General features: G+C 44.5%; 1 protein-coding gene across 3 annotated transcripts; it reads left to right on the top strand.

Annotated features, from left to right (window-relative positions):
• The first annotated feature begins 41,605 nt into the window (after positions 1 to 41,605).
• Positions 41,606 to 114,671, top strand: igfbp3 (insulin like growth factor binding protein 3). 3 transcript variants are annotated; one of them, XM_090236143.1, is made up of 5 exons: positions 41,697 to 42,213; positions 56,465 to 56,745; positions 60,699 to 60,818; positions 88,087 to 88,161; positions 111,600 to 114,671. In XM_090236143.1, the coding sequence occupies exons 1-5, from the start codon at positions 41,850 to 41,852 to the stop codon at positions 111,723 to 111,725; spliced, it is 966 nt and encodes a 321-aa protein (XP_090092269.1). In that variant the 5' UTR covers positions 41,697 to 41,849; the 3' UTR covers positions 111,726 to 114,671. The 3 variants fall into 3 exon arrangements, with proteins under 3 accessions (XP_021460197.3, XP_090092269.1, XP_090092270.1); XM_021604522.3 differs by lacking the exon at positions 88,087 to 88,161 and having other exon boundaries at positions 41,606 to 42,213; XM_090236144.1 differs by lacking the exons at positions 88,087 to 88,161; positions 111,600 to 114,671 and adding an exon at positions 80,155 to 82,581.
• Positions 114,672 to 144,179: the final 29,508 nt, after the last annotated feature.

The following is a 144,179-nucleotide window of genomic DNA, read 5'->3' as shown; positions in this document are numbered from 1 at the left end:
CATGGCTCTCCAGAGTGTGGTGCAATCAGCCAAACACATCACCCATGGAACACTGCCTGCCCTCCAGAAAATGTATAGCACTCGGTGTCAAGGAAGTTCAAGAAGATCATTAAGGACCTCAGCCATGTGAGCCATGATCTGTTCACTCTGCTACCATCTAGCAGACAGTTTTTTAAATATATTTTTTTAAATGTAACCTTTATTTACAGTGGGAGTCATGCTGTGACCAAGGTGCCTTTCTCACATCAATAACCATCACAAACACATCAATATACACTATACACATCACTAATACACATCATTATACACTATACACACCAATATACACTATACTGTTTGTGACCTCATGAAAGACAGACACATTACCCTAACTCTGTTTATACAGGTTCCTCACTTATGAGGCTTGCGTCTAATTGTTGTATAAAATGAATGAGTAAAGATGAAACTATTTGTGAAATCATGTAATGTGATGTTAAACCTTTAATGTGAGTACATTGTGTTCCCTTTAAAGTTTAACTAAGTTATTGGCCCGCCCCCGTGACACAGACATGACTTGGCATCATGGAACTGCCTCTTCTACTGTTATGAATAAAAGCCCCTCCTGAGAAAATCCTCTTCAGACTGAGCAAACCCACAGCGTGAGTTTAGACCACAAAAACCTCAGTGTAAGCTAAGGTTGCAATGGTTGTTGAGTTCTTAACCATACCACGTGGAGCATTGGCTACACAGCTGGAAATAGTTAAACTCTGAGAATATCGATCCCTACAGAATAAGAGCAAATCTTAGGTACTAATTACTAGTCTGCAGCTAGAAATTATGTAAACCTGGGATGAGAATACCGACTACTGCCGAAACATCTATTCTATGAGAACATTTCTGAATGGTACTCTGAAGTAGCCATTCTAACCATGAAAGAACAGAAAGAGAGAGAGAGACTCGGATGAACTCTCCAGCAGACGAACCGGGTTCCAACAGAAAAAATCATGGGCGTAAACACATGTGCGTAAATATATATTGACTGTAATTATTTCCGAAAGAGTGAGTGTTCATGTGCAAAGGATTAGCATTTCAGTTAATACAATTATCAACTGTGTGTAAATCAAATCAAATCAAATGTATTTATATAGCCCTTCGTACATCAACTGATATCTCAAAGTGCTGTACAGAAACCCAGCCTAAAACCCCAAACAGCAAGCAATGCAGGTGTAGAAGCACGATGGCTAGGAAAAACTCCCTAGAAAGGCCAAAACCTAGGAAGAAACCTAGAGAGGAACCAGGCTATGAGGGGTGGCCAGTCCTCTTCTGGCTGTGCCGGGTGGAGATTATAACAGAACATGGCCAAGATGTTCAAATGTTCATAAATGACCAGCATGGTCAAATAATAATTATCACAGTAGTTGACGAAGGTGCAGCAAGTCAGAACCTCAGGAGTAAATGTCAGTTGGCTTTTCATAGCCGATCATTAAGAGTATCTCTACCACTCCTGCTGTCTCTAGAGAGTTGAAAACAGCATGTCTGGGACAGGTAGCACGTCCGGTGAACAGGTCAGGATTCCATAGCCGCAGGCAGAACAGTTGAAACTGGAGCAGCAGCACGGCCAGGTGGACTGGGGACAGCAAGGAGTCCTCATGCCAGGTAGTCCTGAGGCATGGTCCTAGGGCTCAGGTCCTCCGAGAGAGAGAAAGAAATAAAGAAAAAGAGAATTAGAGAGAGCATACTTAAATTCACACAGGACACCGGATAAGACAGGAGAAGTACTCCAGATATAACTGACCCTAGCCCCCCGACACAGAAACTACATAAACTACTAAACTACACATAAACTACTGCAGCATAAATACTGGAGGCTGAGACAGGAGGACATTGAGACACTGTTGCCCCATCCGATGACACCCCCGGATAGGGCCAAACAGGAAGGTTATAACCCCACCCACTTTGCCATAGCACAGCCCCCACACCACTAGAGGGATATCTTCAACCACCAACTTACCATCCTGAGACAAGGCCGAGTATAGCCCACAAAGATCTCCGCCACGGCACAACCCAAGGGGGGGCGCCAACCCAGACAGGAAGCTCACATCAGTGACTCAACCCACTCAAGTGATGAACCCCTCCTAAGGACGGCATGAAAGAGCACCAGTAAGCCAGTGACTGTAAGCCAGCCCCTGTAATAGGGTTAGAGGCAGAGAATCACAGTGGAAAGAGGCAGCAAGGGCGGTCCAAATCAAATCAAATCAAAGCACATTTTATTTGTCACATACACATGGTTAGCAGATGTTAATGCGAGTGTAGCGAAATGCTTGTGCTTCTAGTTCCGACAATGCAGTAATAACCAACAAGTAATCTAGCTAACAATTCCAAAACTACTACCTTATAGACACAAGTGTAAGGGGATAAAGAATATGTACATAAAGATATATGAATGAGTGATGGTACAGAGCGGCATAGGCAAGATACAGCAGATGGTATTGAGTACAGTATATACATATGAGATGAGTATGTAAACAAAGTGGCATACTTAAAGTGGCTAGTGATACATGTATTACATAAAGATGCAGTAGATGATATAGAGTACAGTATATACGTATACATATGAGATTAATAATGTAGGGTATGTAAACATTATATTAGGTAGCATTGTTTAAAGTGGCTAGTGATATATTTTACATCATTTCCCATCAATTGGGAGTTGCAGTCTACTGCAGAGATATCCTGCAAAGTAATGTCATACTTTCCAGGTCCATACCCAAACAGTTCGAACTACTAATTTTAAAAATTACTCTCTCCAGAAATAAGTCTGTCATTGCTGCCGCCTGCTACCGACCCCCCTCAGCTCCCAGCTGTGCCCAGGACACCAATTGTGAATTGATCGGCCCCCATCTAGCTTCAGAGTTTGTTCTGTTAGGTGACCTAAACTGGGATATGCTTAACACCCCGGCAGTCCTACAATCTAAGCTAGATGCCCTCAATCTCACACAAATCATCAAGGAACCCACCAGGTACAACCCTAAATCTGTAAACAAGGGCACCCTCATAGACGTCATCCTGACCAACTGGCCCTCCAAATACACCTCCGCTGTCTTCAACCAGGATCTCAGCGATCACTGCCTCATTGCCTGTATCCGCTACGGATCCGCAGTCAAACGACCACCCCTCATCACTGTCAAACGCTCCCTAAAACACTTTTGTGAGCAGGCCTTTCTAATCGACCTGGCCCGGGTATCCTGGAAGGATATTGACCTCATTCCGTCAGTTAAGGATGCCTGGTCATTCTTTAGAAGTAACTTCCTCACCATTTTAGATAAGCATGCTCCGTTCAAAAAATGCAGAACTAAGAACAGATATAGCCCTTGGTTCACTCCAGCACAAAAACATCCTGTGGCGGACTGCAATAGCATCGAATAGTCCCCGCGATATGCAACTGTTCAGGGAAGTCAGGAACCAATACACGCAGTCAGTCAGGAAACCAAAGGCCAGCCTCTTCAGGCAGAAATTTGCATCCTGTAGCTCTAAATCCAAAAAGTTCTGGGACACTGTGAAGTCCATGGAGAACAAGAGCACCTCCTCCCAGCTGCCCACTGCACTGAGGCTAGGTAACACGGTCACCACCGATACATCCTGATTATCAAAAACTTCAACAAGCATTTCTCAACGGCTGGCCATGCCTTCCTCCTGGCTACTCCAACCTCGGCCAACAGCTCCGCCCCCCCCGCAGCTACTCGCCCAAGCCTCTCCAGGTTCTCCTTCACCCAAATCCAGATAGCAGATGTTCTGAAAGAGCTGCAAAACCTGGACCCGTACAAATCAGCTGGGCTTGACAATCTGGACCCTCTATTTCTGAAACTATCCGCCGCCATTGTCGCAACCCCTATTACCAGCCTGTTCAACCTCTCTTTCATATCATCTGAGATCCCCAAGGATTGGAAAGCTGCCGCAGTCATCCCCCTCTTCAAAGGGGGAGACACCCTGGACCCAAACTGTTACAGACCTATATCCATCCTGCCCTGCCTATCTAAGGTCTTCGAAAACCTAGTCAACAAACAGGTCACTGACCATCTCAAATCCCACCGTACCTTCTCCGCTGTGCAATCTGGTTTCTGAGCCGGTCACGGGTGCACCTCAGCCACGCTCGAAGGTACTAAATGGTATCAAAACCGCCATCGATAAAAGACAGTACTGTGCAGCCGTCTTCATCGACCTTGCCAAGGCTTTCGACTCTGTCAATCACCATATTATTATCGGCAGACTCAGTAGCCTCTGTTTTTCTGATGACTGCCTTGACTGGTTCACCAACTACTTTGCAGACAGAGTTCAGAGTGTCAAATCGGAGGGCATGCTGTCCGGTCCTCTGGCAGTCTCTATGGGGGTGCCACAGGGTTCAATTCTCGGGCCGACTCTTTTCTCTGTATATATCAATGATGTTGCTCTTGCTGCGGGCGATTCACTGATCCACCTCTACGCAGACGACACCATTCTGTATACTTCCGGCCCGTCCTTGGACACTGTGCTATCTAACCTCCAAACGAGCTTCAATGCCATACAACACTCCTTCCGTGGCCTCCAACTGCTCTTAAACGCTAGTAAAACCAAATGCATGCTTTTCAACCGTTCGCTGCCTGCACCCACACGCCCGACTAGCATCACCACCCTGGATGGTTCCGACCTAGATTATGTGGACATCTATAAGTACCTAGGTGTCTGGCTAGACTGTAAACTCTCCTTCCAGACTCATATCAAACATCTCCAATCTAAAATCAAATATAGAATCGGCTTTCTATTCCGCAACAAAGCCTCCTTCACTCACGCCGCCAAACTTACCCTAGTAAAACTGACTATCCTACCGGTCCTCGACTTCGGCGATGTCATCTACAAAATAGCTTCCAATACTCTACTCAGCAAACTGGATGCAGTTTATCACAGTGCCATCCGTTTTGATACTAAAGCACCTTATACCACCCACCACTGCGACCTGTATGCTCTAGTCGGCTGGCCCTCGCTACATATTCGTCGCCAGACCCACTGGCTCCAGGTCATCTACAAGTCCATGCTAGGTAAAGCTCCGCCTTATCTCAGTTCACTGGTCACGATGGCAGCACCCACCCGTAGCACGCGCTCCAGCAGGTGTATCTCACTGATCATCCCTAAAGCCAACACCTCATTTGGCCGCCTTTCGTTCCAGTTCTCTGCTGCCTGTGACTGGAATTAATTGCAGAAATCGATGAAGTTGGAGACTTTTATCTCCCTCACCATTTTCAAACATTTGCTATCTGAGCAGCTAACCGATCGCTGCAGCTGTACATAGTCTATCGGTAAATAGCCCACCCAATTTTACCTACCTCATCCCCATACTACCTCATCCCCATACTGTTTATATTTATTTTACTTTTCTGCACACCAATATCTCTACCTGTACATGACCATCTGATCATTTATCACTCCAGTGTTAATCTGCAAAATTGTAATTATTCGCCTACCTCCTCATGCCTTTTGCACACAATGTATATAGACTCTCTTTTTTTTCTACTGTGTTATTGACTTGTTAATTGTTTACTCCATGTGTAACTCTGTGTTGTCTGTTCACACTGCTATGCTTTATATTGGCCAGGTCGCAGTTGCAAATGAGAACTCGTTCTCAACTAGCCTACCTGGTTAAATAAAGGTGAAAAAAAAAAAAAATAAATAACCTAGAAGTAACAAAAGCATGGATACATTTTTCTGCATCATTTTTGGACAGAAAGTTTTAGATTTTTGCAATGTTACGTAGATGGGAAAAAGCTGTCCTTGAAACAGTCTTGATATGTTCGTCAAAAGAGAGGTCAGGGTCAGGAGTAACGCTGAGGTCCTTCACAGTTTTATTTGAGACGACTGTACAACCATTAAGATTAATTGTCAGATTCAACAGAAGATCTCTTTGTTTCTTGGGACCTAGAACAAGCATCTCTGTTTTGTCCGAGTTTAAAAGTAGAAAGTTTGCAGCCATCCACTTTCTTATGTCTGAAACACAGACTTCTAGCGAGGGCAATTTTGGGGCTTCACCATGTTTCATTGAAATGTACAGCTGTATGTCATCCGCATAGCAGTGAAAATTAACATTATGTTTTCGAATGACATCCCCAAGAGGTAAAATATATAGTGAAAACAATAGTGGTCCTAAAACGGAACCTTGAGGAACACCGAAATTTACAGTTGATTTGTCAGAGGACAAACCATTCACAGAGACAAACTGATATCTTTCCGACAGATAAGATCTAAACCAGGCCAGAACTTGTCCGTGTAAACCAATTTGACTTTCCAATCTCTCCAAAAGAATGTGGTGATCGATGGTATCAAAAGTAGCACTAAGGTCTCGGAGCACGAGGACAGATGCAGAGCCTCGGTCTGATGCCATTAAAAGGTAATTTACCACCTTCACAAGTGCCGTCTCAGTGCTATGATGGGGTCTAAAACCAGACTGAAGCATTTCGTATACATTGTTTGTCTTCAGGAAGGCAGTGAGTTGCTGCGCAACAGCCTTTTCTAAAATGTTTGAGAGGAATGGAAGATTCGATACAGGCTGATAGTTTTTTATATTTTCTGGGTCAAGGTTTGGCTTTTTCAAGAGCGGCTTTATTACTGCCACTTTTAGTGAGTTTGGTACACATCCGGTGGATAGAGAGCCGTTTATTATGTTCAACTTAGGAGGGACAAGCACAGAAAGCAGCTCTTTCAGTAGTTTAATTGGAATAGGGTCCAGTATGCAGCTTGAAGGTTTAGAGGCCATGATTATTTTCATCATTGTGTCAAGAGATATAGTACTAAATATAGTACTTAACTGACTTGCCTAGTTAAATCAAATAAAACAATTATAATAATTGCCATGTCCTTTGGTCTGTTTTGTCCTGCAGTCACTGCCAGTTTGGAAGCCTTTGTTGAGGCCTCTAAAAATGTATGTGATTTAAAATACCAAATATTCATATGCTGTAATATGAAACACATAACCTAGCAGCCAACCTGCTTCCACCAATCCCATGTAATTACAGTAAAATACTGTAAAATACACTCCTCACCTCCCCTCAATGTATTTAATGTATTCATTTATTAATTAATTAATTAATTTATTACAATTAGAGTGTCATTTCTTTTACAGCATAATACAGTATATTTTACAGTAATGTACTGCTCTGATTTTACAGTAACTTGCTTTCAGCCAATTGCCTCCAAATTACTGTAAAACAACAGTATCAAAGATTACAGTAAGAGTATTTGTTAACATAAAATGATTGCAGTATAATTATTGGTAATATAAAGCAATTACAGTAACAGTATTGGATACCATAAAATATGGTATGGTAACATACTGTACCTTTTTTTATGGTAAGTAACCGGCTGCCAGTAAGTTACCGTAGAAAACAACAGGACATGTTTTAAGAGTACAGTGTAGGTAGACAGACACTATGTCTTCAAAAAGATCTCGTACCGAAACATTAAGGAAAAATACATGTACTTGGGTAAATGAATGTTGGACTTATTTCTATGTTTCAACAACGAGAGAGACAGACAGAAAATCTCTGTCTGAGGACCAGGCTCGGCTTTGTGATAGGATGTGATGAGATACGCATCCACAGAATGCATTCTATTATAATATGTTGCATGTGTATTGTATATGTATAAAGTAAATCCACCTTGGTTAACATTGTTAACCCTTCCAGCCCCATGCAGCAGGACAGAGGGCAGACAGGGGGTGGGCTCTGTCACTGTGCCATGACATTGAATGTGATGTGATGAGTGGCAGGTTACATCTCTAGTCCGTGACCCTGATTCGTCTGCACCAGTCCTATGCCGCTGCAGGTCAGGTGACCCATCACGACATAAGACATTATCGTAAAACTCGGAGTCGTGGTTTGTCGCCCAGACGATAAATTATTATCAATGTTATCAATAACAGAAGAAATGTTCTTTGTGACATTTTGATGTAGTTCTATCCTTGAGCTGTACTTGTCTATTAATGTTCTGTATTATATTATGCTTTTGTGAGGTAAAGATGACTGCCTCTAAACACAGCGCTTTGTTGGGTACCTAACATTTGTTATGTTATGTTGGTAATTATATATTTAAGAACAGTTGCGTAATTGCTTCAGTAATAAGATGACATTGAGTACTTGGTAATTGTGTGTCTCTTTCTCTCTCGCTTAATCTCTCTCTCTCTCTCTCTCTCTCTATCTGTCTTTCTTTCTCTCTCTCTCTCTATCTGTCTTTCTTTCTCTCTCTCTCTCTCTCTATCTGTCTTTCTCTCTCTCTCTCTCTCTCTCTCTCTCTCTCTCTCTCGCTCTCTCTCTCTCTCTCTCTCACTCTCTCTCTGTCTCTCTATCTCTTGCCTGTCTCCGTAGCACCATGTACTTTTGTGGCACAGCACGGCTCTTTTAACTTAATGAGGGAACGTTCTGTGTCTGATTCATTTACTCTAAAATATACGCTGTACGATATAACAATGTGCCATTAGAAATGAGAAACACACACACACACTCAGGAGTACTGCACAGGCATGTGCTGTGATGAAGTCATATAAGCATTTATAAACATTTCGCTACACTCGCAATAACATCTGCTAACCATGTGTATGTGACCAATAAGATTTGATTTGATTTGAGAAGGCCTTAAGTAGTTTTATGTCATGCCTCATAGCTACAGATGTCACATATTTTCTGTCATGTCACACAGCTACAGATGTCACATAGTTTCTGTCATGTCACACAGCTACAGATGTCACATAGTTTCTGTCATGTCACACAGCTACAGATGTCAGATATGTTCTGTCATGTCACACAGCTACAGATGTCATATATTTTCTGTCATGTCACACAGCTACAGATGTCAGATATTTTATGTCATGTCACACAGCTACAGATGTCAGATATTTTCTGTCATGCCTCACAGCTACAGATGTCAGATCTTTTCTGTCATGCCTCACAGCTACAGATCTTTTCTGTCATGTCACACAGCTACAGATCTTTTCTGTCATGCCTCACAGCTACAGATCTTTTCTGTCATGTCACACAGCTACAGATGTCAGATATTTTCTGTCATGTCACACAGCTACAGATGTCACATAGTTTCTGTCATGCCTCACAGCTACAGATATTTTCTGTCATGTCACACAGCTACAGATATTTTCTGTCATGTCACACAGCTACAGATATTTTCTGTCATGTCACACAGCTACAGATATTTTCTGTCATGTCACACAGCTACAGATATTTTCTGTCATGTCACACAGCTACAGATGTCAGATATTTTCTGTCATGTCACACAGCTACAGATGTCACATAGTTTCTGTCATGCCTCACAGCTACAGATGTCAGATCTTTTCTGTCATGTCACACAGCTACAGATGTCAGATCTTAATCTATTTAGATTGCATTATATCAACTTTCAGTATTATTTATCAGTGAATGTAAAACCATGTTATTTTGAACATCGGTGTCATTTAATATTATGCACTGGTATGATAGTTGTTATTTATTATTTTTATTTCTAGTGTGTTTTGTTCTACCTCATGTTATTTTAAGAACTATTATCGATATGTATTGCTGCATCGTTGTGTTTAGCACTTGCAAGAAAAGCATTTCGCTGTACTTGTGAATGTGATATTAAAACTTAAAACTGTATAAATATTCACAACGCAAGCCTACTCATTAGAAAAAACATCAGCTCTAATACAATACTGGCTTCACAGTGAAACACCACTATTCTGTCTATGAATCATTCTTGAACAGTCAGTAAAATAGCTTATTTATAGTTCCTAACTAATGTTAGTGTAGTCTACTGACTTACTATTTTATAAACTAATGTTAGTGTAGCCTACTGACTTATTATTTTATAAACTAATGTTGGTGTAGCCTACTGACTTATTATTTTAAGAACTAATGTTAGTGTAGCCTACTGACTTATTATTTAAAAAACTAATGTTAGTGTAGTCTACTGACTTATTATTTTTTAAACTAATGTTAGTGTAGCCTACTGACTTATTATTTAAAAAACGAATGTTAGTGTAGTCTACTGACTTATTATTTTAAGAACTAATGTTAGTGTAGCCTACTGACTTATTATTTTAAGAACTAATGTTAGTGTAGCCTACTGACTTATTATTTTAAGAACTAATGTTAGTGTAGCCTACTGACTTATTATTTTATAAACTAATGTTAGTGTATCCTACTGACTTATTAGGGTCCAGTATGCAGCTTGAAGGTTTAGAGGCCATGATTATTTTCATCATTGTGTCAAGAGATATAGTACTAAAACACTTGAGCGTCTCTCTTGATCCAAGGTCCAGGCAGAGTTGTGCAGACTCAGGACAACTGAGCTTTGAAGGAATACGCAGATTTAAGGAGGAGTCCGTAATTTGCTTTCTAATAATCATAATCTTTTCCTCAAAGAAGTTCATGAATTTATCACTGCTAAAGTGAAAGTCATCCTCTCTTGGGGAATGCTGCTTTTTAGTTAGCTTTGCGACAGTATCAAAAAGGAATTTCGGATTGTTCTTATTTTCCTCAATTAAGTTAGAAAAATAGGATGATCGAGCAGCAGTAAGGGCTCTTCGGTACTGCACAGTACTGTCTTTCCAAGCTAGTCGGAAGACTTCCAGTTTGGTGTGGCGCCATTTCCGTTCCAATTTTCTGGAAGCTTGCTTCAGAGCTCGGGTATTTTCTGTGTACCAGGGAGCTAGTTTCTTATGAGAAATGTTTTTAGTTTTTAGGGGTGCAACTGCATCTAGGGTATTGTGCAAGGTTAAGTTGAGTTCCTCAGTTAGGTGGTTAACTGATTTTTGTCCTCTGGCGTCCTTGGGTAGACAGAGGGAATCTGGAAGGACATCAAGGAATCTTTGTGTTGTCTGTGAATTTATAGCACGACTTTTGATGATCCTTGGTTGGGGTCTGAGCAGATTATTTGTTGTAATTGCAAACATAATAAAATGGTGGTCCGATAGTCCAGGATTATGAGGAAAAACATTAAGCAACATTTATTCCATGGGACAAAACTAGGTCCAGCGTATGACTGTGACAGTGAGTGGGTCCAGAGACATGTTGGACAAAACCCACTGAGTCGATGATGGCTCCGAAAGCCTTTTGGAGTGGGTCTGTGGACTTTTCCATGTGAATATTAAAGTCACCAAAGATTAGAATATTATCCGCTATGACTACAAGGTCCGATAGGAATTCAGGGAACTCAGTGAGGAACGCTGTATATGGCCCAGGAGGCCTGTAAACAGTAGCTATAAAAAGTGATTGAGTAGGCTGCATAGATGTCATGACTAGAAGCTCAAAAGACGAAAACGTCATTTTTTTTTTTGTAAATTGAAATTTGCTATCGTAAATGTTAGCAACACCTCCGCCTTTGCGGGATGCACGGGGGATATGGTCACTAGTGTAGCCAGGAGGTGAGGCCTCATTTAACACAGTAAATTCATCAGGCTTAAGCCATGTTTCAGTCAGGCCAATCACATCAAGATTATGATCAGTGATTAGTTCATTGACTATAATTGCCTTTGAAGTAAGGGATCTAACATTAAGTAGCCCTATTTTGAGATGTGAGGTATCATGATCTCTTTCAATAATGACAGGAATGGAGGTGGTCTTTATCCTAGTGAGATTGCTAAGGCGAACACCGCCATGTTTAGTTTTGCCCAACCTAGGTCGAGGCACAGACACGGTCTCAATGGGGGATAGCTGAGCTGACTAATACTGTGCTGCTGCTCCAGTTTCAACTATTCTGCCTTATTATTATTCGACCATGCTGGTCATCTATGAACATTTGAACATCTTGACCATGTTTTGTTATAATCTCCACCCGGCACAGCCAGAAGAGGACTGGCCACCCCACATAGCCTGGTTCCTCTCTAGGTTTCTTCCTAGGTTTTGGCCTTTCTAGGGAGTTTTTCCTAGCCACCGTGCTTCTACACCTGCATTGCTTGCTGTTTGGGGTTTTAGGCTGGGTTTCTGTACAGCACTTTGAGATATCAGCTGATGTACGAAGGGCTATATAAATAAATTTGATTTGATTTGATTTATTATTTTATAAACTAATGTTGGTGTAGCCTATTGACTTATTATTTTAAAAACTAATGTTAGTGTAGCCTACTGACTTATTATTTTAAGAACTAATGTTAGTGTAGCCTACTGACTTATTATTTAAAAAACTAATGTTAGTGTAGCCTACTGACTTATTATTTTATAAACGAATGTTGGTGTAGCCTACTGACTTATTATTTTATAAACGAATGTTGGTGTAGCCTAATGACTGTTATTATTTTACGAACTAATGTTAGTGTAGCCTAATGACTATTATTATTTTAGGAACTAATGTTAGTGTAGCCTAATGACTGTTATTATTTTAAGAACTAATGTTAGTGTAGCCTAATGACTGTCATTATTTTAAGAACTAATGTTGGTGTAGCCTACTGACTGTTATTATTTTATTTGTGTCCTATTTATGTTAACCAAAAGCGTCTGGTATGTTAATTTCTTATCAAGACTGAACAGTCCATATTTGAAATGTGTAACTACATCAAGTCAATCGGGATTCAGTTTTTTATGCCAGAAGGGCTTTGAGCCGGAACTGAACACATGCCCACACGGTAGGCTTATATGTGCGCACTGAAGGTAGCAGCCCTAACTGCTAGGCCACTCCAGGCCACAACTGAACTCAATTTTGACAGTTAATTTGTTACCTTAGGATACACTAAACACTGGCATGTCGTAGAATAGTGTTAACCAATGTCTATCTTTCCGTGCGTGAGCAGTCAATTTCAACCGTGGCTATTCCTTGGTGTGTGTCAGCAGCATCACAGTCAGAGACATTTGGGCTAGCACTGTGCCACAGGTGTTACACACACGCACACACACACTTTGCCCACTGGTGGTGGCATCCGCTAGACATGACAGTTTAGGATTAGTCATGTGATGATCAAAGAGAAGACAGGAGGCAGCCTTGGGGTTCTAGAGAAGACAGAATGTAGCCTTGGGGTTCTAGAGAAGACAGAATGTAGCCTTGGGGTTCTAGAGAAGAAAGAATGTAGCCTTGGGGTTCTAAAGAAGAAAGAATGTAGCCTTGAGGTTCTAGAGAAGACAGAATGTAGCCTTGGGGTTCTAGAGAAGACAGAATGTAGCCTTGGGGTTCTAAAGAAGAAAGAATGTAGCCTTGGGGTTCTAGAGAAGACAGAATGTAGCATTGGGGTTCTAAAGAAGAAAGAATGTAGCCTTGAGGTTCTAAAGAAGTCAGAAGGTAGCATTGGGGTTCTAAAGAAGACAGAATGTAGCCTTGGGGTTCTAAAGAAGACATAATATAGCCTTGGGGTTCTAAAGAAGACAGAATGTAGCCTTGGGGTTCTAAAGAAGACATAATATAGCCTTGATGTTCTAAAGAATAAATAATGTAGCCCTGGGGTTCTAGAGAATAAATAATGTAGCCTTGGGGTTCTAAAGAAGAAATAATGTAGCCATGGAGTTCTAAAGAAGACAGAATGTAGCCTTGGGGTTCTAAAGAAGACATAATATAGCCTTGATGTTCTAAAGAATAAATAATGTAGCCCTGGGGTTCTAGAGAATAAATAATGTAGCCTTGGGGTTCTAAAGAAGAAATAATGTAGCCATGGAGTTCTAAAGAAGACAGAATGTAGCCTTGGGGTTCTAAAGAAGACATAATATAGCCTTGATGTTCTAAAGAATAAATAATGTAGCCCTGGGGTTCTAGAGAATAAATAATGTAGCCTTGGGGTTCTAAAGAAGAAATAATGTGGCATTGGGTTTCTAAAGAAGAATGAATGTAGCCTTGGGCTTCTAGAGAATAAATAATGTAGCCTTGGGGTTCTAAAGAATAAAGAATGTAGCATTGGGGTTCTAAAGAAGAAAATAATTAGCCTTGGGGTTCTAGAGAAGACAGAAGGTAGCCTTGGGGTCTGTCAAAGTCCTTCTTCAGACTGAAATCCAAACCACATGGCCAAGCAGCAGAGTTTCTGTGAAACGTGGGGTTTACGTTGTTGTGTGCTGCATGCAGCTCCACTCCTCTAATTACAGCGCTCATTTGTTCACCATGCTGCAGACACCCCTGTGTCAGAGAGAGACTCTATAACTCACAGAGTCATTAGTGAGAAAATAAAAAAAATGTGTTCCTTTTATTGGTGTTTGATTAGTTGTTTGGTTACACAATGAAAATCTGTTTCTAAAATAAAGCTGTAAAGTATTTATTGTCTTCGGGGCAGAAAGGGTTTATATCTCCACCCCTGTAAGGACAGGAATGGCATTTATGCAGACAGATTGGCTGTGAACGCATGGTATGCATTTTCTTACTCTCGCACCTCTCTTCATTATGTCAAGCAGCTTCGAAACATTGTGTGTCAGAAATAAAGTTAATGTGAGGAATTTCACAAGTGGCAAATATGCATTAGACTATAGTTACAGTATGTGGCCAGGAAATATGAATCCATGTGGGATCCACCATAGGGGGCTAAAGAGAGGGTGACCCAATGGCACCATATTTCCTATATAGTGCATTACTTTTCACTAGGGAATAGGGTGCCATTTGGGATACAGGCTGTGTGGAGTATCTCCCTCCTGTGCTGTAACAACCTTCTACTCAACAGCAGGTGAACATGGAAATCAAACCAAGTCAGTCAGCACTCCATCACTGCAAGACTACCAGCCCACAGAGTATGGAACTCACATTCACATGTATTCACTCTGGACTGTTGTCCTCCGCCTCCCTCAAATCAGATAATCATTTGATGCACACATACCCCCCCTTCTCTCCTGTCCTCCTGCCCCCAAGTCCATGAGAGGACAGGGCTGCCTGAGTGGAGAGTGAGAGGTGAGAAAATCAAATCAAATTGCATTTGTCAAATGTGCCAAATGCACACTTACAGTACATGCTTACTTACAAGCCCTTAACCAACAATGCAGTTGAAGAAATAAAGTTAAGAAAATATTTAAAAAATATACTAAAGTGAAAAAAGAAACAAAATAATATCTAAAAGTAATACAAGAGAATTACATAATAATATTGAGGCTATATACAGGGGGTACCGGTACCGAGTCAATGTGTGTACAGAATAGTCAAGGTAATTTGTAAAGTGACTATGCATAGATAATAAACAGTGAGTAGCAGCAGTGTAAAAACAAATGGTCGAGGTGTCAATGTAATGGTCCGGGTGACCATTTGATTAATTGTTCAGCAGTCTTATGGCTTGGGGGTAGAAGCTGTTAAGGAGGCTTTTGGTCTTAGACGTGGCGCAACCGATATTGCTTGCCGTGCGGTAGCAGAGAGAACGGTCTATGAATTGGGTGACTGGAGTCTTTGACAATTTTTGGGGCCTTCCTCTGACACCACCTAGTATGTAGGTCCTGGATGTCAGGAAGCTTGGCCCCAGTGATGTACTGGGCCGTACGCACTACCCTCTGTAGTGCCTTAAGGTTGGATGCTGAGCAGTTGCCATACCAGGCAGTGATGCAACCGGTCAAGATGCTCTCGATCTTTTCAGTCTCCTGAGGGGGAAAGGTGTTGTCTTGCCCTCTTCACAACTATTTTGGTGTGTTTGGACCATGATAATTTGTTGGTGATGTGGATACCAAGGAACTTGAAACTCTCGACCCGCTCCACTTCAGCCCCATCAATGTTAATGGGGGCCTGTTTGGTCCTCCTTTTCCTATTGTCCACGATCAGCTCCTTTGTCTTGCTCACACTGAGGGAGAGGTTGTTGTCCTGGCACCACACAGCCTGGTCTCTGACCTCCTAACTATAGGCTGTCTCGTCATTGTCAGTGATCAGGCTGTTGTGTTGTCAGCACAACAGTGAGCTTTGTGGGCAATATGGTGTTGAACGCTGAGCTGCAGTCAATAAACAGCATTCTCACATAGTTGTTCCTTTCGTCCAGGTGGGAAAGGGCAGTGTGGTGTGCAATTGAGATTGCGTCATCTGTGGATCTGTTGGGGCGGTATGTGAATTGGAGTGGGTCTAGGCTTTCCGGTATGATGGTGTTGATGTGAACAACCTTTCAAAGCACTTCATGGCTACTGATGTGAGTGCTACTGGGCGGTAATAATTTAGGCAGGCTATCTTCTTTTTCTTGGGGATAGTGACTATGGTGGTCATGTGGGTATTACAGACTCGGTCAGGGAGAGGTTGAAAATGTCAGTGAAGACTCTTGCCAGTTGGTCCGCACATGCTTTGAGTACATGTCCTGGTAATCCATCTGGCCCCGTGGCTTTGTGAATGTTGATCTGTTTAAAGGTCTTGCTCACATCGGCTACGGAGAGAGTGATCACACAGTTGTCCAGAACAGCTGGTGCTCTCATGCATGCTTCAGTGTTGCTTGCCTCGAAGTGAGCACAAAAGGTATTTAGCTTGTCTGGTAGGCTCACGTCACTTGGCAGCTCGAGGCTGGGTTTCCCTTTGTAGTCCGTAACAGTTTTCAAGCCCTGCCACATAAAACTAGCATCAGAGTCGGTGTAGTAGGATTCAATATTAGTCCTGTATTGACGCTTTGCCTGTTTGATGGTTCATCTGATGAATCCCGGAACATATTCCAGTCTGCTAGCAAAACAGTCCTGTAGCTTAGCATCCGCATCATCTGACAGCTTTTGTTTTAAGAGAGCCACTGGTACTTCCTGCTTTAGTTTTTGCTTCTAAGCAGGAATCAGGATGATAGAATTATGGTCAGATTTTCCATATTGAGGGCGAGGGAGAGCTTTGTATGCATCTCTGTGTGTGGAGTAAAGGTGGTCTAGAGTTTTTTCCCCTCTGGTTGCACATGTGACATGGTGGTAGAAATGAGGTAAAACGGATTTAAGTTTGCCTGCATTAAAGTCCCTGGTGTGCCGCTTCTGGATGAGCATGTTCTTGTTTGCTTATGGCCTTACACATCTCGTTTAGTGCGGTCTCTGTGCCAGCATCGGTTTGTGGTGGTAAATAGACGGCCACGAATAATATAGAATAATATAGATCATGAGGTATTCTACCTCAGGCGAGCAATACCTCAAGACTTCTTTAATATTAGACATAGCGCACCAGCAGTTATTGACAAATAGACACACGTCCCTCGTCTTAACAGATGTAGCTGCTCTTTCCTGCCGATGAATGGAGAAGCCAGCCAGCTCTATATTACCCATGTCGTCATACAGCCATGTCTCGGTGAAACAAAAGATATTACAGTTTTTAATGTACCGTTGGTAGGATATTCTTAATCGTAGATTGTCCAGTTTGTTTTCCAATGATTGCACTTGTCCAATAATATGGAAGGAAGTGGTGGTTTTCCTACTCATCAGCTAATACTCACAAGGCACCCCGCCCTCCTCCTCCTTTTCCTCCATCTTTTCTTCACATTCATGATGGAGATTTGGGCCTTGACAAAGCAGTATATCCTTCGTGTTTGGCTCTTGAAAGAAAAAATCTTCGTCCAGTTTAAGGTGAGTAATCGCTGTTCTGATGTCCAGAAGCGCTTTTTGATCATAAGAGGCGGTAGCAGCAACATTGTGTACAAAATGAGTTGCAAACAATGCAAAAAAAAAATACATACTGTATATATAGCACAGTTGGTTAGGAGCCCGTAAAACGGCAGCCCTCCCCTCCAGCGCCATTATCTCCCAGGGCTGACGGGGGTGAGGTGGAGGGATCAGCAGAGTGCTGCTCTCTGCGATGAGTCACATGAGATTCATCTGCTATTTGATGGGAAATGTGTCATTCTCAAGGTCCTGTCCAGCACGACAGGAAGATAGATTTAAGAACCAACCGGGGGTAAGATGAAATTTGTATTATTCTCTCTCTCTCTCTCTCTCTCTCTCTCTCTCTCTCTCTCTCCCTCCCTCCCTCCCTCTTTTCCAATGGTGCAATCAAAACAGAACACTGTATTTACATGATCAACCTCTCACTCATGTGCGAGTGCGTGTGTGCGAGTGCGTGTGCAAGTGTGTGAGTGCATGTGTGAGTGCGAGTGCGTGTGCGTGTGCGAGTGAGTGCGTTTGCGAGTGCGTATGTGTGTATAGGACCCAGTGGAAAAGGCACTATCTTTCTCAGCCTAATCAATCAGCCACAACCTAAACAACATGTCAACCACAGACAGCTTTAATTGACGGGAGGGTTGAGGAAAATCTACTCCCCAGCTGCTGGTTACAGAGTGGGGCATACTGGAATGAGAGGAACATACTAACTAACTACTGGCTTTTAGCCATGAGTAGGTACAGCCTAGTCTCATAGACTAGACGTAACATAGTCAATGCAAATCTGGGACACTCAAATTGGTATGATGTGATGTTTGGTATGGTTACATAAGACAGAAAGTTACTTAAGGCAAATAACTTGAATGTCATCACGGATAACTTTTATATTTTATTAATTAGCAACTTTGCAACAACTTAACATGTTAGCTAACCCTTCATTTAACCCTAACCCTAACGTTAACCAATTAACAAAACTCCTAACCTTAACCTTAACTCTAACCTCTAACCCTAAACCCCTAAACTAGCATCCTTAGCCACCTAGCAAATGTTAACATTAGCCCCCTACCTAATTTTAGCCACAACAAATTGGAATTCATAACATATCATACCTTTTGCTGATTCGTAACATATCATACAAATTGTAATTTGAAACATATCATACAAAATGGATGGTGGACATTCACAAATGAAAACATAACATATGAAACGTAACATATCATACTAATTGGAGTGTTCCGGATTTAGTATAGTATATATTAGTGTTGTTGTGGGTTCCCGAGTGGCGCAGCAGTCTAAGGCACTGAATCTCAGTACAAGAAGTGTCACTATAGTACCTGGTTTAAATTCAGGCTGAAGTCTTTATTAAGGTTTATATAACAGCATGTGACAATAAAGAGCGGTAATGAATATTTTTGCGACCTTAAACCAACACTAAGCGATCTAGTCAAGAGGTATGGACCTCTTGGTGTAAAGGTGTTGGCAGGACATTTGCTGGACCCAGGTTCAAGTCCCAGGCGGGGAGACATTAACTGTCAGACGTGGGATTAGAGGCGTGTATGTGTGAGGGACTTGGTATAGAGAACAGGTATGTTTTTGCCACTTAAAAGGAACAAATGGCTTTGCCACTGTGGTGGTACCCTAAAAAGGCAAATGTGTACCTTTTCGCTCTTTCAAGGTATGAACTGCAAGTGTACAATTATGTACACTGCCGTTCAAAAGACCAGCATCCCTGAGTCGCCTCTTCACTGTTGACGTTGAGATTGGTGTTTTGCGGGTACTGTTTAATGAAGCTGCCAGTTGAGGATTTGTGAGGCAACTGTTTCTCAAACTAGACACTCTAATGTAATTGTCCTTGTAAGGCTCCGGGTGTCGTGGGTGTGGAGTCAAATGCAGGAGACAGAGAGTTCAATGCTGTGCGTCTTTTAATAGCACCAACGCACCACAGGGTGCTCACCAAAGTTATGTTCCCAAACACAGGGAATCAAAATGTACACTGGAAAAAATCACGACCAGGCACTAACACGTACCTCTTACAACAGAGCCGAAGGTTACATTGAAATAATCCCGCACAACAACCAGGCGGGCCGGCTGTCTAATACAGACAAACTAATTAAACATAAACAGGTGCTACCACTAAACATACAAGGAGGGGGAGGAAAGACAATCAGTGGCAGCTAATAGGCCGGTGACGACGACCGCCGAGCGCCACCCGCCCGGGAAGGGGAAACACCCTCGGTCGGACTCGTGACAGTCCTCTTGCTCAGTTGTGCACTGGGGCCTCCCACTCCTCTTTCTATTCTGGTTAGAGCCAGTTTGCTCTGTTTTGTGAAGGGAGTAGTCCACAGCGTTGTACTAGATCTTCAGTTTCTTGGTAATATCTCGCATGGAATAGCCTTCCTTTCTCAGAACAAGAATAGACTCACGAGTTTCAGAAGAGAGGTCTTTCTTTCTGGCTATTTTTAGCCTGTAATCGAACCCACAAATGCTGACTAGATGACTAGATACTCAACTAGTCTAAAGAAGGACAGTTTTATTGCTTCTTTAATCAGGACAACAGTGCTAACATAATTGCAAAAGGGTTTTCTAATTATTAATTAGCCTTTTAAAATGATGAACTTGGATTAGCTAACACAACGTGCCATTGGAACACAGGAGTGATGGTTGCTGATAAATGGGCCTCTATACGCCTAAGTAGATATTCAGCTACAGTAGTCATTTACAACATTAACAATGTCTACACTATATTTCTGATCAATTTGATGTTATCTTAATGGACAAAAAATAGCTTTTCTTTCAAAAACAAGGATATTTCTAAGTGACCCCAAACTTTTGAATGGTAGTGTACCTATAATTAAAGGTACAGTACAATGGACGTACCTTACAGGCTCTCAGCCCCATTGGGCTCTGGTCAAAATTAGTGCACTATAAAGGGAATAGGGTGCTATTTTGGAAAAATGTACATGCCCGGCTGTCTGGGAGTAGTCTTCATATACAACCTGCTATGCTATGGTCTTTCTTGTGCTTACATTGGTAATCAGTCAGCAGCTGAGAGAATGCCTCTCTTGGTAATGCAATGCTAACCTGTTGTGCTATGCTAGCTAACTCTCTCTCTTGTTGCTTTGCAGATAGTGTCTGGGCTAATCCATCCACACCGGTGGTTATTATGACATTCCTTAGATCAGTGTTGAATGAAGAGCAAACACAAAACATACTAGGTAAAGGGCAGTATGAGTCATGAGAATGTACTAATCTTATCTGGTTGCTTTTTACTTTTCAAATTTTTTTGCCAGATAGTCTCCTCCCCCTCCATCTCTCCTTGACAACAGAACATTATATGCACACCTCTCTTTATTCCTTCTTTATCTCTATCACTTTCACACCCCTTCTCTTTTCTAACCATATTCTCTTATCTTCTCGCTTTCTTATTATCTTTCATCACCCCACCCCCTCTCTCTCCCGCCTTGGTTTCGCCTCTCACTGATACAGAGTTCCTTTTCTGCTGCTCCATTCATTCCCAGGTTCCTCCAGTCTAAAGGATCTGTCTGCCTGGCACCCAAGCCCTTACTTTGTCCCAAATGGCACCCTATTCATGGTATAGTGCACTACTTTTATCCAGAGCCCTATTGGAACTGGTCAAAAGTAGTGCACTACATAGGGAATAGGGGGCCATTTAGAACACAAACCCTGACTGAGCTCCGGAGGTGACATCACCCCCCAACATCATGTGACCTGCTGTGGGCAAACCCTCCCATGCTGGTTCACACCAGGATTACAGTTCAGCACTCTCTCTATCCTTCTGTCTCTCTCCTTCTCTCTCTTCTTCAGTCTCTCTGTCTCTTTCCATCTCTACATTCTTAGAGAAAAAGGTTCCAAAAGGGTTGTTTGGCTGTCTCCATAGGAGAACACTTGTTGGTTCCAGGCAGAATCCTCTGTGAACAAAAAAAGTTTCTTCAAAGGGTTCTCCTATGGGGACAGCCGAAGAACTCTTTAAGGTAGCACCTTTTGTCTCTTGCACCCAGCTCCAATTTAAACTACTTCCTTCTCTTAGGCCCTATTTCTGTTCATGTAAACACAGTACTATAATGTAGTTTTCTACATTGCTCAGTTCAGTTCTCTGACTGCCATCTCGCTCTCTCTCTCTCTCTCTCTCTCTCTCTCTCACTCTCTCTCTGTGTGTGTGTGTGTGTGTGTGTGTGTGTGTGTGTGTGTGTCCTCGCTTGGTGTCAGGTAAACTTCTGAAGAGAAAGGTTTAAAGTCTCAATCCTCTTAGCAAGGGCTCTGCTTGAGTCCCAAAAAGCACCCTATTCCCTATATGGCGCATTACTTTTGACCAGAGCCTATAAGGCAAAGTTGTGCACTATATAGGAATAGGGTGACATTCGGGATGCATTCTGTCTTTACAGAGCAGTGAGACGAGGCATCGTGTTCATTATCCAGTCTTTGGGCTAGCAGGTTTTTAGACATGGGGGTGAAGAGAGGAGAGGAGGCCTCTTTGCTCTGTGTGCTGTGCTGTTGGAGGATCAAGGTGCTGTGCTTGGTGGCAGCAGCGGTGTGTCATGTTGCACTGCGGCCTGCCCTGTAGAGGTGCGCTGATCTTGTGCCCTGTGTGGTGCTTGGTTGGTTGGTGGTTCGGTCGGTATGTGTGTCAGGACAGGAAGGGGAAACTGATCCTCTTAGCAGGCTAGAATTGGCCTGCTCTTAGGAAAGTGTCACAGTCACAGCCCTGCCTGGGGTTGTCAACCCACAGAGAGAGAAAGAGAGAGAGATCAAGCAAGAGAGAGAGAGAGAGCAAGAGAGAAAGAAATAAATAAAGAAAGAGGGGGAGGGAAGGGTAGAAAAATACAAATAAAGCGAGAGTGAGAGAGTGAGAGAGTGAGAGAGAGAGAGAGAGAGAGAGAGAGAGAGAGAGAGAGGACTAGAGAACAGGACTCTACTACTTAGCACAGTAGGAGTAGGTTGGTTGTTCAGCTGAGAACAGACAGACAGTCAGTGTCTCTCGTGATATTCTGCACACTCCAAACACATCTCCAGGCGGGAGCCACATCCAGGGCACTACCCATGCATGTTTGACCGATTAGCGGGAGTCACTGGCAGGCTGGACCCAGATCTCCTGCTGGGTGCTGCTGATCAGCCCTGGTGGTGCCAACTGTCCTGGTTGTGTCCCAAATGGCACCCTATTTTCTTTATAGTGTACTACTTTTGATCAGGGTCCATAGGGAATAGGGTGCCATTTGGCACCCAGACAGCAAAAACAATGAACTCCAGCACAAACACATCACAACAAATATGGATCTTTCTCCCTCCTTCTCCCTTGTTCTCTCTCCTTCTCACCCCCCCCCCCCCTCCTCTCTTCCTCCCTAAACCTCTCTCAGCACAACTCAACTGGTATTCCTAATTACAGTTGACACATTTATGTTTGAAAATCTTATGGGACTTTTTGCCTCGCTTTCTCTTTCTCTTTCTATCCCCTTTCTGTCTCTCACTCTCTCTCTCTCTTTTTATTTCTGACTCTCTTTCTTGCTCTCTTGCCTCCAAGCGTTTCTCTAACCGTTTCTCTAACCATTTACAACACTCGGTGTCAAATGTAGTCCAAGAAGATCATCAAGGATCTCAGCCCCCCGAGTCTGTTGAACAGCTTCTATCTCCAGGCCATCATCCTGTTGAACAGCTTTTATCTCCAGGCCATCAGCCTGTTGAACAGCTTCTATCTCAAGGCCATCGGCCTGTTGAACAGCTTCTATCTCAAGGCCATCGGCCTGTTGAACAGCTTCTATCTCCAGGCCATCGTCCTGTTGAACAGCTTCTATCTCCAGGCCATCGGCCTGTTGAACAGCTTCTATCTCCAGGCCATCGGACCATCAGCCTGTAGAACAGCTTCTATCTCCATGCCATCGGCCTGTTGAACAGCTTCTATCTCCAGGCCATCGGATCATCAGCCTGTAGAACAGCTTCTATCTCCAGGCCATCAGCCTGTTGAACAGCTTCTATTTCCAGGCCATCGGACCATCAGCCTGTAGAACAGCTTCTATCTCCATGCCATCAGCCTGTAGAACAGCTTCTATCCTCAGGCCATAGGCCTGTTGAACAGCTTCTATCTCCAGGCCATCAGCCTGTTGAACATCTTCTATCTCCAGGCCATCGGACTGTTGAACAGCTTCTACCTCAAGTCCATCAGACTGTTGAACAGCTTCTATCTCATGGCCATCGGCCTGTTGAACAACTTCTATCTCCAGGCCATCGGCCTGTAGAACAGCTTCTATCTCCAGGCCATCAGCCTGTTGAACAGCTTCTATCTCAAGGCCATCGGCCTGTTGAACAGCTTCTATCTCAAGGCCATCGGCCTGTTGAACAGCTTCTATCTCCAGGCCATCATCCTGTTGAACAGCTTCTATCTCATGGCCATCGGCCTGTTGAACAGCTTCTATCTCCAGGCCATCGGCCTGTAGAACAGCTTCTATCCTCAGGCCATAGGCCTGTTAAACAGCTTCTATCTCCAGGCCATCAGCCTGTTGAACATCTTCTATCTCCAGGCCATCGGACTGTTGAACAGCTTCTACCTCAAGTCCATCAGACTGTTGAACAGCTTCTATCCCCAGGCCATCAGCCTGTTGAACAGCTTCTATCTCCAGGCCATCGGATCATCAGCCTGTTGAACAGCTTCTATCTCCAGGCCATCAGTCTGTTGAACAGCTTCTATCTCCAGGCCATCGGATCATCAGCCTGTTGAACAGCTTCTACCTCCAGTCCATCAGACTGTTGAACAGCTTCTATCCCCAGGCCATCAGCCTGTTGAACAGCTTCTATCTCCAGGCCATCGAATCATCAGCCTGTTGAACAGCTTCTATCTCCAGGCCATAAGACTGTTGAACAGCTTCTATCTCCAGGCCATCAGTCCGTTGAACAGCCATCGCATCACATCTCCTGTAGTAATAGATACATATATAGTCCCTCACACAAAACACACACACACCTCATACACGCAACTCTTGTACTCACATATACACTCACACACACCCATAAGCCCATACTCACAACCACATACACACACACACACACACACACACACACACACATAGCCAACGCTGCTGTCCCATGTATATAGAGACATTAAACACTGGACATTTTATTTTATACTGTATACTTTATTCTTCAGCTCACTGTAATATATCTACTGCTGTACATATCGTTCTAAGTATATATTGGTGCATATACTCATGGACTGCATTTAGATCAATGATAGAGTGCTGTTTGGGTTGTTAACTGGATTCATTCTAACATTTGTGATTTCTTGTTTCTTGTTTAGATTATTATTTGTGTACTTGTTTGTCATTTTACTGCACTGTTAGGAGCTAGTAACACAAGCATTTCGCAGCACCAGTTATAACATCTGCCTGTGTACGTGACCAATAAATCACTAAATTCCTAAAGAGCCATTATCCCAAACCAATCAATAATTTTTTAAATTTTTTTATTTCACCTTTATTTAACCAGGTAGGCTAGTTGAGAACAAGTTCTCATTTGCAACTGCGACCTGGCCAAGATAAAGCATAGCAGTGTGAACAGACAACACAGAGACAACACATGGAGTAAACAATTAACAAGTCAATAACACAGTAGAAAAAAAAGGGGAGTCTATATACATTGTGTGCAAAAGGCATGAGGAGGTAGGCGAATAATTACAATTTTGCAGATTAACACTGGAGTGATACATTATCAGATGGACATGTACAGGTAGAGATATTGGTGTGCAAAAGAGCAGAAAAGTAAATAAATAAAAACAGTATGGGGATGAGGTAGGTGAAAATGGGTGGGCTATTTACCAATAGACTATGTACAGCTGCAGCGATCGGTTAGCTGCTCAGATAGCAGATGTTTGAAGTTGGTGAGGGAGATAAAAGTCTCCAACTTCAGCGATTTTTGCAATTCGTTCCAGTCACAGGCAGCAGAGTACTGGAAAGAAAGGCGGCCAAATGAGGTGTTGGCTTTAGGGATGATCAGTGAGATACACCTGCTGGAGCGCGTGCTACGGATGGGTGTTGCCATCGTGACCAGTGAACTGAGTTAAGGCGGAGCTTTACCTAGCATGGACTTGTAGATGACCTGGAGCCAGTGGGTCTGGCGACGAATATGTGGCTAGTTTTAGGGGACATGTGTAATGTTTCTGTCACGTTCTGACCTTTATTTCCGTTGTTTTGTATTTATTTAGTATGGTCAGGGCGTGAGTTGGGTGGGCAGTCTATGTTTGTTTTTCTATGTTTTGGGGCATTTCTATGTTTTCGGCCTAGTATGGTTCTCAATCAGAGGCAGGTGTCATTAGTTGTCTCTGATTGAGAATCATACTTAGGTAGCCTGGGTTGCACTGTTTGTTTGTGGGTGATTGTCTATGTTAGTGGCTTGTGTCAGCACAGGTCTCATTTTGTAGCTTCACGGTCGTATTTGGTTTATTGTTTTCGTTACTCTTTTGCATAGTGTTCAGTCTTTCTTTATTAAAGATTCACCATGGACACTTACCACGCCGCATATTGGTCCTCTGATCCTTCTCGCCTCTCCTCTTCAGACGAAGAGGAGGACGATCGTGACAGAATCACCCACCAACCAAGGACCAAGCGGCGTGGTAGAAAACAGCGACGACAGCAGCAGCAGCAGCGGCAGCAACAACAACAGCGGCCGGCTTCACAGGACTACACAACTTGGGAGGAGATAGACAGATGGGCCATCGACCCAGGGAGAGTGCCGGAGCCCGCCTGGGATTCGATGGAGCAGTGCAAGGAAGGTTACAGGAGAATGAGGTTGGCGAAGGCAGCACGGCAGTGCGACAGGTACGAGAGACAGCCCCAAATTTTTTTTGGGGGGGGGCACACGAGGGGTGGAGCTAAGCCAGGTAGCAGACCTGCGCTCACTCCTCGTGCTTATTATAAGCAGCAAGATACTGGGCAGGCACCGTGTTATGCGGTTAAGCGCACGGTGTCGCCAGTACGTGTCCATAGCCCGGTGCGCTATAGGACAGCCCCCCGAGAGTGTCATGCGAGTGCGGGCATCGAGCCAGGGCGTATGGTGCCTGCTCAGCGGGTCTGGTCGCCGGCACGCATTTTTGGCCCAGGGTATCCTGCGCCGGCTCTGCGTGCTGTGTCTCCGGGGCGCTGGGAGGGTGCAGTGCGTCCTCTGCCCGCGCTCCGCTCGTACCGGGCGACTGTGGGAATAGAGCCGAAGGGAGAGGTGCGTGTAGTAAGCACTAGATCTCCCGTGCTTACCCACAGCCCGGTTCAACCTGTGCCTGCACTCTGGACGGTCCGGGCTAGAGTGGTTATCCAGCCTGGGGAAGTGGTGCCAAGGTTGCGCACCAGAGCTCCAGTGCTCCCCCACAGCCCGGTCTTTCAGGTGCCTCCTCTTAACCCCAAGCCTCCTGAAGGTCTTCCCAGCCTGGTGGTTCCTGTGGCAGCCCCACGCACCAGGCTGTCTCTCTGTCTCCTCCCTGCAGGTGGTCCTGTCTGTCCGGCGCCGCTGCCGGAGTCTCCCGCCTGTCCGGCGCCGCTGCCGGAGTCTCCCGCCTGTCCGGCGCCGCTGCCGGAGTCTCCCGCCTGTCCGGCGCCTCTGCCGGAGTCTCCCGCCTGTCCGGCGCCTCTGCCGGAGTCTCCCGCCTGTCCGGCGCCTCTGCCGGAGTCTCCCGCCTGTCCGGCGCCTCTGCCGGAGTCTCCCGCCTGTCCGGCGCCTCTGCCGGAGCCTCCCGCCTGTCCGGCGCCTCTGCCGGAGCCTCCCGCCTGTCCGGCGCCTCTGCCGGAGCCTCCCGCCTGTCCGGCGCCGCTGCCGGAGCCTCCCGCCTGTCCGGCGCCGCTGCCGGAGCCTCCCGCCTGTCCGGCGCCGCTGCCGGAGCCCCTCTGCCCAGAGCAGCTGTCTCTCTGTCCCGAGCAGCTGTCTCTCTGTCCCGAGCAGCTGTCTCTCTGTCCCGAGCAGCTGTCTCTCTGTCCCGAGCAGCTGTCTCTCTGTCCCGAGCAGCTGTCTCTCTGTCCCGAGCAGCTGTCTCTCTGTCCCGAGCAGCTGTCCCTCTGTCCCGAGCAGCTGTCCCTCTGTCCCGAGCTGCCCCTCTGTCCAGTGGGGTCATTGAGAGGGGTGGTCATGCTGAGAGAGCCACGGAGGCGGACAATAAGGCGGACTAAGACAATGATGAGGTGGGGTCCGCGTCCCGCGCCAGAGCCGCCACCGCGGACAGACGCCCACCCAGACCCTCCCCTATAGGTCAAGGTTTTGCGGCCGGAGTCCGCACCTTTGGGGGGGGGGTACTGTCACGTTCTGACCTTTATTTCCGTTGTTTTGTATTTATTTAGTATGGTCAGGGCGTGAGTTGGGTGGGCAGTCTATGTTTGTTTTTCTATGTTTTGGGGCATTTCTATGTTTTCGGCCTAGTATGGTTCTCAATCAGAGGCAGGTGTCATTAGTTGTCTCTGATTGAGAATCATACTTAGGTAGCCTGGGTTGCACTGTTTGTTTGTGGGTGATTGTCTATGTTAGTGGCTTGTGTCAGCACAGGTCTCATTTTGTAGCTTCACGGTCGTATTTGGTTTATTGTTTTCGTTACTCTTTTGCATAGTGTTCAGTCTTTCTTTATTAAAGATTCACCATGGACACTTACCACGCCGCATATTGGTCCTCTGATCCTTCTCGCCTCTCCTCTTCAGACGAAGAGGAGGACGATCGTGACAGTTTCATAAACTTAAAAATAATGTCGGCCACTCCTGGGAAGATTTACCAGTGTTCCAAATTTTCTCCATTTGTGGATAATGGCTCTCACCGTGGTTCAATTATGTAAATTACATTGTTTCTCATCTGTTCCTGAATTTCTTTAAATCGCGGCATAACGTCTTGCTTTTTGAGATCTTTTGGCCTACTTCACTTTGACAGGTTGTATTTAAGTGTTTTCTTGATTCAGCAGGTCTGGCAGTAATCAGGCCTGGTTGTGGCAAGTGAAATTGAACTCAGCTTTCCAAAAAATGTGATTAACCACAGTAAATTCATGATTTAACAAGGGGGGGGGGGGCAATTACTTTGTCACATAGTGCCATTAAGGTTCGGATAGCTTTTTCCCCTTAATACATAAAATGATCACTTAAAAACTGCATTTTGTGTTTATTTGGGTTATCTTTGCGTAATATTAAAATTTGTTTGATGATCTCAAACATTTAAGTGTGACAAATGTGCAAAAAAATAAGAAATCAGGAAGGGGGCAAATACTTTTTCACAGCACTGTATATAGCAATACAAGCCCCAGCAGATATGGCAAGCACCATGGTGGGTTTGATTCCCATTATACTGTGGCCATGATCTATCATCTGAGGTCTATTCTGACTGAGCCACAGAGGACCACAGTTACTAGATCATCAGAGAGAGAGATGAACCCCTGCACGCTGGTCCCAGAACCAACGGCTAGGCCAAGGCCATGAGTGACTGTCTGTCTCTGCTGTGGCTAGGCCCAGGCCAGACTCCTGCTGTTATAATGGAGCTGTGAGTCGGGAAGCAGGTCCAGGGGAAACGTATAATATAACAACAAAACCAGGAATGAGACAATTCCATGTGGCTATAATCCGGTACAGAAGAACAATACCAACTGGTGAGTGAACATAAGAGAGTGACATATAAAGGGGAATAAATTATGAAGGTAATGTCCAGGTGTGAATCATATTGATTAACAGGTGAGCGTAATGATGAGTGCCAGGTGTGCGTAATGATGAATCCCAGGACCGGTAGTTAGTATTTTGGCGATGTCGTACGCTGGAGGGGAGGAGCAGGAGAAGATGTGACAGTACCCCCCCTCTGACGCGTGGCTCCAGCCACAGGACGACGCCAACCAGAGGGACGACCCCTCGGAGCAAGGAGCAGGTCGGTCCGGGCTGAGAAGGTGAACATCACGGATGATGTTGGGCTCCAGAATGTCCTCCACCGCAACACAACACCACTCCTCTGGGCCATACCCCTCCCAGTCCACCAGATACTGGAGCCGACCCCTACGACGTCGGGAGTCCAGTGGGATATGACGGTGTGCGCCGGACCCTCCAGGGGGGGTGAAGGTGTGTTGTGGGGGACAGTATCAGCTAGGGAACGTCACCTCGTTGACCCTCAGGAGAACCTTGAACAGCCTCACAAAATAGGGGCTCCGTTTCTTGCAGGGCAGGCGGAGTGGGAGGTTCCTGGTAGAGAGCCAGACACGATCTCCAGGATGGAACACAGGAGTGTCACTGCAGTGGCGGTCTGCCTGTTTCTTCTGACGATGGATGGCGCGCTGGAGTCCAACGTGTCGCATCGCTCCACACCTCCTCCGCACGCCTGAACCATTCATCTACCGCAGGAGCCGCGGTCTGGCCCGGGGTCCACAGGGCCAGGGCCGGCTGGAAACCCAAAACAGACCGGAAGGAGGTCAACCCAGTGGAGAAGTGACTTAGGGAGTTCTGGGCGTACTCTGCCCAGGGAAGGAATCGTGCCCACTCACCCTGCCGGTCCTGACAGGGACTCATTAGGAACCTCGCCAGCTCCAGGTTTATCCTCTCCACCTGCCCGTTGGACTGAAGTCGATACCCGGAAGTGAGGCTGACCGTGACCCCGAGCTTCTCCAAAAAGGCCCTCCATACTCGGCATGTGAATTGGGAGCCATGGTCGGAGACGATGTCCTCCAGAAGGCCATAACGCCAGAATACCTGCTGGAAGAGTGCCCCAATGACTTGGAGAGCAGGAAGAGGGATTAAACTACATGACTCAGAAAATCTATCCACTACCACCAGAATGGTGGTGAAACCATCAGAGGGGGGAAGATCGGTTACAAAGTCAATGGATAGATGTGACTAAGGTCGCTGAGGCACGGGAAACGGCAAGAGCTTCCCTGCTGGAGCATTCCAGGGGGACTTGGTTTGAGCACATACGGAACAGGAGTTGACATACCGAGTGACATCCTGCATCAAGGTGGGCCACCAGTACTTCTCAGTGATGGATTGTATGGTGCGAGAAATACATGGATGTCCAACGATGACAGCTGTGTGAGCCCAGGTCAGCAGCCAATCCCTTATCCCTGTGGGAACGTAGATGCCTTCAGGAGGACAATTCTGGGGTGTGGGCTCCTTCTGAGTCTGGCGGATGTCCACATCTACATCCCAAACCACTGGACCTACAACTCGGGAGGATGGTATTATGGGTGCCCTGTGGACAGGAACCTCTCCCGATAGGTCAGCATGAAGTCGAACCTGGTGAAGAAAAGCCCACCTGGCTTGGAGCGTATTCAGTCTCCTCGCTGTCCGTATGTATTCTAGATTCCAATGGTTGGTGATGATGATGAAGGGTTCCTTGGGGCCCTCCAGCCAGTGTCTCCACTCTTCTAATGCCAACTTCACCGGCAGGAGCTCTTGATCGCCTACGTAGTAATTACGCTCTGCGGAGGACAAAGAAAAAGGATACAATTTCAATGGTTTACCCTGTCTTTGTGACAAAACTTCCCCCATGCCCACCTCAGATGTGTCTACCTAAACGGCAAAAGGTAGCATGGGATCTGGGTGTTTTGCAAGGGGGTGGAGGTGAAACGCCCCTTGAGGAGACGAAAGGCCTTGTCGGCTGCTGGAGACCACACCAACCTGTGAGGCCCACCCTTGAGGGAGGTGAGAGGGGCGGCAACGGCGCTGAAGTTCCTGATGAAGTGACGGTAGAAGTTGGCAAACCCCCAAAACCGTTGTAACCCCTTGATGGTGGTTGGGACAGGCCATGACCTTACCGCATCTACCTTGTCCTCCAGCTTCAATCCCTGCGGGCTAATTTGGTAACCCAAGAAAGATACAGACCTCTGATGGAATTGGCACTTCTCTGCCTTGATGAACAGGTGATTGGCCAAGAGGCGTTCTAGGGCTGCTCGAATGTGGGTGATGTAATCTTCCAGGTTGATCGAGTAGATCAGGATGTCATCAATGTATACAATCACCTGACGTCCGAGCATGTCCCCGAACACCTTGTTGACGAATGCCTGGAACACTGACAGAGCATTGGCTAAGCCAAAGGGCATAACCAAGTACTCGTAGTGACCAGACATTGTGCTGAACGTCATCTTCCACTCATCCCCCTCCCGGATGCAGATGAGATTATAGGCACTCCACATTTCCAGTTTGGTAAAGAATTGGGCCCCGCAAAGCTGCTTGAGGGCACCAATGGGAGAGGGTACCGATACTTCATGGTGATGTCATTGAGTCCTCAGTAATCGATACATGAGCGTAATCCTTCCTCCTTCTTGGCCATGAAGAAGAAACCAGCCGATGCAGGAGACGTGGATGTGGGGATGAAACCCTGTTGGAGCGCCTCTTGAATGTAATCCTCCATGGCCTGCGTCTCAGCCATATACCGAGGGTATGGCATTGGAGCCAAGGGAGGCGGAGTATGATTTTGTGAACTGGTGCACTGGTGCACTGGTGATGAAGAAGGGGATATTCTCCTGGTGACTGGACTCCACGGTGAGGGTGAGTGGTTGATGTGTGATGATTCCAGATTCTAATGGCCAACAGTCAAAAACTTGAACCAGGAAAAGGAGAGGAGAGCGGGTAGATGGTAATGTTGAGGGAGGAGGCAAGGGTCTGATCCATAAAGTTCCCCGCGGCGCAGGAATCCACTAAAACTGTAGACACAGGACATGAGGTACAGTTAGCCAGAGTGATGGACACCAAAAAGAGTATAGCAGGAAGAGCTGAATCTAGAATACTCACTCCTGGTCCAGGGGATGGAACATCACATGACCATTCCTCTGCTCTAGTGGATCCCGGATTCTGGACACCGGACACCGCTGTACCGGACACCGCTGTACCGGACACCACTGTACCGGACACCACTGTACCGGACACCGCTGGAGCTTGTGCCCTCCTTGCTCACAGTACAGACAGCCCCAGCTGTATCCATCTGCGTCGTTCTGCCGCAGAAAGGCATGTGATCCCTACCTCCATGGGTTCTGGCTCTGATTCCAAGTGTTCGCCGAAGGGGGGGAGAAACGATGAAGATGCCGACACTCCCAGAGAAGGTTATCCAGACGGATGGCCATCACAATGAGTGTGTCCAGGGTGAGGTTGTCATCACAACAGGCCAGTTCCGTCTGGACCTCCTCGTGCAGACCTGTCCTAAATAGTGTGCGAAGCGCTACTGTCCAGCTGCTACTGTCCAGAAGGTGAGCGCGTACTCAGCAGCCGTCTGATTCCCCTGCTGTAGCTGAAGCAGTTGTCACCTCCCTCTCTGCCCACCGCGGGATGATAAAAAATACATTTAAACAGAACCATGTACCACTCATAAGAATCTGGCTCCTCCTCTCTCCCAGATGGCTGTTGCCCATTCCAATGCCTGCCCGGTCAGCAGAGAAATAACCATGGCAACCTTAGACCTTTTGATGGTGGGGGCTCCCAACTGGTGTGGAAAATAGAGGGAGCACTTTAGGAGGAAGCCACGGCATTTGGATGGTGTACCTTCGTATTTCTCCGGGAGGGACAGATGGGCATCGCTAACCTGAGCGGGTTACTGAATGGGCCGTTGTGCTGGCTCGCTGGGTAGACTTGCTATAGAGTATCCTCCACTGCTGGACTGCAACGTTCCATGTGGCTATAAACCGGTATACAAGAACAATACCAACTGGTGGGTGAACATAAGAGAGTAACATATGAAGGGGAGGAAATTATGAAGGTAATGAAGTCCAGGTGTGAATCATAATGATTAACAGGTGTGCGTAATGATGAGTGCCAGGTGTGCGTAATGATGAGTGCCAGGTGTGTGTAATGATGAATCCCAGGACCGGTGGTGAGTACTCCAGCGACGTTGTACGTCGGAGGGGAGGAGCAGGAGAAGATGTGACATCTGCAGTGCTTCTAAAGGTGCTATCTAGGACTTAAAATGTTTATTCTGCTCTTCCAATAGGAGAACCCTTTGAAGAACAATGTTTGGTTCCAGGTAGATCCTTTTGGGTTCCATTAAGAACCCTGTCCACAGAGGGTTCTACATGGAACCAAAAAGAGTTCTCCTATGGGGACAGCCGAATAACATTTTTGGAACCCTTTTTTCTAACAGTGCCGTGATGAGGTTTCACTAAGTCAATGAGTCAAAGCAGACCCAGGCATCGTCCCTGACATGAGTAACTGTGTCTGTCTGCACTGTCAGCACCCAGGCTGAGTTAAGGAGCTGCACGTGATTTCCTTCAAAACCAAATAGCTGGCAGCAGATGAGAATGACTGTCATGGGAGGATTTATTTACGCCAAAATCACATCTCAGACATTCCCCTGGTGGGATGGGGAATGCAGGCCAATAAGCTGACGAGTTGTGATAAACACGAAAGTAATTCAAATGAATGAATCATTTAAATGCATTTGTGTTGTTTCATGGGCCATATACAACAAACGAAGCAACAAATGCATTAAGACAATACATACAGTCTGAAAGAATAGAGAGTGTTTGGTTTTCATTCTGTCTTGCTTCATAAGGTTGCTTCAGCAGGTTGGTTCAGCGGCAACGAGCTTTAAAGTTGCTAGGAAATGGGGAGGGAGGTTTCTTTTTACGTGGCCACTTGTGCCCAGGTTAATGAGGCCACATTGTTGACAAAAAAGGCCTCCAAAAAAGTTAATGAATCCACACAGCCAAATAATAATTAATAATTGATCAATAATTTATTTCCATACATGTACATATGTACTGAACAAAAATATAAATGAAACATACAACAATTTCAAAGATTTTACTCAGTTACAGTTCACATAAGGAAATCAGTCAATTTATGTAAATTCATTAGGTCCTAATCTATTGATTTCTTATGAACGGGAATACAGATATGCATATGTTGGTCACAGATACCTTTAAAAAAAAAAAAGTATGGCCGTGGATCAGAAAAGCAGTCAGTATCTGGTGTGACCACCATTTGCCTCATGCAGCTCGACATATCTCCTTCTTATATAGTTGATCAGATTGTGACCTGTGGAATGTTGTCCCAATTCTCTTCAATGGGTGCAAAGTTGCTGGATATTGTCGAGAACTAGAACATGCTGTCGCACACGTCGATGGGTGAGGATGCAGGCCATGGAAGAATTGGGGCATTTTCAGCTTCCAGGAATTGTGTACAGATCCTTGTGACAGGTGTTGGAGTATGTTTTGTTCTGTACAGGCTTCTTTCTTTTCATTATGTCATGTCTGTTAGTGTTGTAGAGTAACTCCAATTTTGTTTTAAAGTCCCCATTGTTTTAAAGTCCCCACTGGCCTCATGGTAAAATCCCTGAGTGGTTTCCTTTCTCTCTGGCAACTGATTTAGGAAGGACACCTGTATCTTTGCAGTGACTGGGTGTACTGATACACCATCCAAAGTGTAATTAATTACTTCGCTATCTTCAAATGGATATTGAATGTCTGCCATCTATCAATAGGTGCCCTTCTTTGCAAGGCATTGGAAAACCTCCCTCGTCTTTGTGGTTGAATCTGTATTTGATAGTCACTATTCGACTGAGAAAATTGCATGTGTTGGGTGCAGAGATGAGGTAGTCATTAAAAAATTGTGTTAAACACTATTATTGTGCAGACAGAGTCCATTCAACTTATTATGTGACTTGTTAAGCAGATTTTTACTCATGAACTTACATATTTAGGCTTGCCATAACAAAGGTGTTGAATACTTATTGACTTTTCAGCTTTTCGTTTTTAATTAATTTGTAAAAAAAAATCATCAAACATTATTCCAATTTGACATTATGGGGAAGTGTTGGCCAGTGACACTCAATCTGATTTTAATACAGTTTAAATTCAGGCTGTAACACAACAACATTTGGAAAAGGTCAAGGGGTGTGCATAAATTCTGAAAGTATTGTACCTAGACCACCTAGTGAGATGTGCCTCTTGTTAAGTAAATCAGGTGTTAAATGAGGTGAAAAGGATATTGGAGTGCCTCTTTAAGAAGATCAATTTTATAAATAGGCGGGGTTTAGATATAACTATGACTTTATGGCTGTGTTAACTATTAACTACCCTAAAACTGGCAGGATGATCCCTCTGAGCCATGTTGTGCTTTCATTAGGAAGCTATCTAATGTCATGGAACTAGGTGGAGAAGTACCCTGGACTTATCTGACCATAGTTCTGAAGAATAGGCCTGTCAAGATGGTGTATGGTCTATAGCAGGGGTATTCAACTCTTACACCACGAGTTCCAGAGCCTGCTGGTTTTCTGTTCTAACTGATAATTAATTGCACTCACCTGGTGTTCCAGGTTTAAATCAGTCCCTGATTAGAGGGGAACAATGACAAAACGCAGTGAAACTGGCTTCAAGGTCTAGAGTTGAGTTTGAGGGGTCTATACTGTGAGATTGAGACCATGTAACATGTATGTGGTGTTTGTATTGTATGCCACGGTTAACCACTGTAACATTCTGCATATTGTGCATTCTGTTTTGGGAAATAAAGCATGTGGTCGTGTTGCATATAGCTTGCGTGAGGAGTGTGTGGCTGTGTCCAAAATGGCACCCTTTTCCGTATATAGTGCACTACGGTCAAAAGTAATGGACTATATTATAGGTGAAAGGGTGCCATTTCTCTTTTCCCTATAATATAGTGCATTACTTTTGACCGTAGCGCACTATATAGGGAAAAGGGTGCCATTTCTGTGTTTTGACAGCAGGACGATGTGCTAAATGAAACACTCGGAGCTGAGAGGAAGAAGGAATTAAGATACATCTCCAATCTTCGCTCTCCACAAACCTAAAATGATGAAGTGTGTAATTGAGGACACTGTTACCATAGGAGCAACGGAACAGAGAGCAAGGGAGGGAAAAGAAACAACATGTCCCAAATAGTATCTTATTCCCTATACTGCATAGAAGTAGTGCACTATAAAGTGAATAAGGTGCCATTTGAAAAGCATCCACTACGTTGTTTGATTGTTTTATGTTTCTAATTATTGATTTATGATCAGAATCAGAAATAGAATATTGCTGCTTCGTGAGAATGGTCGACAGCGGAATGCTGAGAATTATTTATTTATATATTTATTTGAAATTTTGATGACAGGATTAAACCCCTTGAGATGAGAGAGAGAGAGATAGAGATCTTGTTTCCGAGGAATTTATAGCAGTACGGCTGACACAGAGAGAAACTGAGACAGACAGAGATAGACTGAGAGAAGGCGAGACTGAGAAAGAATGAGAGAGAGACTGAGAGAGACAGTGAGAGGTAGAGACTGAGAGAGACAGTGAGAGGGAGAGACTGAGAGAGACAAAGAGAGTGAGAGACTGCCAGACTGAGACAGACAGAGAGAGAGACAGACTGACAGAGACAAAGAGAGGGAAAGACTAAGAGAAGAGAGAGTGAGAGGGAGAAACTGAGAGAGACAGAGATTAGGGAGAGACTGAGATTGAGACAGATTGAGACAGTCTGAGACAGAATGAGTCAAACTCAGATAGACAGAGACAGACAGCTTGAGACAGACAGAATGATACAGAGACAGAGAGAAACTAAGACAGAGACAGAGACAGGGAGGGACACACAGACCAACAGAGAGATATTGAGATAGAGGGAGAGAGAAAGAGAGACAGAAACACTGACACAAAGTGAGAGAGACTGGGACCTCTGGGCCCTGGTCAGAAGTAGTGCACTATATAGGGAATAGGGTGAGAAGTAGTACACTATATAGGGAATAGGGTGAGAAGTAGTGCACTATATAGGGAATAGGGTGAGAAGTAGTGCACTATATAGGGAATAGGGTGAGAAGTAGTGCACTATATAGGGAATAAGGTGCCATTTGGGACGCAGACACACTCTTGGCCATGTGCTCCATAAACATTTCTGTATGAGCAGCCAGACCAGGCAGCATGTAATCTAGAGGCTGTATATATTCACAGCTGAACTAACACAAATGGACAGGACAGCCACCCATACAGGCATCAGGATAGCAACCGACATGACAATGGCACCCAATGGTACCTACATGACAATGAGCTGCAAACGTATGCAAAGACAGACAGACAGACAGACAGACAGACAGACAGACAGACAGACAGACAGACAGACAGACAGACAGACAGACAGACAGACAGACAGACACAGACAGACAGACAGACAGACAGACAGACAGACAGACAGACAGACAGACAGACAGACAGACAGACAGACAGACAGACAGACAGACAGACAGACAGACAGACAGACAGACAGAGTGAAAGCACAAAAAAAACTGACGAAAAGAAAACAAAAAAGGAATATGCCAAGTAATAAGAAAACTAATCTTAGCTGCAGATGTTTTCTTGCTATTCTGGGGGTGTTTTCTTACCCTGTGCTTGTTTTTCATAATGCAGTCTCAACACTTTTTCTGTTTCTCTGGTGGAAATCGGACAATGGTCAATACTGATTGCTTTATTTTTTCAGTGTTTTACGCCTCTCACGTTTGTTATTGCAGAACAGGAGGGTATGCAGGACCAGGGAAGCTGCTGAGATGGCACAATCCCACCATTTCTGTCTAATAATTTGAAATCCTGTGAGGTGTGTGTGTGTGTGTGTGTGTGGTGTGGGGTGTGTGGTGTGTGTGTGTGTGTGTGTGTGTGTGTGTGTGTGTGTGTGTGTGTGTGTGTGTGTGTGTGTGTGTGTGTGTGTGTGTGTGTGTGTGTGTGTGTGTGTGTGTGTGTGTGTCTATACTGTGCAGTCTGCCCTCCACGTGCTCAGGGAGGTGCTGTGTACTGGTGTGTGCTTGACATGCTGAGAGGGATGGAGGCAGAGACATGGAACAGTGGAGATACATTCTACGTTCCAGAACTCAGCAGGTTCCACAACCCAGAACAGTAAAACAATACCTCCCTCTGTGGCTGCACCCCCCACAGCTCACACACACACACACACACAAATGACTATGTTTAAGTGTGTTGAGGAATGAATCCACCTACACACCTGCCCAAAAGAATGTAGACATGGGCGGTGTCTTTAGTGTGTGGGGGGCACCTCCCATGGAGTGCTGTGCTGTGGACCATGGCAAAGTGGCTATCCCTGTGGTGGAGAAGTTAGGGTTGTGTCCCAAATTGCACCCTATTCCCTATAGTGCACTACATCTGACCAAGGCCTCGTTTCCCAGAGCCTTCTTCACGTTAAGATAATCTTTAAAACCATCTTTAGTAGCCGAGATGTTTCCCAGAGCCTTCGTAGCATTAAGATAATCGTTAAAACCATCTTTAGTAGCTGAGATGTTTCCCAGAGCCTTCGTAGCGTTAAGATAATCTTTAAAACCATCTTTAGTAGCCGAGATGTTTCCCAGAGCCATAGTAGCGTTAAGATAATCGTTAAAACCATCTATAGTAGCCGAGATGTTTCCCAGAGCCTTCGTAGCGTTAAAATAATCGTTAAAACCATCTATAGTAGCCGAGATGTTTCCCAGAGCCTTCGTAGCGTTAAAATAATCGTTAAAACCCTCTTTAGTTGCCGAGATGTTCGTAAGCCTTCGTTCGTAACGTGGCTCTTAAAAACCTTTGGACATCTACGAGTGATTCAGACTACTCGTAGAGCAGCCAAAGTGCATCGTTAGGCTTATTTTCTCCCTTACGTCACAATATATCATTAAAAAAAACAATTTAGAAGGGTTTTGTTTGAATGGGTATAATTATATGATGATAAATATTTAATTTGGATAATGTATAGGATCTAATGTAATATTTGGAATATGTATTTGTAAAACAAATCCAGGTTTTATCACAAGCGGAATCTTATCCGGTACAAATTGGAAACACCTGGAACACTATAAAAGCTGTTGTCTCCCTTAATCAGCCGACCAACCCGAAGAAACTTTGAGCTGAGTGCTGAGGTGCAGTTTCTAACAGCTTTGCACTTTTACGCAGTAGGGAGTTCCTCGCGGTCCTTATGGATGGACACCGACTCTTAATGTTTTTTTTTTATAAAAAAAAAACGAAATATGTGCTGTAAAGGGTTGGTTACTGTATATATTTGTGGGCTATAATGAAACTATCTGAGATAATTATATTGTGGTGCAGTGTGTTAAAGCACTGCGGAAGAAAGAAGACAGCTGGTGTTCAAATCTTGAAATCAATGAACATTACATGACGAAAATGGTTAGTTTATAGATTATGGAGTTATTTATTTGTATTCATAAAATCTAGTCTGCGAAATGCATAGGTCATGAATGTGGGCTATTAGCGGCATCGATTTCAGCATCAGGGAACTGGACAGCTCCCACAACCGGATCATGTGAAAAAACGAACACTCCCCAACGACGCTGTTAGATGTCGCACTTACAGGTTCACTCTACGTGCTTGTTTGGGAAACACCGTTAACAAGTTGGCTCATAAATAACGATGCATCTGGAATGATCATCGTAATGCTTGAGTTACATCGCAATTGGTAAACGAGGCCCAGAGTCTTATGGGCCCAGGTCAAAAGTAGTGCACAATATAGAACATAGCGTGTCATTTGAGACGTATTTAGGAAACTGTTTAAAATGGCAAGCAGGAAAACCACTGGTATAGCCAGCAGGAAAACCACTGGTATAGCCAGCAGGAAAACCACTGGTATAGCCAGCAGGAAAACCACTGGTATAGCCAGCAGGAAAACCACTGGTATAGCCAGCAGGAAAACCACTGGTATAGCCAGCAGGAAAACCCCTGGTATAGCCAGCAGGAAAACCACTGGTATAGCCAGCAAGAAAACCACTGGTATAGCCAGCAGGAAAACCACTGGTATAGCCAGCAGGAAAACCACTGGTATAGCCAGCAGGAAAACCACTGGTATAGCCAGCAGGAAAACCACTGGTATAGCCAGCAGGAAAACCACTGGTATAGCCAAGGGAAAACCACTGGTATAGCCAGCAGGAAAACCACTGGTATAGCCAGCAGGAAAACCACTGGTATAGCCAGCAGGAAAACCACTGGTATAGCCAGCAGGAAAACCACTGGTATAGCCAGCAGGAAAACCACTGGTTTAGCCAGCAGGAAAACCACTGGTATAGCCAGCAGGAAAACCACTGGTATAGCCAAGGGAAAACCACTGGTATAGCCAGCAGGAAAACCACTGGTATAGCCAGCAGGAAAACCACTGGTATAGCCAGCAGGAAAACCCCTGGTATAGCCAGCAGGAAAACCACTGGTATAGCCAGCAGGAAAACCACTGGTATAGCCAGCAGGAAAACCACTGGTTTAGCCAGCAGGAAAACCACTGGTATAGCCAGCAGGAAAACCACTGGTATAGCCAAGGGAAAACCACTGGTATAGCCAGCAGGAAAACCACTGGTATAGCCAGCAGGAAAACCACTGGTATAGCCAGCAGGAAAACCACTGGTATAGCCAGCAGGAAAACCACTGGTATAGCCAGCAGGAAAACCACTGGTATAGCCAAGGGAAAACCACTGGTATAGGCAACAGGAAAACCACTGGTATAGCCAGCAGGAAAACCACTGGTATAGCCAGCAGGAAAACCACTGGTATAGCCAGCAGGAAAACCCCTGGTATAGCCAGCAGGAAAACCACTGGTATAGCCAGCAGGAAAACCACTGGTATAGCCAGCAGGAAAACCACTGGTTTAGCCAGCAGGAAAACCACTGGTATAGCCAGCAGGAAAACCACTGGTATAGCCAAGGGAAAACCACTGGTATAGCCAGCAGGAAAACCACTGGTATAGCCAGCAGGAAAACCACTGGTATAGCCAGCAGGAAAACCACTGGTATAGCCAGCAGGAAAACCACTGGTATAGCCAGCAGGAAAACCACTGGAATAGCCAGCAGGAAAACCACTGGTATAGCCAAGGGAAAACCACTGGTATAGCCAAGGGAAACTGATTCAGACCATATCTAGTGTTCTGTTCATGTGAAAACCTCTAACCCTATGGGGCTGATGTCCCAACCTATATTAACTTTAGTCCTGGACTACAAACACTTTCAATTGAGAATGTAACATACGTTTGGGTCCAGGATTAGGCATAATCTGTGTCAGGGAAACTAGTCCTTTATGTTTCACATTTTACTTGGCACCTAACTCTAAATTAAATAAGCTTATTGCCTGCTTTAATCAATTAAAATACAACAAAATAGTAGGCCTATATACTAAACATTGTACAAAGTGATAGTTAAACAATAAATACTGTAAATTCACAGAATAGGCCTAATCCACCTTTGAATCGGTTCTAAACCGTTATTAATGTCATTCTCGAGCCTGTGTCGTCAACATCGGCGGTTCCTCTGGATCGGGGCTCTCCGTTTACATTATTCATTCGGAGGGTGTGACTTGTTGGCTTTTTTTCCCGCCTGTATAAAACGACAAGTTCGCTTAAAAGAAAATACAGATGGAGAAGTCTAGCCGGTTCGCTGTGACACAGAGAGTCCCCTTAAGCTTACGTGACAACTCGCATACTGTCCCTTTGTGATCAGCTTATCGGCAGAATGCCCGGTCTATGCGTGCTTTGTCTCACTGCGGTGCTCGCTGCATTCACCCGGTTCGCGGAGACCGTTGGACCGGTGGTCCGATGCGAGCCGTGTGACGCCGGGGCTCTTATGGAGTGCAAGCCGCTGTCAAAAGACTGCGCAGAGAGGGTGCGGGAGCCCGGCTGTGGGTGCTGTCTGTCGTGCGCCCTTGCTGAGGGTCAGGCGTGTGGAGTGTACACCGGGCGCTGTGGCTCCGGGCTGATTTGTCAGTTCCAACCCGGGGAGACCCGACCACTGCAAGCCTTGCTAGAGGGACGGGGAGCGTGCTCCAGAGCCGCGTCCAAAAAACTCAACACCTTTCTGCTCCCCGCGCAGAAACAAGGTAAGCGCCTCACTGTTCTAAATGTCGCTCTTTCTATGAAGGTTCTGAGCTGGGTTGGTCTGTTTCTGTTAGAGAACCATTCTAGTCTTAGGGCTATAGGCTGCGGGTCGATGTTGGTGTGACTCAGGGTTACTCAGGGTCATGGGTTACATAGGCTTACTCATTAAATATTGATGTGAGTTAATTTGTGGTAATCGGCAATAATTAGACACTCGGCGGACTGTGGCTGCCTTGTGGCCGGCTCTCCATGAGTGTCGGACGTTATGCCTCCCTCTAAGTGTCCATTGCCCGCTACAAATAGCAACAGTGGCCCTGTGGCAGTTCAGAGAAGATTCACGCTTAATAAGATTATGTGCATTACAGTGCACATAAGGGGTTAATAAAATGTTGGTTATTGTACATTAATGCTATTAGTATCGAAACAGTGTTTTTTTTATTTGCAGTGTGAGGTTTAAGTATATAGCCAATATGTCAATACGTTTTGCGCGTCGTAACCTATTGCCAACATATCCATGGCGCACAGTATATATGGGCCATATAGTAATTAAAAACGCATTAAAATTCATGATGTTGTGAGCTTTCTTTAGTTAAACACTTGTTATACTCTGTCATTGGGTGTGAAATGCACCATTGGGTTTGAATGGAATCTGCGCAACTATTTTAGCCCGTGGCATTCCCTCCATTCGGCCACTCCGCTCGCTAAGGCGTGCGCCACCATATGTCAGATACACACTGTAGTCGTTGTTCTTTTGAGGACGACATGCTGACTCTCAATACCATATACTGTGTGCTCTCTCCTCTCGCGCTCTGCACACGCACGCACACACACAGATACACATCAACCACACACACACACACAAGCTCACACACACACACACACACACACACACACACACACACACACACACACACACACACACACACACACACACACACACACACACACACACACACACACACCTGGCTGCCCCAACCCAATCGTTAGTGAATGCCACATATGTGTATCTTTAGAGGAAGTAGATGAGCAAAAATTAGCGTTTTGTAAATGATGACATTATCATGTCCGTAGGCCTACTCTCCTTTCCCAAACGCACAGCTTTGACATTGGGACATGCAAATACGCCTGACACACACACACACACACACACACACACACTAATATGGACCTGGCACACATATCACATCCATGTGAAGCCATACTTCCTCCACCTTGCATTATCACAAGGAAAGAGGGGAAGGCCCTGTTTCACTCTGCCCCCTGTGGTGTTGTTGTGTGTTTAGTGGAGGCTGTGTCAGCCCACCAGGTGTTGGTGTGTGTTTAGTGGAGGCTGTGTCAGCCCACCAGGCGTTGTTGTGTGTTTAGTGGAGGCTGTGTCAGCCCACCAGGCGTTGGTGTGTGTTTAGTGGAGGCTGTGTCAGCCCACCAGGCATTGTTGTGTGTTTAGTGGAGGCTGTGTCAGCCCACCAGGCGTTGTTGTGTGTTTAGTGGAGGCTGTGTCAGCCCACCAGGCGTTGGTGTGTGTTTAGTGGAGGCTGTGTCAGCCCACCAGGTGTTGTTGTGTGTTTAGTGGAGGCTGTGTCAGCCCACCAGGCGTTGGTGTGTGTTTAGTGGAGGCTGTGTCAGCCCACCAGGCGTTGTTGTGTGTTTAGTGGAGGCTGTGTCAGCCCACCAGGCATTGGTGTGTGTTTAGTGGAGGCTGTGTCAGCCCACCAGGTGTTGTTGTGTGTTTAGTGGAGGCTGTGTCAGCCCACCAGGCGTTGGTGTTTGTTTAGTGGAGGCTGTGTCAGCCCACCAGGCGTTGTTGTGTGTTTAGTGGAGGCTGTGTCAGCCCACCAGGCGTTGGTGTGTGTTTAGTGGAGGCTGTGTCAGCCCACCAGGCGTTGGTGTGTGTTTAGTGGAGGCTGTGTCAGCCCACCAGGCGTTGTTGTGTGTTTAGTGGAGGCTGTGTCAGCCCACCAGGCATTGGTGTGTGTTTAGTGGAGGCTGTGTCAGCCCACCAGGTGTTGTTGTGTGTTTAGTGGAGGCTGTGTCAGCCCACCAGGCGTTGGTGTTTGTTTAGTGGAGGCTGTGTCAGCCCACCAGGCGTTGTTGTGTGTTTAGTGGAGGCTGTGTCAGCCCACCAGGCGTTGGTGTGTGTTTAGTGGAGGCTGTGTCAGCCCACAAGGCGTTGTTGTGTGTTTAGTGGAGGCTGTGTCAGCCCACCAGGTGTTGTTGTGTGTTTAGTGGAGGCTGTGTCAGCTCACCAGGCGTTGGTGTGTGTTTAGTGGAGGCTGTGTCAGCCCACCAGGCGTTGTTGTGTGTTTAGTGGAGGCTGTGTCAGCCCACCAGGCGTTGGTGTGTGTTTAGTGGAGGCTGTGTCAGCCCACCAGGCGTTGTTGTGTGTTTAGTGGAGGCTGTGTCAGCCACCAGGTGTTGGTGTGTGTTTAGTGGAGGCTGTGTCAGCCCACCAGGCGTTGGTGTATGTTTAGTGGAGGCTGTGTCAGCCCACCAGGCGTTGTTGTGTGTTTAGTGGAGGCTGTGTCAGCCCACCAGGCGTTGGTGTGTGTTTAGTGGAGGCTGTGTCAGCCCACCAGGCGTTGGTGTGTGTTTAGTGGAGGCTGTGTCAGCCCACCAGGCGTTGTTGTGTGTTTAGTGGAGGCTGTGTCAGCCCACCAGGTGTTGTTGTGTGTTTAGTGGAGGCTGTGTCAGCCCACCAGGCGTTGTTGTGTGTTTAGTGGAGGCTGTGTCAGCCCACCAGGCGTTGTTGTGTGTTTAGTGGAGGCTGTGTCAGCCCACCAGGTGTTGGTGTGTGTTTAGTGGAGGCTGTGTCAGCCCACCAGGCGTTGTTGTGTGTTTAGTGGAGGCTGTGTCAGCCCACCAGGCGTTGGTGTGTGTTTAGTGGAGGCTGTGTCAGCCCACCAGGTGTTGGTGTGTGTTTAGTGGAGGCTGTGTCAGCCCACCAGGTGTTGTTGTGTGTTTAGTGGAGGCTGTGTCAGCCCACCAGGTGTTGGTGTGTGTTTAGTGGAGGCTGTGTCAGCCCACCAGGTGTTGTTGTGTGTTTAGTGGAGGCTGTGTCAGCCCACCAGGTGTTGGTGTGTGTTTAGTGGAGGCTGTGTCAGCCCACCAGGTGTTGTTGTGTGTTTAGTGGAGGCTGTGTCAGCCCACCAGGTGTTGTTGTGTGTTTAGTGGAGGCTGTGTCAGCCCACCAGGTGTTGGTGTGTGTTTAGTGGAGGCTGTGTCAGCCCACCAGGCGTTGTTGTGTGTTTAGTGGAGGCTGTGTCAGCCCACCAGGCATTGGTGTGTGTTTAGTGGAGGCTGTGTCAGCCCACCAGGTGTTGTTGTGTGTTTAGTGGAGGCTGTGTCAGCCCACCAGGCGTTGGTGTTTGTTTAGTGGAGGCTGTGTCAGCCCACCAGGCGTTGTTGTGTGTTTAGTGGAGGCTGTGTCAGCCCACCAGGCGTTGGTGTGTGTTTAGTGGAGGCTGTGTCAGCCCACCAGGCGTTGTTGTGTGTTTAGTGGAGGCTGTGTCAGCCCACCAGGTGTTGTTGTGTGTTTAGTGGAGGCTGTGTCAGCTCACCAGGCGTTGGTGTGTGTTTAGTGGAGGCTGTGTCAGCCCACCAGGCGTTGTTGTGTGTTTAGTGGAGGCTGTGTCAGCCCACCAGGCGTTGGTGTGTGTTTAGTGGAGGCTGTGTCAGCCCACCAGGCGTTGTTGTGTGTTTAGTGGAGGCTGTGTCAGCCCACCAGGTGTTGGTGTGTGTTTAGTGGAGGCTGTGTCAGCCCACCAGGCGTTGGTGTATGTTTAGTGGAGGCTGTGTCAGCCCACCAGGCGTTGTTGTGTGTTTAGTGGAGGCTGTGTCAGCCCACCAGGCGTTGGTGTGTGTTTAGTGGAGGCTGTGTCAGCCCACCAGGCGTTGTTGTGTGTTTAGTGGAGGCTGTGTCAGCCCACCAGGTGTTGGTGTGTGTTTAGTGGAGGCTGTGTCAGCCCACCAGGCGTTGTTGTGTGTTTAGTGGAGGCTGTGTCAGCCCACCAGGCGTTGTTGTGTGTTTAGTGGAGGCTGTGTCAGCCCACCAGGTGTTGGTGTGTGTTTAGTGGAGGCTGTGTCAGCCCACCAGGCGTTGTTGTGTGTTTAGTGGAGGCTGTGTCAGCCCACCAGGCGTTGGTGTGTGTTTAGTGGAGGCTGTGTCAGCCCACCAGGTGTTGGTGTGTGTTTAGTGGAGGCTGTGTCAGCCCACCATGTGTTGTTGTGTGTTTAGTGGAGGCTGTGTCAGCCCACCAGGTGTTGTTGTGTGTTTAGTGGAGGCTGTGTCAGCCCACCAGGTGTTGGTGTGTGTTTAGTGGAGGCTGTGTCAGCCCACCAGGCGTTGTTGTGTGTTTAGTGGAGGCTGTGTCAGCTCACCAGGCGTTGGTGTGTGTTTAGTGGAGGCTGTGTCAGCCCACCAGGCGTTTTGTGTGTTTAGTGGAGGCTGTGTCAGCCCACCAGGCGTTGTTGTGTGTTTAGTGGAGGCTGTGTCAGCCCACCAGGCGTTGTTGTGTGTTTAGTGGAGGCTGTGTCAGCCCACCAGGTGTTGGTGTGTGTTTAGTGGAGGCTGTGTCAGCCCGCCAGGTGTTGTTGTGTGTTTAGTGGAGGCTGTGTCAGCCCACCAGGCGTTGGTGTGTGTTTAGTGGAGGCTGTGTCAGCCCACCAGGCGTTGTTGTGTGTGTTTTCTCCTAGTAATTTGTCTTTGCCACAGTGGTGTGTGGTGAAGCAGTCCACTGTCACATTGTCACACACAAAGGCTATTGTTAGCTAGGTCTGTCACTTTTAAACAGCAGTCTGGCCTGCCAAAAATAGTGCACTATGTACACTCTAAAACATTTCCTGCGCTTTTCTAAGGTAACTTAGAGGCAGCCAGTCTCCTGTAAGTTATCAAAAGGTACAATATGTTACCGTAAGATATTTTACGGTATCCAATACTGTTCCTGTAATAATTTTACTATTGTTTTTATGGTAACTCACAGGAAACTGGTTAACTGTAAGTTGCCGTAAAATAACAGTACAGTGAGTTACTGTAATCTTTTTACGGTAATTGTAATGTATGAATGAATGGATGAATGAAGGGAGGAATTAAATTCGTTGAGGGAGATGGGGATTGTATTTTACAGTATTTTACCGTAAATTGCATGGGATTGGTGCACGCAGGTTGGCTGCTAATGTGTTTACATATGACATCATATCAATGAATGCCAGTTTGGACGCCTTTGTCAAGACTTCTCGAAGTACAAGTGATATCAAATTCCACATTTTGGTATTTTATATCACTTGGCCTTGACAAAGGCTTCCAAACTGGCAGCGACGACAGGGCAAAACAGACCAAGGATATAGCAAATGCTCAACCATTAAAGGTTTGTGACTAGCTGCCACTCCAATCCGTACTCTGTACACATTTAATTGATGTGGCACTACTACAACACATACTCACATACAAGGCATGACTCAAAATATGTTAATGAGTCAGAAACAAGTGCACTGTGCACCCACTAGTGGTCAAAAGGTTTGTGGTGCCTGAAAAAAATGGCACTCTATTCTGTGGGGTGCAATTACAGTACCATACGAAATACATACATTATTTCCCTGCCCACAACATTTTCCCACAATACATCATCATTTACAGCATGCTGCAGTATAATGCATTACAGTATTTTATTGTTGATAAATGTACACATTTACAGTATAAATCACAGTTTTCCTATTACAATGTAATATACCATTAATTTTGTAAATCATATAAATATTGTACACACCTTATGTGGTTGGTTCAGAGACCTTGATGTCTCTCAATCCAAATAGTCAGAAGTGTTTGAAAATGTTGCTAGTTGCCAATCCCACAATGCTGTCCAGTGTTGACTGCTAGGCCATTGTCCTTAACAATTCCAGACCAAACTGACCCTAAAACAGCCTATAGGCAACCGTACCAGTCTCTATCACATTGTTGTGCACTGTGTTTAGAGTTACTGAGATGCCCTTCGGGCCCTGCTCAAAAGTAATGAGCTATATAGGCAAAAGGTTGCCATTTGGGAGCCATACCAACAATTTAACAATGCCTCTCCTCTCGCTTTCTCTCTCTCTTCCGTTTGTCTCTCTTCTCTCTCTCTCTCTCTCTCTCTCTCTCTCTCTCTCTCTCTCTCTCTCTCTCTCTCTCTCTCTCTCTCTCTCTCTCTCTCTCTCTCTCTCTTCTCTCTCTCTCTCTCTCTCTCTCTCTCTCTCTCTCTCTCTCTCACCCTCTCTCTCTCTCTCTCTCTCTCTCTCTCACCCTCTCTCTCTCTCTCTCTCTCTCTTTCTCTCTCTCTCTCTCTCTCTTTCTTTCAATTCAATTACATTTCAATTTAAGGGCTTTATTGGCATGGAAAACATGCGTTTTACATTGCCAAAGCAAGTGTAAACCTATGTAATGTATGTAGATAATAAACAAAAGTGAAATATACAATTAAATGCTTTTCAGAGTAAACATTACACTCACAAAAGTTCCAAAATAATAAAGACATTTCAAATGTCATATTATGTGCAAATAGTTGAAGTACAAAAGGGAAAATAAAAAAACATATATATGGGTTGTATTTACAATGGTGTTTGTTCTTCACTGGTTGCCCTTTTCTTTTGGCAATAGGTCACAAATCTTGATGCTGTGATTGCACACTGAGACATTTTGCCTAACAGTTATGGGAGTTTATCTATGTTTGATTTGTTTTCAAATTATTTTCTGGGTCTGTAATCTGAGGGAAGAATGTGTCTCTAATATGGTCATACATTTGGCAGTAGGTTAGGAGGTGCATCTCAGTTTACACCTCATTTTGTGGGCAGTGTGCACATAGCCTGTCTTCTCTTGAGCGCCAGATTAGCCTTTCTCAATAGCAAGGCTATAATCACTGAGTCTGTACATAGTCAAAGCTTTCCTTAAATTTGGGTCAGTCAGAGTGGTCAGGTATTCTGCCACGGTGTACTATCTGGTTAGGGACAAATAGCATTCTAGTTTGCTCTTTTTTTTTGTTGATTCTTTCCAATGTGTGAAGTAATTATCTTTTTGTTGTCTCATGATTTGATTGGGTCTAATTGTGTTTCTGTCCTGGGGCTCTGTTGGGTCTCTCTCTCTCTCTCTCTCTCTCTCTCTCTCTCTCTCTCTCTCTCGCACTCTCACCACTAAGTTGTTTACCCTGCTGCCATTAGACAAACAAATTTCGTAAGATGTTTATCAGAAAAAAGTAATGGGAGAGGTTTTTGTAAATAAACATGGATGTTTTTCCAGGCATCCTTATGCAGTATTCAGACCCCTTCCACTTTTCCACATTTTGTTACTTTACAGCCTTATTCTAAAATGGATTAAATTAAACAGATCCTCATCAATCTACACACAATACCCCATAATGACAAAGCAAAAACTGTTTTTAGAAATATTTGCAACTGTATTAAAAATATAAAACATTAATACCTTATTCACTTAAGTATTCAGACCCTTTGCTATTCATTTAAAAAATTGAGCTCAGGTACATCCTGTTTCCAATGATCATCCTTAAGATGTTTCTACAACTTGATTGGAGTCCATAAATTCAATTGATTAGACATGATTTGGAAAGGCACACACCTGTCTATATAAGGTCTCACAGTTGACAGTGCATGTCTAAGAAAAAACCAACCCATGAGGTCGAAGGAATTGTCTGTAGAGCTCTGAGACAGGATTGTGTCGAGGCACAGATCTGGAGAAGGGTAGCAAAACACTTCTGCAGCATTGAAGGTCCCCAAGAATACAGTGGCATCCATCATTCTTAAATAGAATAACTTTGTAACCACCAAGACTCTTCCTAGAGCTGGCCACCCGGCCAAACTGAGCAATTGGGGGAGAAGGGCCTTGATCAGGGAGGAGACCAAGAACCCGATGGTCACTCTGACAGAGCTCCAGAGTTGCTCTGTGGAGATAGGAGAACCTTCCAGAAGGACAACCATCTCTGCGGCATCCACCAATCAGGCCTTTATGGTAGAGTGGGCAGACGGAAGCCACTCGACAATAAAAGGCACATGACAGCCCGCCACTCGACAATAAAAGGCACATGACAGCCCGTCACATAAAGACTCTCAGACCAGGAAAAACAAGATTCTGGTCTGATGAAACCAAGATTGAACTCTTTGGCCTGAATACCAAGCATCACGTCTGGAGGAAACCTGGCAACCTCCCTACAGTGAAGCATGGTGGTGGCAGCATCATGCTGTGGGGATGTTTTTCAGTGACAGGGATTGGGAGACTAGTCAGGATCAAGGGTAAGATGAATGGAGCAAAGTACAGAGAGTTCATTGATGAAAACCTGCTACAGAGCACTCAGGACCTCAGACTGAGGCGAAGGTTCACTTTCCTCCAGGACAACAACCCTAAGCCAAGACAACACAGGAGTGGCTTCGGGACAAGTCTCTGAATGTCCTTGAGTGGCCCTGCCAGAGCCCAGATTTGATCCCGATCAAACATCTTTGGAGAGACCTGAAAATAGCTGTGCAGTGACACTCCTTATCAAACCTGAGAGAGCTTGAGAGGATCTGCAGAGAAGAATGGGAGAAACTCTCAAAATACAGGTGTGCTAAGATTGTAGTTTTATACCCAAGAGGACTTTAGGCTGAAAATCACTGCCAAAGATGATTAAACAAAGTACTCAGTAAAGGGTCAGAATACTTATATAAATGTGATATTTCAGTTTTTTTTATACGTTTTCAAAATGTAAAACAAAAAATGGTTTTAACTTTGTCATTATGGGGTATTGTGTGTAGATAAATGAGGAAAAAAATAAAATGTAAAACATTTTAGAATAAGGCTCTAAAGTAACAAAATATAGAAAAAGTCAAGGGGTCTGAATACTTTCCGAATGCAGTGTAGACTGGGCTCCCTCTCCCCTTGGATCCTTTCTACTAATTTCTGGTTTTTAGGAGTTGGTCGAAGTGATTTGTCTTGTTTCAAGGTGAAGGGTGATGATGGGGAAGCTTTATCTATTCTGCAGCCATTTTGTTGTTGTTTTCTAGGTTCTTGTTTACACCAATGATGACATCGTTGATGTTTAAGTTGTATGCATAATGTACCCCGTCCTGCCCCTCCCCACCCGCCCCTCCCTGCCCACACTGCCGCAAGACAATATTTGGTTCTACTCAATCCTTACAACGTGTGTGTGTGTGTGTGTAACTGCGTGTGTGTGTTCAAATAAGTGTATGTCTGTGGTTTTGTGTGTGTGTGTGTGTCTTTGCCAAGACCAGTTGAATGTGTTCAGCCCACTGCTGGACTCACGATTCCAGGTTCAAATCCAGTGTTGACATTCTTTCCCTGAATGCCTTCAGATGGTTATCTGCACAGGGCCTGTGTGCTAATGGCAGCCTTTTCCTTATGGGCCCTAGTCTAATGTAGTATAGGGAATAGGGTGCCATTCGGGATGCACCGGTACTGTCCAGCATAGCACACGGCCTCATGTGGCTCTGGTCAGTAATAGTGCAGTAGGCAATAGTAGTTCTGGCTGACCCTGATCATATGGTGGATAGTTCGTCCTTTTCCTATATTAGGGAGCGATGTTAAAATCCCCCTCCTCCACCTCTTCTATCTCTCCTTCTGACCCGGTCAGGTGGTCTGGGCTCTGCTCTGTCTTTAACGATTTGTCAGGAATCTTTGCCAGCTACGTGGTCTATAAATATCAGGAGCAAGCGACTAACTTCCTGTCGCTCTCGCTCTCTCTGCTCCTCCCTCGTCTGTCTGTCTGTCTGTCTGTCTGTCTGTCTCTCTCTCGCTCTCTCTCTCTCTCGCTCGCTCTGTCTCTCGCTCTCTCTCTCTCTCTCTCTCGCTCTCTCGCTGCTCTCCCCTCTCCATGGCTGTCTCTCTCTCTGTCTCTGTCTCTGTCTCTCTCTCTCTCTCTCTCTCTCTCTCTCGCTCTCTCTCTCTCTCTCTCTCTCTGCTCCCAATTCTCCCTGGCTGTCTCTCTCTGTCTCTGTCTCACTCTCTCTCTCTCTCTCTGCCTCTGTCTCTCTCTCCCTCTCTCTGTCAATCTCTCTGCTCTCTCTCTCTCTCTCTCTCTCTCTCTCTCTCTCTCTCAGCTTCCCCCCCTCTCTCTCTGTCTGTCTGTCTGTCTGTCTGTCTGTCTGTCTGTCTGTCTGTCTGTCTGTCTGTCTGTCTGTCTGTCTCTCTCTCTCTGTCTGTCTCTCTCTCTGCTCCCCCTCTCCCTTGAATTCAATTCAATTCAAGGGGCTTTATTGGTATGGGAAACATGTGTTAACATTGCCAAAGCAAGTGAGGTAGCTAATATACAAAAGTGAAATAAACAATAAATATGAACAGTAAACATTACACATACAGAAGTTTCAAAACAAAAAAGACATAACAAATGTCATATTATATATATACAGTGTTTTAACAATGTACAAATGGTTAAAGTACACAAGGGAAAATAAATAAGCAGAAATAAATTTGTTCTTAACTGGTCGCCCTTTTCTTGTGGCAACAGGTCACACATCTTGCTGCTGTGATTGCACATTGTGGTATTTCACCCAATAGATAAGGGAGTTTATCAAAATTGCATTTGTTTTCTAAATCTTTGTGGTTCTATGTAATCTAAGGGAAATATGTGTCTCTAATATGGTCATACATTTGTCAGGAGGTTAGGAAGTGCAGCTCAGTTTTCACCTTTTTATGTGGGCAGTGTGCACATAGCCTGTCTTCTCTTGAGAGCCAGGTCTGCCTACGGCAGCCTCTCTCAATAGCAAGGCTATGCTCACTGAGTATGTGCATAGTCAAAACCGTCCTTAAGTTTGGGTCAGTCGCAGTGGTCAGGTATTCTGCCACTGTTTACTCTCTGTTAATGGCCAAATATCATTCCAGGTTGCTCATTTTTTGTTGTTAATTCTTTCGAATGTGTCAAGTATTTATCTTTTTGTTTTCTCATGGTTTAGTTGGATCTAATTATTTTGCTGTCCTGGGGCTCTGTGGGGTGTGTTTGTGTTTGTGAACAGATCCCCAGGAACAGCTTGCTTAGGGGACTCTTCTCCAGGTTCATCCCTCTGTAGGTGATGGCTTTGTTATGGAAGGTTTGGGAATTGCTTCCTTTTAGGTGGTTGTAGAATTGAACAGCTCTTCTCTCTCTCTCTCTCTCTCTCTCTCTCTCTCTCTCTCTCTCTCTCTCTCTCTCTCTATCTATCTATCTGTCTCTCTCTGCTCCCCTCTCTCTCTGTCTCTCTGCTCTCTCGCTCTCTCTCTCTCTGCTCCCCCTCTCTCTCTGTCTCTCTCTCTTTCTCTATGCTCCCCATTTCTCTCTGCTCCCCTCTCTCTCAGCTTCCCCCTCTGTCTCTCTGTCTGTCTGTCTGTCTGTCTGTCTGTCTGTCTGTCTGTCTGTCTGTCTGTCTGTCTGTCTGTCTGTCTGTCTGTCTCTCTCTGTTTCTCTCTCTGCTCTCCCTCTCTCTGTTTCAATTCAATTCAGGGGGCTTTATTGGCATGGGAAATATATGTTTACATTGCCAAAGCAAGTGAAATGGATAAACAAAAGTAAAATAAACAGTAAAAAGTGAACAGTAAATATTACACTCACACAAGTTCCAAAATAATAGAGACATTTCAAATGTCATATTATGTCAATATACAGTGTTGTAACAATGTGCAGCTAGTTAAAGTACAAAACGGAAAATACATATGGGTTGTATTTACAATTGTGTTTGTTCTTCACTGGTCGCCCTTTTCTTGTGGCAACAGGTCACAAATCTTGCTGCTGTGATTGCACATTGTGGTATTTCACCAAATAGATAAGGGAGTTTATCAAAATTGGATTTGTTTTCTAATTCTTTGTGGGTCTATGTAATCTGAGGGAAATATGTGTCTCTAATATGGTCATACATTTAGCAGGAGGTTAGGAAGTGCAGCTCAGATTCCACATTTTTATGTGGGCAGTGTGCACATAGCCTGTCTTCTCTTGAGAGCCAAGTCTGTCTACAGCAGCCTCTCTCAATAGCAAGGCTATGCTCACGGAGTATGTACATAGTCAAAACCTTCCTTAAGTTTGGGTCAGTCACAGAGATCAGGTATTCTGCCACTGTTTACTCTCTGTTTAGGGCCAAATAGCAGGTTTGGGATTTGCTTCCTTTTAGGTGGTTGTAGAATTGAACAGCTCTTCTCTCTCTCTGTCTCTGTCTCTGTCTCTGTCTCTCTTTCTCTCTCTCTCTCTCTCTCTCTCTCTCTCTCTCTCTCTCTCTCTCTCTCTCTCTCTCTCTCGCTCTCTCTCTCTCTCTCTTTCTCTCTCCCTCCCTCAATTCAATTCAATTAAATTCTATTGACTTTATTGACATGGCAAGTTCATTATCACTTACATTGTCAAAGTATACATATCGAAAAAATATATATATATATTTTTAGATATAAAATATATATATATTTATATGTAAATAAATGGTGGGACCAACAGCAATAATAATAGTAGTAGTGGACATGGGATTACCATTAACAACAACTACATCAACAATATTAATGAGAACAACAATACATTAAAGCAATGGTAGTAGACCAGTGTCAACATGACTGAGAAGACACATGACCTGGTAGTAGACCAGTGTCAACATGACTGAGAAGACACATGACCTGGTAGTAGACCAGTGTCAACATGACTGAGAAGACACATGACCTGGTAGTAGACCAGTGTCAACATGACTGAGAAGACACATGACGTGGTATGAAAGACACAACAAAACAAGATGGGAAATATTATCGACAGGGACTTTTCACTGGCTGTCCCTCAGGTTGTGGCAGGAGGACACATATTTGGCTGCCAAAACTGCACATTTTGGCTTTTCACACAATAAATATTAGATTTTTTTCTTCATCTTTTATAGTTTCAAATTCTTTGTATTGAATAATAATTTTGGGAAATAAATATTCTCTTAGGTCTGAGTATTTGTCACAGTGTTATAGGAAATGCTGCTCTATCTCTACCTCTCCCCTGGAGCAGAGTGAGTACAGCCTGTTCTCTCCGGCTAGCCAGGTTTGTCTGTGACGACCGGTCTCTATAGCCAGACTGTGCTCACTGAGTCTGTACCTAGTCAATGTTTTCCTCAGTTTTCTATCAGTCACAGTGGTCAGATAGTCTGCCACCATGTACTGTCTGTTTAGAGCCAAATAGCGTTGAAGTTTACTTTGATTTTAAGTGGTGTCTTTCCAATAGGTGATATATTTTTCTTTTTGTTTTGGTTGGGCCAGATTTTCTGAGTGCGGTCCTGAGGCTAGAAGCTTCTGTATTTATGTGTACTTTAACCATTTGTACATTGTTACAACACTGTATATATACAATCTCTCTCTATATACAGTGTTGTAACAATGTACAAATGGTTAAAGTACACATAAATAAATACACATAAAGTACACATAAGCATAAATATGGGTTTTATTTACAATGGTGTTGGCTCTTCACTGGTTGCCCTTTTCTTGTGGCAACAGGTCACACATTATGCTGCTGTGATGGCACACTGTGTAATTTCACCCAGTAGATATCAAAATTGGATTTGTTTTCAAATTCTTTGTGGATCTGTGTAATCTGGGGGAAGTATGTCTCTCGAATATGGTCATACATTGGGCAGGAGGTTAGGGAGTGCCGCTCAGTTTCCACCTCATTTTGTGGGCAGTGTGCACATAGCCTGTCTTCTCTTGAGAGCCATGTCTGCCTACGGTGGCCTTTCTCAATAGCAAGGCTATCTCTCTCTGTCTCTCTCTGCCCTCTCTCTCTCTGATCCCCCTCTCTCTCTGTCTGTCTCTTTCTCTTCCCCCCCCCTCTCTCTCTCTCTCTCTCTGCTCCCTTCTCTCTCTGTCTGTCTCCCTCTCTGCTCCCCCTCTCTCTCTGTCTCTCTCTGCTCTCTCTCTGCTCCCCCTCTCTCTCTGTGTCTCTCTCTCTGCCCCCCCCCTCTCTCTCTCCCTCTCTCTCTCTCTCTCTCTCTCTGTCTCAATTTCCCTCTCTGTCTCAGTCTCGGGACCTAGAACAGCTTGTGAGGCACTGGTCTCAGTCTCATTCTCAGGTCATTATAGTGTTTAGACTATTTCAGACTCGCAAACTCTGGAACTCTGACAGCATCCAAACACACCATCATCTTGGTAAAGATGTTCCTGAAGCTAACTTAATGGTGTTTCATCTCCTTGCCAATGCATAGACCATCCTCTATGACAATCTAACAACACACACTCATCCTCAAACTTTTTGGACTTCATTTGAAAACGTTTCTAAACCATGACATCACTTCCTGTTGCTTTGACAGAGAACACAAGCGGGGAGCATTCCGGGGCAGGGGATGAACGGCGTGCCAACGGCACCGTGACGACGACCAAGATGGTGGCAGGGGGCGCGGTAGGTGTGGAAGGCGGAGGTGGTGGACATCGGGGGGCGATAGAGGCCAAACCGCCGATGCACACCAAGCTAGACGTGATCAAGAAGGAGCAGAATAAGAAGAGCCAGAGCTACAAGGTGGAGTCAGTGTCTGGGGGAGTCAACTCCGACATGCACAACTTCTCCCTGGATAACAAGAGGGAGACCGAGTATGTAAGTAATGACTATTTCATGCACCGTGGATAAAGACACTTAATACCTACCACCACCTACAGTGGGGCAAAAAAGTATTTAGTCAGCCACCAATTGTGCAAGTTCTCCCACTTAAAAAGATGAGAGAGGCCTGTAATTTTCATCATAGGTACACTTCAACTATGACAAACAAAATGAGAAAAAAAAAATCCAGAAAATCACATTGTAGGATTTTTATGAATTTATTTGCAAATTATGGTGGAAAATAAGTATTTGGAAAATAACAAAAGTTTATCTCAATACTTTGTTATATACATTTTGTTGGCAATGACAGAGGTCAAATGTTTTCTGTAAGTCTTCACAAGGTTTTCACACACTGTTGCTGGTATTTTGGCCCATTCCTCCATGCAGACTTTTTGGTAAAAACTCAACTCGTCGTGTTTGGAGGACAAAGAATGCTGAGTTTCATACAAAGAACACCATACCTACTGTGAAGCATGGGGGTGGAAACATCATGCTTTGGGGCTGTTTTTCTGCAAAGGGACCAGGACGACTGATCCGTGTAAAGGAAAGAATGAATGGGGCCATGTATCGTGAGATTTTGAGTGAAAATCTCCTTCCATCAGCAAGGGCATTGAAGATGAAACGTGGCTGGGTCTTTCAGCATGACAATGATCCCAAATACACCGCCCGGGCAACGAAGGAGTGGCTTCGTAAGAATCATTTCAAGGTCCTGGAGTGGCCTAGCCAGTCTCCAGATCTCAACCTCATAGAAAATCTTTGGAGGGAGTTGAAAGTCCGTGTTGCCCAGCAACAGCCCCAAAACATCACTGCTCTAGAGGAGATCTGCATGGAGGAATAGGCCAAAATACCAGCAACAGTGTGTGGAAACCTTGTGAAGACTTACAGAAAACATTTGACCTCTGTCATTGCCAACAAAGGGTATATAACAAAGTATTGAGATAAACTTTTGTTATTGACCAAATACTTATTTTCCACCATAATTTGCAAATAAATTCATTAAAAATCCTACAATGTGATTTTCTGGATCTTTTAAATTGATATTGTTTGTCATAGTTGAAGTGTACCTATGATGAAAATTACAGGCCTCTCTCATATTTCTAAGTGGGAGAACTTGTACAATTGGTGGCTGACTAAATCATTTTTTTGCTCCACTGTATCTCTCATAATACTGTACAAACGACCATACCAAACACAGACACACACGCACACAGTCGTATTACAGTGTTATTACAGTGTTATTACAGGGTTAGTACAGGGTTAGTACAGGGTTCGTACAGTGTTATTACAGGGTTATTACAGGATTATTACAGGGTTATTACAGGGTTAGTACAGGGTTAGTACAGTGTTATTACAGAGTTATTACATGGTTATTACAGTGTTAGTACGGTGTTAGTACGGTGTTAGTACGGTGTTAGTACAGTGTTAGTACAGTGTTAGTACAGTGTTAGTACAGTGTTATTACAGGGTTAGTACAGGGTTATTACAGTGTTATTACAGGGTTAGTACAGGGTTAGTACATTGTTATTACAGTGTTATTACAGGGTCAGTACATTGTTATTACAGTGTTAGTACAGGGTTTGTACAGGGTTATTACAGGGTTAGTACACTGTTATTACAGTGTTAGTACAGGGTTATTACAGGGTTAGTACAGTGTTATTACAGGGTTATTACAGGGTTAGTACAGTGTTATTACAGTTTTATTACAGGGTTAGTACAGTGTATTACAGTTCTATTACAGGGTTAGTACAGTGTTAGTACAGTGTTAGTACAGGGTTAGTACAGGGTTAGTACAGGGTTAGCACAGGGTTATTACAGTGTTATTACATGGTTATTACAGGGTTAGTACAGTGTTATTACAGGGTTAGTACAGGGTTAGTAAAGTGTTATTATAGGGTTAGTACATTGTTATTAAAGTGTTATTACAGGGTTAGTACAGTGTTATTACAGGGTTAGTACAGTGTTATTACAGGGTTATTACAGGGGTAGTACAGTGTTATTACAGAGTTAGTACAGGGTTAGTACATTGTTATTACAGTGTTATTACAGGGTAAGTACATTGTTATTACAGTGTTAGTACAGGGTTTGTACAGGGTTATTACAGGGTTAGTACACTGTTATTACAGTGTTAGTACAGTGTTATTACAGGGTTAGTACAGTGTTATTACAGGGTTATTACAGGGTTAGTACAGTGTTATTACAGTTTTATTACAGGGTTAGTACAGTGTTATTACAGGGTTACAGTGTTATTAAAGTGTTATTACTTTGTTAGTACAGTGTTAGTACAGGGTTAGTACAGGGTTATTACAGTGTTATTACAGTTTTATTACACTGTTATTACAGGGTTAGTACAGTGCTATTACAGTGTTATTACTTTGTTAGTACAGTGTTAGTACAGGGTTTGTATAGGGTTATTACAGGGTTAGTACAGTGTTATAACAGTGTTATACAGGGTTAGTACAGTGGTTAGTAATGTTTTATTGAGGTGTTGTGTGCTGTGTGTGCAGGGCCCATGCAGGAGAGAGATGGAAAGCATCCTGAACAGTCTTAAAATCTCCAATACTGTACAAACGACCATACCAAACACAGACACACACGCACACAGTCGTATTACAGTGTTATTACAATGTTATTACAGGGTTAGTACAGGGTTAGTACAGGGTTCGTACAGTGTTATTACAGGGTTATTACAGGGTTATTACAGGGTTATTACAGGGTTAGTACAGGGTTAGTACAGTGTTATTACAGAGTTATTACATGGTTATTACAGTGTTAGTACAGTGTTAGTACGGTGTTAGTACGGTGTTAGTACGGTGTTAGTACAGTGTTAGTACAGTGTTAGTACAGTGTTAGTACAGTGTTAGTACAGGGTTAGTACAGTGTTATTACAGGGTTATTACAGGGTTAGTACAGTGTTATTACAGGGTTAGTACAGGGTTTGTACATTGTTATTACAGTGTTATTACAGGGTCAGTACATTGTTATTACAGTGTTAGTACAGGGTTTGTACAGGGTTATTACAGGGTTAGTACACTGTTATTACAGTGTTAGTACAGGGTTATTACAGGGTTAGTACAGTGTTATTACAGGGTTATTACAGGGTTAGTACAGTGTTATTACAGTTTTATTACAGGGTTAGTACAGTGTATTACAGTTCTATTACAGGGTTAGTACAGTGTTAGTACAGTGTTAGTACAGTGTTAGTACAGGGTTAGTACAGGGTTAGTACAGGGTTAGCACAGGGTTATTACAGTGTTATTACATGGTTATTACAGGGTTAGTACAGTGTTATTACAGGGTTAGTACAGGGTTAGTAAAGCGTTATTATAAGGTTAGTACATTGTTATTAAAGTGTTATTACAGGGTTAGTACAGTGTTATTACAGGGTTAGTACAGTGTTATTACAGGGTTATTACAGGGTTAGTACAGTGTTATTACAGGGTTAGTACAGGGTTAGTACATTGTTATTACAGTGTTATTACAGGGTAAGTACATTGTTATTACAGTGTTAGTACAGGGTTTGTACAGGGTTATTACAGGGTTAGTACACTGTTATTACAGTGTTAGTACAGGGTAAGTACATTGTTATTACAGTGTTAGTACAGGGTTTGTACAGGGTTATTACAGGGTTAGTACACTGTTATTACAGTGTTAGTACAGTGTTATTACAGGGTTAGTACAGTGTTATTACAGTTTTATTACAGGGTTAGTACAGTGTTATTACAGGGTTACAGTGTTATCAAAGTGTTATTACTTTGTTAGTACAGTGTTAGTACAGGGTTAGTACAGGGTTATTACAGTGTTATTACAGTTTTATTACACTGTTATTACAGGGTTAGTACAGTGCTATTACAGTGTTATTACTTTGTTAGTACAGTGTTATAACAGTGTTATACAGGGTTAGTACAGTGGTTAGTAATGTTTCATTGAGGTGTTGTGTGCTGTGTGTGCAGGGCCCATGCAGGAGAGAGATGGAAAGCATCCTGAACAGTCTTAAAATCTCCAATGTGCTCAACCCCAGAGGCTTCCGTATCCCCAACTGTGACAAAAAGGGCTTCTACAAGAAAAAACAAGTGAGAACACGCGCACACCAAACAAACCCCATTTCTTGTTCATAGTGAGTCAGCAGGGTGCATTTATCTGTAACGTTAGCTGTAATACCAGGTTATTATTGATGTTGATAATGTTGTTGATGTTGCTGCTGTCAAGGCAACGTCAAAGAAGGCCGTGGGGGGCCTGGGCGAGGTTTCCTTCCGAAACCTATGTAGTGATTGAGTGTGTGTGTGTGTGTTGGGAGGGGGGGGGGGGGTTGTATTACTGTCCTCGTGGGTACAGTAAATCCCCAAAAGTCCCCACAAGGACAGTACAACAAGTAAAATTCTCCATTGTGGGGACATTTCCCAGGTCCCCACGAGGACAAAGGCTATTTCAGTCTTGGGGTTAGAGGTAGAATTAGGGTTAGGGGTTAGGTGTTAAGTTTAGGGTTAGGAGTTAGGGTTAGGGGTTAAGGTTTGGGTTATGGTTAGGGTAAGGGTAAGGGTTAGGTGTAGGATTAAGGGTTAGGGAAAATTTAATTTTGCTTGGAAATCAATTCTAGGTCCCCACAAGCACAAGGATAGTAAAATATATTCTGTGTGTGTGCGTGTGCGTGTGTGCGCGTGTGGTGTGTGTGTGTGTGAGGGGGGGGAATCAGGATGGTCTCTGAGTCATGGTGGTGTTATTTAAAAAAAACATTTCTCAGAATTGTATCTGTGAATATACAGTACATGACCAAAAGTATGTGGACACCTCCTTGTCAAACATCTCATTCCAAAATCATGGGCATTAATATGGAGTTGGTCTCCCCTTTACTGCTATAACAGCCTCCACTCTACTGGGAGGCTTTCCACTAGATGTTGGAACATTGCTGAGGGGACTTGCTTCCATTCAGCCACCTTCCCCAATCTGTTGCCACAAAGTTGGAAGCACACAATCGTTTAGAATGTCATTGTACGCTGTAGCGTTAAGATTTCCATTCACTGGAACTAAGAGGTCTGAACCATGAAAAACATCTCCAGACAATTATTCCTCCACCATCAAACTTTACAGTTGGCACTATACACTGGGGCAGGTAGTGTTCTCCTGGCATCCGCCAAACACAGATTTGTCCGTCGAACTGCCAGGTGGTGAAGCGTGATTCATCACCCCAGAGAAGGTGTTTCCACTGCTCCAGGATCTAATGGTGGCGAGCTTTACTCCACTCCAGTCGACTCTTGGCACAGCACATGGTGATCCTAGGCTTGTGTGCGGCTACTTGGCTTTGGAAACCCATTTCATGAAGCACCCAACGAACAGTTCTTGTGCCGACGTTGCTTCCAGAGGCAGTTTGGAACCCGGTAGTGACTGTTGTTTGGAGAGAGCGTAGTTACGTTGGTGTTGGAGCCTACTAGTACTATGGCATGGTTTCTATTTGGTAACCTTTGGCCTACTAAGATGTTCTCTTAGAAACATGTGTCCCTCAGACGACTGGATGCGAGTTTATATAAACCTGTATGTGTTGTGCCAGCTCCTGCCCCACACAGTGTAGGGAGATAGAGTAAGAGGGGATCAGGAGAGATAGAGTTAGAGGGGTGCAGGGGGAGATAGAGTTAGAGGGGTGCAGGGGAGATAGAGTTAGAGAGGTGCATGGAGAGATAGAGTTAGAGGGGTGCAGGGGGAGATAGAGTTAGAGGGGTGCAGGGGAGATAGAGTTAGAGAGGTGCAGGGAGAGATAGAGTTAGAGGGGTGCAGGGGAGATAGAGTTAGAGAGGTGCAGGGAGAGATAGAGTTAGAGAGGTGCAGGGAGAGAGAGTTAGAGAGGTGCAGGGAGAGATAGAGTTAGAGAGGTGCAGGAGGAGATAGAGTTAGAGGGGTGCAGGGGGAGATAGAGTTAGAGGGGTGCAGGGGAGAGATAGAGTTAGAGGGGTGCAGGGGGAGATAGAGTTAGAGAGGTGCAGGAGGAGATAGAGTTAGAGGGGTGCAGGGGGAGATAGAGTTAGAGGGGTGCAGGGGAGATAGAGTTAGAGGGGTGCAGGGGAGAGATAGAGTTAGAGGGGTGCAGGGTAGATAGAGTTAGATGGGTGCAGGGGAGATAGAGTTAGAGGGGTGCAGGGGAGATAGAGGGGTGCAGGGGAGATAGAGTTAGAGGGGTACAGGGGAGATAGAGTTAGAGGGGTGCCGGGGGAGATAGTTAGAGGGGTGCAGGGGAGATAGAGTTAGAGGGGTGCCGGGGGAGATAGTTAGAGGGGTGCAGGGGGAATAGAGTTAGAGGGGTGCCGTGGGTGATAGAGTTAGAGGGGTGCAGGGGAGATATAGTTAGAGGGGTGCAGGGGAGATAGAGGGGTGCAGGGGAGATAGAGGGGTGCAGGGGAGACAGAGTTAGAGGGGTGCAGGGGAGTTAGAGGGGTGCAGGGGGGATAGAGTTAAAGGGGTGCAGGTGGCAGGGAGATAGAGGTAGGGGTGCAGGTGGCAGGGAAATAGAGGTAGGGGTGCAGGTGGCAGGGAAATAGAGGTAGGGGAGCAGGTGGCAGGGAAATAGAGGTAGGGGTGCAGGTGGCAGGGAAATAGAGGTAGGGGTGCAGGTGGCAGGGAAATAGAGGTAAGGGTGCAGGTGGCAGGGAGATAGAGGTAGGGGTGCAGGTGGCAGGGAAATAGAGGTAGGGGTGCATGTGGCAGGGAAATAGAGGTAGAGGTGCAGGTGGCAGGGAAATAGAGGTAGAGGTGCAGGTGGCAGGGAAATAGAGGTAGGGGTGCAGGTGGCAGGGAAATAGAGGTAGAGGTGCAGGTGGCAGGGAAATAGAGGTAGGGGTGCAGGTGGCAGGGAAATAGAGGTAGAGGTGCAGGTGGCAGGGAAATAGAGGTAGAGGTGCAGGTGGCAGGGAAATAGAGGTAATGGTGCAGGTGGCAGGGAAATAGAGGTAGGGGTGCAGGTGGCAGGGAAATAGAGGTAGGGGTGCAGGTGGCAGGGAAATAGAGGTAGGGGTGCAGGTGGCAGGGAAATACAGGTAGAGGTGCAGGTGGCAGTGAAATAGAGGTAGAGGTGCATGTGGCAGGGAAGTAGAGGTAGGGGTGCAGGCTTGCTGCCAGGGGTGTTGAGGTAAACCCTTTGAGGTCGATGTTTGCAGTCACAGAAGTTTTATGACCGGGAAACACAGTGAATAGGAGACCCTGTGAAGCATCTCGGGTGACAATACTAAGCAGATAGGAGGGTATGGAGAGGAAGAGAGGGGTTTGACAGAGGGGGAAGAGCAGAATTAAACGAGCACAGTCATGAAAGCAAGTTGTTTAAGTCAAGTGTCCCCTAGACTAAAATAATAATCCTGTCTGCAGACTGTGTGTGTGTGTGTGTGTGTGTGTGTGTGTGTGTGTGTGTGTGTGTGTGTGTGTGTGTGTGTGTGTGTGTGTGTGAGTTAGTGACTGAGTGACTGAGTGAGTGACTGAGTGAGTGGGTGTTTGTGTGTAATGTGAGTAGCCCAGAAGATAGATGAAGCCTGAGCTGGGGGAGCCATACAGAAGGCTACAGTGAAGTCTAAATTTAGTTGCAGTTACAGTATATGAATTGGCTCAGTGTACCAATAAAAGCCAAGCATGCCTTACCCTGTCCCACTCACTGACTCAACCCCCTCTCTTTCTCTCTTTCTCTCTACAAGTCATCTCTCCCACTCTCTCTACACATCTTCACCTCCCTTTCTCTTTCCACTCTCGCTTATTCATTCACCTGGTCTTTCCCTTGTCACCATCTTCCTCCCTTCTCTCCCTCCCCCTCCCCCTCCCCTCCCTTCTCCCCCCTTCTCCCCTCCTCCCTTCTCCCCTCCCTTCTCCCCTCCTCCCTTCTCCCCTCCTCCCTTCTCTCCTCCCTTCTCCCCTCCTCCCTTATCTCCTCCTCCCTCTTCCCTCCCTCCTTCTCCCCTCCTCCCTTCTCTCCTCCCTTCTCCCCTCCTCCCTTCTCTCCTCCCTTCTCCCCTCCCTTCTCCTACCGCCCTCTTCTTACTCCTCCCCTTCCCCTTCTCCCTTCTCTCCTCCCTCTCCTCCTCCCTTCTCCCCTCCCTTCTCCCTTCTCTCCCCTTCTCTCCTCCCTTCTCTCCTCCTCCCTTCTCCCCTCCTCCCCTTCCCTTCTCCCTGCTCTCCTCCCTTCTCCCCCTTCCCTTCTCCCCTCCTTCCTTCTCTCCTCCCTTCTCTCCTCCCTTCTCCCCTCCTCCCCTTCCCTTCTCCCTTCTCTCCTCCCTTCTCCCATTCTCCCTTCCCTCCTTCCTTCTCTCCCTCTCTCCCTCCTCCCTTCTCTTCTCCCTTCTCCCCTCCTCCCTTCTCTCCTCCCTTCTCTCCCTCCCTCTCCTCCTCCCTTCTCTCCCTCCCTCCCTCTCCCTCCTCCCTTCTCCCTTCCTCCCTTCTCCCCTTCTCCCCTCCCTTCTTCTCTCCTCCCTTCTCCCCATCCCTCTCTCTCTCTCCCTTCTCCCCTCCCTTCTCCCCTCCTCCCTTCCTTCTCCCTCCTCCCTTCTCTCTACTCCCTTCCCTCCCTTCCCTCCTCCCATGTCTCCTCCCTTTCTCCCTCCCTCTCCCTCCTCCCTCCCCTCTCTCTCCTCCCTTGTCTCCTCCCCTTCCTCCCTCCCTCTCCTTCTCCCCATCTCCCTCCCTTCTCCTCCCTTCTTTCCTTCCTTCTTTCTCCCTCCCTTCTTCTATCCTCCCTTCCTTCCTCCCTCCCTCCCCTCTCCTCCTCCCTTCTCTCCCTTCTCCCCTCCTCATCTCCCTTCTCCCTCCTACTTTCTTTCCCCTTCCTTCTTCTCTCCTCCTCCCTTCTCCCCTCCTCCATTCTCTCCTCCCTTTACCCCTCCCTTCTCCCCTCCTCCCTTCTCTCCTCCCTTCCCCCTCCCTTCTCTCCTCCTCCCCTTCTCTCCTCCTCCCTTCTCCCTTCCCTTCTCCCCTCCTCCCTTCTCCCCTCCCTTCTTCTCTCCTCCCTTCTCCCCTCCCCCTTCCTCCCCTCCCCTCTCTCCCCCTTCCCCCTCCCCCCTCCCTTCTCCCCTCCTCCCTTCTCTCCTCCCTCTCTCCCTCCCTTCTCCCCTCTCCTTCTCCCCTCCTCCCTTCTCTCCTCCCTCTCTCTCCCTCTCCTCTCTCCCTCCTCCCTTCTCTCCTCTCTTCTCTCCTCCTTTTTCTCCTCCCTTCTCTCCTCCTTCCTTCTCCCCTCCCTTCTCCCCTCCCTTCTCGCCTCCTCCCTTTCCCCTCCCTTCTCCCCTCGTCCCTTCTCCCCTCCTCCTCCTCCCCCTCCCTTCTCCCCTCCCTTCTCCTCCCCTTCCCCTTCTCCCTTCCTCCCTTCTCCCCTCCCTTCTCCCCTCCTTCCTTCTCTCCTCCCTTTTCCCCTCCTCCCTTCTCCCCTCCCGTCTCCCCTCCTCCCTTCCTTCTCCCTCCTCCTCTTCTCTCCTCCCTTCTCTCCTCCCTTCTCCCCTCCCTTCTCCTACTGTCCCTTCTCTACTCCTCCCCTTCCCCTCCTCCCTTCTCTCCTCCCTTCCTCCTCCCTTCTCCTCCCCGCCTTCTCTCCTCCTCCTTCTCCCTTCCCTTCTCCCCTCCTCCCTTCCTCCTCCCTTCTCTCCCTCCCCCTCCCCCCTTCCTCTCTCCTCCCTTCTCCCCTCCCTTCTCCTACCGTCCCTTCTCTACTCCTCCCCTTCCCTTCTCCCTTCTCTCCTCCCTTCTCCCCTTCCCTCTCCTCCTTCCTTCTCTCCTCCCTTCTCCCTCCTCCCCTTCCCTTCTCCCTTCCTCCCTCCTTCTCCCTCCTCCCCTTCCCTTCTCTCCTCCCTTCTCCCCTTCCTTCTCCCTCCCTTCTCCCCCTTCTCTCCTCCCTTCCTCCTCCTCCCTTCTCCCCTCCTCCCTTCTCCCCTCCCTTCTCCCTTCCTCCCTTCTCCCCTCCCTTCTCCCCTCCCTTCTTCTCTCCTCCCTTCTCCCCTACTCCCTTCTCTCCTCCCTTCTCCCCTCCCTTCTCCCCTCCTCCCTTCTCCCCTTCTCCCCTCCTCCCTTCTCTCCTCCCTTCTCACCTCCTCCCTTCCCTCCTCCCTTCTCTCCTCCCTTCTCTCCTCCCTTCTCCCCTCCTCCCTTCTCCCCCTCCCTTCTCTCCTCCCTTCTCCCCTCCTCCCTTGTCTCCTCCCTTGTCTCCTCCCTTGTCTCCTCCCTTCTCCCCTCCTCCCTTTTCCCCATCTCCTCTCCTCCCTTCTCTCCTCCCTTCTTTCCTCCCTTCTCTCCTCCCTTCTTCTATCCTCCTCCCTTCTCTCTCTCCCCTTCTCCCCTCCTCCCTTCTCTCCTCCCTTACCCTCCTCATCTCCCTTCTCCCCTCCTACTTTCTTTTCCCCTTCCTTCTTCTCTCCTCCCTTCTCCCCTCCTCCATTCTCTCCTCCCTTTACCCCTCCCTTCTCCCCTCCTCCCTTCTCTCCTCCCTTCTCTCCTCCCTTCTTTCCTCCTCCCCTCCTCCTTTCTCCGCTCCCTTCTTCTCTCCTCCCTTCTCCCCTCCTCCATTCTCTCCTCCCTTTACCCCTCCCTTCTCCCCTCCTGCCTTCTCCCCTTCTCCCCTCCTCCCTTCCCTCCTCCCTTCTTTCCTCCCTTCTCTCCTCCCTTCTTCTCTCCTCCCTTCTCCTCCCTTCTCTCCTCCTCCCTTCTCCCCTCCCCCCTTCTCCCCTCCTCCCTTCCCCCTCCCTTCTCTCCTCCTCCCCTTCTCTCCTCCTCCCTTCTCCCTTCCCTTCTCCCTCCTCCCTTCTCCCCTCCCTTCTTCTCCCCTCCCTTCTCCCCTCCTCCCTTCTCCCCTCCTCCCTTCTCCCCTTCTCCCCTCCTCCCTTCCTCCCTTCTCTCCTCCCTTCTCTCCTCCCTTCTCCCCTCCTCCCTTCTCCCCTCCTCCCTTCTCTCCTCCCTTCTCTCCTCCCTTCTCCCCTCCTCCCTCCTCCTTTCTCTTCTCCCTTCCCTTCTCCCTCCCTCTCCTCCCTTCTCTCCTCCCTTCTCTCCTCCCTTCTCTCCTCCCTTCTTCACTCCTCCCTTCTCTCTTGCCCTTTCAGTCCATCCATCCTCCCACCTGGTCCAGCTTTGTTGGGTGGAGAAGGAATCTCCTTGTCACGGAGGGTAGGGACAGGCTTCAGTGGGTCTGTGTTTTTGGACACACCCCCTATCCTCCCCTCTCCACCTCCCTTCCTACCACCCTCCCACCCTCCCTCCCTTTCTTTCTCTTCTCCTGCATCCATTATCTCCCCCCTGTGACCCTCCCTCCCTTCCTCCCCAGCTGAACCAGGCTATAAGGTCTGACTCATTGAGCATGGCTCAGAATGCGTTCTGGAAGCGTACTCTGTCGCTGGCCACAATGGCTTTATAATAACTGACTACCCCTCAGGGACAGAAACAGATATTTTAATTTTGTCTCTCCCTGTCCCTGTTTCTCCCTCCTTCTCTCTCTCCCTCCATTTCCCTTTCTCCTTCCATTTCTCTCTTCCTCAGTTTTTTTTGCAGGGTAATGAATTACAGTCTGTTTGGCCTGACTATCTCTCTCTCTTTTCTTCTCCTCAAATCCAGCCTTTTTATTTCTCTCACATCCTGCTTTCTCTCAGTATATAATGTTGCTATGCATCTCTCGCTCTACCACCACTACAGTTGCTTTTCTCTTATGGTCCTATCTTTTTACACTACCTGTTGAATGATTCCCTGTACAGCAGGATGCATGACCACAGTGTGACAGTCCATCTACTGGGCAGCAGAGGAGTCTATCACTGTTGAATGTATGCTTGTGCTCGTTTCAGAGTGGCTGCACTGAGGCTCTTATTAGCCCTGCTTTATGTGGAAAAGCAATATCCTGCAGCCATGTGCAGGCCAGGGAGCAGCCCCCCCCCCCCCCCCCCCCCCCCCATACCCCTTGACTTAATCCTCATTATGTCGTGTTACAGCCTGAATTCTAAATGGATAACAATTATATTATTTCTTACCCATCTACACACAAAGTGAAAACATGTTGTTAGACATTTTTGCAAATGTATTGAAAATGAAATACATAAATATCTAATTTACATAACTATTCACACCCTTGAGTCAATACTTTGTAGAAGCACCTTTGGCAGCGAAGAGCTTTACACACCTGAATTGTACAATACTTTCCCATTATTCCTTTTTAAATTCTTCAAACTCTGTCAAGTTCATTGTTGATGATTGCTAGACAGCCATTTTCAAGTCTTGCTGTAGATTTTCAAACAAATATAAGTTATAACAACTGTAACTAGGCCACTCAGAAACATTCATTGTCGTCTTGGTAAGCAACTCCAGTGTAGATTTGCCCTTGTGTTTTAGATTATTGTCCTGCGGAAAGTTGAATTTGTCTCCCAGTGTCTGTTGAACGCAGACTGAATCAGGGTTTCCTCTAGGATGTTGCCTGTGCTTACCTCCCGATGACAAGCATACCCATAACATGATACAGCCACCCCCATGCTTGAAAATACAAATACAGTGATGTGTTGTGTTGGATTGTCCCAAAACATAACGCTTTTTATTCAGGACAAAAAGTACATTTGACAAATTTTTACGTAAGTGCCTTGTTTCAAACAGGATGCATGTTTTGGAATATTAGTGTTTCCTTCTTTTCACTGTGTCATTTAGGTTAGCAAGGTAGAGTAACTACAATGTTGTTTATCCATCCTCAGTTCCCTCATACCACAACCATTAAACTCTGTAACTGTTTTTAAAATCACCATTGGCTCATAGCTGAGCAGTTTCCTTTCTCTCTGGCAACTGAGAAAGGAAGGACGCCCGTATCTTTGTAGCGACTGGATGTATTGATACACCATTCAAAGCCTAATTAATAACTTCACCATGCTCAAAGGGATATTCAGCTTCTAGTTTAAAAACATTGTTTCTCTTCTACCAATTGGTGCCCGACTTTGCGAGACATTGACAAACCTTTGATTGAGGAACTTTACAGATAATTGTATGTCTGGGGTACAGAGATCGGGTATTCATTCAAAGATCATCTAAGGATCGGTGTCCCGCTAGTGGGACAACTTTCGGTGAAACTGGAGGGTGCGCAATTAAATTAAATAATCAAAAATATTATGGATTTTAAACATTTAGATACACATAAGTGTCTTATATCGGCTGAAAGCTGAAATTCTTGTTAATATAACTGCACTGTCTGATTTACAGTAGCTATTACAGCGAAAACATGCCATGCGATTGTTTGAAGACGGCTCCCCACATCAAAATATTTTTCCACCGGCACAGGTTTCATACATTCACATATAACGATTAAATATTCACTTACTTTTTGAAAATCGTCCTCTGATTTGTCATCCAAAGGGTCCCAGCTATAACATGTAGTGTCATTTTGTTAGATAAAATCCTTCTTTAAATCCCAAAAAGTCAGTTTAATTGGTGTCATCGTTTTGAGAAATCCACTCGTTCAACTTGCAGAGAAAGGAATCCGAAAATCTAACCCTAAACTTTGTTTCAACAAGTCAAAATACATTTCTATTTACTCCTCAGATACCCTAAAATTTCATCAAACTATAATATTTCTTTCAGAAAGAAGTATATTCAATAGGAAACCGATTTTAGCAGGTGCATAATGTCATCATGGCGCACGCAAACACACATTTCCAAGACTGTGTCCTTCAACTAAAACTGTTATTTCTTATTCATTGTTGAAGTTACAAGCCTGAAACATTGAACATAGACTGCTGACACCCTGTGGAAGCCATAGGAATTGCATCCAGGGAGCTAATTTCCAATATGTTGTTTCTCTTGCATTACTAAGAGGATGGTCTCAAAAAAATGAAATTCTGGTTGGTTTTTCTTTGGATTTTCGCCTACCATCCTATCCTGGCTTCAGGGCCTGAGCTACAGGCAGTTTACTTTCACTGTCATTTGAGGCAGAAAGTGGAGAAAAAAGGGGCCTAGCCTGAATCCATTTTAAATTCAGGCTGTAAGGCAACAAAATGTGAAAAAGTAAAGCAGTCTGAATACTTTACATTCGGACCCCATGACTTTTCCCACATTTTTGTTACGTTACAAACTTATTCTGAAATTGATTAAATTGTTTTTTCCCCTCATCAATCTACACACAATTACCCATAATGACAAAGCAAAAATAGGTTTGTAGAATTTTTTTAAATACTGAAATATAACATTTACATAAGTATTCAAACCCCTTACTCAGCACTTTGTTGAAGCACCTTTGGCAGCGATTACAGCCTCGAGTTTTGTTGGGTATGACGCTGCAAGCTTGGCACACCTGTATTTGGGGAGTTTCTCCCATTCTTCTCTGCAGATCCTCTCAAGATCTGTCAGGTTGGATGGGGAGCGTTGCTGCACAGCTATTTTCAGGTCTCTCCAGAGATGTTCAGTTAGGTTCAAGTCTGGGCTCTGGCTGGGCCACTCAAGGACATTCAGAGACGTGTCCCGAAGCCACTCCTGTGTTGTCTTGGTTGTGTGCTTAGGGTCGATGTCCTGTTGGAAGGTGAAGCTTCGCCCCAGTCTGAGGTCCTGAGTGCTCTGGAGCTGGTTTTCATCAAGTATCTCTCTGTACTTTGTTATGTTCATCTTTCCCTCAATCCTGAAGAGTCTCCCAGTCCCTGACGTTTAAAAACATCCCCACAGCATGATGCTGCCACCACCATGCTTCACCATAAGGAGGTTGCCAGGTTTCCTCCAGACGTGATGCTTGGCTTTCAGGACAAAGAGTTCAATCTTGGTTTCATCAGACCAGAGAATCGTGTTTCTCATGTTGTGAGAGTCTTTAGGTGACTTTTAGCAAACTCCAAGTGGGCTGTCATGTGCCTTTTACTGAGGGGTGGCTTCCGTCTGGCCATTCCACCATAAAGGCCTGATTGGTGGAGTGCTGCAGAGATGGTTGTTCCTCTGGAAGGTTTTTTCATCTCCACAGAGGAACTCTGGAGCTCTGTCAGAGTGACCATCGGGTTCTTGGTCACCTCTCTGACCAAGGCCCTTCTCCCCCGACTGTTCAGTTTGGCCGGGCAGCCAGCTCTAGGAAGAGTCTTGGTGGTTCCAAACTTCTTCCATTTAAGAATGATGGAGGCCACTGTGTTCTTGGGGACCTTCAATGCTGCAGACATGTTTTGGTACCCTTCCCCTGATCTGTGCCTCAACATAATCCTGTCTTGTAGCTCTGCAGAATTCCTTCAACCTCAACTTTTTTTGTTATCTAACATGCACTATCATCTGTGGGACCTTATATAGACTGATGTGTGCCTTTCCAAATCATGTCCAATCAATTGCATGTACCACAGGTGGACTCCAATCAAGTTGTAGAAACAGAAAGTGAACACACTCTCAAATACGCACACATCCATACCCCTTTCAAAGGCACTTGAATCTCTTGTCTTGCACGTTCACCATCTGAATGGCACACATACACATTCCATGTCTCAAAAAACATCTTTAACCTTTCTCCTTCCCTTCATCTACACTGATTGAAGTGGATTTAATAATTGACAGCAATAAGGGATCATAACTTTCACCTGGATTCACCTGGTCAGTCTATGTCATGGAAAGAGCAGATGTTCCTAATGTTTTGTACACTCAGAGTACATTTTGAATTAGCTATTAAAGACTTTCAGAACCCATTGAATTCTCCAATTACATTGGATGAACTACTGCACAAAATACAAACCCTCCAACTCAAAATGGCCTGTGGTGTTGATGGTTTCCTTAACACAGACCACAAATCCAAATTAGCTATACTTAAACTACTTAACATTATCCTTAGCTCTGGCCTCTTCCCCAATATTTGGAATCAAAGTCTGATCTCCCCATTGCACAATGGAGACAAATTTGACCCCGATAATTGCCTTAGAATCTGTTAAACAGCCACCTCTTGAAAAAACCTCTGCAGTATCATCAACAGCAGACACCACATTTCCTCAGTGGAAACAATGTAGAGAGCAAATGTCAAATTGGCTTCTTACCAAGATAATGTATGACAGACCACATATACACCCTGCAAACCCTTATTGACAAAGAATCAAAAACAAAAGCAAAGTCTTCTCATGCTTTGTTGATTTCCAAAAAGCTTTTGACTCAATTTGGCATGAGGGTCTGATCTACAAATTGAGTGAAAGCAGTGTTGGTCGCGAAACATATGATATTATAAAATCAACGTACACAAACAACAAATGTGCATTAAATGACAATATGCACACAGATTTCTTTCCTCAGGGCTGTAGGGTGAGACAGGGATGTAGCTTGAGCCCCACCTTCTTCAACATGTGTCTTCAGAAAGTATTCACATCTCTTTACTTTTTCCACATTACGTTGTGCTACAGCCTGACTTTAAAATGTATTATTCAATTAAAATGTACATTTAGATTTTGTGTAACATGATTTGTTTAATGACTACCTCATCTACAGTACGTACCCCACACATACAATTATATGTAAGGTCCCTCAGTCGAGCAGTGAATTTCAAACACAGATTCAACCACAGAGACCAGGGTGGTTTTCCTATGCCTTGCAAAGAAGGGCACCTACAGTATTGGTAGATGGATTTTTTTTAAAGCAGACATTAAATATCCCTTTGATTATGGTGAAGTTATTAATTACACATTGGATGGTGTATCAATACACCCAGTCACTACAAAGATACAGGCGTCCTTCCTAACTCAGTTGCAGGAGAGGAAGGAAACCGCTCGTGGATTTTACAATGAGGCCAATGGTAACTTTAACAGTTGCAGAGTTTAATGGCAGTGATAGGAGAAAACTGAGAATGGATCAACAACATTGTAGTTACTCCACAATACTAACCTAAATGACAGTGAAAAGAAGGAAGCCTGTAAAGAATAAAATAATCCAAAACTTGCACCCTGTTTGCAACAAGGCACTAAAGTAAAACTGCCCAAAAAATGGATAATAAATTGTCTTTATGTTCCGAATACAAAGCATTATGTTTGTGGTAAATCCAACACAACACATCACTGAGTACCACCCTCCATATTTTCAAGCATCGTGGTGGCTGCATCATGTTATGGGTATGCGTGTCATCAGCAAGGATTAGGGAGTTTTTTGGACAAAAATAAATTAAGTAGAGCTAAGCACAGGGAAATTCCTAGAGGAAAACCTGGTTCAGTCTGCTTTCTCACAGACACTGCAAGACAAATTCCCTTTTCAGCAGGACAATAACCTAAAACACAAGGGCAAATCTACACTGGAGTTTCTTACCAAGATGACGTTGAAAGTTCCTGAGTGGCCTACTTACATTTTTGGGCTGAAATTGTCTTGAAAATCTATGGCAAGACTGTCTAGCAATGATCAACAACCAAACTTCACAGAGCTTGAAGTATTTTAAAAATAATAATGTGCAAATATTGTACAATCCACATGTGCAAAGGTCTGAGAGACTTACCCAGAAAGACTCAATAACACTGACGTGTGTGAATACCTATGTAAATGAGATATTTCTGTATTTACTTTTTTTAAATAAAAAAAATCTAAAAACATGTTTTTACTTTGTCGTTATGGGGTATGGTGTGTAGATGAGTGACCAACATTTTATTCATTTTGAACTCAACAGAATGTGTAATAGGTCAAGGGCTATGAATACTTTCTGAAGGCACTGTATCAATGAATTGGCAAGGCTCTAGATCAGTCTGCAGCACCCAGCCTCACACTACTGGACTCAGAAATCAAATGTCTACTGTTTGCAGATGGTATGGTTCTTCTGTCCCCAACCAAGGAGGGCCACAGGTTATTTCAGACTTAGGCCTTGACAGTGAATCTCAGAAAGACAGAAATAATGATGTTCCAAAAAAGGTCCAGATGTCAGGACCACAAATACAAATTCTATCTAGATACCATTGCCCTAGAGCACACAAATAATTATAACTACGTCCGCCTTAACATCAGCACCACAGGTAAGTCTGTGAACGATCTGAAGACAAGGCAAGAGAAACATAAAACTCAACGTCCCAATTAGGATCCGGGCTAAAAATACTTCAATCGGTTGGAGAACCCATTGCCCTCTATGAGTCACGTCTGGGATCCACTCACCAACTAAGAATTCACAAATGGGACAAACAATATCCTTCGCGTACAATGTAAAACTTCAAATAATGCATGCAGAGCAAAACTTCATAGAGATGAATCAAAAGAAGAGTCCTCTCTGCCAGCTGGTTCTGGCTCTCTTCACAAACACAAACTGACACCAAAGGGCCCCAGGACAACATCACGATTAAACTCAACCAAATCATTAGAAAACAACAAGGTAACTATTTGACACACTGGAAATAATTAATCAAAAACAGAGCAAACTGAAATCTGAATCTGGCCCTAAACAGAAAGTACACAGCGGCAGAGTACCTGACCAATGTTACTGACCACTGACCAATGTTATGTGTCCACTGCCCATAAAATGAGGTGGAAACTGAGCTGCACTTCCTAACCTCCTGCCAAATGTATGGCCATATTAGAGACACATATTTCCCTCAGATCACACAGGCCCACAAAGAATTTGAAAACAAATCAAACATAGATAAACTCCCATAACTGTTAGTTGAAATGTCTCAGTGTGCAATCACAGCATCAAGATTTGTTACCCGTTCAAATCAAGATGCAGTAGATGGTATATATTACAGTATATACATATGAGATGAGTAATGTAGGGTATGTAAACATTATATAAAGTGGCATTGTTTAAAGTGACTAGTGATACATTTATTACATCCAATTTGTAATTATTAAAGTGGCTAGAGATTTGAGTCAGTATGTTGTTAGTGATGGCTGTTGAACAGTCTGATGGCCTTGAGATTTAACAGACTGATGGCCTTGTTTTTCAGTCTCTCAGTCCCAGCTTTGATGCACCTGTACTGACCTCACCTTCTGGATGATAGTGGGGTGAACAGGCAGTGGTTGTTGTCCTTGATGATCTTTTTGGCCTTCCTGTGACATCGGGTGGTGTAGGTGTCCTGGAGGGCAGGTAGTTTGCCCCGGTTTGTTGTGGGCGGAGCAGTTGCCGTACCAGGCGGTGAAAGGTTTTTGAGTTTTCAGTGACAAGCTAAATTTCTTCAGCCACTTGAGGTTGAAGAGCTGCTGTTGCGCCTTTTTCACCACGCTGTCTGTGTGGGTGGACCATTTCAGTTTGTCTGTGATGTGTACGCCAAGGAAATTAAAACTTTCCACCTTCTCCACTACTGTCCCGTTGATGTGAATAGGGGTGATGCTCCCTCTGCTGTTTCCTGAAGTCCACGATCATCTCCTTTGTTTTGTTGACGTTGAGTGTGAGGTTATTTTCCTGAAACCACACTCCGAGGGCCCTCACCTCCTCCCTGTAGGCCGTCTCATTGTTGTTGGTAATCAAACCTAGCACTGTTGTGTCGTCTGCAAACTTGATTATTGATTTTGAGACGTACATGGCCACGCAGTCATGGGTGAACAGGGAGTACAGGAGAGGCCTGAGAATGCACCCTTGTGGGGCCCCAGTGTTGAGGATCAGCGGGGTGGAGTTGTTGTTTCCTACCCTCACCACCTGGGGGCGGCCCATCAGCAAGTCCAGGACCCAATTGCACAGGGCGGGGTCGAGACCCATGGTCTCGAGCTTAATGACGAGTTTGGAGGGAAACTATGGTGTTAAATGCTGAGCTGTAATCGATGAACAGCATTCTTACGTAGGTATTCCTCTTGTCCAGATGGATTAGGGCATTGTGATTGCGATTGCGTCGTCTGTGGACCTATTGAGGCAGTAAGCAAATTGGTGTGGGTCTAGGGTGTCAGGTGGGGTGGAGGTGATATGATCCTTGACTAGTCTCTCAAAGCACTTCATGATGATGGAAGTGAGTGCTACGGGGCAATAGTAATTTAGCTCAGTTACCTGACCTTTCTTGGGAACAGGAACAATGGTGGCCCTCTTGAAGCAAATGGGAACAGCAGACTGGGACAGGGATTGATTGAATATGTCTGTAAACACACCAACCAGCTGGTCTGCGCATGCTCTGAGGACGCGGCTAGGGATGCGAGGGTTAACGCGTTTAAATGTTTTACTCACATGGGCTGCTGTGAAGGAGGGCCCACAGGTTTTGGTAGCGGGTCGTTTCGGTGGCACTGTATTGTCCTCAAAGCGAGCAAAGAAGTTGTTTAGTTTGTCTGGGAGCAAGACGTCGGTGTCCACGATGAGGCTGGTTGTCTTTTTGTAATCTGTGATTCACTGTAGACCCTGCCACATACGTCACGTGTCTGAGCCGTTGAATTGCGACTCTACTTTGTCTCTATACTGACGCTTAGCTTGTTTGATTGCCTTGCGGAGTGAATAGCTACACTGTTTATATTCGGTAAAGTTTCTGGTTGCCTTGCCATGATTAAAAGTAGTGGTTCGCGCTTTCAGTTTTGCGCGAATGCTGCCATCAATCCACGGTTTCTGGTTGGGGAAGGTTTTAACTGTTACCGTGGGTACAACATCACCGATACACTTGCTAATAAACTCGCTCATTACCATACATTACCATAAGAAAAGGGCAACCAGCCAGACAACATTGTAAATATAACCAATATTAGTATTTTCACAGTATATATCTTCCCCTACCATTTGTACTTCAAATACTGTTACAACACCATACACAGCTGATAACATAACATTTGTAATGCCTTTTTGAAACCTTTGTGAGTCTAATGAGTTACTGTTCATTTCTTATTGTTTAAACTCAGCAAAAAAAGAAATGTCAATTTTTCAGGACCCTGTCTTTCAAAGATAATTCGTAAAAATCCAAATAAACAGTTTAAACACTGTTTCCCATGCTTTTTCAATTAATCATAAACAAGTAATGAACATCCACCTGTGGAACAGTCGTTAAGACACTAACAGATTTCCTTCCGGTAGGCAATTAAGGTCACAGTTATAAAAACTTAGGACACTAAACAGGCCTTTCTACTGACTCTGAAAAACATAAAAAGAAAGATGCCCAGGGTCCATGCTCATCTGCGTGAACGTGCATTAGGCATGCTGCAAGGAGGCATGAGGACTGCAGATGTGGCCAGCGCAATAAATTGCAATGTCCGTACTGTGACATGCCTAAGACAGTGCTACAGGGAGACAGGACGGACAGCTGATCATCCTCTCAGTGGCAGACCACATGTAAAAACACCTGCACAGGATCGGTACATATGAACATCACACCTGCGGGACAGGTACAGGATGGCAACAACAACTGCCAGAGTTACACCAGGAACACACAATCCCTCCATCAGTGCTCAGACTGTCCGCAATAGGCTGCCTAGAAGGCCAGCATCCCGGAGTCGCCTCTTCACTGTTGACGTTGATACTGGTGTTTTGCGGGTGCTATTTAATGAAGCTGCCAGTTGAGGACTTGTGAGGCGTCTATTTCTCAAACTAGACACTCTAATGTATTTGTCCTCTTGCTCAGTTGTGCAACGGTGCCTCCCACTCCTCTTTCTATTCTGGTTAGAGCCAGTTTGCTCTGTTCTGTGAAGGGAGTAGAACACAGCGTTGTACTAGATCTTCAGATACTTGGCAATTTCTCACATGGAATGGCCTTCATTTCACAGAACAAGAATAAACTGACGAGTTTCAGAAGAGAGGTCTTTGTTTCTAGTCATTTTGAGCCTGTAATCGAACCCACAAATGCTGATTCTCCAGATACTCAACAAGTCTAAAGAAGGCCAGTTTTAAACTGTGCTAACGTAATTGCAAAAAGATTTTCTAATGATCAATTAGCCTTTTAAAATTATGAACTTGGATTAGCTAACACAACGTGCGATTAGAATACAGGAGTGATGGTTGCTGATAATGGGCCTCTGTACACCTATGTAGATATTCCATAAAAAATCTACTGTATCCAGCTACAATAGTCCTTTACAACATTAACAATGTCTACACTGTACTTCTGATCAATTTGATCTTATTTTAATGGACAAAAAAAACTTCAGCAGACTAGAATAGCAGCTCTGGTTTCCCAGTGTTACGAGATGTCGTCAAGCCAATAGATGGCGCTGCTGTTATGTGTATCTGAGTGTGATATTATATAGTACTAGTGAGCCAAGTTAAGCATGACTTACTATGCACTGAATGGAGCTCTATGCATGCTACAGAGTGATGCTGAAGTAAAGACTTTCTAATCAACATTACCTTGCTCTTGTATTGAAAAAAACAACATATAAAACATGGTGTCAGAAGTCAGAACCAAATAGGTATATCCTTGACGAATCAAAATATCAAAACGACACACGGATAAATGCACAGCAGGAAGGGACGTGCCAACTTGCTAACCAGCTACAAAACGTTATAATAACGACAATGACAACAATGGCTTACCCAGTATTTCCAGTACCAGAGCCTATGGACATGAAGGGCGAAATGTACACCAAATCGACATTTTATCCAGCACAATGGAAAAACTATGAGCTACCGGTGTGGACAAAAAGGATGCAAAAGTCCGCATAGCAACTCTGCTAACCGCGATTAGAAATGAATGTCATCTCTTACAGTGGCATCTTCATATGGCTGAAGCAGAGAGAACTGACCCAGTAAAAATGATAGAAGCGCTAGTGAAACACTTTGAACCATTCAGGAACCTGATCTATGAGAGGTACATGTTGAATGCTTGTCAACAAAGTCAATGTGAAACATCAGAGCAGTACATTTCAAATCTGAGGACTCTAGCCGTGAATTTGGTGCATTACGAGAGGACTAGTCCTTGACAGGCTTGTCATAGGCACTAAAGATTTAGCTGCGCGAGCGCATTCTCAGAGAACCGAACCTCACTCTGAATAAAGCCATTGACGTGTGGTTCAAGTGAACAACACAGATGCAAATCAGGAAAATTGGTAGAGGTGAAACAGAGACTGTACATTATACCTCCCGTGAGCGATGTTCAGAATCAAAACACCAAACATATGGTTGTAAACAGACAGAGTTCACAGGGGATAATAACAAACATAGAATGCCAAACGACTCACCCTGTCATTACTGTGGTTCAGTGCATGCCAAAGCTAAATGCCCAGCACACGGTGTCACCTCTAAAGCATGTGGCAAACTAAACCACTTTGCCAGAGTTTGTAAACAAGCACAACATAAACCTCAATCTATTAGAGAAAGTTAATGAGTCAGATGACCAAACATCAGATGCAATGTGGTACATCTCACAGGTTAATTCTGTGAAAGACAAGGCAAAAAAGTGTTAATTAACCTTAAGCTAGCTCCAGTCAGTGATGAGCCATTGACATATGACCCCCTCCATACAATTAAATGTCAACTAGACATCAACAGTGAATGTCATAAACTATGGGGACTTACAGCGAGTCATGCAAGATGGCAATCCAGTTGTCCTACCCAGCAAAGCTACACTATATGACGGCATGCTGATAAAGCCAACAGGAGAATGCAATCTCAAAGTAGATCATGATGGAAAAATGTTTTATATCAAATTTCAGGTCATGGAGACATCCCAGCTTCCTCTGCTGTCAGCTGACACGTGAAAGACTCAGCCTACTACATGTGAACCACAGCCATGTGTTACATCACATCGACACCCCAAGCACCACATCCACTGAGGTCATCATGACAACTGAGGAGATAATCTCCAAGTACAAGGACGTGTTGGATGGGCTTGGCTGCCTTCCTGGAGAGCTACACCTAGAAGTAGACAATGCAGCTCGGCCTTTGGTATCCGCTACCAAGACGGATACCTATTCCACTGAAGGAAAGGGTCACAAAGGACATACATTCAATGGACAATGCAGACATCATCACGAAAGTCACAGAGCCAACACCGTGGGTCAACAACATGGTTGTCATTGAAAAACCTTACTGAGATCACACCTCCAGATGCCATCAATAGAAGAGATTCTACCAGAGATATCCAACGCAAAGGTATTCTCAGTTCTCAATACCAAATATGGATACTGGAAAGTCGAACTTGATGAAGTGAGCAGCTATCTAACAACTTTCTGGACACCTGTAGGCAGGCATAGATGGCTAAGAATGCAATTTGGAATCAAGCCAGCAGCTGAAGAATATGTGAAGCACTACATGGACTAAAAGGAGTGCATGTGATTGTAGATCACTACTCTATGGATGTGGTGACACACACAAAGAGGCGATGGCAGATCACTACTCTATGGATGTGGTGACACACACAAAGAGGCGATGGCAGATCACTACTCTATGGATGTGGTGACACACACAAAGAGGCGATGGCAGATCACTACTCCATGGATGTGGTGACACAAACAAAGAGGCGATGGCAGATCACTACTCCATGGATGTGGTGACACACACGAAGAGGCGATGGCAGATCACTACTCCATGGATGTGGTGATACACACAAAGAGGCGATGGCAGATCACTACTCCATGGATGTGGTGACACACACGAAGAGGCGATGGCAGATCATGACAGAAACCTCACAGCTCTCCTGCAGAGAGCAAGAGATGTCAACCTAAAGCTGAACAAAAATAAACTCAGGTTAAAGCTACCTAGTGTGACATACATGGGTCATCTTCTCACCACAGAGGGCCTTCACCCTGACCCAGAGAAAAGTCACTACAGCGGCTGTTGGGGTTTGTGAACTATCTTGCTAAATTCATGCCCCGCCTATCTGATGTGTGTGACCCGCTCAGAAGACTGATTAACAAGGACATTGAATGGACATGGCAACCACAGCATGACGCAGCAGTCAAGACTATCAAACAGTTAGTCACACAACACCCAGTGCTCAAATACTACGACCTGAAGGATGAAGTCACACTGCTGTGTGATGTCAGTGGGACAAGTTTGGGCGCAGCCCTTCTACAGAAAGGACAACCTGTTGCATTTGCCTCCAGAACATTGACTCAGACAGAACAAAGATATGCACAAATTGAGAAAGAATGTCTCTCCATTGTTTCTGCATGTGACACGTTGGAACGGCATTTGCATGGCAGAGAGATCATTACAATACACAGCGACCACAAACCACTTGAGAGGATCTTCAAGAAATTCCTACACACAGCACGCAAGCGACTGCAGAGAATGTTGCTAAGGCTACAAAGATACCAACTCCATGTGCAATACAAACAAGGCAAAGAACTACATGTAGCTGACTTCCTCTCCAGAACAGCTCAATCAACCACAGAGCATAGACAAATTCAAACACCAGCCACGGTCTACGCTATGGGTCTAGCCACAGCTGACCTGGAACAGGTGGATCACACCAGTGATGTCAACATCTCAACTAAGACAATGGAGTCAATCAAAGCACACTGTTCCCAAGACCTACTGTTTCAGGCTCTGTACACACAAATCACCAACAGCTGGCCTGGAATCGAACAGGATGTGAGTCACACACTGAAAGATTTCTGGATGCACAAAGAGGAGCTCACCACAGAAAATGGACTGCTAATCAAAGAAAACAGGGTCTTCATCCCTGACATGTTACGCACGGACTTTCTACACAAAATACAGTCTGGCCACTCAGGCATAGAGGCCAGTCTCAGAAAGGCATGTGATGCTGTTTTTTGGCCAAGGATTACGGAGGACGTAAAGATCTTTATCAGCAAATGTGCCATGGACCCATGGAAAGCAATGTTGGCATGGCGGAATACTCCATGACTTAACAGTTCTCCGGTACAGCAACTCATGCCCACACGTACAATCCTACCAACCATGAAAAAACTGCTCAAACCCCAAGTGGTACAAAGTGTAATTCCAAGAAAACAAGCCAAATGGCTGACAGCAAAACATCACTATGACAAACATGCCTGTGACACGCCCAACATCATTCACAAACAGTAAGGGTTCTTCTCCACCCCAACAACTCAGGCCCAACATCATCCACAAACAGTAAGGGTTCTTCTCCACCCCAACAACTCAGGCCCAACATCATTCACAAACAGTAAGGGTTCTTCTCCACCCCAACAACTCAGGCCCAACATCATCCACAAACAGTAAGGGTTCTTCTCCACCACAACAACTCAGGCCCAACATCATCCACAAACAGTAAGGGTTCTTCTCCACCCCAACAACTCAGGCCCAACATCATCCACAAACAGTAAGGGTTCTTCTCCACCCCAACAACTCAGGCCCAACATCATTCACAAACAGTAAGGGTTCTTCTCCACCACAACAACTCAGGCCCAACATCATTCACAAACAGTAAGGGTTCTTCTCCACCACAACAACTCAGGCCCAACATCATCCACAAACAGTAAAGGTTCTTCTCCACCCCAACAACTCAGGCCCAACATCATTCACAAACAGTAAGGGTTCTTCTCCACCACAACAACTCAGGCCCAACATCATCCACAAACAGTAAGGGTTCTTCTCCACCACAACAACTCAGGCCCAACATCATCCACAAACAGTAAGGGTTCTTCTCCACCACAACAACTCAGGCCCAACATCATTCACAAACAGTAAGGGTTCTTCTCCACCACAACAACTCAGGCCCAACATCATTCACAAACAGTAAGGGTTCTTCTCCACCCCCAACAACTCAGGCCCAACATCATCCACAACAGTAAGGGTTCTTCTCCACCCCAACAACTCAGCAAGCACTTGGACACTGGGCATAATATGCACTGATCAACTCAGTGAATGGTTGTATGAAGTACTAGTGAATGGTTCAAAAATACTGCAGAAACAGAAAAGACCGAACAGTGACTGAACAACTCAGGATTCCCCTGAACAATCGCCAAACAAACATGGATGAGGATGACTGGGGACCATGGAACAAACCCGCCATCCCCGCAGGTGGTGAACAACAGGTAGCTAATATGGAAGCAGACATACTCCCTGAAAATATCCCTTTGAGACACACCAGAACCAGGACAAATATCAGGCCGCCTGTGAGATACTCCAGAACCAGGACAAATATCAGGCCGTCTGTGAGACACACCAGAACCAGGACAAATATCAGGCCGTCTGTGAGATACTCCAGAACCAGGACAAATATCAGGCCGTCTGTGAGACACACCAGAACCAGGACAAATATCAGGCCGTCTGTGAGACACACCAGAACCAGGACAAATATCAGGCCGTCTGTGAGATACTCCAGAACCAGGACAAATATCAGGCCGTCTGTGAGATACTCCAGAACCAGGACAAATATCAGGCCGTCTGTGAGACACACCAGAACCAGGACAAATATCAGGCCGCCTGTGAGATACTCCAGAACCAGGACAAATATCAGGCCGTCTGTGAGATACTCCAGAACCAGGACAAATATTAGGCCGTCTGTGAGATACTCCAGAACCAGGACAAATATCAGGCCGTCTGTGAGATACTCCAGAACCAGGACAAATATCAGGCCGTCTGTGAGACACACCAGAACCAGGACAAATATCAGGCCGTCTGTGAGATACTCCAGAACCAGGACAAATATCAGGCCGTCTGTGAGATACTCCAGAACCAGGACAAATATCAGGCCGTCTGTGAGACACACCAGAACCAGGACAAATATCAGGCCGCCTGTGAGATACTCCAGAACCAGGACAAATATCAGGCCGTCTGTGAGATACTCCAGAACCAGGACAAATATCAGGCCGTCTGTGAGACACACCAGAACCAGGACAAATATCAGGCCGTCTGTGAGATACTCCAGAACCAGGACAAATATCAGGCCGTCTGTGAGATACTCCAGAACCAGGACAAATATCAGGCCGTCTGTGAGATACTCCAGAACCAGGACAAATATCAGGACGTCTGTGAGACACACCAGAACCAGGACAAATATCAGGCCGTCTGTGAGATACTCCAGAACCAGGACAAATATCAGGCCGTCTGTGAGATACTCCAGAACCAGGACAAATATCAGGCCGTCTGTGAGATACTCCAGAACCAGGACAAATATCAGGCCGTCTGTGAGACACACCAGAACCAGGACAAATATCAGGCCGTCTGTGAGATACTCCAGAACCAGGACAAATATCAGGCCGTCTGTGAGACACACCAGAACCAGGACAAATATCAGGCCGTCTGTGAGACACACCAGAACCAGGACAAATATCAGGCCGTCTGTGAGATACTCCAGAACCAGGACAAATATCAGGCCGTCTGTGAGATACTCCAGAACCAGGACAAATATCAGGCCGTCTGTGAGACACACCAGAACCAGGACAAATATCAGGCCGCCTGTGAGATACTCCAGAACCAGGACAAATATCAGGCCGTCTGTGAGATACTCCAGAACCAGGACAAATATTAGGCCGTCTGTGAGATACTCCAGAACCAGGACAAATATCAGGCCGTCTGTGAGATACTCCAGAACCAGGACAAATATCAGGCCGTCTGTGAGACACACCAGAACCAGGACAAATATCAGGCCGTCTGTGAGATACTCCAGAACCAGGACAAATATCAGGCCGTCTGTGAGATACTCCAGAACCAGGACAAATATCAGGCCGTCTGTGAGACACACCAGAACCAGGACAAATATCAGGCCGCCTGTGAGATACTCCAGAACCAGGACAAATATCAGGCCGTCTGTGAGACACACCAGAACCAGGACAAATATCAGGCCGTCTGTGAGACACACCAGAACCAGGACAAATATCAGGCCGTCTGTGAGATACTCCAGAACCAGGACAAATATCAGGCCGTCTGTGAGACACACCAGAACCAGGACAAATATCAGGCCGTCTGTGAGACACACCAGAACCAGGACAAATATCAGGCCCTCTGTGAGATACTCCAGGACCAGGGCAAATATCAGGCCGTCTGTGAGACACACCAGAACCAGGACAAATATCAGGCCATCTGTGAGATACTCCAGAACCAGGACAAATATCAGGCCGTCTGTGAGATACTCCAGAACCAGGACAAATATCAGGCCGTCTGTGAGACACACCAGAACCAGGACAAATATCAGGCCGTCTGTGAGATACTCCAGAACCAGGACAAATATCAGGCCGTCTGTGAGATACTCCAGAACCAGGACAAATATCAGGCCGTCTGTGAGATACTCCAGAACCAGGACAAATATCAGGCCGTCTGTGAGATACTCCAGAACCAGGACAAATATCAGGCCGTCTGTGAGACACACCAGAACCAGGACAAATATCAGGCCGTCTGTGAGATACTCCAGAACCAGGACAAATATCAGGCCGTCTGTGAGATACTCCAGAACCAGGACAAATATCAGGCCGTCTGTGAGATACTCCAGAACCAGGACAAATATCAGGCCGTCTGTGAGATACTCCAGAACCAGGACAAATATCAGGCCGTCTGTGAGACACACCAGAACCAGGACAAATATCAGGCCGTCTGTGAGACACACCAGAACCAGGACAAATATCAGGCCGTCTGTGAGACACACCAGAACCAGGACAAATATCAGGCCGTCTGTGAGACACACCAGAACCAGGACAAATATCAGGCCGTCTGTGAGACACTCCAGAACCAGGACAAATATCAGGCCGTCTGTGAGACACACCAGAACCAGGACAAATATCAGGCCATCTGTGAGATACTCCAGAACCAGGACAAATATCAGGCCGTCTGTGAGATACTCCAGAACCAGGACAAATATCAGGCCGTCTGTGAGACACACCAGAACCAGGACAAATATCAGGCCGTCTGTGAGATACTCCAGAACCAGGACAAATATCAGGCCGTCTGTGAGATACTCCAGAACCAGGACAAATATCAGGCCGTCTGTGAGATACTCCAGAACCAGGACAAATATCAGGCCGTCTGTGAGATACTCCAGAACCAGGACAAATATCAGGCCGTCTGTGAGACACACCAGAACCAGGACAAATATCAGGCCGTCTGTGAGATACTCCAGAACCAGGACAAATATCAGGCCGTCTGTGAGATACTCCAGAACCAAGACAAATATCAGGCCGTCTGTGAGATACTCCAGAACCAGGACAAATATCAGGACGTCTGTGAGACACACCAGAACCAGGACAAATATCAGGCCGTCTGTGAGATACTCCAGAACCAGGACAAATATCAGGCCGTCTGTGAGATACTCCAGAACCAGGACAAATATCAGGCCGTCTGTGAGATACTCCAGAACCAGGACAAATATCAGGCCGTCTGTGAGATACTCCAGAGACTAGGTTGTTTAATCAGACTTTTTTGGTATTTTTTTGTATTGACTTTAAAGTTGATGCTTATTGAAGGTACTTGAATAAGAACACAGTTAGTTGTTTTTGTTTTCACTGGCAAGGGTCTAACCCCAGGTCTTCTGTCTATGAGTCGAGGAGTAGTTATCTTCATTTGTTCGGTAAAGGAAGATGTTACGAGATGTCGTCAAGCCAATAGATGGCGCTGCTGTTATGTGTTTCTGAGTGTGATATTATATAGTACTAGTGAGCCAAGTTAAGCATGACTTACTATGCACTGAATGGAGCTCTATGCATGCTACAGAGTGATGCTGAAGTAAAGACTTTCTAATCAACATTACCTTGCTCTTGTATTGAAAAAAACAACATATAAAACACCCTACGGCCCTCCAACTGGCCTTGGTAAATACTATAACAACTCCATGTTCATCCTTCTCAAGCCTCTTTCTCTTCAGATCCCTTTCTCCTCTTTCTCCTCTTTCTCTATTTAGATCTCTCTCTCTCTCTCTCTCTCTCTCTCTCTCTCTCTCTCTCTCTCTCTCTCTCTCAACAACAAGGTGCATTTTTCTCAGCATGACCCCACAGACTTAAAAACTTACTTTAGAATCCCGCAAGCCTGATACACAGAACCCTTCAGAGAGAGATTGAAAACATACATATACATACATACATACATATATACACTCACACACTCACACACTCACTCACACACACAAATGTTTGCTTTACTTGTGATGACCAAACAATTGTTTTCCATTCAAAATCGTATTTCCCCTAACCCCTAACGCTAACCTAACCCTAAACCTAACCCTAACCACTAAGCCTAAAAAAGCAATTTTCCTTGTGGGGACCAGCGAAATGTCCCCAGGACTTCTGGTCCCCACAGGGATAGTGAAACCAAACCACACACACATTCTTGCCCGGGGATGTGATGTTTGAGTTCTGCTGAGGCATGACCTGCACACGATTTTAATAATCATCCAAGTTGAGAAAGGAGAGCGAGAGAGAGAGAGAAATTGAGGTTAGCATTGGGGCACACACACAAGCACACACAGTCTGGCAGGTGGCTGTGGAAGACAGGTGTTATTATTACATTATCTCTGGCTGGCCTGAGTTCCTCCTTCGTTTGCGGGTGTATTGTCCAAACTGCTCCTTTTTGCTCTTCGCCTGGCTGTCAGTGGCAGCTCAACAATCCCCAACCCGTTCTCTCTATCGACCTCAACACGCAATCTACTCATACGCGCAAACACTCACATTCAGACTCATACATACACGCTGTCTCTCTCTCCCCTTACCTTCTTTTTTTTGTCACAGAAAATGACAGTTTTCGTGGTATTGCTTTGTGCACTGACTTTACTGAACTCTGGAGAAAAGGAACATTGTCGCTGGGTGAGTACATCTGACAATGTGCTCTCCCGTCCATTAGACATTTTGTCTGCAGGAACTCGCTCTTTTTCACTCGGTCCGCTCATCCAAGTATTTGTGGCATGATGTGAACAGTACGAATTTGTGTCACTACCAAAGTCTAATGGTTTTAAATGACTGTTTTGTATTGTCTGGAAACTCACTTGTAGAATTCGCTTGCATTAGGTCTCTTAAAAAAGAGAAGCCGTGTAAGGTTATTAAACAGAGGTGCCTAGTTCTTCTTCTTTTGTTGATATCAGGTAACGTGCAACCTAACCCTGGCAATGCAATGTCTCCAAACCCCCTCTGATTTTAAATCAAGATCTGGTTTTGGTATTTTTCATTTAAATGTACGCAGTTGTCAAAAATTGATGGGGTTAGGATTTGGGCTAAATCAACTGATGCTGATGTAATTGTGCTTTCTGAAACCTGGCTCAGCAAGTCTGTTTTTGATAAGGATATTTGTATAAGTGGTTACAATGTTTATCGCACTGATCGGGTTAAGAAAGGTGGGGTTGTGGCTATATATGTAAAATCTAAATTCCATGTAAGTGTGACAAAGTCTGAAACTATTTGTAAACAGTTGGAATTTCTTGCTTTGAATATTGAGGTTTCAAAGGGCCTCTCTATAATTGTGATTGGCTGTTATAGACCCCCCTCTGCCCTGTATAACTGTGATTGGCTGTTATAGACCCCCCTCTGCTCTCTATAACTGTGATTGGCTGTTATAGACCCCCCTCTGCTCTCTATAACTGTGATTGGCTGTTAAAGACCCCCCTCTGCTCTCTATAACTGTGATTGGCTGTTATAGACCCCCCTCTGCTCTCTATAACTGTGATTGGCTGTTATAGACCCCCCTCTGCTCTCTATAACTGTGATTGGCTGTTAAAGACCCCCCTCTGCTCTCTATAACTGTGATTGGCTGTTATAGACCCCCATCTGCTCTCTATAACTGTGATTGGCTGTTATAGACCCCCCTCTGCTCTCTATAACTGTGATTGGCTGTTAAAGACCCCCCCTGCTCTCTATAACTGTGATTGGCTGTTATAGACCCCCCTCTGCTCTCTATAACTGTGATTGGCTGTTATAGACCCCTCTCTGCTCTCTATAACTGTGATTGGCTGTTATAGACCCCCTCTGCTCTCTATAACTGTGATTGGCTGTTAAAGACCACCCTCTGCTCTCGGTGATGCATTTTCTTCATTGACACACCTTATGTCTAAACTTCTTTACAGTGAAATGATCTTGATTGGTGATCTCAACTGGTGTTGGTTAAAGCCGGTGTCTGATGATTTAAAAATGTTTTGTAATTCTATGAATCTTACCCAGTTGATTAACTCACCCACTCGCCCAAATCTTAAATGCCCAGATAAATCTCCCCTGATTGATTTGATATTGACAAATGTTCCAAGGAAATATTCTGCAGTTGGTGATTTTTGTAATGATTTAAGTGACCATTGTGCTGTTGTTGCTGTTAGAAATACTAAGGTTCCTAAGACAAACCCACGTTTTATTCGTAAGAGAAATTTGAAGTGTTTTAATGAGCAGGCTTTCTTTCATAATTTGTTTTATTTTGACTGGAGCAGATTGATTTTATCCCTGATGTGGAAACTGCCTGGAAATTCTTTCATGATGGTTTTTCCCAAATAGTAAACAAACATTCCCCATTCCGCAGGTTCAGGGTTAAAGGGCGGGATAATCCATGGTTTTCTTCTGAGCTGTCTTGTATTATTCACCGTAATCTAGCCTGGGCTAAAGCAAGGAAATCATGTTCTGATGCTGATTGGCTTATTTTTAGGCAGTTACGAAACAAGTGCTATTTTCTTCTCAGGAAGGCCAAGTCTGAATATTTTATGTCTGTTACCATTGATAACCTGAATGACCCTAGAAAGTTTTGGAAGGCTATTAAGTCTATGTCTGGTAACAGTAATGTTAATGAATTACCGTCATGTGTTTTGAAGGACTCTGTTGCTGTATATGACAAACCTGAAATTCTGAATTGTTTCAATGAGCCCTTTGTATCATCTGGTAGGCTGTTTGATTCAGTGTCCTCTGTCTCTGTTCAACCCTGTGTGGATGAACCAGTGAGAGCTGGTCAAACTTTTAGCTTTTTGCCATTCTCAGTGCAGGTGGTACATACAGCCCTGAAACCCTTAGATCAGAGAAATCCTGCAGGTCCTGATCTTTTGGATCCCTGCTTTTTAAATCTGGCAGCTGATTTCATAGCTGAACCACTTACATATCTGTTCAATCTAACCCTGGGATATAATGAAATTCCCAAAATCTGGAAATCAGCATTTGTCCTACCACTTTTTAAAGGGGGAGATCCAACTCTTTTAAATAATTATAGGCCAATCTCAAAGCTGTCACCCCTGGTGAAAATACTTGAAACCCTTGTAAGTGAACAGCTAAAATAGTTTTTATTTACTAACTATATTTTATCAATGTACCAGCCGGGCTTCAGGAAGAAGCATAGCACAATTACAGCAGCCATGAAGGTTTTAAATGATATCACTGAAGCCATTGAGAAAAAACAGTACTGTGTCTTACTTTTTATTGATCTCTCTAAGGCTTTTGATACAGTTGATCATGCTACACTAAGGCAGAGATTGTCGAGTGTAGGTCTTTCGGAGCATGCAGTTGCATGGTTTGCTAACTATCTGTCTGATAGAACTCAGTGCACTCAATTTGATGGGCTTAAGTCTGTTAAATTGTCTGTCTTGAATGGTGTGCCCCAAGGCTATGGACTTGGTCCTCTCTTATTCACTATTTATATAAATGATTTAGACAAAAATTTCCAAAATGCACAACTTCATTTTTATGCTGATGATACTGTTATTTACCGCTGTGCCTCGTCTCTTACAAATGCTTTCCAGAACATGTAAACTGCTTTTTATTTATTTTACATTTTGTTATTCTCTTGTGAATTCAATGGTTTTTACTAGATTACTTGCAGTTTTTCATGTTGTCTAAATGAGCCCTTCCTGGTTAAATAATGTCCTCTTTCCCCTCTCTGTCTTCTTTCCCCTCTCTGTCTTCTTTCCCCTCTCTGTCCTCTTCCCCCTCTCTGTCCTCTTCCCCTATCTGTCCTCTTCCCCCTCTCTGTCCTCTCGGCCCTCTCTGTCCTCTTTCCCCTCTCTGTCTTCTTTCCCTGATCTATCTTCTTTCCCCTCTCTGTCCTCTTTCCCCTCGCTGTCCTCTTTCCCCTCTCTGTCTGATTTCCCCTCTCTGTCTTCTTTCCCCTCTCTGTCCTCTTTCCCCTCTATGTCCTCTTTCCCATCTCTGTCTTCTTTCCGCTCTCTGTCCTCTTTCCCCTCTCTGTCCTCTTTCCCCTCTCTGTCCTCTTTCCCCTCTCTGTCCTCTTTCCCCTCTCTGTCCTCTTTCCCCTCTCTATCCTCTTTCCCCTCTCTGTCCTCTTCCCCCTCTCTGTCCTCTTCCCCCTCTCTGTCCTCTCGCCCCTCTCTGTCCTCTTTCCCCTCTCTGTCTTATTTTCCCCTCTGTCTTATTTCACCTCTCTGTCCTCTTTCCCCTCTCTGTCTCCTTTCCTCTCTCTGTCTTCATTCCCCTCTCTGTCCTCTTTCCCCTCTCTGTCCTCTTTCCCCTCTCTGTTCTCTTTCCCCTCTCTGTCCTCTTTCCCCTCTCTGTCTTCATTCCCCTCTCTGTTCTCTTTCCCCTCTCTGTCCTCATCCCCCTCTCTGTCCTCTCTCCCCTCTCTGTTCTCATTCCCCCCTCTGTCCTCTTTCCCCTCTCTGTTGTCTTCCCCCTCTCTGTATTCTTTCCCCTCTCTGTCTTCTTTCCCGTCTCTGTCCTCTTCCCCCTCTCTGTCCTCTTCCCCCTCTCTGTCCTCTTCCCCCTCTCTGTCCTCTCGCCCCTCTCTGTCCTCTTTCCCCTCTCTGTCTTCTTTCCCCGATCTGTCTTCTTTCCCCTCTCTGTCCTCTTTCCCCTCGCTGTCCTCTTTCCCCGATCTGTCTTCTTTCCCCTCTCTGTCCTCTTTCCCCTCTCTGTCTTATTTTCCCCTCTCTGTCTTCTTTCCCCTCTCTGTCCTCTTTCCCCTCTCTGTCCCCTTTCCTTTCTCTGTCCTCTTTCCCCTCTCTGTCCTCTTTCCCCTCTCTGTCCTCTTTCCCCCCTCTGTCTTCTTTCCCCTCTCTGTCCTCTTTCCCCTCTCTGTCCCCTTTCCTCTCTCTGTCTTCATTCCCCTATCTGATCTCTTTCCCTTCTCTGTCCTCATCCCACTCTCTGTCCTCTCTCCCCTCTCTGTTCTCATTCCCCCCTCTGTCCTCTTTCCCCTCTCTGTTATCTTCCCCCTCTCTGTATTCTTTCCCCTCTGTCTTTTTTCCCCTCTCTGTCCTCTTCCCCGTCTCTGTCCTCTTCCCCCTCTCTGTCCTTTTCCCCCTCTCTGTCCTCTTTCCCCTCTCTGTCCTCTCGCCCCTCTCTGTCCTCTTTCCCCTCTCTGTCTGATTTCCCCTCTCTGTCTTCTTTCCCCTCTCTGTCGTCTTTCCCCTCTCTGTCATATTCCCCCCTGTCCTCTTTCCCCTCTCTGTACACTTTCCCCTCTCTGTCCACTTTCTCCTCTCTGTCCTCTTTCCTCTCTCTGTCTTCATTCCCCTCTCTGTCCTCTTTCCCCTCTCTGTCTTCTTTTCCCGATCTGTTCTCTTTCCCCTCTCTGTCCTCTTTCCACTCTCTGTCATCTTCCCCCTCTATGTCCTCTCTCCCCTCTCTGTTTTCTTTCCCCTCTCTGTCCTCTTTCCCCACTCTGTCTTCTTTCCCCTCTCTGTCCTCTTTCCCCTCTCTGTCCTATTTCCCCTCTCTGTCTGATTTCCCCTCTCTGTCTTCTTTCCCCTCTCTGTCCTCTTTCCCCTCTCTGTCTTCTTTCCCCTCTCGGTCCTCTTTCCCCTCTCTGTCCTCTTCCCCCTCTATGTCCTCTCTCACCTCTCTGTTCTCTTTCCCCTCTCTGTCCTATTTCCCCTCTCTGTCTTCTTTCCCCTCTCTGTCCTCTTTCCCCTCTCTGTCTTCTTTCCCCTCTCTGTCCTCTTTCCCCTCCTTGTCCTCTTTCCCCTCTCTGTCCTCTTTCCCCTCTCTGTCCACTTTCCCCTCTCTTTCCTCTTTCCCCTCTCTGTCTTCTTTCCCCTCTCTGTCTTCTTTCCCCTCTCTGTCCTCTTTCCCCTCTCTGTCATATTCCCCCCTGCCCTCTTTCCCCTCTCTGTCCACTTTCCCCTCTCTATCCTCTTTCCTCACCCTGTCTTCATTCCCCTCTCTGTTCTCTTTCCCCTCTCTTTCCTCTTTCCCCTCTCTGTCTTCTTTCCCCGATCTGTCCTCTTTCCCTCGCTGTCTTCTTTCCCCTCTCTGTCATATTCCCCCCTGTCCTCTTTCCCCTCTCTGTCCTCTTTCCCCTCTCTGTTATCTTCCCCCTCTCTGTCCTCTTTCCCCTCTCTGTTCTCTTTCACCTCTCTGTCCTCTTTCCCCTCTCTGTCTTCTTTCCCCTCTCTGTCTTCTTTCCCCTCTCTGTCCTCTTTCCCCTCTCTGTCCTCTTTCCCCTCTCTGTCTTCTTTCCCCTCTCTGTCCTCTTTCCCCTCTCTGTCCTCTTTCCCCTCTCTGTTATCTTCCCCCTCTCTGTCCTCTTTCCCCTCTCTGTTCTCTTTCACCTCTCTGTCCTCTTTCCCCTCTCTGTCTTCTTTCCCCTCTCTGTCTTCTTTCCCCTCTCTGTCGTCTTTCCCCTCTCTGTCATATTCCCCCCTGTCCTCTTTCCCCTCTCTGTACACTTTCCCCTCTCTGTCCACTTTCTCCTCTCTGTCCTCTTTCCCCTCTCTGTCTTCTTTCCCCTCTCTGTCTTCTTTCCCCTCTCTGTCATATTCCCCCTGTCCTCTTTCCCCTCTCTGTCCTCTTTCCCCTCTCTGTTATCTTCCCCCTCTCTGTCCTCTTTCCCCTCTCTGTTCTCTTTCACCTCTCTGTCCTCTTTCCCCTCTCTGTCTTCTTTCTCCTCTCTGTCTTCTTTCCCCTCTCTGTCCTCTTTCCCCCCTCTGTCTTCTTTCCCCTCTCTGTCCTCTTTCCCCTCTCTGTCCCCTTTCCTCTCTCTGTCTTCATTCCCCTCTCTGTCCTCTTTCCCCTCTCTGTCCTTTTTCCACTCTCTGTTCACTTTCCCCTCTCTGTCCTCTTTCCCCTCTCTGTCTTCATTCCCCTATCTGATCTCTTTCCCCTCTCTGTCCTCATCCCACTCTCTGTCCTCTCTCCCCTCTCTGTTCTCATTCCCCCCTCTGTCCTCTTTCCCCTCTCTGTTATCTTCCCCCTCTCTGTATTCTTTCCCCTCTGTCTTTTTTCCCCTCTCTGTCCTCTTCCCCGTCTCTGTCCTCTTCCCCCTCTCTGTCCTTTTCCCCCTCTCTGTCCTCTTTCCCCTCTCTGTCCTCTCGCCCCTCTCTGTCCTCTTTCCCCTCTCTGTCTGATTTCCCCTCTCTGTCTTCTTTCCCCTCTCTGTCGTCTTTCCCCTCTCTGTCATATTCCCCCCTGTCCTCTTTCCCCTCTCTGTACACTTTCCCCTCTCTGTCCACTTTCTCCTCTCTGTCCTCTTTCCTCTCTCTGTCTTCATTCCCCTCTCTGTCCTCTTTCCCCTCTCTGTCTTCTTTTCCCGATCTGTTCTCTTTCCCCTCTCTGTCCTCTTTCCACTCTCTGTCATCTTCCCCCTCTATGTCCTCTCTCCCCTCTCTGTTTTCTTTCCCCTCTCTGTCCTCTTTCCCCACTCTGTCTTCTTTCCCCTCTCTGTCCTCTTTCCCCTCTCTGTCCTATTTCCCCTCTCTGTCCTATTTCCCCTCTCTGTCTGATTTCCCCTCTCTGTCTTCTTTCCCCTCTCTGTCCTCTTTCCCCTCTCTGTCTTCTTTCCCCTCTCGGTCCTCTTTCCCCTCTCTGTCCTCTTCCCCCTCTATGTCCTCTCTCACCTCTCTGTTCTCTTTCCCCTCTCTGTCCTATTTCCCCTCTCTGTCTTCTTTCCCCTCTCTGTCCTCTTTCCCCTCTCTGTCTTCTTTCCCCTCTCTGTCCTCTTTCCCCTCCTTGTCCTCTTTCCCCTCTCTGTCCTCTTTCCCCTCTCTGTCCACTTTCCCCTCTCTTTCCTCTTTCCCCTCTCTGTCTTCTTTCCCCTCTCTGTCTTCTTTCCCCTCTCTGTCCTCTTTCCCCTCTCTGTCATATTCCCCCCTGCCCTCTTTCCCTCTCTGTCCACTTTCTCCTCTCTGTCCTCTTTCCTCTCTCTGTCTTCATTCCCCTCTCTGTCCTCTTTCCCCTCTCTGTCTTCTTTTCCCGATCTGTTCTCTTTCCCCTCTCTGTCCTCTTTCCACTCTCTGTCATCTTCCCCCTCTATGTCCTCTCTCCCCTCTCTGTTTTCTTTCCCCTCTCTGTCCTCTTTCCCCACTCTGTCTTCTTTCCCCTCTCTGTCCTCTTTCCCCTCTCTGTCCTATTTCCCCTCTCTGTCTGATTTCCCCTCTCTGTCTTCTTTCCCCTCTCTGTCCTCTTTCCCCTCTCTGTCTTCTTTCCCCTCTCGGTCCTCTTTCCCCTCTCTGTCCTCTTCCCCCTCTATGTCCTCTCTCACCTCTCTGTTCTCTTTCCCCTCTCTGTCCTATTTCCCCTCTCTGTCTTCTTTCCCCTCTCTGTCCTCTTTCCCCTCTCTGTCTTCTTTCCCCTCTCTGTCCTCTTTCCCCTCCTTGTCCTCTTTCCCCTCTCTGTCCTCTTTCCCCTCTCTGTCCACTTTCCCCTCTCTTTCCTCTTTCCCCTCTCTGTCTTCTTTCCCCTCTCTGTCTTCTTTCCCCTCTCTGTCCTCTTTCCCCTCTCTGTCATATTCCCCCCTGCCCTCTTTCCCCTCTCTGTCCACTTTCCCCTCTCTATCTTCTTTCCTCACCCTGTCTTCATTCCCCTCTCTGTTCTCTTTCCCCTCTCTTTCCTCTTTCCCCTCTCTGTCTTCTTTCCCCGATCTGTCCTCTTTCCCTCGCTGTCTTCTTTCCCCTCTCTGTCATATTCCCCCCTGTCCTCTTTCCCCTCTCTGTCCTCTTTCCCCTCTCTGTTATCTTCCCCCTCTCTGTCCTCTTTCCCCTCTCTGTTCTCTTTCACCTCTCTGTCCTCTTTCCCCTCTCTGTCTTCTTTCCCCTCTCTGTCTTCTTTCCCCTCTCTGTCCTCTTTCCCCTCTCTGTCCTCTTTCCCCTCTCTGTCTTCTTTCCCCTCTCTGTCCTCTTTCCCCTCTCTGTCCTCTTTCCCCTCTCTGTTATCTTCCCCCTCTCTGTCCTCTTTCCCCTCTCTGTTCTCTTTCACCTCTCTGTCCTCTTTCCCCTCTCTGTCTTCTTTCCCCTCTCTGTCTTCTTTCCCCTCTCTGTCGTCTTTCCCCTCTCTGTCATATTCCCCCCTGTCCTCTTTCCCCTCTCTGTACACTTTCCCCTCTCTGTCCACTTTCTCCTCTCTGTCCTCTTTCCCCTCTCTGTCTTCTTTCCCCTCTCTGTCTTCTTTCCCCTCTCTGTCATATTCCCCCTGTCCTCTTTCCCCTCTCTGTCCTCTTTCCCCTCTCTGTTATCTTCCCCCTCTCTGTCCTCTTTCCCCTCTCTGTTCTCTTTCACCTCTCTGTCCTCTTTCCCCTCTCTGTCTTCTTTCTCCTCTCTGTCTTCTTTCCCCTCTCTGTCCTCTTTCCCCCCTCTGTCTTCTTTCCCCTCTCTGTCCTCTTTCCCCTCTCTGTCCCCTTTCCTCTCTCTGTCTTCATTCCCCTCTCTGTCCTCTTTCCCCTCTCTGTCCTTTTTCCCCTCTCTGTTCACTTTCCCCTCTCTGTCCTCTTTCCCCTCTCTGTCTTCATTCCCCTATCTGATCTCTTTCCCCTCTCTGTCCTCATCCCACTCTCTGTCCTCTCTCCCCTCTCTGTTCTCATTCCCCCCTCTGTCCTCTTTCCCCTCTCTGTTATCTTCCCCCTCTCTGTATTCTTTCCCCTCTGTCTTTTTTCCCCTCTCTGTCCTCTTCCCCGTCTCTGTCCTCTTCCCCCTCTCTGTCCTTTTCCCCCTCTCTGTCCTCTTTCCCCTCTCTGTCCTCTCGCCCCTCTCTGTCCTCTTTCCCCTCTCTGTCTTCTTTCCTCTCTCTGTCCTCTTTCCCCTCTCTATCCTCTTTCCCCTCTCTGTCTGATTTCCCCTCTCTGTCTTCTTTCCCCTCTCTGTCGTCTTTCCCCTCTCTGTCATATTCCCCCCTGTCCTCTTTCCCCTCTCTGTACACTTTCCCCTCTCTGTCCACTTTCTCCTCTCTGTCCTCTTTCCTCTCTCTGTCTTCATTCCCCTCTCTGTCCTCTTTCCCCTCTCTGTCTTCTTTTCCCGATCTGTTCTCTTTCCCCTCTCTGTCCTCTTTCCACTCTCTGTCATCTTCCCCCTCTATGTCCTCTCTCCCCTCTCTGTTTTCTTTCCCCTCTCTGTCCTCTTTCCCCACTCTGTCTTCTTTCCCCTCTCTGTCCTCTTTCCCCTCTCTGTCCTATTTCCCCTCTCTGTCTGATTTCCCCTCTCTGTCTTCTTTCCCCTCTCTGTCCTCTTTCCCCTCTCTGTCTTCTTTCCCCTCTCGGTCCTCTTTCCCCTCTCTGTCCTCTTCCCCCTCTATGTCCTCTCTCACCTCTCTGTTCTCTTTCCCCTCTCTGTCCTATTTCCCCTCTCTGTCTGATTTCCCCTCTCTGTCTTCTTTCCCCTCTCTGTCCTCTTTCCCCTCTCTGTCTTCTTTCCCCTCTCGGTCCTCTTTCCCCTCTCTGTCCTCTTCCCCCTCTATGTCCTCTCTCACCTCTCTGTTCTCTTTCCCCTCTCTGTCCTATTTCCCCTCTCTGTCTTCTTTCCCCTCTCTGTCCTCTTTCCCCTCTCTGTCTTCTTTCCCCTCTCTGTCCTCTTTCCCCTCCTTGTCCTCTTTCCCCTCTCTGTCCTCTTTCCCCTCTCTGTCCACTTTCCCCTCTCTTTCCTCTTTCCCCTCTCTGTCTTCTTTCCCCTCTCTGTCTTCTTTCCCCTCTCTGTCCTCTTTCCCCTCTCTGTCATATTCCCCCCTGCCCTCTTTCCCCTCTCTGTCCACTTTCTCCTCTCTGTCCTCTTTCCTCTCTCTGTCTTCATTCCCCTCTCTGTCCTCTTTCCCCTCTCTGTCTTCTTTTCCCGATCTGTTCTCTTTCCCCTCTCTGTCCTCTTTCCACTCTCTGTCATCTTCCCCCTCTATGTCCTCTCTCCCCTCTCTGTTTTCTTTCCCCTCTCTGTCCTCTTTCCCCACTCTGTCTTCTTTCCCCTCTCTGTCCTCTTTCCCCTCTCTGTCCTATTTCCCCTCTCTGTCTGATTTCCCCTCTCTGTCTTCTTTCCCCTCTCTGTCCTCTTTCCCCTCTCTGTCTTCTTTCCCCTCTCGGTCCTCTTTCCCCTCTCTGTCCTCTTCCCCCTCTATGTCCTCTCTCACCTCTCTGTTCTCTTTCCCCTCTCTGTCCTATTTCCCCTCTCTGTCTTCTTTCCCCTCTCTGTCCTCTTTCCCCTCTCTGTCTTCTTTCCCCTCTCTGTCCTCTTTCCCCTCCTTGTCCTCTTTCCCCTCTCTGTCCTCTTTCCCCTCTCTGTCCACTTTCCCCTCTCTTTCCTCTTTCCCCTCTCTGTCTTCTTTCCCCTCTCTGTCTTCTTTCCCCTCTCTGTCCTCTTTCCCCTCTCTGTCATATTCCCCCCTGCCCTCTTTCCCCTCTCTGTCCACTTTCCCCTCTCTATCCTCTTTCCTCACCCTGTCTTCATTCCCCTCTCTGTTCTCTTTCCCCTCTCTTTCCTCTTTCCCCTCTCTGTCTTCTTTCCCCGATCTGTCCTCTTTCCCTCGCTGTCTTCTTTCCCCTCTCTGTCATATTCCCCCCTGTCCTCTTTCCCCTCTCTGTCCTCTTTCCCCTCTCTGTTATCTTCCCCCTCTCTGTCCTCTTTCCCCTCTCTGTTCTCTTTCACCTCTCTGTCCTCTTTCCCCTCTCTGTCTTCTTTCCCCTCTCTGTCATATTCCCCCCTGCCCTCTTTCCCCTCTCTGTCCACTTTCTCCTCTCTGTCCTCTTTCCTCTCTCTGTCTTCATTCCCCTCTCTGTCCTCTTTCCCCTCTCTGTCTTCTTTTCCCGATCTGTTCTCTTTCCCCTCTCTGTCCTCTTTCCACTCTCTGTCATCTTCCCCCTCTATGTCCTCTCTCCCCTCTCTGTTTTCTTTCCCCTCTCTGTCCTCTTTCCCCACTCTGTCTTCTTTCCCCTCTCTGTCCTCTTTCCCCTCTCTGTCCTATTTCCCCTCTCTGTCTGATTTCCCCTCTCTGTCTTCTTTCCCCTCTCTGTCCTCTTTCCCCTCTCTGTCTTCTTTCCCCTCTCGGTCCTCTTTCCCCTCTCTGTCCTCTTCCCCCTCTATGTCCTCTCTCACCTCTCTGTTCTCTTTCCCCTCTCTGTCCTATTTCCCCTCTCTGTCTTCTTTCCCCTCTCTGTCCTCTTTCCCCTCTCTGTCTTCTTTCCCCTCTCTGTCCTCTTTCCCCTCCTTGTCCTCTTTCCCCTCTCTGTCCTCTTTCCCCTCTCTGTCCACTTTCCCCTCTCTTTCCTCTTTCCCCTCTCTGTCTTCTTTCCCCTCTCTGTCTTCTTTCCCCTCTCTGTCCTCTTTCCCCTCTCTGTCATATTCCCCCCTGCCCTCTTTCCCCTCTCTGTCCACTTTCCCCTCTCTATCCTCTTTCCTCACCCTGTCTTCATTCCCCTCTCTGTTCTCTTTCCCCTCTCTTTCCTCTTTCCCCTCTCTGTCTTCTTTCCCCGATCTGTCCTCTTTCCCTCGCTGTCTTCTTTCCCCTCTCTGTCATATTCCCCCCTGTCCTCTTTCCCCTCTCTGTCCTCTTTCCCCTCTCTGTTATCTTCCCCCTCTCTGTCCTCTTTCCCCTCTCTGTTCTCTTTCACCTCTCTGTCCTCTTTCCCCTCTCTGTCTTCTTTCCCCTCTCTGTCTTCTTTCCCCTCTCTGTCCTCTTTCCCCTCTCTGTCCTCTTTCCCCTCTCTGTCTTCTTTCCCCTCTCTGTCCTCTTTCCCCTCTCTGTCCTCTTTCCCCTCTCTGTTATCTTCCCCCTCTCTGTCCTCTTTCCCCTCTCTGTTCTCTTTCACCTCTCTGTCCTCTTTCCCCTCTCTGTCTTCTTTCCCCTCTCTGTCTTCTTTCCCCTCTCTGTCGTCTTTCCCCTCTCTGTCATATTCCCCCCTGTCCTCTTTCCCCTCTCTGTACACTTTCCCCTCTCTGTCCACTTTCTCCTCTCTGTCCTCTTTCCCCTCTCTGTCTTCTTTCCCCTCTCTGTCTTCTTTCCCCTCTCTGTCATATTCCCCCTGTCCTCTTTCCCCTCTCTGTCCTCTTTCCCCTCTCTGTTATCTTCCCCCTCTCTGTCCTCTTTCCCCTCTCTGTTCTCTTTCACCTCTCTGTCCTCTTTCCCCTCTCTGTCTTCTTTCTCCTCTCTGTCTTCTTTCCCCTCTCTGTCCTCTTTCCCCCCTCTGTCTTCTTTCCCCTCTCTGTCCTCTTTCCCCTCTCTGTCCCCTTTCCTCTCTCTGTCTTCATTCCCCTCTCTGTCCTCTTTCCCCTCTCTGTCCTTTTTCCCCTCTCTGTTCACTTTCCCCTCTCTGTCCTCTTTCCCCTCTCTGTCTTCATTCCCCTATCTGATCTCTTTCCCCTCTCTGTCCTCATCCCACTCTCTGTCCTCTCTCCCCTCTCTGTTCTCATTCCCCCCTCTGTCCTCTTTCCCCTCTCTGTTATCTTCCCCCTCTCTGTATTCTTTCCCCTCTGTCTTTTTTCCCCTCTCTGTCCTCTTCCCCGTCTCTGTCCTCTTCCCCCTCTCTGTCCTTTTCCCCCTCTCTGTCCTCTTTCCCCTCTCTGTCCTCTCGCCCCTCTCTGTCCTCTTTCCCCTCTCTATCCTCTTTCCCCTCTCTGTCTGATTTCCCCTCTCTGTCTTCTTTCCCCTCTCTGTCGTCTTTCCCCTCTCTGTCATATTCCCCCCTGTCCTCTTTCCCCTCTCTGTACACTTTCCCCTCTCTGTCCACTTTCTCCTCTCTGTCCTCTTTCCTCTCTCTGTCTTCATTCCCCTCTCTGTCCTCTTTCCCCTCTCTGTCTTCTTTTCCCGATCTGTTCTCTTTCCCCTCTCTGTCCTCTTTCCACTCTCTGTCATCTTCCCCCTCTATGTCCTCTCTCCCCTCTCTGTTTTCTTTCCCCTCTCTGTCCTCTTTCCCCACTCTGTCTTCTTTCCCCTCTCTGTCCTCTTTCCCCTCTCTGTCCTATTTCCCCTCTCTGTCTGATTTCCCCTCTCTGTCTTCTTTCCCCTCTCTGTCCTCTTTCCCCTCTCTGTCTTCTTTCCCCTCTCGGTCCTCTTTCCCCTCTCTGTCCTCTTCCCCCTCTATGTCCTCTCTCACCTCTCTGTTCTCTTTCCCCTCTCTGTCCTATTTCCCCTCTCTGTCTTCTTTCCCCTCTCTGTCCTCTTTCCCCTCTCTGTCTTCTTTCCCCTCTCTGTCCTCTTTCCCCTCCTTGTCCTCTTTCACCTCCCTGTCCTCTTTCCCCTCTCTGTCCACTTTCCCCTCTCTTTCCTCTTTCCCCTCTCTGTCTTCTTTCCCCTCTCTGTCTTCTTTCCCCTCTTTGTCCTCTTTCCCCTCTCTGTCATATTCCCCCCTGCCCTCTTTCCCCTCTCTTTCCTCTTTCCGCTCTCTATCCTCTTTCCCCTCTCTATCCTCTTTCCCCTCCCTGTCTTCATTCCCCTCTCTGTCCTCTTTCCCCTCTCTGTCCTCTTTCCCCTCTCAGTCCTCTTTCCCCTCTCTGTCTTCATTCCCCTATCTGATCTCTTTCCCCTCTCTGTCCTCATCCCCCTCTCTGTCCTCTCTCCCCTCTCTGTTCTCATTCCCCCCTCTGTCCTCTTTCCCCTCTCTGTTATCTTCCCCCTCTCTGTATTCTTTCCCCTCTGTCTTTTTTCCCCTCTCTGTCCTCTTCCCCGTCTCTGTCCTCTTCCCCCTCTCTGTCCTTTTCCCCCTCTATGTCCTCTTTCCCCTCTCTGTCCTCTCGCCCCTCTCTGTCCTCTTTCCCCTCTCTGTCTGATTTCCCCTCTCTGTCTTCTTTCCACTCTCTGTCGTCTTTCCCCTCTCTGTCATATTCCCCCCTGTCCTCTTTCCCCTCTCTGTACACTTTCCCCTCTCTGTCCACTTTCTCCTCTCTGTCCTCTTTCCTCTCTCTGTCTTCATTCCCCTCTCTGTCCTCTTTCCCCTCTCTGTCCTATTTCCCCTCTCTGTCTGATTTCCCCTCTCTGTCTTCTTTCCCCTCTCTGTCCTCTTTCCCCTCTCTGTCTTCTTTCCCCTCTCGGTCCTCTTTCCCCTCTCTGTCCTCTTCCCCCTCTATGTCCTCTCTCACCTCTCTGTTCTCTTTCCCCTCTCTGTCCTATTTCCCCTCTGTCTTCTTTCCCCTCTCTGTCCTCTTTCCCCTCTCTGTCTTCTTTCCCCTCTCTGTCCTCTTTCCCCTCCTTGTCCACTTTCCCCTCTCTGTCTTCTTTCCCCTCTCTGTCCTCTTTCCCCTCTCTTTCCTCTTTCCCCTCTCTGTCTTCTTTCCCCTCTCTGTCTTCTTTCCCCTCTCTGTCCTCTTTCCCCTCTCTGTCATATTCCCGCCTGCCCTCTTTCCCCTCTCTGTCCACTTTCCCCTCTCTATCCTCTTTCCTCACCCTGTCTTCATTCCCCTCTCTGTTCTCTTTCCCCTCTCTTTCCTCTTTCCCCTCTCTGTCTTCTTTCCCCGATCTGTCCTCTTTCCCTCGCTGTCTTCTTTCCCCTCTCTGTCATATTCCCCCCTGTCCTCTTTCCCCTCTCTGTCCTCTTTCCCCTCTCTGTTATCTTCCCCCTCTCTGTCCTCTTTCCCCTCTCTGTTCTCTTTCACCTCTCTGTCCTCTTTCCCCTCTCTGTCTTCTTTCCCCTCTCTGTCTTCTTTCCCCTCTCTGTCCTCTTTCCCCTCTCTGTCCTCTTTCCCCTCTCTGTCTTCTTTCCCCTCTCTGTCCTCTTTCCCCTCTCTGTCCTCTTTCCCCTCTCTGTTATCTTCCCCCTCTCTGTCCTCTTTCCCCTCTCTGTTCTCTTTCACCTCTATGTCCTCTTTCCCCTCTCTGTCCACTTTCCCCTCTCTTTCCTCTTTCCCCTCTCTGTCTTCTTTCCCCTCTCTGTCTTCTTTCCCCTCTTTGTCCTCTTTCCCCTCTCTGTCATATTCCCCCCTGCCCTCTTTCCCCTCTCTGTCCACTTTCCGCTCTCTATCCTCTTTCCCCTCTCTATCCTCTTTCCCCTCCCTGTCTTCTTTCCCCTCTCTGTCCTCTTTCCCCTCTCTGTCTTCCTTCCCCTCTCTACCCTATTTCCCCTCTCTATCCTCTTTCCCTTCTCTGTCCTCTTTCCCCTCTCTGTCCTCTTTCCCTCTCTGTCTTCATTCCCCTATCTGTTCTCTTTCCCCTCACTGTCCTCTTTCCCCTCTCTGTCCTCTTTCCCCTCTCTGTCTTCATTCCCCTATCTGTTCTCTTTCCCCTCTCTGTCCTCTTCCCCCTCTCTGTCCTCTCTCCCCTCTCTGTTCTCATTCCCCCCTCTGTCCTCTTTCCCCTCTCTGTCTTCTTTCCCCTCTGAATCTTCTTTCCCCTCTCTGTCCACTTTCCCCTCTCTGTCTTCTTTCCCCTCTCTGTCCTGTTTCCCCTCTCTGTCCTCTTTCCCCTCTCTGTCCTCTTTCCTCTCTCTGTCTTCATTCCCCTCTCTGTCCTCTTTCCCCTCTCTGTCCTCTTTCCCCTCTCTGTTCTCTTTCCCCTCTCTGTCCTCTTTCCCCTCTCTGTCTTCATTCCCCTATCTGATCTCTTTCCCCTCTCTGTCCTCATCCCCCTCTCTGTCCTCTCTCCCCTCTCTGTTCTCATTCCCCCCTCTGTCCTCTTTCCCCTCTCTGTTATCTTCCCCCTCTCTGTATTCTTTCCCCTCTGTCTTTTTTCCCCTCTCTGTCCTCTTCCCCGTCTCTGTCCTCTTCCCCCTCTCTGTCTTCTTTCCCCTCTCTGTCGTCTTTCCCCTCTCTGTCATATTCCCCCCTGTCCTCTTTCCCCTCTCTGTACACTTTCCCCTCTCTGTCCACTTTCTCCTCTCTGTCCTCTTTCCTCTCTCTGTCTTCATTCCCCTCTCTGTCCTCTTTCCCCTCTCTGTCTTCTTTTCCCGATCTGTTCTCTTTCCCCTCTCTGTCCTCTTTCCACTCTCTGTCATCTTCCCTCTCTATGTCCTCTCTCCCCTCTCTGTTTTCTTTCCCCTCTCTGTCCTCTTTCCCCACTCTGTCTTCTTTCCCCTCTCTGTCCTCTTTCCCCTCTCTGTCCTATTTCCCCTCTCTGTCTGATTTCCCCTCTCTGTCTTCTTTCCCCTCTCTGTCGTCTTTCCCCTCTCTGTCATATTCCCCCCTGTCCTCTTTCCCCTCTCTGTACACTTTCCCCTCTCTGTCCACTTTCTCCTCTCTGTCCTCTTTCCTCTCTCTGTCTTCATTCCCCTCTCTGTCCTCTTTCCCCTCTCTGTCTTCTTTTCCCGATCTGTTCTCTTTCCCCTCTCTGTCCTCTTTCCACTCTCTGTCATCTTTCCCCTCTCTGTCCTCTTTCCCCACTCTGTCTTCTTTCCCCTCTCTGTCCTCTTTCCCCTCTCTGTCCTATTTCCCCTCTCTGTCTGATTTCCCCTCTCTGTCTTCTTTCCCCTCTCTGTCCTCTTTCCCCTCTCTGTCTTCTTTCCCCTCTCTGTCCTCTTTCCCCTCTCTGTCCTCTTCCCCCTCTATGTCCTCTCTCACCTCTCTGTTCTCTTTCCCCTCTCTGTCCTATTTCCCCTCTCTGTCTTCTTTCCCCTCTCTGTCCTCTTTCCCCTCTCTGTCTTCTTTCCCCTCTCTGTCCTCTTTCCCCTCCTTGTCCTCTTTCACCTCTCTGTCCTCTTTCCCCTCTCTGTCCACTTTCCCCTCTCTTTCCTCTTTCCCCTCTCTGTCTTCTTTCCCCTCTCTGTCTTCTTTCCCCTCTTTGTCCTCTTTCCCCTCTCTGTCATATTCCCCCCTGCCCTCTTTCCCCTCTCTGTCCACTTTCCGCTCTCTATCCTCTTTCCCCTCTCTATCCTCTTTCCCCTCCCTGTCTTCTTTCCCCTCTCTGTCCTCTTTCCCCTCTCTGTCTTCCTTCCCCTCTCTACCCTCTTTCCCCTCTCTATCCTCTTTCCCTTCTCTGTCCTCTTTCCCCTCTCTGTCCTCTTTCCCTCTCTGTCTTCATTCCCTTATCTGTTCTCTTTCCCCTCACTGTCCTCTTTCCCCTCTCTGTCCTCTTTCCCCTCTCTGTCTTCATTCCCCTATCTGTTCTCTTTCCCCTCTCTGTCCTCTTGCCCCTCTCTGTCCTCTCTCCCCTCTCTGTTCTCATTCCCCCCTCTGTCCTCTTTCCCCTCTCTGTCTTCTTTCCCCTCTGAATCTTCTTTCCCCTCTCTGTCCACTTTCCCCTCTCTGTCTTCTTTCCCCTCTCTGTCCTCTTTCCCCTCTCTGTCCTCTTTCCCCTCTCTGTCCTCTTTCCCGTCTCTACCCTCTTTCCCCTCTCTACCCTCTTTCCCCTCTCTGTCTTCTTTCCCCTCTCTGTCTTCTTTCCCCTCTCTGTCCTCTTTCCCCTCTCTGTCTTCTTTCCCCTCTCTGTCTTCTTTCCCCTCTCTACCCTCTTTCCCCTCTCTGTCTTCTTTCTTCTCTCTGTCTTCTTTCCCCTCTCTGTCCTCTTTCCCCTCTCTGTCCTCGTTCCCCTCTCTGTCTTTTTTCCCCTCTCTGTCCTCTTTCCCCTCTCTATCCTCTTTCCCCTCTCTGTCCTCTTTCCCCTATCTATCCTCTTTCCCCTCTCTATCCTCTTTCCCCTCTCTATCCTCTTTCCCCTCTCTGTCCTCTTTCCCCTCTCTATCCTCTTTCCCCTCTCTATCCTCTTTCCCCTCTCTATCCTCTTTCCCCTCTCTATCCTCTTTCCCCTCTCTATCCTCTTTCCCCTCCCTGTCTTCTTTCCCCTCTCTGTCCTCTTTCCCCTCTCTGTCTTCCTTCTCCTCTCTACCCTCTTTCCCCTCTCTATCCTCTTTCCCTTCTCTGTCCTCTTCCCCCTCTCTGTCCTCTTTCCCCTCTCTGTCTTCATTCCCCTATTTGTTCTCTTTCCCCTCTCTGTCCTCTTTCCCCTCTCTGTCCTCTTTCCCCTCTCTGTCTTCATTCCCTTATCTGTTCTCTTTCCCCTCTCTGTCCTCTTCCCCCTCTCTGTCCTCTCTCCCCTCTCTGTTCTCATTCCCCCCTCTGTCCTCTTTCCCCTCTCTGTTATCTTCCCCCTCTCTGTCCTCTTTCCCCTCTCTGTCCTCTTTCCCCTCTCCGTCTTCATTCACCTATCTGTTCTCTTTCCCCTCTCTGTCTTCTTTCCCCTCTCTGTCTTCTTTCCCCTCTGAATCTTCTTTCCCCACTCTGTCCACTTTCCCCTCTCTGTCTTCTTTCCCCTCTCTGTCCTCTTTCCCCTCTCTGTTATCTTCCCCCTCTCTGTCCTCTTTCCCCTCTCTGTCCTCTTTCCCGTCTCTACCCTCTTTCCCCTCTCTACCCTCTTTCCCCTCTCTGTCCTCCTTCCCCTCTCTGTCCTCTTTCCCGTCTCTATCCTCTTTCCCCTCTCTACCCTCTTTCCCCTCTCTGTCTTCTTTCTTCTCTCTGTCTTCTTTCCCCTCTCTGTCCTCTTTCCCCTCTCTGTCCTCTTTCCCCTCTCTGTCTTTTTCCCCCTCTCTGTCCTCTTTCCCCTCTCTATCCTCTTTCCCCTCTCTGTCCTCTTTCCCCTCTCTATCCTCTTTCCCCTCTCTATCCTCTTTCCCCTCTCTATCCTCTTTCCCCTCCCTGTCTTCTTTCCCCTCACTGTCCTCTTTCCCCTCTCTGTCCTCTTTCCCCTCTCTGTCTTCATTCCCCTATCTGTTCTCTTTCCCCTCTCTGTCCTCTTCCCCCTCTCTGTCCTCTCTCCCCTCTCTGTTCTCATTCCCCCCTCTGTCCTCTTTCCCCTCTCTGTCTTCTTTCCCCTCTGAATCTTCTTTCCCCTCTCTGTCCACTTTCCCCTCTCTGTCTTCTTTCCCCTCTCTGTCCTGTTTCCCCTCTCTGTCCTCTTTCCCCTCTCTGTCCTCTTTCCTCTCTCTGTCTTCATTCCCCTCTCTGTCCTCTTTCCCCTCTCTGTCCTCTTTCCCCTCTCTGTTCTCTTTCCCCTCTCTGTCCTCTTTCCCCTCTCTGTCTTCATTCCCCTATCTGATCTCTTTCCCCTCTCTGTCCTCATCCCCCTCTCTGTCCTCTCTCCCCTCTCTGTTCTCATTCCCCCCTCTGTCCTCTTTCCCCTCTCTGTTATCTTCCCCCTCTCTGTATTCTTTCCCCTCTGTCTTTTTTCCCCTCTCTGTCCTCTTCCCCGTCTCTGTCCTCTTCCCCCTCTCTGTCTTCTTTCCCCTCTCTGTCGTCTTTCCCCTCTCTGTCATATTCCCCCCTGTCCTCTTTCCCCTCTCTGTACACTTTCCCCTCTCTGTCCACTTTCTCCTCTCTGTCCTCTTTCCTCTCTCTGTCTTCATTCCCCTCTCTGTCCTCTTTCCCCTCTCTGTCTTCTTTTCCCGATCTGTTCTCTTTCCCCTCTCTGTCCTCTTTCCACTCTCTGTCATCTTCCCTCTCTATGTCCTCTCTCCCCTCTCTGTTTTCTTTCCCCTCTCTGTCCTCTTTCCCCACTCTGTCTTCTTTCCCCTCTCTGTCCTCTTTCCCCTCTCTGTCCTATTTCCCCTCTCTGTCTGATTTCCCCTCTCTGTCTTCTTTCCCCTCTCTGTCGTCTTTCCCCTCTCTGTCATATTCCCCCCTGTCCTCTTTCCCCTCTCTGTACACTTTCCCCTCTCTGTCCACTTTCTCCTCTCTGTCCTCTTTCCTCTCTCTGTCTTCATTCCCCTCTCTGTCCTCTTTCCCCTCTCTGTCTTCTTTTCCCGATCTGTTCTCTTTCCCCTCTCTGTCCTCTTTCCACTCTCTGTCATCTTTCCCCTCTCTGTCCTCTTTCCCCACTCTGTCTTCTTTCCCCTCTCTGTCCTCTTTCCCCTCTCTGTCCTATTTCCCCTCTCTGTCTGATTTCCCCTCTCTGTCTTCTTTCCCCTCTCTGTCCTCTTTCCCCTCTCTGTCTTCTTTCCCCTCTCTGTCCTCTTTCCCCTCTCTGTCCTCTTCCCCCTCTATGTCCTCTCTCACCTCTCTGTTCTCTTTCCCCTCTCTGTCCTATTTCCCCTCTCTGTCTTCTTTCCCCTCTCTGTCCTCTTTCCCCTCTCTGTCTTCTTTCCCCTCTCTGTCCTCTTTCCCCTCCTTGTCCTCTTTCACCTCTCTGTCCTCTTTCCCCTCTCTGTCCACTTTCCCCTCTCTTTCCTCTTTCCCCTCTCTGTCTTCTTTCCCCTCTCTGTCTTCTTTCCCCTCTTTGTCCTCTTTCCCCTCTCTGTCATATTCCCCCCTGCCCTCTTTCCCCTCTCTGTCCACTTTCCGCTCTCTATCCTCTTTCCCCTCTCTATCCTCTTTCCCCTCCCTGTCTTCTTTCCCCTCTCTGTCCTCTTTCCCCTCTCTGTCTTCCTTCCCCTCTCTACCCTCTTTCCCCTCTCTATCCTCTTTCCCTTCTCTGTCCTCTTTCCCCTCTCTGTCCTCTTTCCCTCTCTGTCTTCATTCCCTTATCTGTTCTCTTTCCCCTCACTGTCCTCTTTCCCCTCTCTGTCCTCTTTCCCCTCTCTGTCTTCATTCCCCTATCTGTTCTCTTTCCCCTCTCTGTCCTCTTGCCCCTCTCTGTCCTCTCTCCCCTCTCTGTTCTCATTCCCCCCTCTGTCCTCTTTCCCCTCTCTGTCTTCTTTCCCCTCTGAATCTTCTTTCCCCTCTCTGTCCACTTTCCCCTCTCTGTCTTCTTTCCCCTCTCTGTCCTCTTTCCCCTCTCTGTCCTCTTTCCCCTCTCTGTCCTCTTTCCCGTCTCTACCCTCTTTCCCCTCTCTACCCTCTTTCCCCTCTCTGTCTTCTTTCCCCTCTCTGTCTTCTTTCCCCTCTCTGTCCTCTTTCCCCTCTCTGTCTTCTTTCCCCTCTCTGTCTTCTTTCCCCTCTCTACCCTCTTTCCCCTCTCTGTCTTCTTTCTTCTCTCTGTCTTCTTTCCCCTCTCTGTCCTCTTTCCCCTCTCTGTCCTCGTTCCCCTCTCTGTCTTTTTTCCCCTCTCTGTCCTCTTTCCCCTCTCTATCCTCTTTCCCCTCTCTGTCCTCTTTCCCCTATCTATCCTCTTTCCCCTCTCTATCCTCTTTCCCCTCTCTATCCTCTTTCCCCTCTCTGTCCTCTTTCCCCTCTCTATCCTCTTTCCCCTCTCTATCCTCTTTCCCCTCTCTATCCTCTTTCCCCTCTCTATCCTCTTTCCCCTCTCTATCCTCTTTCCCCTCCCTGTCTTCTTTCCCCTCTCTGTCCTCTTTCCCCTCTCTGTCTTCCTTCTCCTCTCTACCCTCTTTCCCCTCTCTATCCTCTTTCCCTTCTCTGTCCTCTTCCCCCTCTCTGTCCTCTTTCCCCTCTCTGTCTTCATTCCCCTATTTGTTCTCTTTCCCCTCTCTGTCCTCTTTCCCCTCTCTGTCCTCTTTCCCCTCTCTGTCTTCATTCCCTTATCTGTTCTCTTTCCCCTCTCTGTCCTCTTCCCCCTCTCTGTCCTCTCTCCCCTCTCTGTTCTCATTCCCCCCTCTGTCCTCTTTCCCCTCTCTGTTATCTTCCCCCTCTCTGTCCTCTTTCCCCTCTCTGTCCTCTTTCCCCTCTCCGTCTTCATTCACCTATCTGTTCTCTTTCCCCTCTCTGTCTTCTTTCCCCTCTCTGTCTTCTTTCCCCTCTGAATCTTCTTTCCCCACTCTGTCCACTTTCCCCTCTCTGTCTTCTTTCCCCTCTCTGTCCTCTTTCCCCTCTCTGTTATCTTCCCCCTCTCTGTCCTCTTTCCCCTCTCTGTCCTCTTTCCCGTCTCTACCCTCTTTCCCCTCTCTACCCTCTTTCCCCTCTCTGTCCTCCTTCCCCTCTCTGTCCTCTTTCCCGTCTCTATCCTCTTTCCCCTCTCTACCCTCTTTCCCCTCTCTGTCTTCTTTCTTCTCTCTGTCTTCTTTCCCCTCTCTGTCCTCTTTCCCCTCTCTGTCCTCTTTCCCCTCTCTGTCTTTTTCCCCCTCTCTGTCCTCTTTCCCCTCTCTATCCTCTTTCCCCTCTCTGTCCTCTTTCCCCTCTCTATCCTCTTTCCCCTCTCTATCCTCTTTCCCCTCTCTATCCTCTTTCCCCTCCCTGTCTTCTTTCCCCTCTCTGTCCTATTTCCCCTCTCTGTCTTCCTTCCCCTCTCTACCCTCTTTCCCCTCTCTATCCTCTTTCCCCTCTCTGTCCTCTTTCCCCTCTCTGTCCTCTTTCCCCTCTCTGTCTTCATTCCCCTATCTGTTCTCTTTCCCCTCTCTGTCCTCTTTCCCCTCTCTGTTATCTTCCCCTCTCTGTCCTCTTTCCCCTCTCTGTCCTCTTTCCCCTCTCCGTCTTCATTCACCTATCTGTTCTCTTTCCCCTCTCTGTCTTCTTTCCCCTCTCTGTCTTCTTTCCCCTCTGAATCTTCTTTCCCCTCTCTGTCCACTTTCCCCTCTCTGTCTTCTTTCCCCTCTCTGTCCTCTTTCCCCTCTCTGTTATCTTCCCCCTCTCTGTCCTCTTTCCCCTCTCTGTCCTCTTTCCCGTCTCTACCCTCTTTCCCCCTCTACCCTCTTTCCCCTCTCTGTCTTCTTTCCCCTCTCTGTCCTCTTTCCCCTCTCTGTCCTCTTTCCCCTCTCTGTCTTCTTTCCCCTCTCTGTCCTCTTTCCCCTCTCTATCCTCTTTTCCCTCTCTGTCCTCTTTCCTCTTTCCCCTCTCTATCCTCTTTCCCCTCTCTATCCTCTTTCCCCTCCCTGTCTTCTTTCCCCTCTCTGTCCTCTTTCCCCTCTCTATCCTCTTTCCCCTCTCTGTCCTCTCTCCTCTCTCTGTCCTCTTTCCCCTACTGTCTTCATTACCCTCTCCTGCTTGTCTGCCTGCCTGTCTGTCTGTCTGTCTGTCTGTCTGTCTGTCTGTCTGTCTGTCTGTCTGTCTGTCATTCTCTCTCCTGTCTGTCTGTCTGTCTGTCTGTCTGTCTGTCTGTCTGTCTGTCTGTCTGTCATTCTCTCTCCTGTCTGTCTTTCTGTCTGTCCCGTTCTCCCCTCTCAGAATGTTTCTATGCTATGGCTATGGGCCAGGGCTAGTTGAATGGTCTTAGTTTGTTATCCCTTCCCTCCCATGCTGGTGTTAACTATTTACACCTGAAGGTTGTAAATGTCTGACAGAAAAAGCTCCTTTCCTAGTTTAGTCAAAGATGACAAGAGTTTTATATGACAGACTGTAGGTTGTTAATATATTGCATTAAATCAATCATTTTCTCTCTCTCTCTCCCTCTCTCTCTCTCTGCAGTGCCGTCCTTCCAAAGGGAGGAAGAGGGGTTACTGCTGGTGTGTGGATAAGTACGGTCAGCCTCTCCCTGGCTATGATGGAAAGGAGAGAGGAGAATCCCAGTGCAACAACCTGGAGAACAAATGAGAGGCAGAGAGAGGATGGAGTGATGGAGAGAAAGAATAAGGCAAGAAGAAGAGAGGAATGGGAGAGAGAGATACTTTTTTTAACTCCTGCCTTGCACGTAACCGTCGAAAGAGTGCCGGACCGTTGACCTCAGGTCACATGACTGCTGGGTGGGGGAGGGGAAGAGAGGGGAAGGGAGGGGAAGGGAGAGGCAGACTGGGACAGCACAGCCTAATAGGCCAAGCCTTCTGTCCATCATCTGCAGCTATCTGCTCTGTGCTATGGGAACCTCTAGCTACCCCTCGTATGAAAACAACAGAGAGAGAAACTAAACATCTGCACTATTATTTTAGAGAGAGAGGATGGACGGACTTTTCCACTCACTTTAAAGAGGACTTGTCTGTGACTGTGACCCAACGCAACATGCTTGTGTATGTTTGTGTGTGTGTATGCATGCATGTGTGTGTGCGTGCATGTGTGTATGCCTGCGTGTGAGCATGAGTGTGAGCATGTATTAGTGTTTGTGTGTGTGTGTGTGTATGCCTGCGTGTGAGCATGTATGAGTGTTTGTGTGTGTGTGTATGTGTGTGTAAATGCTGTCTTTCAATAAGCTCAGTTTAGAGGTGTAAGAAAACCTCTTGACATCCAAACCCTGCCCCCTTCTATCCTGTCATGCAGAGACTCCTCCCCTTTCTCAGGATCCATCATTATGAAGTGAAGGCTTATGGGTAGGCCAGCCTCTGACCTCTTCCCTGCCATGTTGGACACCACTGGCCTTCCCCACTGTCTCCATAGCAACCAGCTTGTCCCGCCCGATGTGCTGCGTCACATTTACAGGTTTAGGGGGAAGGAAAGGAATGGAGACGATGCCTTAAACCCACACTGCCCCTCTCCCCCTCTTCCCCATCCCTGACCCCTACCCCTCCCTTTCTCATATTCCTTGGTTAGCCCTCTGCGGTCCTCATAGGACCCCAGGAAGAGTAGCTGCTGCTTTTGCAAAAGTTCATGGGGATTCAAAAAAAATAATCAACAGGTTCTCACATAACGTTACTACCCTGCAGCCCTGGTCTGGTTAGCTAGCTGGCGGGTTAGGTTAGCATAGTTAGCCAAACCATCACTTCTTCATTCAGGAAATAGGGCCAGTGGTGTTGTCATGACAACATGGTCCCTCTATCTGCAGTACTCTTCCTGTCTATGGTGCATATGTCCTGGTGTGGGGTCCTTTAGACTGGGCATGCTCGGTGGGACCGGGCTGCTCTCTATGCCATAGGAGCCAGCTTCGAGGCCAAGCACAACCACTTAAAGCACTTTAGCTGCACCCAACCAACTTCCCTACAACGCTCCTCACAGTTAAAGACCATCTCTACCCATTGTAGTGTAGTAGTCATAGCTTTTAATTGTTGCAACATTTAACAAGGTTTATAGCACTGTAGAACAAAACATCAACAACAACAAAATAAAAAACAATGTTACACAAGCACTTCTGACTGTGACTTTACTCAGCCTAGAGAACAAACGCCCCTCCTCACAATTTCCATTCTATGCAAAGTGTGTTTTATTTTTGTTGATATTGTTTCTTGGAGATGCTTGTATGATCTTATGCCAACATAACTCCACCAGGTGGATGCAGCACCAAATATGCATTCAAGAAGCAGACAGGGGGTCTGAGGGAGGGGGCGTGGTCCTCCTAGAAGTGCTCCCTGCTTCCTGTATGACGCTTTCACATATCCTGTGTCTGAAATGGCACCATATTTCGTATATAATTCCCTATGGGCCCTGATCAAAAGTGATGCACTACATAGGGAATAGGATGCCATTGAAGATGCAGACTTGAACAGTGGAGTGTGCACGACAAGGAATGCTAGCCCAGTAGCTCGGTAGCATGGAATTGGATGCACACACACTTTAAAACAAACAACAACAACATCTTAAAACCAACCAAGCCGCTGAGGCTGCAAGCCATTCTATTTGAAGACTTGATTTCGGGGGAGGATAATTAAATTATGTTTAAGATATTGCCCCACTCCTTCCCAGTTCTTTGTTAGTCTTATTCTATATTCAAAATGTTTTCGTGGCTATGTGGCTGACACATGTACGGTACTTCAAATTAAATAAATAAAGAAGTTATTTATCTAAGAAAGAATTATAAACTGATCCAAACTACGTTTTTTTCTTACCAACAGTAAGAATCAGTGACTCACTGATTGTAGAGCAAACTCGAAGTTGATTCAGCGTATTTTGGGGAATGTAATCACTAATGAATGTTACATTTTTTTTATTAACATTTTCTTCTATAATTATTTTTGTAAACTTTAAACATCTCTGGTTTGTTGCCCACGGTAGCTGTCAGTCGGTCAGGCACTCAGGCACTCAGGTCACTGGTCTGTAGACTAATTGGTTTGTAACAAAGTTGGGGTCAGTTTTATTTCTATTCAGTCAATACAATAATCTGAAAATCTTCATGAGGAAATGTTGAATTTGAATTTGAACTGACTTTTCTGAATTAACTGAATGGAATGGAGCCCAATCCTGTTGTGTAATCCAATGGGTCTGTAGTCAAGTGAAACTCTCAGTCAGTCCATCGGTCACTGCTCCAACACTTCTCTCCGTACACACCAACGTTCACACAAACGTGCACAGCAATGTGCACGCGATGCCATCCCGTCTCAGTCTCGGTCCACATCCAGGGGCACCTCTGTCTCTCTAACATTGTGTCACTTTTCTGGTGGTCATGTAAGAATCTCTCTTCTGTTCACGGGTAATTGTACTTTATTTTTACATTTTGTTTCAACTTTTATTGTGTAAAGAGTTTTGATTCTTTAAAGAAAAAAAGCTTTTCTTGTTACTAATCTAGAAAATCACACAGCTATTATTTTCTTTGAGGAAGGAACATTATTTTGTTAAAATATAATTTGTATTTAATGTCTTTTTAAAATAAAAAAATAAACACTATTTTCATTTACTGTTGAACGGCTCGAGGGTGTTTTTACAAGTTAGGCTGTGTTACCTCAGAGAGCTGAGAAGTACATTCAGTACTCAATACGGTCCTACTTCAGAGTTATAGTAAGTAGGCCTATATTCAGTACTCAATACTGTCCTACTTCAGAGTTATAGTAAGTAGGCCTACATTCAGTACTCAATACTGTCCTAGTTCAGAGACAAAGTAAGTAGGCCTACATTCAGTACTCAATACTGTCCAACTTCAGAGGTACAGTAAGTAGGCCTACATTCAGTACTCAAAAGTGTCTAATTCAGAGTTATAGTAAGTAGTCCTATATTCAGTACTCGATACTGTCCTAGTTCAGAGTTATAGTAAGTAGGCCTACATTCAGTACTCAATACTGTTCTACTTCAGAGTTACAGTAGTAGGCCTATATTCAGCACTCAATACTGTCCTACTTCAGAGTTATAGTAAGTACTCCTACATTCAGTACTCAATACTGTCTAGTTCAGAGTTATAGTAAGTAGGCCTACATTCAGTACTCAATACTGTCTAGTTCAGAGTTATAGTAAGTAGGCCTACATTCAGTACTCAATACTGTCTAGTTCAGAGTTATAGTAAGCAGGCCTACATTCAGCACTCAATGCTGTTCTACTTCAGAGTTATAGTAAGTAGGGCTACATTCAGTACTCAATACTGTCTAGTTCAGAGTTATAGTAAGTAGGCCTACAATCAGTACTCAATACTGTCTAGTTCAGAGTCATAGTAAGTAGGCCTACATTCAGTACTCAATACTGTCTAGTTCAGAGTTATAGTAAGTAGGTCTACATTCAGTACTCAATAATGTCTAGTTCAGAGTTAGAGTAAGTAGGCCGAAATTCAGTACTCAATACTGTCCTACTTCAGTGTAAGTATGCGTACATTCAGTATTCAATACGGTCTAGTTCAGAGTTATAGTAAGTAGGCCTACATTCAGTACTCAATATTGTCTTGTTCAGAGTTATAGTAAGTAGGACTACATTCAGTACTCAATACTGTCTAGTTCAGAGTTATAGTAAGTAGGCCTACATTCAGTACGCAAGACGGTATAACTTCAGAGTTATAGAAAGTACGCCTACATTCTGTACTCAAAACTGTCTAGTTCAGAGTTATAGTAAGTAGGCCTACATTCAGTACTCAATACTGTCAACTTCAGAGTTATAGTAAGTAGGCCTACATTCAGTACTCAATACTGCCCTACTTCAGAGTTATAGTAAGTAGGCCTAAATTCAGTACTCAATACTGCCCTACTTCAGAGTTATAGTAAGTAGGCCAATATTCAGTACTCAATACTGTCCTACTTCAGAGTTATAGTAAGTAGGCCTACATTCAGTACTCAATACGGTCCTACTTCAGAGTTATAGTAAGTAGGCCTACATTCAGTACTCAATACTGTCTAGTTCAGAGTTAGAGTAAGTAGGCCAACATTCAGTACTCAATACTGTCCAACTTCAGAGTTATAGTAAGTAGGCCTACATTCAGTACTCAAAAGTGTCTAATTCAGAGTTATAGTAAGTAGTCCTATATTCAGTACTCGATACTGTCCTAGTTCAGAGTTATAGTAAGTAGGCCTACATTCAGTACTCAATACTGTCTAGTTCAGAGTTATAGTAAGTAGGCCTACATTCAGTACTCAATACTGTCTAGTTCAGAGTTATAGTAAGTAGGCCTACAATCAGTACTCAATACTGTCTGGTTCAGAGTTATAGTAAGCAGGCCTACATTCAGCACTCAATACGGTCCTACTTCAGAGTTATAGTAAGTAGACCTATATTCAGTACTCAATACTGTCCTACTTCAGAGTTATAGTAAGTAGGCCTACATTCAGTACTCAATACTGTCATAGTTCAGAGACATAGTAAGTAGGCCTACATTCAGTACTCAATACTGTCCTACTTCAGAGTTATAGTAAGTAGGCCTACATTCAATACTGTCCTACTTCAGAGTTATAGTAAGTAGGCCTACATTCAATACTGTCCTACTTCAGAGTTATGGTAAGTAGGCCTACATTCAGTACTCAATACTGTCCTAGTTCAGAGACATAGTAAGTAGGCCTACATTCAGTACTCAATACTGTCCTACTTCAGAGTTATAGTAAGTAGGCCTTCATTCAATACTGTCCTACTTAAGAGTTATAGTAAGTAGGCCTACATGCAGTACTCAATACTGTCCTAATTCAGAGTTATAGTATGTAGGCCTACATTCAGTACTCAATACGGTCCTACTTCAGAGTTAAAGTAAGTAGGCCTACATTCAGTACTCAATACGGTCCTACTTCAGAGTTATAGTAAGTAGAACTACATTCAGGACTCAATACTGTCCTAGTTCAGAGTTATAGTAAGTAGACCTACATTCAATACTCAATACTGTCCTACTTCAGAGTTATAGTAAGAAGGCCTACATTCAGTACTCAATATTGTCTTGTTCAGAGTTATAGTAAGTAGGACTACATTCAGTACTCAATACTGTCTAGTTCAGAGTTATAGTAAGTAGGCCTACATTCAGTACTCAAGACGGTATAACTTCAGAGTTATAGAAAGTACGCCTACATTCTGTACTCAAAACTGTCTAGTTCAGAGTTATAGTAAGTAGGCCTACATTCAGTACTCAATACTGCCCTACTTCAGAGTTATAGTAAGTAGGCCTAAATTCAGTACTCAATACTGCCCTACTTCAGAGTTATAGTAAGTAGGCCTACATTCAGTACTCAATACGGTCCTACTTCAGAGTTATAGTAAGTAGGCCTACATTCAGTACTCAATACTGTCCAAATTCAGAGTAATAGTAAGTAGACCTACATGCAATACTCAATACTGTCCTACTTCAGAGTTATAGTAAGAAGGCCAGAATTCAGTACTCAATATTGTCTTGTTCAGGGTTATGGTAAGTAGGACTACATTCAGTACTCAATACTGTCTAGTTCAGAGTTATGGTAAGTAGGCCTACATTCAGTACTCAATACTGTCTAGTTCAGAGTTATAGTAAGTAGGTCTACATTCAGTACTCAATACTGTCTAGTTCAGAGTTATAGTAAGTAGGCCTACATTCAGTACTCAATACTGTCTAGTTCAGAGTTATAGTAAGTAGGCTTACATTCAGAACTCAATACTGTCTAGTTCAAAGTTATAGTAAGTAGGCCTACAATCAGGACTCAATACTGTCTAGTTCAGAGTCATAGTAAGTAGGCCTACATTCAGTACTCAATACTGTCTAGTTCAGAGTTATAGTAAGTAGGTCTACATTCAGTACTCAATACTGTCTAGTTCAGAGTTAGAGTAAGTAGGCCAACATTCAGTACTCAATACTGTCCTACTTCAGTGGAAGTATGCGTTCATTCAGTACTCAATTCGGTCTAGGTCAGAGTTATAGTAAGTAGGCCTACATTCAGTACTCAATACTGTCTAGTTCAGAGGTATAGTAAGTAGGCCTACATTCAGTACTCAATACTGTCTAGTTCAGAGGTATAGTAAGTAGGCCTACATTCAGTACTCAATACTGTCTAGTTCAGAGTTATAGTAAGTAGGCCTACATTCAGTACTCAATATTGTCCTGTTCAGAGTTATGGTAAGTAGGTCTACATTCAGTATGCAATACTGTCTAGTTCAGAGTTATAGTAAGTAGGCCTACAATCAGTACTCAATACTGTCTAGTTCAGAGTCATAGTAAGTAGGCTTAAATTCAGTACTCAATACTGTCTAGTTCAGAGTTATATTAAGTAGGCCTATATTCAGCACTCAATACTGTCCTACTTCAGAGTTATAGTAAGTACTCCTACATTCAGTACTCAATACTGTCTAGTTCAGAGTTATTGTAAGTAGGCCTACATTCAGTACTCAATACTGTCTAGTTCAGAGTTATAGTAAGTAGGCCTACAATCAGTACTCAATAATGTCTAGTTCAGAGTTATAGTAAGCAGGCCTACATTCAGCACTCAATACGGTCCTACTTCAGAGTTATAGTAAGTAGGCCTATATTCAGTACTCAATGCTGTCCTACTTCAGAGTTATAGTAAGTAGGCCTACATTCAGTACTCAATACTGTCCTAGTTCAGAGACATAGTAAGTAGGCCTACATTCAGTACTCAATACTGTCCTACTTCAGAGTTATAGTACGTAGGCCTACATTCAATACTGTCCTACTTCAGAGTTATAGTAAGTAGGCCTACATTCAATACTGTCCTACTTCAGAGTTATAGTAAGTAGGCCTACATTCAGTACTCAATACTGTCCTAGTTCAGAGACATAGTAAGTAGGCCTACATTTAGTACTCAATACTGTCCTACTTCAGAGTTATAGTAAGTAGGCCTTCATTCAATACTGTCCTACTTAAGAGTTATAGTAAGTAGGCCTACATGCAGTACTCAATACTGTCCTACTTCAGAGTTATAGTATGTAGGCCTACATTCAGTACTCAATACGGTCCTACTTCAGAGTTAAAGTAAGTAGGCCTACATTCAGTACTCAATATGGTCCTACTTCAGAGTTATAGTAAGTAGGCCTACATTCAGGACTCAATACTGTCCTAGTTCAGAGTTATAGTAAGTAGACCTACATTCAATACTCAATACTGTCCTACTTCAGAGTTATAGTAAGAAGGCCTACATTCAGTACTCAATATTGTCTTGTTCAGAGTTATAGTAAGTACCACTACATTCAGTACTCAATACTGTCTAGTTCAGAGTTATAGTAAGTAGGCCTACATTCAGTACTCAAGACGCTATAACTTCAGAGTTATAGAAAGTACGCCTACATTCTGTACTCAAAACTGTCTAGTTCAGAGTTATAGTAAGTAGGCCTACATTCAGTAGTCAATACTGCCCTACTTCAGAGTTATAGTAAGTAGGCCTAAATTCAGTACTCAATACTGCCCTACTTCAGAGTTATAGTAAGTAGGCCTACATACAGTACTCAATACGGTCCTACTTCAGAGTTATAGTAAGTAGGCCTACATTCAGTACTCAATACTGTCCAAATTCAGAGTAATAGTAAGTAGACCTACATTCAATACTCAATACTGTCCTACTTCAGAGTTATAGTAAGAAGGCCAGAATTCAGTACTCAATATTGTCTTGTTCAGGGTTATGGTAAGTAGGCGTACATTCAGTACTCAATACTGTCTAGTTCAGAGTTATGGTAAGTAGGCCTACATTCAGTACTCAATACTGTCTAGTTCAGAGTTATAGTAAGTAGGTCTACATTCAGTACTCAATACTGTCTAGTTCAGAGTTATAGTAAGTAGGCCTACATTCAGTACTCAATACTGTCTAGTTCAGAGTTATAGTAAGTAGGCTTACATTCAGAACTCAATACTGTCTAGTTCAAAGTTATAGTAAGTAGGCCTACAATCAGGACTCAATACTGTCTAGTTCAGAGTCATAGTAAGTAGGCCTACATTCAGTACTCAATACTGTCTAGTTCAGAGTTATAGTAAGTAGGTCTACATTCAGTACTCAATACTGTCTAGTTCAGAGTTAGAGTAAGTAGGCCAACATTCAGTACTCAATGCTGTCCTACTTCAGTGGAAGTATGCGTTCATTCAGTACTCAATACGGTCTAGGTCAGAGTTATAGTAAGTAGGCCTACATTCAGTACTCAATACTGTCTAGTTCAGAGGTATAGTAAGTAGGCCTACATTCAGTACTCAATACTGTCTAGTTCAGAGTTATAGTAAGTAGGCCTACATTCAGTACTCAATATTGTCCTGTTCAGAGTTATGGTATGTAGGACTACATTCAGTACTCAATACTGTCTACTTCAGAGTTATAGTAAGTAGGTCTACATTCAGTACTCAATACTGTCTAGTTCAGAGTTATAGTAAGCAGGCCTACATTCAGTACTCAATACTGTCTACTTCAGAGTTATAGTAAGTAGTCCTACATTCAGTACTCAATACTGTCTAGTTCAGAGTTATAGTAAGTAGGCCTATATTCAGTACTCAATACTATCCTACTTCAAAGTTATAGTAAGTAGGTCTACATTCAGTACGCAATACTGTCTAGTTCAGAGTTATATTAAGTAGGCCTATGTTCAGTACTCGATACTGTCCTAGTTCAGAGTTATAGTAAGTAGGCCTACATTCAGTACTCAATACTGTCTAGTTAAGAGTTTTAGTAAGTAGGCCTATATTCAGTACTCAATACTATCCTACTTCAGAGTTATAGTAAGTAGGCCTGCATTCGGTACAAAATACTGTCTAGTTCAGAGTTAGAGTAAGTAGGCCAACATTCAGTGCTCAATACTGTCCTACTTCAGAGTAAGTATGCATACATTCAGTATTCAATACGGTCTAGTTCAGAGTTATAGTAAGTAGGCCTACATTCAGTACTCAATACTGTCCTAGTTCAGAGACATAGTAAGTAGGCCTACATTCAGTACTCAATACTGTCCTACTTCAGAGTTATAGTAAGTAGGCCTTCATTCAATACTGTCCTACTTAAGAGTTATAGTAAGTAGGCCTACATGCAGTACTCAATACTGTCCTACTTCAGAGTTATAGTATGTAGGCCTACATTCAGTACTCAATACGGTCCTACTTCAGAGTTAAAGTAAGTAGGCCTACATTCAGTACTCAATATGGTCCTACTTCAGAGTTATAGTAAGTAGGCCTACATTCAGGACTCAATACTGTCCTAGTTCAGAGTTATAGTAAGTAGACCTACATTCAATACTCAATACTGTCCTACTTCAGAGTTATAGTAAGAAGGCCTACATTCAGTACTCAATATTGTCTTGTTCAGAGTTATAGTAAGTACCACTACATTCAGTACTCAATACTGTCTAGTTCAGAGTTATAGTAAGTAGGCCTACATTCAGTACTCAAGACGCTATAACTTCAGAGTTATAGAAAGTACGCCTACATTCTGTACTCAAAACTGTCTAGTTCAGAGTTATAGTAAGTAGGCCTACATTCAGTAGTCAATACTGCCCTACTTCAGAGTTATAGTAAGTAGGCCTAAATTCAGTACTCAATACTGCCCTACTTCAGAGTTATAGTAAGTAGGCCTACATACAGTACTCAATACGGTCCTACTTCAGAGTTATAGTAAGTAGGCCTACATTCAGTACTCAATACTGTCCAAATTCAGAGTAATAGTAAGTAGACCTACATTCAATACTCAATACTGTCCTACTTCAGAGTTATAGTAAGAAGGCCAGAATTCAGTACTCAATATTGTCTTGTTCAGGGTTATGGTAAGTAGGCGTACATTCAGTACTCAATACTGTCTAGTTCAGAGTTATGGTAAGTAGGCCTACATTCAGTACTCAATACTGTCTAGTTCAGAGTTATAGTAAGTAGGTCTACATTCAGTACTCAATACTGTCTAGTTCAGAGTTATAGTAAGTAGGCCTACATTCAGTACTCAATACTGTCTAGTTCAGAGTTATAGTAAGTAGGCTTACATTCAGAACTCAATACTGTCTAGTTCAAAGTTATAGTAAGTAGGCCTACAATCAGGACTCAATACTGTCTAGTTCAGAGTCATAGTAAGTAGGCCTACATTCAGTACTCAATACTGTCTAGTTCAGAGTTATAGTAAGTAGGTCTACATTCAGTACTCAATACTGTCTAGTTCAGAGTTAGAGTAAGTAGGCCAACATTCAGTACTCAATACTGTCCTACTTCAGTGGAAGTATGCGTTCATTCAGTACTCAATACGGTCTAGGTCAGAGTTATAGTAAGTAGGCCTACATTCAGTACTCAATACTGTCTAGTTCAGAGGTATAGTAAGTAGGCCTACATTCAGTACTCAATACTGTCTAGTTCAGAGTTATAGTAAGTAGGCCTACATTCAGTACTCAATATTGTCCTGTTCAGAGTTATGGTATGTAGGACTACATTCAGTACTCAATACTGTCTACTTCAGAGTTATAGTAAGTAGGTCTACATTCAGTACTCAATACTGTCTAGTTCAGAGTTATAGTAAGCAGGCCTACATTCAGTACTCAATACTGTCTACTTCAGAGTTATAGTAAATAGTCCTACATTCAGTACTCAATACTGTCTAGTTCAGAGTTATAGTAAGTAGGCCTATATTCAGTACTCAATACTATCCTACTTCAAAGTTATAGTAAGTAGGTCTACATTCAGTACGCAATACTGTCTAGTTCAGAGTTATATTAAGTAGGCCTATGTTCAGTACTCGATACTGTCCTAGTTCAGAGTTATAGTAAGTAGGCCTACATTCAGTACTCAATACTGTCTAGTTAAGAGTTTTAGTAAGTAGGCCTATATTCAGTACTCAATACTATCCTACTTCAGAGTTATAGTAAGTAGGCCTGCATTCGGTACAAAATACTGTCTAGTTCAGAGTTAGAGTAAGTAGGCCAACATTCAGTGCTCAATACTGTCCTACTTCAGAGTAAGTATGCATACATTCAGTATTCAATACGGTCTAGTTCAGAGTTATAGTAAGTAGGCCTACATTCAGTACTCAATACTGTCTAGTTCAGAGGTATAGTAAGTAGGCCTACATTCAGTACTCAATACTGTCCTACTTCAGAGTAAGTATGCATACATTCAGTACTCAATACTGTCTAGTTCAGAGGTATAGTAAGTAGGCCTACATTCAGTACTCAATACTGTCCTACTTCAGAGTAATAGTAAGTAGGCCTACATTCAGTACTCAATACTGTATAGTTCAGAGTTATAGTAAGAAGACCTACATTCAGTACTCAATATTGTCTTGTTCAGAGTTATGGTAAGTAGGACTACATTCAGTACTCAATACTGTCTAGTTCAGAGTTATAGTAAATAGGCCTACATTCAGTACTTAATATGGTCCTACTTCAGAGTCATAGTAAGTAGGCCTACATTCAGTACGCAATACTGTCCTACTTCAGAGTTATAGTAAGTAGGCCTACATTCAGTACTCAATACTGTCTAGTTCAGAGTTATGGTAAGTAGGCCTACATTCAGTACTCAATACTGTCTAGTTCAGAGTTATAGTAAGTAGGCCTACATTCAGTACTCAATACTGTCTAGTTCAGAGTTATAGTAAGTAGGCCTACAATCAGTACTCAATACTGTCTAGTTCAGAGTCATAGTAAGTAGGCCTGCATTCAGTATTCAATACTGTCTAGTTCAGAGTTATAGTAAGTAGGCCTACATTCAGTACTAAATACTGTCTAGTTCAGAGTTAGAGTAAGTAGGCCAACATTTAGTGCTCAATACTGTCCTACTTCAGAGTAAGTATGCATACATTCAGTATTCAATACGTTCTAGTTCAGAGTTAAAGTAAGTAGGTCTACATTCAGTACTCAATACTGTCTAGTTCAGAGGTATAGTAAGTAGGCCTACATTCAGTACTCAATACTGTCCTACTTCAGAGTTATAGTAAGTAGGCCTACATTCAGTATTCAATACTGTCTAGTTCAGAGTTATAGTAAGTAGGCCTACATTCGGTACAAAATACTGTCTAGTTCAGAGTTAGAGTAAGTAGGCCAACATTCAGTGCTCAATACTGTCCTACTTCAGAGTAAGTATGCATACATTCAGTATTCAATACGGTCTAGTTCAGAGTTATAGTAAGTAGGCCTACATTCAGTACTCAATACTGTCTAGTTCAGAGGTATAGTAAGTAGGCCTACATTCAGTACTCAATACTGTCCTACTTCAGAGTTATAGTAAGTAGGCCTACATTCAGTACGCAATACTGTTCTACTTCAGAGTTATGGTAAGTAGGCCTACATTCAGTACTCAATACTGTCTTGTTCAGAGTTATGGTAAGTAGGCCTACATTCAGTACTCAATACTGTCTAGTTCAGAGTTATAGTAAGTAGTCTTACATTCAGTAATCAATACTGTCTAGTTCAGAGTTAGAGTAAGTAGGCCAACATTCAGTACTCAATACTGTCCTACTTCAGTGGAAGTATGCGTTCATTCAGTACTCAATACGGTCTAGGTCAGAGTTATAGTAAGTAGGCCTACATTCATTACTCAATACTGTCTAGTTCAGAGGTATAGTAAGTAGGCCTACATTCAGTACTCAATACTGTCTAGTTCAGAGTTATGGTAAGTAGGCCTACATTCAGTACTCAATACTGTCTAGTTCAGAGTTATAGTAAGTAGGCCTACATTCAGTAATCAATACTGTCTAGTTCAGAGTTATAGTAAGTAGGCCTACAATCAGTACTCAATACTGTCTAGTTCAGAGTCATAGTAAGTAGGCCTGCATTCAGTATTCAATACTGTCTAGTTCAGAGTTATAGTAAGTAGGCCTACATTCAGTACTAAATACTGTCTAGTTCAGAGTTAGAGTAAGTAGGCCAACATTTAGTGCTCAATACTGTCCTACTTCAGAGTAAGTATGCATACATTCAGTATTCAATACGTTCTAGTTCAGAGTTAAAGTAAGTAGGTCTACATTCAGTACTCAATACTGTCTAGTTCAGAGGTATAGTAAGTAGGCCTACATTCAGTACTCAATACTGTCCTACTTCAGAGTTATAGTAAGTAGGCCTACATTCAGTACGCAATACTGTTCTACTTCAGAGTTATGGTAAGTAGGCCTACATTCAGTACTCAATACTGTCTTGTTCAGAGTTATGGTAAGTAGGCCTACATTCAGTACTCAATACTGTCTAGTTCAGAGTTATAGTAAGTAGTCTTACATTCAGTAATCAATACTGTCTAGTTCAGAGTTAGAGTAAGTAGGCCAACATTCAGTACTCAATACTGTCCTACTTCAGTGGAAGTATGCGTTCATTCAGTACTCAATACGGTCTAGGTCAGAGTTATAGTAAGTAGGCCTACATTCATTACTCAATACTGTCTAGTTCAGAGGTATAGTAAGTAGGCCTACATTCAGTACTCAATACTGTCTAGTTCAGAGTTATGGTAAGTAGGCCTACATTCAGTACTCAATACTGTCTAGTTCAGAGTTATAGTAAGTAGGCCTACATTCAGTAATCAATACTGTCTAGTTCAGAGTTATAGTAAGTAGGCCTACAATCAGTACTCAATACTGTCTAGTTCAGAGTCATAGTAAGTAGGCCTGCATTCAGTATTCAATACTGTCTAGTTCAGAGTTATAGTAAGTAGGCCTACATTCAGTACTAAATACTGTCTAGTTCAGAGTTAGAGTAAGTAGGCCAACATTTAGTGCTCAATACTGTCCTACTTCAGAGTAAGTATGCATACATTCAGTATTCAATACGTTCTAGTTCAGAGTTAAAGTAAGTAGGTCTACATTCAGTACTCAATACTGTCTAGTTCAGAGGTATAGTAAGTAGGCCTACATTCAGTACTCAATACTGTCCTACTTCAGAGTTATAGTAAGTAGGCCTACATTCAGTACTCAATACTGTCCAAATTCAGAGTAATAGTAAGTAGACCTACATTCAATACTCAATACTGTCCTACTTCAGAGTTATAGTAAGAAGGCCAGAATTCAGTACTCAATATTGTCTTGTTCAGGGTTATGGTAAGTAGGACTACATTCAGTACTCAATACTGTCCTACTTCAGAGTTATGGTAAGTAGGTCTACATTCAGTACTCAATACTGTCTAGTTCAGAGTTATAGTAAGTAGGTCTACATTCAGTACTCAATACTGTCTAGTTCAGAGTTATAGTAAGTAGGCCTACATTCAGTACTCAATACTGTCTAGTTCAGAGTTATAGTAAGTAGGCCTACATTCAGTACTCAAGACGCTATAACTTCAGAGTTATAGAAAGTACGCCTACATTCTGTACTCAAAACTGTCTAGTTCAGAGTTATAGTAAGTAGGCCTACATTCAGTAGTCAATACTGCCCTACTTCAGAGTTATAGTAAGTAGGCCTAAATTCAGTACTCAATACTGCCCTACTTCAGAGTTATAGTAAGTAGGCCTACATACAGTACTCAATACGGTCCTACTTCAGAGTTATAGTAAGTAGGCCTACATTCAGTACTCAATACTGTCCAAATTCAGAGTAATAGTAAGTAGACCTACATTCAATACTCAATACTGTCCTACTTCAGAGTTATAGTAAGAAGGCCAGAATTCAGTACTCAATATTGTCTTGTTCAGGGTTATGGTAAGTAGGCGTACATTCAGTACTCAATACTGTCTAGTTCAGAGTTATGGTAAGTAGGCCTACATTCAGTACTCAATACTGTCTAGTTCAGAGTTATAGTAAGTAGGTCTACATTCAGTACTCAATACTGTCTAGTTCAGAGTTATAGTAAGTAGGCCTACATTCAGTACTCAATACTGTCTAGTTCAGAGTTATAGTAAGTAGGCTTACATTCAGAACTCAATACTGTCTAGTTCAAAGTTATAGTAAGTAGGCCTACAATCAGGACTCAATACTGTCTAGTTCAGAGTCATAGTAAGTAGGCCTACATTCAGTACTCAATACTGTCTAGTTTAGAGTTATAGTAAGTAGGTCTACATTCAGTACTCAATACTGTCTAGTTCAGAGTTAGAGTAAGTAGGCCAACATTCAGTACTCAATACTGTCCTACTTCAGTGGAAGTATGCGTTCATTCAGTACTCAATACGGTCTAGGTCAGAGTTATAGTAAGTAGGCCTACATTCAGTACTCAATACTGTCTAGTTCAGAGGTATAGTAAGTAGGCCTACATTCAGTACTCAATACTGTCTAGTTCAGAGTTATAGTAAGTAGGCCTACATTCAGTACTCAATATTGTCCTGTTCAGAGTTATGGTATGTAGGACTACATTCAGTACTCAATACTGTCTACTTCAGAGTTATAGTAAGTAGGTCTACATTCAGTACTCAATACTGTCTAGTTCAGAGTTATAGTAAGCAGGCCTACATTCAGTACTCAATACTGTCTACTTCAGAGTTATAGTAAATAGTCCTACATTCAGTACTCAATACTGTCTAGTTCAGAGTTATAGTAAGTAGGCCTATATTCAGTACTCAATACTATCCTACTTCAAAGTTATAGTAAGTAGGTCTACATTCAGTACGCAATACTGTCTAGTTCAGAGTTATATTAAGTAGGCCTATGTTCAGTACTCGATACTGTCCTAGTTCAGAGTTATAGTAAGTAGGCCTACATTCAGTACTCAATACTGTCTAGTTAAGAGTTTTAGTAAGTAGGCCTATATTCAGTACTCAATACTATCCTACTTCAGAGTTATAGTAAGTAGGCCTGCATTCGGTACAAAATACTGTCTAGTTCAGAGTTAGAGTAAGTAGGCCAACATTCAGTGCTCAATACTGTCCTACTTCAGAGTAAGTATGCATACATTCAGTATTCAATACGGTCTAGTTCAGAGTTATAGTAAGTAGGCCTACATTCAGTACTCAATACTGTCTAGTTCAGAGGTATAGTAAGTAGGCCTACATTCAGTACTCAATACTGTCCTACTTCAGAGTAAGTATGCATACATTCAGTACTCAATACTGTCTAGTTCAGAGGTATAGTAAGTAGGCCTACATTCAGTACTCAATACTGTCCTACTTCAGAGTAATAGTAAGTAGGCCTACATTCAGTACTCAATACTGTATAGTTCAGAGTTATAGTAAGAAGACCTACATTCAGTACTCAATATTGTCTTGTTCAGAGTTATGGTAAGTAGGACTACATTCAGTACTCAATACTGTCTAGTTCAGAGTTATAGTAAATAGGCCTACATTCAGTACTTAATATGGTCCTACTTCAGAGTCATAGTAAGTAGGCCTACATTCAGTACGCAATACTGTCCTACTTCAGAGTTATAGTAAGTAGGCCTACATTCAGTACTCAATACTGTCTAGTTCAGAGTTATGGTAAGTAGGCCTACATTCAGTACTCAATACTGTCTAGTTCAGAGTTATAGTAAGTAGGCCTACATTCAGTACTCAATACTGTCTAGTTCAGAGTTATAGTAAGTAGGCCTACAATCAGTACTCAATACTGTCTAGTTCAGAGTCATAGTAAGTAGGCCTGCATTCAGTATTCAATACTGTCTAGTTCAGAGTTATAGTAAGTAGGCCTACATTCAGTACTAAATACTGTCTAGTTCAGAGTTAGAGTAAGTAGGCCAACATTTAGTGCTCAATACTGTCCTACTTCAGAGTAAGTATGCATACATTCAGTATTCAATACGTTCTAGTTCAGAGTTAAAGTAAGTAGGTCTACATTCAGTACTCAATACTGTCTAGTTCAGAGGTATAGTAAGTAGGCCTACATTCAGTACTCAATACTGTCCTACTTCAGAGTTATAGTAAGTAGGCCTACATTCAGTATTCAATACTGTCTAGTTCAGAGTTATAGTAAGTAGGCCTACATTCGGTACAAAATACTGTCTAGTTCAGAGTTAGAGTAAGTAGGCCAACATTCAGTGCTCAATACTGTCCTACTTCAGAGTAAGTATGCATACATTCAGTATTCAATACGGTCTAGTTCAGAGTTATAGTAAGTAGGCCTACATTCAGTACTCAATACTGTCTAGTTCAGAGGTATAGTAAGTAGGCCTACATTCAGTACTCAATACTGTCCTACTTCAGAGTTATAGTAAGTAGGCCTACATTCAGTACGCAATACTGTTCTACTTCAGAGTTATGGTAAGTAGGCCTACATTCAGTACTCAATACTGTCTTGTTCAGAGTTATGGTAAGTAGGCCTACATTCAGTACTCAATACTGTCTAGTTCAGAGTTATAGTAAGTAGTCTTACATTCAGTAATCAATACTGTCTAGTTCAGAGTTAGAGTAAGTAGGCCAACATTCAGTACTCAATACTGTCCTACTTCAGTGGAAGTATGCGTTCATTCAGTACTCAATACGGTCTAGGTCAGAGTTATAGTAAGTAGGCCTACATTCATTACTCAATACTGTCTAGTTCAGAGGTATAGTAAGTAGGCCTACATTCAGTACTCAATACTGTCTAGTTCAGAGTTATGGTAAGTAGGCCTACATTCAGTACTCAATACTGTCTAGTTCAGAGTTATAGTAAGTAGGCCTACAGTCAGTAATCAATACTGTCTAGTTCAGAGTTATAGTAAGTAGGCCTACAATCAGTACTCAATACTGTCTAGTTCAGAGTCATAGTAAGTAGGCCTGCATTCAGTATTCAATACTGTCTAGTTCAGAGTTATAGTAAGTAGGCCTACATTCAGTACTAAATACTGTCTAGTTCAGAGTTAGAGTAAGTAGGCCAACATTTAGTGCTCAATACTGTCCTACTTCAGAGTAAGTATGCATACATTCAGTATTCAATACGTTCTAGTTCAGAGTTAAAGTAAGTAGGTCTACATTCAGTACTCAATACTGTCTAGTTCAGAGGTATAGTAAGTAGGCCTACATTCAGTACTCAATACTGTCCTACTTCAGAGTTATAGTAAGTAGGCCTACATTCAGTATTCAATACTGTCTAGTTCAGAGTTATAGTAAGTAGGCCTACATTCGGTACAAAATACTGTCTAGTTCAGAGTTAGAGTAAGTAGGCCAACATTCAGTGCTCAATACTGTCCTACTTCAGAGTAAGTATGCATACATTCAGTATTCAATACGGTCTAGTTCAGAGTTATAGTAAGTAGGCCTACATTCAGTACTCAATACTGTCTAGTTCAGAGGTATAGTAAGTAGGCCTACATTCAGTACTCAATACTGTCCTACTTCAGAGTTATAGTAAGTAGGCCTACATTCAGTACGCAATACTGTTCTACTTCAGAGTTATGGTAAGTAGGCCTACATTCAGTACTCAATACTGTCTTGTTCAGAGTTATGGTAAGTAGGCCTACATTCAGTACTCAATACTGTCTAGTTCAGAGTTATAGTAAGTAGTCTTACATTCAGTAATCAATACTGTCTAGTTCAGAGTTAGAGTAAGTAGGCCAACATTCAGTACTCAATACTGTCCTACTTCAGTGGAAGTATGCGTTCATTCAGTACTCAATACGGTCTAGGTCAGAGTTATAGTAAGTAGGCCTACATTCATTACTCAATACTGTCTAGTTCAGAGGTATAGTAAGTAGGCCTACATTCAGTACTCAATACTGTCTAGTTCAGAGTTATGGTAAGTAGGCCTACATTCAGTACTCAATACTGTCTAGTTCAGAGTTATAGTAAGTAGGCCTACATTCAGTAATCAATACTGTCTAGTTCAGAGTTATAGTAAGTAGGCCTACAATCAGTACTCAATACTGTCTAGTTCAGAGTCATAGTAAGTAGGCCTGCATTCAGTATTCAATACTGTCTAGTTCAGAGTTATAGTAAGTAGGCCTACATTCAGTACTAAATACTGTCTAGTTCAGAGTTAGAGTAAGTAGGCCAACATTTAGTGCTCAATACTGTCCTACTTCAGAGTAAGTATGCATACATTCAGTATTCAATACGTTCTAGTTCAGAGTTAAAGTAAGTAGGTCTACATTCAGTACTCAATACTGTCTAGTTCAGAGGTATAGTAAGTAGGCCTACATTCAGTACTCAATACTGTCCTACTTCAGAGTTATAGTAAGTAGGCCTACATTCAGTACTCAATACTGTCCAAATTCAGAGTAATAGTAAGTAGACCTACATTCAATACTCAATACTGTCCTACTTCAGAGTTATAGTAAGAAGGCCAGAATTCAGTACTCAATATTGTCTTGTTCAGGGTTATGGTAAGTAGGACTACATTCAGTACTCAATACTGTCTAGTTCAGAGTTATGGTAAGTAGGTCTACATTCAGTACTCAATACTGTCTAGTTCAGAGTTATAGTAAGTAGGTCTACATTCAGTACTCAATACTGTCTAGTTCAGAGTTATAGTAAGTAGGCCTACATTCAGTACTCAATACTGTCTAGTTCAGAGTTATAGTAAGTAAGCCTACATTCAGTACTCAAGACGCTATAACTTCAGAGTTATAGAAAGTACGCCTACATTCTGTACTCAAAACTGTCTAGTTCAGAGTTATAGTAAGTAGGCCTACATTCAGTAGTCAATACTGCCCTACTTCAGAGTTATAGTAAGTAGGCCTAAATTCAGTACTCAATACTGCCCTACTTCAGAGTTATAGTAAGTAGGCCTACATACAGTACTCAATACGGTCCTACTTCAGATTTATAGTAAGTAGGCCTACATTCAGTACTCAATACTGTCCAAATTCAGAGTAATAGTAAGTAGACCTACATTCAATACTCAATACTGTCCTACTTCAGAGTTATAGTAAGAAGGCCAGAATTCAGTACTCAATATTGTCTTGTTCAGGGTTATGGTAAGTAGGCGTACATTCAGTACTCAATACTGTCTAGTTCAGAGTTATGGTAAGTAGGCCTACATTCAGTACTCAATACTGTCTAGTTCAGAGTTATAGTAAGTAGGTCTACATTCAGTACTCAATACTGTCTAGTTCAGAGTTATAGTAAGTAGGCCTACATTCAGTACTCAATACTGTCTAGTTCAGAGTTATAGTAAGTAGGCTTACATTCAGAACTCAATACTGTCTAGTTCAAAGTTATAGTAAGTAGGCCTACAATCAGGACTCAATACTGTCTAGTTCAGAGTCATAGTAAGTAGGCCTACATTCAGTACTCAATACTGTCTAGTTTAGAGTTATAGTAAGTAGGTCTACATTCAGTACTCAATACTGTCTAGTTCAGAGTTAGAGTAAGTAGGCCAACATTCAGTACTCAATACTGTCCTACTTCAGTGGAAGTATGCGTTCATTCAGTACTCAATACGGTCTAGGTCAGAGTTATAGTAAGTAGGCCTACATTCAGTACTCAATACTGTCTAGTTCAGAGGTATAGTAAGTAGGCCTACATTCAGTACTCAATACTGTCTAGTTCAGAGTTATAGTAAGTAGGCCTACATTCAGTACTCAATATTGTCCTGTTCAGAGTTATGGTATGTAGGACTACATTCAGTACTCAATACTGTCTACTTCAGAGTTATAGTAAGTAGGTCTACATTCAGTACTCAATACTGTCTAGTTCAGAGTTATAGTAAGCAGGCCTACATTCAGTACTCAATACTGTCTACTTCAGAGTTATAGTAAATAGTCCTACATTCAGTACTCAATACTGTCTAGTTCAGAGTTATAGTAAGTAGGCCTATATTCAGTACTCAATACTATCCTACTTCAAAGTTATAGTAAGTAGGTCTACATTCAGTACGCAATACTGTCTAGTTCAGAGTTATATTAAGTAGGCCTATGTTCAGTACTCGATACTGTCCTAGTTCAGAGTTATAGTAAGTAGGCCTACATTCAGTACTCAATACTGTCTAGTTAAGAGTTTTAGTAAGTAGGCCTATATTCAGTACTCAATACTATCCTACTTCAGAGTTATAGTAAGTAGGCCTGCATTCGGTACAAAATACTGTCTAGTTCAGAGTTAGAGTAAGTAGGCCAACATTCAGTGCTCAATACTGTCCTACTTCAGAGTAAGCATGCATACATTCAGTATTCAATACGGTCTAGTTCAGAGTTATAGTAAGTAGGCCTACATTCAGTACTCAATACTGTCTAGTTCAGAGGTATAGTAAGTAGGCCTACATTCAGTACTCAATACTGTCCTACTTCAGAGTAAGTATGCATACATTCAGTACTCAATACTGTCTAGTTCAGAGGTATAGTAAGTAGGCCTACATTCAGTACTCAATACTGTCCTACTTCAGAGTAATAGTAAGTAGGCCTACATTCAGTACTCAATACTGTATAGTTCAGAGTTATAGTAAGAAGACCTACATTCAGTACTCAATATTGTCTTGTTCAGAGTTATGGTAAGTAGGACTACATTCAGTACTCAATACTGTCTAGTTCAGAGTTATAGTAAATAGGCCTACATTCAGTACTTAATATGGTCCTACTTCAGAGTCATAGTAAGTAGGCCTACATTCAGTACGCAATACTGTCCTACTTCAGAGTTATAGTAAGTAGGCCTACATTCAGTACTCAATACTGTCTAGTTCAGAGTTATGGTAAGTAGGCCTACATTCAGTACTCAATACTGTCTAGTTCAGAGTTATAGTAAGTAGGCCTACATTCAGTACTCAATACTGTCTAGTTCAGAGTTATAGTAAGTAGGCCTACAATCAGTACTCAATACTGTCTAGTTCAGAGTCATAGTAAGTAGGCCTGCATTCAGTATTCAATACTGTCTAGTTCAGAGTTATAGTAAGTAGGCCTACATTCAGTACTAAATACTGTCTAGTTCAGAGTTAGAGTAAGTAGGCCAACATTTAGTGCTCAATACTGTCCTACTTCAGAGTAAGTATGCATACATTCAGTATTCAATACGTTCTAGTTCAGAGTTAAAGTAAGTAGGTCTACATTCAGTACTCAATACTGTCTAGTTCAGAGGTATAGTAAGTAGGCCTACATTCAGTACTCAATACTGTCCTACTTCAGAGTTATAGTAAGTAGGCCTACATTCAGTATTCAATACTGTCTAGTTCAGAGTTATAGTAAGTAGGCCTACATTCGGTACAAAATACTGTCTAGTTCAGAGTTAGAGTAAGTAGGCCAACATTCAGTGCTCAATACTGTCCTACTTCAGAGTAAGTATGCATACATTCAGTATTCAATACGGTCTAGTTCAGAGTTATAGTAAGTAGGCCTACATTCAGTACTCAATACTGTCTAGTTCAGAGGTATAGTAAGTAGGCCTACATTCAGTACTCAATACTGTCCTACTTCAGAGTTATAGTAAGTAGGCCTACATTCAGTACGCAATACTGTTCTACTTCAGAGTTATGGTAAGTAGGCCTACATTCAGTACTCAATACTGTCTTGTTCAGAGTTATGGTAAGTAGGCCTACATTCAGTACTCAATACTGTCTAGTTCAGAGTTATAGTAAGTAGTCTTACATTCAGTAATCAATACTGTCTAGTTCAGAGTTAGAGTAAGTAGGCCAACATTCAGTACTCAATACTGTCCTACTTCAGTGGAAGTATGCGTTCATTCAGTACTCAATACGGTCTAGGTCAGAGTTATAGTAAGTAGGCCTACATTCATTACTCAATACTGTCTAGTTCAGAGGTATAGTAAGTAGGCCTACATTCAGTACTCAATACTGTCTAGTTCAGAGTTATGGTAAGTAGGCCTACATTCAGTACTCAATACTGTCTAGTTCAGAGTTATAGTAAGTAGGCCTACATTCAGTAATCAATACTGTCTAGTTCAGAGTTATAGTAAGTAGGCCTACAATCAGTACTCAATACTGTCTAGTTCAGAGTCATAGTAAGTAGGCCTGCATTCAGTATTCAATACTGTCTAGTTCAGAGTTATAGTAAGTAGGCCTACATTCAGTACTAAATACTGTCTAGTTCAGAGTTAGAGTAAGTAGGCCAACATTTAGTGCTCAATACTGTCCTACTTCAGAGTAAGTATGCATACATTCAGTATTCAATACGTTCTAGTTCAGAGTTAAAGTAAGTAGGTCTACATTCAGTACTCAATACTGTCTAGTTCAGAGGTATAGTAAGTAGGCCTACATTCAGTACTCAATACTGTCCTACTTCAGAGTTATAGTAAGTAGGCCTACATTCAGTATTCAATACTGTCTAGTTCAGAGTTATAGTAAGTAGGCCTACATTCGGTACAAAATACTGTCTAGTTCAGAGTTAGAGTAAGTAGGCCAACATTCAGTGCTCAATACTGTCCTACTTCAGAGTAAGTATGCATACATTCAGTATTCAATACGGTCTAGTTCAGAGTTATAGTAAGTAGGCCTACATTCAGTACTCAATACTGTCTAGTTCAGAGGTATAGTAAGTAGGCCTACATTCAGTACTCAATACTGTCCTACTTCAGAGTTATAGTAAGTAGGCCTACATTCAGTACGCAATACTGTTCTACTTCAGAGTTATGGTAAGTAGGCCTACATTCAGTACTCAATACTGTCTTGTTCAGAGTTATGGTAAGTAGGCCTACATTCAGTACTCAATACTGTCTAGTTCAGAGTTATAGTAAGTAGTCTTACATTCAGTAATCAATACTGTCTAGTTCAGAGTTAGAGTAAGTAGGCCAACATTCAGTACTCAATACTGTCCTACTTCAGTGGAAGTATGCGTTCATTCAGTACTCAATACGGTCTAGGTCAGAGTTATAGTAAGTAGGCCTACATTCATTACTCAATACTGTCTAGTTCAGAGGTATAGTAAGTAGGCCTACATTCAGTACTCAATACTGTCTAGTTCAGAGTTATGGTAAGTAGGCCTACATTCAGTACTCAATACTGTCTAGTTCAGAGTTATAGTAAGTAGGCCTACATTCAGTAATCAATACTGTCTAGTTCAGAGTTATAGTAAGTAGGCCTACAATCAGTACTCAATACTGTCTAGTTCAGAGTCATAGTAAGTAGGCCTGCATTCAGTATTCAATACTGTCTAGTTCAGAGTTATAGTAAGTAGGCCTACATTCAGTACTAAATACTGTCTAGTTCAGAGTTAGAGTAAGTAGGCCAACATTTAGTGCTCAATACTGTCCTACTTCAGAGTAAGTATGCATACATTCAGTATTCAATACGTTCTAGTTCAGAGTTAAAGTAAGTAGGTCTACATTCAGTACTCAATACTGTCTAGTTCAGAGGTATAGTAAGTAGGCCTACATTCAGTACTCAATACTGTCCTACTTCAGAGTTATAGTAAGTAGGCCTACATTCAGTACTCAATACTGTCCAAATTCAGAGTAATAGTAAGTAGACCTACATTCAATACTCAATACTGTCCTACTTCAGAGTTATAGTAAGAAGGCCAGAATTCAGTACTCAATATTGTCTTGTTCAGGGTTATGGTAAGTAGGACTACATTCAGTACTCAATACTGTCTAGTTCAGAGTTATGGTAAGTAGGTCTACATTCAGTACTCAATACTGTCTAGTTCAGAGTTATAGTAAGTAGGTCTACATTCAGTACTCAATACTGTCTAGTTCAGAGTTATAGTAAGTAGGCCTACATTCAGTACTCAATACTGTCTAGTTCAGAGTTATAGTAAGTAGGCTTACATTCAGAACTCAATACTTTCTAGTTCAAAGTTATAGTAAGTAGGCCTACAATCAGGACTCAATACTGTCTAGTTCAGAGTCATAGTAAGTAGGCCTACATTCAGTACTCAATACTGTCTAGTTCAGAGTTATAGTAAGTAGGTCTACATTCAGTACTCAATACTGTCTAGTTCAGAGTTAGAGTAAGTAGGCCAACATTCAGTACTCAATACTGTCCTACTTCAGTGGAAGTATGCGTTCATTCAGTACTCAATACGGTCTAGGTCAGAGTTATTGTAAGTAGAACTACATTCAGTACTCAATACTGTCTAGTTCAGAGGTATAGTAAGTAGGCCTACATTCAGTACTCAATACTGTCTAGTTCAGAGTTATAGTAAGTAGGCCTAAATTCAGTACTCAATATTGTCCTGTTCAGAGTTATGGTATGTAGGACTACATTCAGTACTCAATACTGTCTACTTCAGAGTTATAGTAAGTAGGTCTACATTCAGTACTCAATACTGTCTAGTTCAGAGTTATAGTAAGCAGGCCTACATTCAGTACTCAATACTGTTCTACTTCAGAGTTATAGTAAGTAGTCCTACATTCAGTACTCAATACTGTCTAGTTCAGAGTTATAGTAAGTAGGCCTATATTCAGTACTCAATACTATCCTACTTCAAAGTTATAGTAAGTAGGTCTACATTCAGTACGCAATACTGTCTAGTTCAGAGTTATAGTAAGTAGGCCTACAATCAGTACTCAATACTGTCTAGTTCAGAGTCATAGTAAGTAGGCTTAAATTCAGTACTCAATACTGTCTAGTTCAGAGTTATATTAAGTAGGCCTATATTCAGCACTCAATACTGTCCTACTTCAGAGTTATAGTAAGTACTCCTACATTCAGTACTCAATACTGTCTAGTTCAGAGTTATAGTAAGTAGGCCTACATTCAGTACTCAATACTGTCTAGTTCAGAGTTATAGTAAGTAGGCCTACAATCAGTACTCAATACTGTCTAGTTCAGAGTTATAGTAAGCAGGCCTACATTCAGCACTCAATACGGTCCTACTTCAGAGTTATAGTAAGTAGGCCTATATTCAGTACTCAATGATGTGCTACTTCAGAGTTATAGTAAGTAGGCCTACATTCAGTACTCAATACTGTCCTAGTTCAGAGACATAGTAAGTAGGCCTACATTCAGTACTCAATACTGTCCTACTTCAGAGTTATAGTAAGTAGGCCTACATTCAATACTGTCCTACTTCAGAGTTATAGTAAGTAGGCCTACATTCAATACTGTCCTACTTCAGAGTTATAGTAAGTAGGCCTACATTCAGTACTCAATACTGTCCTAGTTCAGAGACATAGTAAGTAGGCCTACATTTAGTACTCAATACTGTCCTACTTCAGAGTTATAGTAAGTAGGCCTTCATTCAATACTGTCCTACTTAAGAGTTATAGTAAGTAGGCCTACATGCAGTACTCAATACTGTCCTACTTCAGAGTTATAGTATGTAGGCCTACATTCAGTACTCAATACGGTCCTACTTCAGAGTTAAAGTAAGTAGGCCTACATTCAGTACTCAATACGGTCCTACTTCAGAGTTATAGTAAGTAGGCCTACATTCAGGACTCAATACTGTCCTAGTTCAGAGTTATAGTAAGTAGACCTACATTCAATACTCAATACTGTCCTACTTCAGAGTTATAGTAAGAAGGCCTACATTCAGTACTCAATATTGTCTTGTTCAGAGTTATAGTAAGTACCACTACATTCAGTACTCAATACTGTCTAGTTCAGAGTTATAGTAAGTAGGCCTACATTCAGTACTCAAGACGTTATAACTTCAGAGTTATAGAAAGTACGCCTACATTCTGTACTCAAAACGGTCTAGTTCAGAGTTATAGTAAGTAGGCCTACATTCAGTAGTCAATACTGCCCTACTTCAGAGTTATAGTAAGTAGGCCTAAATTCAGTACTCAATACTGCCCTACTTCAGAGTTATAGTAAGTAGGCCTACATTCAGTACTCAATACGGTCCTACTTCAGAGTTATAGTAAGTAGGCCTACATTCAGTACTCAATACTGTCCAAATTCAGAGTAATAGTAAGTAGACCTACATTCAATACTTAATACTGTCCTACTTCAGAGTTATAGTAAGAAGGCCAGAATTCAGTACTCAATATTGTCTTGTTCAGGGTTATGGTAAGTAGGACTACATTCAGTACTCAATACTGTCTAGTTCAGAGTTATGGTAAGTAGGCCTACATTCAGTACTCAATACTGTCTAGTTCAGAGTTATAGTAAGTAGGTCTACATTCAGTACTCAATACTGTCTAGTTCAGAGTTATAGTAAGTAGGCCTACATTCAGTACTCAATACTGTCTAGTTCAGAGTTATAGTAAGTAGGCTTACATTCAGAACTCAATACTGTCTAGTTCAAAGTTATAGTAAGTAGGCCTACAATCAGGACTCAATACTGTCTAGTTCAGAGTCATAGTAAGTAGGCCTACATTCAGTACTCAATACTGTCTAGTTCAGAGTTATAGTAAGTAGGTCTACATTCAGTACTCAATACTGTCTAGTTCAGAGTTAGAGTAAGTAGGCCAACATTCAGTACTCAATACTGTCCTACTTCAGTGGAAGTATGCGTTCATTCAGTACTCAATACGGTCTAGGTCAGAGTTATAGTAAGTAGGCCTACATTCAGTACTCAATACTGTCTAGTTCAGAGGTATAGTAAGTAGGCCTACATTCAGTACTCAATACTGTCTAGTTCAGAGTTATAGTAAGTAGGCCTACATTCAGTACTCAATATTGTCCTGTTCAGAGTTATGGTATGTAGGACTACATTCAGTACTCAATACTGTCTACTTCAGAGTTATAGTAAGTAGGTCTACATTCAGTACTCAATACTGTCTAGTTCAGAGTTATAGTAAGCAGGCCTACATTCAGTACTCAATACTGTCTACTTCAGAGTTATAGTAAGTAGTCCTACATTCAGTACTCAATACTGTCTAGTTCAGAGTTATAGTAAGTAGGCCTATATTCAGTACTCAATACTATCCTACTTCAAAGTTATAGTAAGTAGGTCTACATTCAGTACGCAATACTGTCTAGTTCAGAGTTATAGTAAGTAGGCCTACAATCAGTACTCAATACTGTCTAGTTCAGAGTCATAGTAAGTAGGCTTAAATTCAGTACTCAATACTGTCTAGTTCAGAGTTATATTAAGTAGGCCTATGTTCAGTACTCGATACTGTCCTAGTTCAGAGTTATAGTAAGTAGGCCTGCATTCGGTACAAAATACTGTCTAGTTCAGAGTTAGAGTAAGTAGGCCAACATTCAGTGCTCAATACTGTCCTACTTCAGAGTAAGTATGCATACATTCAGTATTCAATACGGTCTAGTTCAGAGTTATAGTAAGTAGGCCTACATTCAGTACTCAATACTGTCTAGTTCAGAGGTATAGTAAGTAGGCCTACATTCAGTACTCAATACTGTCCTACTTCAGAGTAATAGTAAGTAGGCCTACATTCAGTACTCAATACTGTCTAGTTCAGAGTTATAGTAAGAAGACCTACATTCAGTACTCAATATTGTCTTGTTCAGAGTTATGGTAAGTAGGACTACATTCAGTACTCAATACTGTCTAGTTCAGAGTTATAGTAAATAGGCCTACATTCAGTACTTAATATGGTCCTACTTCAGAGTCATAGTAAGTAGGCCTACATTCAGTACGCAATACTGTCCTACTTCAGAGTTATAGTAAGTAGGCCTACATTCAGTACTCAAAACTGTCTAGTTCAGAGTTATGGTAAGTAGGCCTACATTCAGTACTCAATACTGTCTAGTTCAGAGTTATAGTAAGTAGGCCTACATTCAGTACTCAATACTGTCTAGTTCAGAGTTATAGTAAGTAGGCCTACAATCAGTACTCAATACTGTCTAGTTCAGAGTCATAGTAAGTAGGCCTGCATTCAGTATTCAATACTGTCTAGTTCAGAGTTATAGTAAGTAGGCCTACATTCAGTACTAAATACTGTCTAGTTCAGAGTTAGAGTAAGTAGGCCAACATTTAGTGCTCAATACTGTCCTACTTCAGAGTAAGTATGCATACATTCAGTATTCAATACGTTCTAGTTCAGAGTTAAAGTAAGTAGGTCTACATTCAGTACTCAATACTGTCTAGTTCAGAGGTATAGTAAGTAGGCCTACATTCAGTACTCAATACTGTCCTACTTCAGAGTTATAGTAAGTAGGCCTACATTCAGTATTCAATACTGTCTAGTTCAGAGTTATAGTAAGTAGGCCTACATTCGGTACAAAATACTGTCTAGTTCAGAGTTAGAGTAAGTAGGCCAACATTCAGTGCTCAATACTGTCCTACTTCAGAGTAAGTATGCATACATTCAGTATTCAATACGGTCTAGTTCAGAGTTATAGTAAGTAGGCCTACATTCAGTACTCAATACTGTCTAGTTCAGAGGTATAGTAAGTAGGCCTACATTCAGTACTCAATACTGTCCTACTTCAGAGTTATAGTAAGTAGGCCTACATTCAGTACGCAATACTGTTCTACTTCAGAGTTATGGTAAGTAGGCCTACATTCAGTACTCAATACTGTCTTGTTCAGAGTTATGGTAAGTAGGCCTACATTCAGTACTCAATGCTGTCAAGTTCAGAGTTAGAGTAAGTTGGCCAACATTCAGTACTCAATACTGTTCTACTTCAGAGTTACGGTAAGTAGGCCTACATTCAGTACGCAATACTGTTCTACTTCAGAGTTATGGTAAGTAGGCCTACATTCAGTACTCAATACTGTCTAGTTCAGAGTTATAGTAAGTAGTCCTACATTCAGTACTCAATGCTGTCAAGTTCAGAGTTAGAGTAAGTTGGCCAACATTCAGTACTCAATACTGTCTTGTTCAGAGTTATGGTAAGTAGGCCTACATTCAGTACTCAATACTGTCTAGTTCAGAGTTATAGTAAGTAGTCCTACATTCAGTGATCAATACTGTCTAGTTCAGAGTTAGAGTAAGTAGGCCAACATTCAGTACTCAATACTGTCCTACTTCAGTGGAAGTATGCGTTCATTCAGTACTCAATACGGTCTAGGTCAGAGTTATAGTAAGTAGGCCTACATTCAGTACTCAATACTGTCTAGTTCAGAGGTATAGTAAGTAGGCCTACATTCAGTACTCAATACTGTCTAGTTCAGAGTTATGGTAAGTAGGCCTACATTCAGTACTCAATACTGTCTAGTTCAGAGTTATAGTAAGTAGGCCTACATTCAGTAATCAATACTGTCTAGTTCAGAGTTAGAGTAAGTAGGCCAACATTTAGTGCTCAATACTGTCCTACTTCAGAGTAAGTATGCATACATTCAGTATTCAATACGTTCTAGTTCAGAGTTAAAGTAAGTAGGTCTACATTCAGTACTCAATACTGTCTAGTTCAGAGGTATAGTAAGTAGGCCTACATTCAGTACTCAATACTGTCCTACTTCAGAGTTATAGTAAGTAGGCCTACATTCAGTATTCAATACTGTCTAGTTCAGAGTTATAGTAAGTAGGCCTACATTCGGTACAAAATACTGTCTAGTTCAGAGTTAGAGTAAGTAGGCCAACATTCAGTGCTCAATACTGTCCTACTTCAGTGGAAGTATGCGTTCATTCAGTACTCAATACGGTCTAGGTCAGAGTTATAGTAAGTAGGCCTACTTTCAGTACTCAATACTGTCTAGTTCAGAGGTATAGTAAGTAGGCCTACATTCAGTACTCAATACTGTCTAGTTCAGAGTTATGGTAAGTAGGCCTACATTCAGTACTCAATACTGTCTAGTTCAGAGTTATAGTAAGTAGGCCTACATTCAGTAATCAATACTGTCTAGTTCAGAGTTATAGTAAGTAGGCCTACAATCAGTACTCAATACTGTCTAGTTCAGAGTCATAGTAAGTAGGCCTGCATTCAGTACTCAATACTGTCTAGTTCAGAGTCATAGTAAGTAGGCCTGCATTCAGTATTCAATACTGTCTAGTTCAGAGTTATAGTAAGTAGGCCTACATTCAGTACTAAATACTGTCTAGTTCAGAGTTAGAGTAAGTAGGCCAACATTTAGTGCTCAATACTGTCCTACTTCAGAGTAAGTATGCATACATTCAGTATTCAATACGTTCTAGTTCAGAGTTAAAGTAAGTAGGTCTACATTCAGTACTCAATACTGTCTAGTTCAGAGGTATAGTAAGTAGGCCTACATTCAGTACTCAATACTGTCCTACTTCAGAGTTATAGTAAGTAGACCTACATTCAGTACTCAATACTGTCCAAATTCAGAGTAATAGTAAGTAGACCTACATTCAATACTCAATACTGTCCTACTTCAGAGTTATAGTAAGAAGGCCAGAATTCAGTACTCAATATTGTCTTGTTCAGGGTTATGGGTAAGTAGGCGTGAGTAGGCGTACATTCAGTACTCAATACTGTCTAGTTCAGAGTTATGGTAAGTAGGCCTACATTCAGTACTCAATACTGTCTAGTTCAGAGTTATAGTAAGTAGGTCTACATTCAGTACTCAATACTGTCTAGTTCAGAGTGATAGTAAGTAGGCCTACATTCAGTACTCAATACTGTCTAGTTCAGAGTTATAGTAAGTAGGCTTACATTCAGAACTCAATACTGTCTAGTTCAAAGTTATAGTAAGTAGGCCTACAATCAGGACTCAATACTGTATAGTTCAGAGTCATAGTAAGTAGGCCTGCATTCAGTACTCAATACTGTCTAGTTCAGAGTTATAGTAAGTAGGTCTACATTCAGTACTCAATACTGTCTAGTTCAGAGTTAGAGTAAGTAGGCCAACATTCAGTACTCAATACTGTCCTACTTCAGTGGAAGTATGCGTTCATTCAGTACTCAATACGGTCTAGGTCAGAGTTATAGTAAGTAGGCCTACATTCAGTACTCAATACTGTCTAGTTCAGAGGTATAGTAAGTAGGCCTACATTCAGTACTCAATACTGTCTAGTTCAGAGTTATAGTAAGTAGGCCTACATTCAGTACTCAATATTGTCCTGTTCAGAGTTATGGTATGTAGGACTACATTCAGTACTCAATACTGTCTACTTCAGAGTTATAGTAATTAGGTCTACATTCAGTACTCAATACTGTCTAGTTCAGAGTTATAGTAAGCAGGCCTACATTCAGTACTCAATACTGTCTACTTCAGAGTTATAGTAAGTAGTCCTACATTCAGTACTCAATACTGTCTAGTTCAGAGTTATAGTAAGTAGGCCTATATTCAGTACTCAATACTATCCTACTTCAAAGTTATAGTAAGTAGGTCTACATTCAGTACGCAATACTGTCTAGTTCAGAGTTATAGTAAGTAGGCCTACAATCAGTACTCAATACTGTCTAGTTCAGAGTTAGAGTAAGTAGGCCAACATTTAGTGCTCAATACTGTCCTACTTCAGAGTAAGTATGCATACATTCAGTATTCAATACGTTCTAGTTCAGAGTTAAAGTAAGTAGGTCTACATTCAGTACTCAATACTGTCTAGTTCAGAGGTATAGTAAGTAGGCCTACATTCAGTACTCAATACTGTCCTACTTCAGAGTTATAGTAAGTAGGCCTACATTCAGTATTCA

This window comes from Oncorhynchus mykiss, chromosome 5, assembly GCF_057628025.1.
Source record: "Oncorhynchus mykiss isolate SJ-2025 chromosome 5, ASM5762802v1, whole genome shotgun sequence".
In the NCBI taxonomy this organism is placed as follows: Eukaryota; Metazoa; Chordata; class Actinopteri; order Salmoniformes; family Salmonidae; genus Oncorhynchus; species Oncorhynchus mykiss.
This window is presented reverse-complemented; position numbering and strand designations above follow the sequence as displayed.

Excerpts from the sequence above, each read along its gene's own strand:
- igfbp3 (XM_090236143.1), top strand. The coding sequence starts at position 41,850 with ATGCCCGGTCTATGCGTGCTTTGTCTCACTGCGGTGCTCGCTGCATTC. Across the intron at positions 56,746-60,698 it reads ACAAGAGGGAGACCGAGTAT|GGCCCATGCAGGAGAGAGAT; the intron begins GTAAGTAATGAC and ends CTGTGTGTGCAG. Across the intron at positions 60,819-88,086 it reads GCTTCTACAAGAAAAAACAA|AAAATGACAGTTTTCGTGGT; the intron begins GTGAGAACACGC and ends TTTTTGTCACAG.